Raw genomic sequence first — 144,179 nt, 5'->3', positions numbered from 1 at the left:
TAGTACAAGCCCCCAGTAATTTGTTTATTAAGGTTAGTAAACAGAAGACACTTGGCATTTTGGTTCCCTTCAAATACAGTGCTAATTTTGTAAGCAGTTGTCTTTGTTGTCCTCTTTGAGGGTACAGGAAGGACACACAGTCTGCTTAACCCCTTCACAATTATAGGAGGACAATTCTGTTTTCTTCCTTTACTTCAGCAATTTGTCTCATTCCTGTATAGTAAATAAATCCCACGTTCAGCTACAGGACCTTTTAAATGCCTACTGATGTACTCATTGTCCTCAATCAAGAAAAGACCTCACACCTCTCCAGACTTCCTATGTAATTGTCATTCCCTTCTTGTTTTCTTAGCTCTGACTTTCTTTCAATTTATTCATAAGTAATTTCTTATAATAGATTGTATTCTTGTTACTTTCCTTCCATCTAGAATATTACATTCCGTTCCTTTTTTTTTTTTTAAGTGACATTGAATTTCGGGTAGCAACAGAATAGCAGTCAGTTTTACACTATTGGTATGCTTAAACTGCAGCTAGGAGTGAGCCCCCCCAACCCGGGTAGACAAACTTGTGCTAGCTTCGCATGAGCTACACACTAAAAATAGCAGTGTGGATGTTGCGGCTTGGGCTCTTAAACCCATCTGACCCTCCTGGGTCTGAACTCAGGTGGCTAACTTGAATCTCCCCGCGAGGTGCAACATCCATGCAGGTATTTTTAGCTAGACCACTAGACCATCCCAGAGTGGACACTGTTCCATTAGGAACTAGTCTGAGACCATCAACTCACTTCAGATACAACTACTGCTCACGTGGTAATAGCTTTTGTCCAGGATAGAAAAGTAACCAGGATATGCAAATTACCAGTCTCCTGAACTACCCAATTAGATGCTTTAAAATAATAAAACCCAGATGAATATTGATTTATTCATAGTTTTTCTCAGATATTGACAATCTGTAATGCACAAAAGACAAATGTGCTGATATGTTACATTGCTGAACACTGTGATATGCTCATTTATATTACACCAATTAAAGCACACAAGTGTCTATACATTTTAATAGCCACACTCCTAGCAACTCTACATCTTATTTTTCAAAGAATAACTGTGCAGAAATTGCTTGGTTTGTGGACAGTATCTGACTTCCCCTAATTCCATGCTTTTCTGTACATGTTCTTTGCTGCTCCATGAGGACTGCAATATAAGTGAAAAAAGGATGTTTTCCCATGAGCTTATTGGGACATTCTTAAACAATATGGGGGAATCAAACCACATCTAGAATCCAGTATATGGTCACTAATTTTTTCATCTGAACTGGGCAGAGTATACAATGTAGAATCTAGCCAAGGGGCTGTAGTAGAGAGCTCTGGGATATACGAAAGCATGAGCAAAAGAGATCAGACTGGGCCTTTCAGTAGGCTTGATGTAGTTGGCCTTGTGTTTGCACACACTATGTCCCCTTTATGTTGTGCTAACAGCAAAAGGGAATTTAAAGCTGCTTTAAATGGGGGGAGGGGATCCTGGCATGGGGAATGCTTGGCTAGTTGAGAGCTGGCTATACTTGTTCTGCACCACTCTCGCTCAATCCCTTTCTCTCCCAGTGTTAGGAGTCAGCGAGGCCCAGCCACAATGTGGAGTGCTGTAGCAATCCCTGACTAGTGTACAAGGGATTTTTACAAGCTGGCACAATTTAATGAAGTTCCAAAGCTGCTCTAAATGATGCTGGGGTTGGTGGAAAACTGGCCCCAGGCTTGGGGGGGCTTCAGATGGCTCTACAGTGTCTCCTGACCTAAGATGCACCCAGCACTTAATTCCATGCAGCTGAGGGTTCTGCCCATATCGTATTCTTGGCTTTTCTTCTCCTGGAACCCCACATTCGGTATATCTCCTGATGCCTCAAAGAAACACCAGAGATACAGTACAATGGCTTCTGGGTGCTTCTGGGATATCTGCTTTTCCCTTTCCCCACCATTATCATCATCCTCATCCGTTTATGGCAGCACCCACTATGTATTAGACCTTCTTGAAACACTCAAGAAGGACAGTCCCTACTCCAAGGAGCATGTAATTTGAAGAAAGAAGTTAAGGGAAGAAGAACAGCAAGTAGAGTTGGGCAGGAAATTATTTTCCCATCTCATGAGGTTCTTTGAGATGTCAAACACCTTTTCTCTTCCAAATTGGGACAATAAGTTGAAATCTAAAAAATGTACATGAACTAATAATGCGGGGGGAGGAGGAAAATCAGGTCAGTTGAAATGTTTCATTTTGATTATTTCAAAATGTTTTGATTTTAACCTTTTAAACATTTACCTTTTTTGGTATAAATTAACTTAATTTTGAAACAAAAAATAATTTTGAACCAAACCCAAAAACTTTTCCTTTCCAAAATGTTTTGATGTCCTGTTTTGACAATTTCAAATTCTTTTTAAATTGAGAGATTTGTTGAAACCGACTCTTTACTGTGAACAGTTTTGATTTTGACTAATTAGCTTTTTCAAAAAAAAAAAAGTTTTTGTTCAAAAATTCCAAAGTGGTTCTAATAACAAATAGGCACTTTTCCATTTTCTATAATTGCTGGAGTCTCTCTTGAGGTTTTTCATCTAAAGCTGTGAGGCTTCATGCAAACTATGTTTGTTTTTGGTTTGCCTGCCTTTATTACCTACATCAAGTTTCACGTTCATTTTGGACTCAAGCAAGCTACAAAACTCAATGTGAAACTAAGCTGAGCCCCTACATTGCTCATGGTTTTTAATTGAAATCATAGTCATTCTACATTTTCTCATAGACTATGATGAACCAAAACAAGATTCCGATTTTTGTCATAAAAGCCACACAAAAGAAATCAAGTTTTTCATTTTGGGTTTTATTAATTAGTTTGAGTAATTGTAGTGCTGACTCAGGTTTACACTAAAGAAAGGTCTGACCTGTAAAATTCAGATATTTGTTTTATCTTGGTTTAGCACTCCATTTTGTATAATCTTACAGTTTGAAAAAGGATATTTTACCTGCTATTTTTCATTGAAAGTAGAAAATTAAAATAATTTTAACTTTTTTTGTGTGTGCATGTGTCATCAAGTTATCCATTCCTATAGAGTAAGGTATAATAAAACATGTAAAATAAATTAGTTTACTGAATACTTCCCCAGGGTTTTTATTGAACTGAACAATTTTCTGTGTGGGGGTCAAAATGTTAGATGTGTTTGGGGCCATATTCTGAAGTTAGATGAAATTACAGAAAATAATACCTCTTGTATTTTGTGATGTACTATTTCAAAACTATTTGTATAAATTGGTGAAAATTGATTCAAAATCCATCATCTACGGACATGTTTTAAAAGTTTAGAGGAAATCTAGTGCAAAACATGCATGTAAAATTCAGCTACTCAAGTGAGGAAAAACTGTTAGCTATTGCTTTGTAAATTTCTATATATAGAGCCAGAGATTTTCAGAAATTTTTGTGAGTGTTTAAGATTTTAATGAGAGACAAAATGTCCCCATAGCTTACCAGTGAACAAAGACGATTCAAGCAAATGTGGGTCCTCTTTGCCAATTCTTTCAGTTAGACCCTCGGAGTATGAGGTGAAAGATTCAGGTTATAATCTCTATAGCAATAGGGTAGAATTCCATTTACATTTTTTGTGAACCCTCTAGAGGAACTCACCATGTTCTGTGTTTTTTGGAACCCCCCAGTATGTATGTAGCTAGGTTTTTGATATATATAGTTATTTGGGATCCAACAGTAACTATGTGGTTTGGTCGTATTGTTTTTATTGTGTGAAAAGCAAAAAAAAAAACCCAATATCCCCACTTCATCTGCGGCAAATTCACCTGCTCTCAGAGCTACAGAGTAGTCTTTATGTGTTCAGTTCCTTGGTGCATGGAGGGGCTGAGGGGAAGAGTGGATGGACATTAAGAGGAAGGGCGAACTTGTAACCTACCCAGCCCAGGTCAGTGATAGAGATGGCACATCCCAATTCAGCACAAAGCAGTTTGCCATGCAGTACTAGCATAGGAGCTGTAAACAGAACCCTGGTATTTCAGCCTGGCCCTAGGAGCCAGGGATCCCTTTTGGCCGCAGGTTTGGCAGCAGCATCTGAAAAGCAGGGATGGCTGAACTGCTTTTAGACAATAAGAATCTACCAGCCTGTCATAAATATAAAGGGCAGAGTAACCACCTTTCTGTCCACAGTGCTATAAAATTCCTCCTGGCCAGAGGAAAAACCCTTTCACCTGTAAAGGGTTAAGAAGCTAAGGTAACCTCGCTGGCACCTGACCAAAATGACCAATGAGGAGACAAGATACTTTCAAAGCTGGAGGGGGGGGACAAAGGGTCGGTCTGTCTGTGTGATGCTTTTGCCAGGAACAGATCAGGAATGCAGCTCAGAACTCCTGTAAAAAGTTAGTAAATAATCTAGCTAGAAATGCGTTAGATTTCTTTTGCTTAATAGCTGGTAAAATAGCTGTGCTGAATGGAATGTATATTCCTGTTTTTTTGTCTTTTTGTAACTTAAAGTTTTGCCTAGAGGGATTCTCTATGTTTTGAATCTGATTACCGTGTAAGGTATTTACCATCCTGATTTTTACAGAGGTGATTCTTTTACTTTAATTAAAATTCTTCTTTTAAGATCCTGATTGCTTTTTCATTGTTCTTAAGATCCAAGGGTTTGGGTCTGCGTTCACCTGTACAAATTGGTGAGGATTTTTATCAAGCCTTCCCCAGGAAAGGGGGTGTAGGGCTTGGGGGGATATTTTTGGGGGGAAGATGTCTCCAAGTGGGTTCTTTCCCTGTTCTTTGTTTAACACGCTTGGTGGTGGCAGCATAGGGTTCAAGGACAAGGCAAAGTTTGTACCTTGAGGAAGTTTTTAACCTAAGCTGGTAAGAATAAGCTTAGAGGGTCTTTCCTGCAGGTCCCCACATCTGTACCCTAGATTTTAGAGTGGGGAAGGAACCTTGACACAGCCCAACACCTCATCTGACATTTTGACAATGGTAACTGTTTCCCCTTCCTTATTTGTTACTTTCAGAAGCTTACAGAAATACTCCTGTATTTCTTAGCTCCGGCCGGGACTGGAAGCAGAAGTAATAAAAATTGTTTGAAAAAGGCTGTTCTCGCTGCATACTTGGCCCAACAGATATCATCGAGCACCAGAAAAGCCTGTTCTCATGAGAGTCGGAGCTCAATTTTACAGACCCAAGAAGTTCAGATGAAATTGAAAAGAGGGATTCTCCTCCCCAGCCTGGCCTTTGTATGTTGCAGTGTCAGCATAATGGCACCAGAAAAGTCCCTTAGGGGCCTGTTCTTTTTGAGGTTCTCCTAGCACAATGGAAAGGTCATTTCTCAGTGGCTTTGTCAACATCCGTATGAAACCACAAAGTTTTGCTTGGTTTCATCACCAAAAAGCTGCTCTTGCTCCTCGGCTTTCATTGTTTTTCAGAATTTTTTTGAAAACAAAATATAGAAGAGGCTACATCAGAACTGAAATTGCTCATAGAGGTTGTTGCAATAAATACATATCCGGGTATGCTGTATTGCTGGGATGTATGGTATTTGTCTTAGCATCAGGACAGACACGATTAAAATATGAAACATTATAAATAGTCTACACTTTGGCTAGATTCACTCTGGCACAAATAAGAACAAATAGTGTTGGCTTCAGTGGGATTTGCACCTACCTACACTAGTGCTGAATTTACTCATTGCATTTCCTGATAGGATACAGCATATGTTGCCTACAAAATGTTTTCCGGGGAATGGATTGTATTGATTTTTACATTTCCTTGTGCTATAGTTCACATGGCATGAAGCCCCTTAGATTTCTGTCTTTATAAACATGCATTTTTGGCTGTCAAATGTCATTTGAGAGGACAGATATTTACCTGAAATAGCACTGGACATCTTACTAACTGTATCGTGGGAATAATCAATAATGTCTGGCTGAAATTCTAGCCTGCGAGCAGTTGATCCAAGAAATATCCCTTGACAGGGACTCCTGGACAGGATTTATCAATTTTTTTTATTACAAAAATGTTCATATTTTAGTTTTGGTTTTTAGACATTTGTGTTCTGTGGACTTTTAATGCATATACTTTTCATATATATTAAGGTAATATTGAAAGATGCCCTCTTCGATTCTAGCTTCCCTAAGAACTGTGGACTAAATTTTTTCTCTGGGAAAATGGTTTAGCGGTTGCAGGGGAGAAAAGGGGACCAGGAATGTGGATCTCTATTCCCATTTATGCCACTTACTTGCCATGTGAGCTTGTGCAAATCAGTTTACCCATCTGTAAAAGGGCAAAGTAATCACTGTCTGTAGCATTGTGAGACTTACCTAATGTATGTGAGATCTTTAAATGAAAGGAAACATTTGCTTGAAAAATAGAAGTGGGTGAATAATTTGTGGATAAAAATCTATTTTGACAAATAAGGCCCCTACACAGTGATCCTCTGTGATCCTCTTAGCCCGTATGGACCCCCAATGAAGTCAGAGGTGCTGCATGGATCTGCAACCACACATGACATAGTGTCAGGGTCTTTCTTCATGTTTTTTGTTTGTGAATTGCCTGCGAGCAGTTGATGATCATTCTTATTCAAGCTTCTTGTTGGGGGTCTTCAGTATCCAAAATTTTCATTTTTGCTGGGTAGTTTGGCTGGCATGCATGTCTTGTGGTATTGTTTCTGTTGCCTGATTGGAGGAGCATAGCTCTGAGACGCAGGTTTCTGGGGCAAAATTTTCTTTCCTCAAATATTCTCTAATATTTGCTTAAAGGTTCATGTTTCTGGGAATATTCCTGCAAGTGAATTAGAACATTTTCTGAAACCCCAAAAGCCAGTACAATAATTTATTTAAACACATAGTCACATATATTTTATGAGGTGTTAGTCCAGCTCTAAAGCAAAGTATTATCTTATCTTTCCTCCCACCCGTCCTGTATATGGGGCTCCTTGTAGTTCTAAATTCTAGTCGTGCCTCATGGTTGTTCTGCCTTTTCTCATGGTTTGGAATCTCTCTCCATAGTGCATTACCTATTAAACTGTTCTCATATTCCAAACTCATGTATTAGAAATGGGCTGAAACTGCAGAGTTGGGACCCAGCTCTGAACTTCCCCCTCCAAATTGAAGGATTTCCATGTTCAGGTTTCTGGCTTGGATTGTTAGGTACAAGCTGTCAAATTTTAGACATTTGCATTCAAGTCTCAATGCTGACATTTCTGTGGAATTCTGTGAGGTTTGTGAAAATGCAGTTGCCACCGACAAAAATCTCTCTTTTTGCAACAAGACTGAGGGCAGCTACTATAATACAGTATGAATAAAAGGGCCTGCTTCTGTTCACACACTTGTTTTACTATATCGTAACAGCCAGTGCAGTTACTCCTCATTTACACTAGTGTAAGGGATATCAAAATTCGGTCTAATGTTTTATAAAGTATAATAGAATATGATAACTTTTCTATAGGTTTTTAACCATTCCATCGAGTTGAATAGAGAATTATATCCCATTCCACAGGATGATTGACAAAAAAATCCTACAGTTCTAGATTGTTGTTGTCTATTAACTTCTTGTAAGCTGTTAGAGGAATATTTCTGGGATGAATCTTTTTTTTTTTTTTTTTTTTTTAAATTCTGTAGGACTTTATTGTAAGCATTGCTTGAGTAAGTCTGTTTCAGATCAGTCTGTCACTACAGGCTGCTTAGCCCACATGTTGTCAGTTGTAGAATCAAAGCTTTGCACAGCCGCAGATTTTGATCTTACTTAAACCAGTATAACTCTGTGGAGTTGCACCTGATTTACATCAATGTGAATGAAATTTGAATCAGTCCTTCTGTATATATGCTGCAGACTCATTTTCCTTTTGTTTGAAGTATATCATTTAAACATAGTCAAGACCTGTAATTAGCCTTTAACAATAGGTGAAAATGTTCATGACTGAACACATGAAATTAAAAAAAGGAATATTTTAGACACATAATCTCCAAAACAAATGATTTATTATCTAATTTTCTCAAAGTAGTATTCAAATAATTATTTAGTAATATAGAAAATTTGAGTGAGAATTTTTAATAACTAAGATGCTCAACGATCTTGACGCTTGGTAAAGATTAGGAGGGATTAAGATTTTAAAATTCTTTTAGCACTGTCACCATCCTTCTGAAAACACTAAGGATTCTCTAGGTGTAAATGCCTGAAAGAGAATATTAAAATAGGAAGAAATGATTAAAGGTAGTTAAATATGGAAGGCTGTAATTTAGCACAGTGAAGAACAGTGTATTGCCAGCATGTAGGTTACACTTTTAAAGCTGTAGACGCAATTCATCAGTGTAAATCCATGTTAATTAGATATGGGAGGGCATGGAAATATTTAGATAGTAGGATTAAGCTTTCTTTTTATTTCTGAGGCTCGACAAGCTCACAAGCCTAAAGACAGCTTAAGTATGTCCAAAAGCAGATCTCCAAAGCAATTAAAGCACTTAAACTTTGTACATTTTTCTCTTTCCACAACTAATCTTGCTTCAGGTGAAACAAACCCATATATAGGTATCTGTGTTTTGTATTGCCAATACCCAGGTATGATTTTCAGCCATAGCCTAGCATTGAGTTTATGGGCTTCTCTGAACCAACTTAAAATTTTTATCCCTACTCCAGAATTTACAATGAACAATTTACAAAGCATGGTGGTTGTCTTTATTCTTTGCAATGGGTCTGCATGGGTGTAACAAAGATTACCCACTTTAAAGTCACCTTTACATTCCTAGAGCAGTGTTAAGGGACCTTAGTGTAAATGAGACTCAGGTCTATTAGTCCAACTTGTGTAAAACTGGTATAAGAGTGGAGGATCAGTTTATAGGGTAATTTAACAACCCTATTTAATTTCTATACTTGAGTCCTACTTGTTTAATTTCTACTTAAAATCGATAGGGCTTACCCCTATGGATTTCTTTTTCTCAAAAGCAAACAAACAACAGCAATTAAATGTTAAAATCAATATTCATATTATTGATATTACAGCTAGTTGGAAGATTTCCATCTAAATTTTTGTTTTAAAAAAGGGATGGAGGAGGGAAAATAAATCAGAAAAACGTGCAAGATAGTTTAATGCCATTTTCCGAGCAATTTTACAAAAATGTTTAGGCTAAAGGTTAAATTAACTAAAAAATTATAATTAATGGTATCCTCTCCACTGTATGCATGATAATGAAGTCTTTTGTGGTATGATCAGATACAATTGTGTAATATAATATACAATTTTACAAATTTGGTATATATGTATATATATGAGTTAGCTTCACAGTAATGCAAAAATCAGACATACATTGGATGATGTTGAATCAATATAAATTAGGATATGTTTTGATGTTGCACTAATTTAAATGTAAATAAATATATCTGTGCTGTACTTTATACATACATCACATACACTTTATGTGTATCTGTGTACATACACTGTTTTGCCAATATACAGCATTTGCCATAAAGCTCTAAACAACATGAAAATTGCTGGGTTTCATTTAAAATTCACCACTTGAAGATTGTGTGAAATCACACAGATTATAATTGAAGAAGATATTCATGTAAACCCATGTGAGGTGAAATTGCTAAATTTTGCACAGCTTTGCAAAAGATATCCTTCAAAATAATACCATAATCATCATCATTCTAAACATCAAGCTCGTACTGAAATCAGCACTCAGGACTAATGTGTTGAGGTTAAGGATATTTACTAACAAGAATAGAAAAAAAGAACCTTTTAAACCAATTAACTTTTAAACCAATACCATTTTTATAAATATTATTTCAAATGTTAGTAATAAACCTGATAGAAAAACTGTGTTGAAGTATCAGTGAACAGTGTCTTACAGGATGTTTTGTTTTTCCATGTCTAGCAAGAATAATTCTGTCACCTCGTGCTCCTTCAATAAAGTTCCCAGCTATTGAGAAATTAAATGTAACATACAGTATTTCTTTCTGTGCCAGTAGTATTTACGCAGTGATTATGGGATAACATGCTATGGTTGAGTTTTGCGTTGTCATCCCAGAAATTCTGTCAATCTTGGGAGCGTGTACTTTCTTTGTTTGTTACCTAAAACTGTATTACCACAGTCCCAACACTTTCTGTTGTTAGCACTAGGGTAACATTGGGGAATTTCATTATTTGGTCAGAGAGGGGGGTAAATGCAGATTAAATTCTTAGACTTTCCAACTGTGTTTGCCATCAGAAAATAGGGCCAACACCATCCTTACTCCTAGACTACAAGATTTATATATAATGATTTTTATTTGGAGATAATTCTAATCTGAACCCATGTTTTGCTTCAGAGCTTGGGTGCAGAGTTTTGGTTCAGGCCTAGTGTAGGTTTTGTTACAGTTCTAACTAGTCCTGTTAATCAGAAAGTTGGGAATTTGTCTGAATAATCATCTTGGTTGACTTGTGTTGCCTATGACAATCCACAGTATGGAGAGGTAGGGTCCAGTGGCCTAAGCATATGCCTGGAAGTTACTAGTTCCTGAGTTCTAAGCCCATGAGTCTTTCTGCAGTTTGGACAAATTTTCACTTAAATACTCTGCCTCACTTTTCTCCATCTAAAGATGATGATGTCTGCCTAATAGGACTGTTGCGCGGCTAATTGTTTTTAGACAATAAGCAATATACAAGTTGTATTTGTTAACCTGTAAATAATAATACACTTATGATGTCTTGAGAATGCTAAGGACTAGGTTATGTGAAGTCCCTGCTTGGGTGTGCAGGGTCAGAGTATTGCATAAGAAACTTCCCCCATCACTGCACAGCTGCTGAAGGGCTGCACAGAACATCAATCCCTGTGCTCTGGATTGCTTGCTCTTGCTAACCCCTGGGAGAAGGAATATTTTTGCTATCTGTCAGCTTAGTATATGAACCATGTGGGTGCTCAAGTGCATATAATTTCAGCTTCCTGCTGTGCTGTGATTTGCACATATGACCCTTATTAGCATTAATGGGACTTAAATATGTACATGTTCTGTTTTCCTATATTTGCATGGGGATTGTCACAGGTAGCTCTCATTAATGGTAATGAGCCTTATCCATGTCCATTCTACCCATGCAGATAGGAAAATTTCTCTCTCCCCAGTTAAACTTTAACACTTACGGAAATGTTCTATAGAAGTTCAGAGGGTAATGACTATTCTTTAGAATTTTTCAGACAACCAATAGAATCTGTTAGCAGGAATGTAAAATTCTTATCGAAATTCTGTAGAAAGGATACTAAATTTTGCAGTTTTTAGAATAACTTTTACAGTAACTTATTACATTTCCATAGAACCCTGTTGGTTTCACCCCTTTTAAAATCTATAGGAGTTTTCCATAGATTTTAAAAAAGTTAGAAAATAGTGTGTTATTTTCTACACCTCATTAATGGGCTTTAATATGTAAACACTGATCTATGCTGAGAGATAAAATATTAATGTAGTTGTTTCAGTCAGGTTTTGATGTAATGTCATTTGCTTGCTTCTGATTGTAAAGAAGAATAGATTTAAGGAACTCCAGACAGACCTATAGGCTTTGAGTTTTTTTATTATTGAGGATGGTCAAGAGGGGAATGTAAAACACATTAATAATATGTGGACTGGCTGGGTATGTTCTTTCCCTCAAAGATTTCTCATTCATTATGGGCTTGAACCTGTAAGGTACTGAGAACCATTGGGAATTTAATAGTGTTGATGGTACTCAGCCTCTCCTAGGATTAGGCTCATCTGAGAAAACTGAGGCTCTCTCATGTTTCAGGAACAGAACATAAAAGAAAAACCTTTTAACTAAGATGGCTTGAACACTTAGAAACTGCACAGGCTCCTCATGCAATGCACCAAGATCATAACACGTTAATAAACAGAATCCATAGTGGAAAACACCAAAGAGAGAACAAATGGCTTGCCTATCTATACAAGATGAATGGGAAGAAGGAATAGTGCTCTAGAGAGAAAAAGATCATTAATGGCACTTTGCTGGCTCAAATTGGCGTACTGAATCTTTGACTTTGGCATCTTTTACCCTCTGCAGTTTACTCAAGTTCATTGAGACTCCTTCACATGGCTCATGCCTTATTAGTGAACCATAGAACTTTATTTTATTTTTGTGCTGAAAGCATAACAAATAGACACATTCTCTCTCCCTGCTCCCCCCCCCCCCACACACACACTCACCCCCCTTCATTATTTGGCAGTGTCAGTGTCTGGCTTTGACTTTAATATATATCCATATTTTCAATGATGCTTTGGATAGGTTTTCAAAAGAGAGTGTGCTTTCATCTCTTTAATGTCTTCTCTTTTTATAAAAAGAGAAGACATCTATCAGCCTTTCTGTGGTTGTTAGCATTAGTGCCCCATACAGATGTACTGTGGAGTCCTTTCTGCTGCCACTCCCATCTGATAATTTCTGACAATTCTCCTTTATTTTCTTCTACATTGGTCTCAATTAGCATAAGGAGCCATGACCTTGCTGAGTTGTTGGCACTTGGAGCTGCAGCACAAAGGTGAATTAGAGCTTGGGAACAATGGTACAATACTCAAATTATTATTTTTTCTTTCAGGTCCCCAGTGGATACTGGGAGTCTTCAAGGAGGGTGAAGACTGGAGGGTTCTCCTTTGAAGGTGAGTACAAGGATCCACCCACGGCCCTCGGTAGCCCGATCCAAAGTTGGGTAAATATAATTGTAAGTTGGGACAGGTTCTTGTCCCAAAATCAGGCCCAGTAAGATTATTGTAAAGTTATCATATACCCTGATGTGCAGAGGTGCAACACTCACACTATAAGAACTCTTTCTATATATATAAATATGTGATTTATTAATAATTTAGCAAAGATTATGCACTCACTTAAACTTAACAAAGCAGACAGAGATAATACAGAAAGTACATTTGGATGTCCATACTTACACCCTTATCTTTCATACTTAACCATTATCTTTCTCATCACCGTCATCGTCCTTATCTTCCTCGGTGGCCATCATTCTGGCCCCTCCCAAGGGCTACATCTTTCCAACCTATCTGCTGCCCCTGGGATGTTACTTTTATAGTAGGTTACACTGATGCTGCCATGACCAATGCATATTCAATAGAGGTCCTTATTTGTTTTTCCTCCCCTTAAGGTGTCCATATTCTATAGGTTGGTATGTGTATGATGTTATCCATTAGCATACACGTCAATTTGCTGTCACGGCAGCTTTGTGGTCGGAGGTCTTGTCCAGAACTTTCTGGATGCTGGTGTCAGCTATGTTCTGTGCTTGGGTCAGCTGTGTTCTGTGTGTGGCTGATGTCAGTATTCCCCCTCTGGCATACTGCTCTCAGTTCACTATAACTTATGAGATACTTAAGTTTATCTGCAAAAAGAAAAGGAGTACTTGTGGCACCTTAGAGACTAACAAATTTATTTGAGCATAAGCTTTCGTGAGCTACAGCTCACTTCATCGGATGCATACAGTGGAAAATACAGTGGGGAGATTTTATATACACAGAGAACATGAAACAATGGGTGTTACCATACAGACTGTAACAAGAGTGATCAGGAAAGGTGAGCTATTACCAGCAGGAGAGCAGGGGAACCTTTTGTAGTAATAATCAAGGTGGGCCATTTCCAGCAGTTGACAAGAATGTGTGAGGAACAGTAGCGGGGGGAAATAAACAAGGGAAAATAGATTTACTTCGTGTAACGACCCATCCCAGTCTTTATTCAAGCCTAAGTTAATTGTATCCAGTTTGCAAATTAATTCCAATTCAGCAGTCTCTCGTTGGAGTCTGTTTTTGAAGTTTTTTCGTTGAAGAATTGCCACTTTGAGGTCTGTAATCGAGTGACCAAAGAGATTGAAGTGTTCTCCATTTGGTTTTTGAAAGTTATAATTCTTGACATCTGATTTGTGTCCATTTATTCTTTTACGTAGTAACTGTCCAGTTTGGCCAATGTACATGGCAGAGGGGCATTGCTGGCACATGATGGCATATATCACATTGGTAGATGTGTAGGTGAACGAGCCTCCAATAATGTGGCTGATGTGATTAGGCCCTATGATGGTGTCCCCTGAATAGATATGTGGACACAGTTGGCAATGGGCTTTGTTGCAAGGATAGGTTCCTGGGTTAGTGTTTTTGTTGTGTGGTGTGTGGTTGCTGGTGAGTATTTGCTTCAGGTGGGGGGCTGTCGGTAAGCAAGGACTGGCCTGTTTCCCAAGATCTGTGAGAGTGATGGGTCATCCTTCAGGATAGGTTGTAGATCCTTGATGATGCGTTGGAGAGGTTTTAGTTGGGGGCTGAAGGTGATGGTTAGTGGCGTTCTGTTATTTTCTTTGTTGGGCCTGTCCTGTAATAGGTAACTTCTGGGTACTCTTCTGGCTCTGTCAGTCTGTTTCTTCACTTCAGCAGGTGGGTATTGTAGTTGTAAGTTTATCTGTACCACAGGTTATAGGCTTCAAGCCTCACACTATCTACTAAAGCCAAATCTTACAGGATAAAAGCCTGTAGGTTCCTTGCATTTCTACTAAATATAATAAAGCAGGATAACAAAGCAATGAATATAATACAGGTAAGCTGGCCCACTGAGCTACACATCCTGAGGATTTATGGGGCCCTACGCACTATTATTAAACTGGTGCCCCTATGCTCCATTGAAGACAGTCCCCAGCCAGTACCGCTGACCCCAGTGTGTCGAGGTGACACAGCCACCACCCCTGCCTGCAGAACCCCTCCCCATTGCTGCCACACACCGTGCTTTGTACGCAGCAGATGCTGTGGCAGTGGCTCAAGGCAGGCTTCGCGCTGTCAGATGGGGGCTGCATCTTGCCAGAGCCCACGGCCCTCCTGCAGCCCCTTGCCACTCCTGGCTCACCACGAGTATTTTGATAGAATAACCAAGCAGTAATAACAACAACAATAATACGTGTGTGTGTGTGTGTGACTGTGTGTTGGGGGACAGAGTGTGTGTTGGGGAGTGTAAGACTGTCTGTCTCACACACACACACAATCTGTATTGGGGGACTGTGACTCATATGAGAGGCAGAGTGTAGGTGGGTGTGAGAGCCCGTCTGTGTGTGTGTGTGTGTGTGTGTGTGTTAGGGAAGTATGAGAGACCGTGAGTGCACTGTCACTTTAAGTCCCCACCCTCCGCTTCCCTCCCCGACTCAGGCTGGAAGTTTCGCCTTTCCTGTCCTGGCTCTGGCCTGGTCACCGCCAGAGAGCAAGCGGCGCAGGCAGGGTCCAGGGCAGGACTCTGCTCCAGGCGGCTGTGGGGTGGGCCGCTGGGCCGCCAGTGACCAGCCGTGCCACTCTGGGCTCCCTGGGGCTGCGGTGGCGGCTGGAGCCCTCAGCCGGCCAGCTGACAAGGGAGGGGGAGGGGGCGGGGAGAAGCCCACCGGCCCAGCACGGGGGAGGGGCCGGAGAAGAGAGGATTCCAACCGCGGCCAGCGAGGGGAATGGTACCCCAAACTTTCCAGTGCCCTATGCAGCCGCGTATGCTGCTTATGCCTAGGGATGGCCCCTGGATCCACCATGCAAGGGTCATGGTATGAGCACTGAATATTTTAAAAATATAACTCAAACTTGCAAAAGCCTACTCATCTGCTACCCTGGTGAAAATGAATGTCATTTAGGGTGGGATTTTGAAAGCTGCCTAGGGGATTTGGATGCCTAATTTCCATTAGTTTTATAATAGGAACTGGGAATTTAAATCCATTAGGCAGCTTTGAAAATGCCACCCATCGTTTTTTAATTTTTTAATGTCCTCGTAACAAGGATTGGTGACTAAATTTGTATGCAGGCTGGTAAAAGTAACATACAAATAATTAAACTAGATACATTTAATACATAACCATGGTGCAATGTGGTGTGCTGTCACAGTTGTTGTCTGTGTTGATTATGGAGAGTCTTGCCGTACAGTTTGTGAATTCTGGCTGTATTATGAAGCTGTTATGAAATTGTTGTATCATGGAAAGTGTCTCTATCTCTGTGTATCCCCCATTACTGACAAGCCTTTGAGCACTTCTCAGCCAGACCAAGGGCAATAGCCAATTGTTAAGGCCTTACCTGGGGAGAGTAAAAAAAAAATAACTTCATCCTAGGGAAATTCAGTTCTCTCCAACTTCCCTCAACAGGAGGCTGAGGATCTAGAGAGTGGAAATTCCCTAAGCAGGAGGTTATAAAAGGACGCATGGGGGGGGGACTCAGGGAGTCACACAGGGAAGTTTAGGCCAGGAGAAGGGAAGGGGACAGGCTGGCTAAGCTCAGGGAAGTTGAACTGGGGTGGGGGGAAACAAGGCTCCATTTTCAGAATACAAGCTGTGCATTGGAGCAGGAGGGCCCTGGATGGCTCCAGATGACCCTGACATCAGCCTAAAGAAGGGGCTGGAGTGTTGAGGAAACTGAGTCAAGGAAACATGTGCATAATTTTTTGTATAGATTTGTATATTTCTTGTAGGGTTGCCAACTTTCTGATTGCAGAAAACCGAACACCCTTGCCCTTCCCCCTGCCCTGAGGCCCCGCCCCCACTCCCTCCCTCCTCCGTCGCTCGCTCTCCCCCACCCTCGTTCACTCACTCATTTTCACCAAGCTAGGGGAGGGGGTTTGGGTACGAGAGGGGGTGAGGGCTCTGGAGTGGGGCTGGAAATGCAGAGTTTGGGGTGCAGGATGGGGCTCTGGGCTGGGGCCAAGGAGTTCGGAGTGTGGGAGGGGGCTCCAGGCTGGTGTAGGGGGTTGGGGTATGGGAGGAGGTGAGAGCTCCAGCTGGGGATGTGGGCTCTGGGCTGGGGGCGAGGGGTTCAGCGTGCAGGAGGGAGCTCAGCACTGGGGCACGAAGTTGGGGTGCCAAAAACCGGATGTCTGGCAACCCTAATTTCTCATGCTATTAAAAAAAGAGCACTAGTGTTGTAGAAGCTGTGTGTTATGTACTACAGCTCTGTCATGCCCCCTTGAAGAGATAAACCAGAACGCTCACACCCAGGGGAGTGCTGGGAGAAGGTGTGTTTAAGCTATGGGGAAAGCCTTGAGTGGTCAGCAGTAGTTCTAAGGGATTTCACACTAGCTCGTACAAGATACTGAGCACTCTCCACTTCCATTGAAATCAATGGGAATTCAGGGTACTCTATATGTTATATGTTTGAGGCTAAAGCATCTTTCCAAAGGTCACCAAAGAAGTCAAAATGGAATCCCATGGCCAAATTTGCATCCAGTGTAACGGTTGTCTTCAGTGGAATGATACCAGGGATGAATTTGCTCTGCCCTTTACTCTAAATACTAAAATATTGTCTCTTCTTCCCTAGAATCTTTGACATTCATGCTGCTGTGTCTTTTATAACATCTTGTTGGTCTGACTTTACTTGACCTAGTTGTCCATGGAACCCTCTCTTACAGAGTGTTCAGGAAGCTCCTTCTCTGCGGAGTACATTTTTAGTACAACACCACAGCTGTCAGACACTTTCTGACATTAACACAGTTTCATATAAATGAATGCCAACGCTCCTGACAAAAATAAGAGCCGGAATACTTGTTCTCATGAACTAGAGAAAAGACACATTTAGCTAAGGTTTAGTGTAAGCTTTTTTGCATTATTCATCCCTCTGCTGCTGCTCTAATAACAATGTACTGTACTACATAAAAAAACCTGCATTAAAAGAATTTTATGGTTGTAAAGTAAAGTTAGGAAATGTCAGAATTAAGGTTACTATGCAACCTTAATTCAGCCCTCCTTGTGTGAATGCATTATGTTACAGTCTTTCATTGCATGATCACATGCTATTTTTTCCACAGGACTTCTGCTTCAGTCAGTGAATGGGTTATTGAATATTTTCTTTGATCCTCGTCTTTCAGTGTTGGGCCCCAAGTTGTCTTTACTGCACACCGTCCACATCCTGCACTGAATACAAAATTATTCATTTACTTATTGATGTTTCTGTGGTGCACTAACCATAGTTCTGGAATGTTTCACACATTAATTTATCTTTGTAATAACCTTGTGAGATTAGATGATGATGTTATCCCCATTTTACAGCTGGGTAACTGAGACACAGAGAGACTGAAGTCATTATTGTTAGAAGTGTCCACTAATTTTTACAAGTTTCAGAGTAGCAACCGTGTTAGTCTCTATCCGCAAAAAGAACAGGAGTACTTGTGGCACCTTAGACACTAACAAATTTATTAGAGCATAAGCTTTCGTGGGCTACAGCCCACTTCATTGGATGCATAGAATTGAACATACAGTAAGAAGATATATGTACACATACAGAGAAGGTGGAAGTTGCCATACAAACTATGAGAGGCTAATTAATTAAGATGAGGTATTATCAGCAGAAGAAAAAAACTTTTGTAGTGATAATCAAGATGGCCCATTTAGACAGTTGACAAGAAGGTATGAGGATACTTAACATAGGGAAATAGATTCAATATGTGTAATTTTGAGTGCTCAACCTGAGACACCAAGGCACTGATTTTTCAGACTACCGAGCATTTTTATAGCAATTAATATGTTCAAAAAAGATCTCTGCTTCACTGATGATATTGACCTGACTGGATCATCACAAGAAGCGGTAACATTACTGCAAGGGACGCTAAACGTCACTTGGAGATCCAACATAGACTTGGACTTGCAACTGCTGCTCTAGCAACGCTCAGCCTGATAATTCTGCTCTTTACTAAAGTTTCAATTTGCCTAGTACTGAAGTTAGGCTTACCAACTTGTAATTGTCAGGATTCCCTCGGGAGTCTTTTTGAAAAATTGGCATTACATTAGCTATCCTCCAGTCATCTGGAGGAGGTTTTCAGTGATAAGTTACTTACCACCGTAAGTAGTCCTGCAATTTCATATCTACATCCTTCAGAACTCTTGGGTGAGTACCATCCGGTCATGGTGACTTATTATTGTTAAATTATCAATTTGTTCCAAAATCTCCTCTATTTGACACCTCGGTCTGAAACAGTTCCTCAGATTTGTTGAATAAAAAGAGTGGCTCAGGTGTTGGAATCTCTCCAACATAAAGTGTGCTACTTTAGCACCTCGATTTTCCAGTGGCCTCCTGACTGGTTGGCAGGCTTTATGCTTGCGATATACTTTAAAAAATGCTGTTAGTTTTTGAGTCCTTAGCTAGTTGCTCTTCAAATTCTTTCTTGGCCTGCCTAATTCTACTTTTACACTTGACTTGCCACAGTTTATGATCCTTTCTATTTTCCTCAGTAGGATTTGACTTCCAATTTTTAGAGGATGCCTTTTGGCCTCTAACTGCCCCTTTTACTCTGCTGTTTAGCCATGGTGCCGTTTTTTGATACTGTTCCTGTTTTTCGTTTGTTGTTTGTTTGTCTGGTTTTTTTGCTTGAGACATACATTTAGTCTGAGCCTCCATTATGGCACCTTTAAACCATTTTCATGCACTTTGCAGGTATTTGCATGTGATGGTTCCTTTTAATTTCAATTTAACTAGCTTCCTCGTTTTTTGCAGTCTCCTTTTTGAAGTTAAATGTTACTGTGTTGTGTTTCTTTGGCTTTTCTTCTCCCTTACAAGGATGTTAAATTTAATTACATTATGGTTGCTATTGCCAAGCAGTTCAGCTATAATCACCTCTTGGACCAGATCCTGTACACCACCTAGGGCTACATCAAGAATTGCCTCTCCCCTTGTGGGTTCCAGGACAAGCTGTTCCAAGAAGCAGTCATTAATAGTGTCTATTAATGCATCTCATCCTGAGGTGACATGTACCCAGTCAATAAGAGAATGGTTGAATTCCGCCACTGTTGTTGTGTTTTCTGCCTTTGTAGGCTTTCTAATCTCTCTCTGCATTTCACAATCACCATCCTTGTCAGGTGGTCAGAAGTATTTTCGTACTGCTGCACCCTGTTGTTCAAGCATGGAATTTCTATCCATCGATCCTACGGTACAGTTTGATTCATTTAAGATTTTTACTTTATTTGACTGTATGCTTTATTTCACATATAGTGCCACTCCCCCACCAATGTGACCTACTCTGTCATTTTTATATATTGATATCCCAAATTTGGGCCTTTAGATCCATAGCACAGACCGCTAACACTTTTGAAGTAATGGAGTAACTGCTAGCAGTAGTAGGTTGTTATCCTCAATATGGATCAGTCACTACAGGTGCCATGAGACACATACTTTGCCTGAGCGTTTCACAGCTATTTGCTAATAGTGTGTGTCTTTACCACTCTGCTCCCTTGTCACTCCCCATCAGACCCCAGAACCTGTCCCCCTTCTCCTCTGCTCCTATCCCTTCCCTCAGTTTGTGCACCCTTGCCCTCTCGTCCTATCCCCCTGGTTCTTGTCCCCCACCCCTCTCTTCTCCTGTACAATCTTCTGATTTCTTTCCCCTCCCCCTCTGCACCTATCTACCCCCTGCCTACAACTTCCCGCTTCTTCTTCTGCTCCTATCTAGCCCCATCCCTTGGCGGCTATCCCCCTCTTCCTCTGTGCATATATAGTCCTCTGCCTTCTCTCCTCCTATCCGCTTCCCCAGTGGCTGCTGCCACCTCCTCTCTATTCCTATTGCCTCTGTTCCTACCTACTCATCCCACACCAGCTCCTGCTGCCTTCCCTCTTTGTTGCCCCCCCCAACCCATCCCCTACCGCGCCTCCTTATCTGCTGGCTCCTGCAAGTCCCCTCTCTTTCTGTGCACTTCCTTCGCACTGTGAGCAGTAATTTCTTTCAGTTGCTTCCAATGACCCCTTAGTAATAGACTGTAGGAAATATATTTCAGCCAAAGCCCCATGTTGAGTTAATTTATATTGTATGTCATTGTTACCTGTAGAGCAATCTTTATTTATTAGTATTCTTATTTTGAATTATTTTCAAACAGGTCTGAGATTTTTGTTTTTATAGCCTGTCAGAGCCTAAAGCAGTTGAACATTTGAGAATGGCAAGATTTTCTTAAATTTTTAAGTGGCCTTACTTTTATATTAGCCGCTGGTTTCTTCTCAAACATGATTTGTTTCTGCATAATCATGGTGTAAACCAAAGTAAACATGATGATGCTCAAAACCTGTGCATCTATTACCTATATCTGACATTACTCCAATGTAGTGAGCATCAGCATTCAGAGATGGGCTAACGCTGTAGTGTAGAGGGTCTAGATTCAGATTTTGATTTGTCCTGTTATAAAGATAGAGCCATTTGCCCCACCCCACCCCCCTTCAAAAAAGTGGATTTCTTCCGACTTGAGGATGTTTAGTGCCAACATTTTAGTCAGGGCCCTCTCTAGTGAATAGTGTCTTTCCAACAAATAGAGCTTCTATGAAAAGTAGTTCCATAAAAGACCTCACCGAGTAGGCCAATGTTGTCACAATTCAAAGCAGTTGTGCCTTAGAAATATTTCCTTCTGGGTGTTTTGCTTCTAGAATTTACATTAAAATATTGGTGTGGTATATATTTGTCTAATAATTTATCATTGTTATAGAGAAAGCTGCTCTAAGTGGCATATCCTGTAACTGGTGTTCTGCAAACCTTTGGCTATTAGTTCATAAATATAGATGTTCTTTGCATAACACCATGTATTAGTTTCTATAGTTCAGCATATCTGTGGGAACTGTTCCTATAGGTCCGGAATTTGGGGAAATGCCAGTGGATACTACAGTCTCATTCCTACTTCTGTCCTGACTATAATTCATACATATTTACTGCTGCATTTATTTTTTTTATTTTACTTTATTTTGTCAATTAAGAATCATACTTTACAAATGATTGGCCTCTCAGTAACCACTGTGAAAAAGAATTGCTTGGGCATGCAAGGATGCTTTATTTTATCAGCCAGTTAATATTACTTGAAAAGTCCACGGCTGTATCCATAAAAATTGCACTATAATAATATCACTTTGAAAGTAGGTTTAGAGGAACAGACTGAGCCCTTTGGTCCCAATTCAACAAGGTACTTATGAATTTTTTTTGGAGAGGTAAATGAGTGAACATACAGCAAACCAGATTTCCAAATGGAATATTTTAGTCATCTGTATTTATTTTTTCTCCTCTAATCCATTCCCAAATATCCCAGAACACTGGTCTGTGTTATGGACTGTGCCCAATAAAATTCTATTTTAAATTTAAATAAATAAATCAATTTGAGCCATAGCAATGTAGTTATGGCAACAGCAAAAACATTTGAGACCCCTACCGCCTGGAAGGAAGGGTGAGGGGAAATGTTATCTTATATTTTTCATATTTGCTAAAAGCAATTTGCTGTCAGGCTGAATTACCCCTCTCCTTAGTTTTAAAGCAAGTATGAGTCCAGAGAGAGAATTTTTTTTATAGTTGAGTTATAATCTCTCAAAAATAATGGTTTATTAGGGAAATGTTGACAGACCCTTAACTTGAGTGGTATGACTGGTGCTGCTACAATAATATTATGTTTTTGCAATGTTCCTGGTAATCATTTCTCAAATATCATTTCTAACTTCAATGTCAGCACATTTGCTCTGAAATACAGAGGCAGCATGATTGTTCTTGACATTCTTAAAAATGAATGGCTAAGAATTGATTCTTAATATCTTTTGAGTGAGATGTAAAACCAAAGCCTTCACCACTTGTGGTCATTAAACATTTCACTTTCCATTTTTCCATTGCACTTTTTGTAAGAGGAGAGGTATAAACAATGGTATCCTGTCCAACTTTCAAACAGGCCACATGAGTTCCCTGGATTCCCTTTGTAGTTTCCATTGTATATGGTATTCTTCATTTCTTGTCCTAATCTGTCATAGGTGCTGTTAAATTGTCAAATTCTACCCCTGAGGTGGCTGCATTTCAGTGGTGAGTGAACGGATTCTTACATGAATATCTTACCTACCTCACAAGGGTTTTCTGTGGCTTCATTACTTTATATTTTTAAAGCAGTTTTATGCTAAGTAGCACAACCATTTTACCATTGTAAAAATGTGCTTTTGCCTGTGTCAGATAAATGATAGGACTGTGGGATTGTTCTGGTACAGACTTTGAATAAGATCTAAATGTTGTTAGAGAAATAAAAATTGCACCTCAATCTGGGAAACATGTTTTAGGAGATTAGAGGACATTTTCATCTGGTAAAAAATAATTCTACGTACTATCAACACATTAAGCTTTTGATACAAAAAATGAAAGGTCCTGTCTTGGATCCCAATCCTGTGAAAACTTATTTTGTGCTTAATTTTAAACACAGGAGTGTTCCCATTGACATCAGGGCCTTCATTTGTACTTATGCAATGACAACATTAATTTTTTTAAAGTAAAAATAAATAAACCATTTTATGACCAGGTTTTATGCCTATCTCAGAGACCCAGTAAGCGTTAAAGTGGAAAAGAGGGGGCTAGCAAAGGGTATTAAAATTAATAGTTACGATGACTCGTGGAAAATTAATAATAGAAATTTAATAAACACATAGTTTGGTAGTGTTTATGGTGGGCAGAAAAAGGAATTTTGGTAAAATAGAAGAATAAATCTCCTTAAACAAATAGATGTTGTAACTGTTGAAAAGCTATTTGTTCTCATGAAATATATCTATAATATTCTCCCAAATTTAGGATAAAGAAATTGAGCATCTTCTCAAATAGTTCAGAGAACCCCCAGACCTGTTGTCACTAGTTTACCTTTCCAGGCATAGGTAAAGACCCGGATTTCAGCTCAATTCTACAAAGACTTCTACCCATAGTTGACTTTCTTGATGTCAATAGTTCTACTCACAGTGTGTAAAGTTGGCAAATCTTTGTAGGATTGAGGCCTTACTGTGGATCTGATTATTTTTGTTGGTTTATTTATTTTTTGTTTTGTACCCCTCCATAATCATTAAGGAATGTAGTTTAGTTAATCTTGAAGTTCTGTTGTTCTCCAAATGGAATAAGTCATGAATGGATTTCACAGGCTTCAGTGCATTGATTGGTATGCTACTGGGATTTCTTTCATGACTCCCAGTGCTTGTTATCACATTGTATTTTTAATATGAATTAGTTTAATCCATGAAAAATAAATACATGAAATAAATTAAAACACCTTTAAACACCTTTAAAACACCTTTATCTCTTTAGATGACAGGCATTGTAGAAATGCATGGAGTGATTACTATTTTTATTACATAGAGCATATTTTCAACACTTGACAAATAATAAATAAAACCATAATTAATAATGTGGTGTTAGTTTAGCACTTGTGAAAAGTTTTGTCCGTGCTAACAACACTGCCTTCTGTAATTCTCCCAAGCAGCTTCTTCCAACCTATTGATCTGATCCTGCAACCACTGTTCACCTGAGTAATTCTCACTCCTGCAAATAGCCCATTGAGTTCAATTTCCCCTGTTGTTTTTTGGATGATCTTCTGTGAGCAAACAGTGCCAATCGTGTTAAAGTCTAAATCACATTGTTGTACCATTGATGACAGAGGTCCCTATGGATGACTGATGTCACAAGCAAACTTGTGTAACCCCAGATCTTGCTGAGACCCTGGCCATTATTTTCTCTGTTCCACCTATCCCCCAGCCATATCATTTCTTCCTCTGAGTTCTTTTAAAAAAAAAGTCTTGTCTAAGTTCTTTCTTCAGTAAATACAGAAATTTATTGTCAGATTACCTTTCTAGTTATTATTCTTAGTCTTATATAAGACCCCACTCATTATCATTTTTATTGAAAAATGCCATAGTTTTTGCCTATCTCCCTTTATTTGGAGCACTTTCTATTTATTTGTCCAATTTCCTGACATCTGACCTTTTGAACTTTTAGAAAAATATGATTATGGCTGTGATTTATTTTCTCCTACTAAAGTGGTGCTTCCAGCTTAAACTTATTCACCCTTGCAGTGCATTGGGATTTTGTTTGCCTGTTTGTCCACTGCCTCCATGCTCAGAAAATTTTCAAGTTCTCAACGTTAAATCAAATCAATCTGAAGTGAGACCTTTCTTTCTGAAATGCTGTTCAATTGAGTTCCCATGCCAGTCTCTATTTCAATATTTTTTCCAAAATTGCTCTGCAGAGAGAGTTTTTGGAGCATCCTTAGCTGTTTATTGACTCACCATCTTATTTATTGTGGTCCATAGATATTTTCAGTTGTCTAGTAGGTGGAAGTAGCAGGGGTTCCTGCACTAACTTTGACACTAATCATATATGTTCTCTGTGTTGCTAACCATATCCCTAAATAACTCATGGTTAGACCAATAACAGCACATTCTTACATCTCTAGAACTTAAAGCCCTATGAACACCTACTCGTGAAATAAATAAAATGAAGCATTTCAAAACAGGTATGTGCATACAAGAAAAGAAACTGGAACCAGCAGAAGGAAATTTCTTAATAATCTACCATTCCATCAACGGTAAACAGATCCCCATTAACAGTCAACAAAGGAAAAGGAATCTCACACGTTCTCAGCCACATCCACAATGTAACAAGGATATGCCACATGTACTTTGGTGGATGTTGAAAGAATATCTGTTCATCTTCCTTTGAGTTGGATCCTGCAAACATAAAACTGGATATAGTCCATTTTGAAGTCAATGGGACTGTGCTTGTAAAGCACTAGGCTTATTGTGTTTTAAGACTGAGCCCTTTGGTCCCAATTCAACAAGGTACTTAAGAATATATTTGATTTTAAGCATGGGGCCATCTCAATTACTTTCATGAATAATAAGCTCATGTGCTTACAGTTAGGCACAAGTTGAACTGAAACCTTAAACAATTATATGGTCTTGATCCAAAAACCATTGATGTCACTGGAATGAATCCCATTAACATCAATGAGCGTTGGGTCAGGCCCTAAATAGGTGTGAGCCTTTATTGTATCACTACCTAGGGCTATTTTTAAGGTGTCCTATTCCTACCAAATCAGGTTTTGTAAATCCCCACATGCTACTTAATTTCTTTAGACTATAACATGCTTTTCAAGAGCTTTGTTGTGGGTTATCCAGTGCTTAAATCAATTGGCAGGGGAGGCAGAAAAAGTTACCCCTAATAGGGAACTGAGTTCTGCAGAAGAGCAACAGGGACATTGAAAACTTTAGGTGTGTTTTGTTTAACATTCAGGATGTGTCATCACTGCTATTAGACACCCTCAGCTGGCCCCTGCCAGCTGACTTAGGGCTTGGCTACACTTGCGAGTTCTAGCACATTAAAGCAGCCCTGGGCGCCCCAGCTCACGTCCTGTCCACGCTGGCAAGGCACGTAGAGCGCTCTGACTCCTCAGCTAGAGTGCTCCTGGTATTCCACCTCGACGAGTGGAATAACATTTGATGCACCTCGGCTGCAACGCCCTGGCGTTAGTGTGAACGAAGTGTTGCATTACTGCGCTCTGATCGGCCTCCGGAAACGTCCATAATCCCCTTAAGTCAAGTGGCCACTCTTGTCATTGTTTTGGAATCGCTGCAGGAATGCGGATATGCTCTTTCAAAGCTCCATTTCTGACAGCTGGTTGCTTATCTGCTCGGAGACGAAGCAACCATTACTATGGAATTCTGTGAGAGAGAGAGAGAGAGAGAGAGGCGGGGGGAGGGGGGTCTGCTGCTGTCTGAACTTACAAGACAGCATGCTGACATGCTCTCAGCCCCGCCAACCCACTCTCTCTCCCCCCACATACACACAACACACTCCCTGTCACACTCCACCCCACCTAACCCCCCCATTTGAAAAGCACGTTGCAGTCACTTGCACACTGGGATAGCTGCCCATAATGCACCACTCCCAATGCCACTGCAAGTGCTGCAAATGTGGCCACGCCAATGTGCTTGAAACTGTCAATGTGGACAGACTGCAGCGCTTTCCCTACTGCACTCTATGAAGGCTGGTTTAACTCAAAGTGCTCTACAGCTGCAAGAGTAGCCATGCCCTTAGGCTCATGGGGCTCAGGCTGCAGGGCTGTTTACTTGTTGTGTAGACAATCAGGCTTGGGCTGCATCCTGAGCTCTGGGACCCTCCCACCTCACAGGATCTTAGAGCCGGGACATCTATGCTGCAGTTAAACAGCTCCTTACCCAGAGCCCAACAAGCCTAAGTCAGCTGGCATAGTCCAGTCATGGGTTTTTAATTGCAGTGTAGGCATACCTTCAGAGTGCATAGTCCTAGCACATTAGTGAATGGTTTACAAAATGTCATTGCTCTCGTGTGCATGCCTACATGGGTTTTTTTTGTTTTGTTTTGTTTTTTTGTGCTCTGGTTTATCCTTATTGCTAGGGTCCAGAATTTTTAACATTTTCTGTTGCTAAAACAATCTCAATGCAAGTGCTTTAAAAATGTCTGTATTTTCTACTTGGCTAATAAAGAAAAAAGAAAACAATGTACAAAAAGCATTTCCCTCTTTTCAGGTACAGCACCAGTACAAACATTACAGGACATATCTGATGTTCTCTTTCTCCCTCCATCACAATGTTATTAAGTACATATAAACAAAGCATCAGTACGTTTGACTCTTCCCACCCCCACCCCTGAATTTCACTACATTTATTTCCTGTACATGCAACAACAAGGTCTTGACTGATAATTGATTGTGGATCATTACTATTGTTGCCTCTTGGCCTAGGTGGTTAGCCAATATTCAGGGCCTTGCCTTGTTTCTGTTAAAAAGAGAAATTGATTATACAAGTCAGGTATTTCTTTGGTGCAATCCTGTTTATTTACAAAGAATACACACAAAGTCCTGTGTCCTAATAACAACAGGAATAAACAACAGCAGGTAGTTTCCTTATCCAGTAATCCAAGTCTGCCACTTCAGTACTGTGGAAGAAGTTCTGTTTATTGGCATCCTCCCAGGGCCACTCTCACCACTGCTTCTCTCTCATGTTCTTTTCTTCACTGACCTATGCAGCTGCAACCAATCAGTGCCCAGGGAAACTCCTCAGACCATATACTGTAGCTTTTACTCAGGCCTTCCATGCTGGCCAGTGCCTTGGCCGTCTCTCGTTTTAGCTCTTGCTGCACAAAGGGATGTGTAACTGGTCCTTAATTTAACCTGAATGAAAGGTGCTCAGGACACCCATCAGCTATAACCAGGTCTGTGACTGATGACAGCCATTAGCACTTTCCTGCATAACATTATTATTATTATTTGTTTGTATGTGGCCCAGTCAAGTGCCAAGGTCAGGACTTCATTGTGCTCATTGGAATATGAGACCAGCCCTGTCCTGAAAAGCTCACAATCTAAACAGACCAGAGAGAGAGAGGGCTATATGCAGATTTAAAGCAATGTAATAGTTTACAAATGTCATGGTAGTTTCCCCCACACCGCTGCTTTTTATCATTTTAGGATCATTTTAGCCCAGATGGAATAAAGGGGTCTACTTGAGTCTGGAACAGTAAATGCAAAAAAACAGAGAGCTGGAACTCTGTCTCCTCATAGAGTTGTGTTTGTTTTATGATCTCTTTATTCTAACCAGAGGAAGTGCATCTGTTCACACAGTAAAATTATTTCCTTTTAACTCAAACTCTGGATCAATATCACATCCTTAAAAAATTTTTCTTTCCAATGACAAGTCAACCAACCCAAAGGCCACATACTTTCCTTGATCATTATGAAAAGTCACACTGAAAGTCAATGTATGTTCTACATTCAAATCTATGACCGTATGAGACCCTTGTCATTCCTTTTATCTGTTTTGTGACTTGAAATGATAGAATAGTAAAACATACTTTCAGAACTGCCTCTTTTATCATGTATGTCATAATATTCCATTTTGATTTGAAGGGGTTATGGGGACTTCAGAAGAATAGCCAGAGGCCCAGCATGGAAATAGTTTAGGTGAATGTCTGGCACCAAACTGGAATGTCATTTTAGTAATACTTCCCAATCTTCTATAAGGTCTATGTGTGTGGATGTATACAAACTCTATAAGGACTAATTTTTTTTTCCTTAGAGAATAATTTATCTCTTTGTTTCTCCTTAAATATATCCTTTGCTAGCTGTAAAAGTGAGTTATTTTATTCTATTTTTATTGGAGAACAGTCACTTCCTAGCCCTGCTGTCCTAAACTATTGATGACGTAGAGCAGACTATTTTTGTGCTGAATGGAGAATAACATCCATAACTCCTATTAACAACAGCAACAGTGGTGTATGGCACTTGCTGTGAACTTGAATGAAAGTTTAGTTGTCAACGACAAGCTGTGTGTTCCCTGTAGAGTTTGTTCTGTGCTGTTGAATAACTCCATACAATTGCTCCTGTGGAAAGGAAATGGGTTTTACATTTTCACAAAACCTGAGGCGCATTACTGGACTTGTTTTGTATTCAAAACTCTTATATAGCTGTGTTCCAAACAAAGCCTTAGATCCTGCAACAGTTGCTTCTGCTTAACTTTAAGCATGGGAGTAGTACTATTGACTCTAACAGGACAACTCACATGCCTAAAGATATGTTTGTAGGACAGGTTAGCCTTTCACTATAGAACTTTCCCTCCACAAGTGACAGAAGTGAAGTTAAATGGGCAAGAGTAAGCAGAACTCTAGAAAAGCCACTCCTTCAGGAGAGAGAGCAGTATATGAAGCTAAGGAGACATTACAGTGTTGCCAAGTAAATAGCATACTGGCAGGGCAGTGAGGAGACCCGTGTTCTATTCTTGGCTCTGGTGCTGGGGGGCCTTGGGTAAGTCACTTCTCTCCCTCTATTTCACCTCATACCCCTTTTCTGTTTTGTCTCTTTAGACTGGAAGCTCTTTGAGGCAGAGATGGTCTCTCAGTAAGTGAGTGTATAATGCCTAGCATGTAGGTAGTACTGTCTTGGTAAAAAGAAGGTGGCTGAGACACTCATCTACCCCTCAGGCACTGTTAAGAATTTGAAGAGTATATTGTTGGTTCACCATGCAACTGACTGACATTTCTCAGATTAACTAAGTTTGATTGTAACAGGGTGGCTTGCCTCAGGGCCTTCAGAGCCTGTGGCTAAGCCAACCCTGATTACACAATGAGCCCCACCTGAGAGGAATCAGGTGCTTCCCCACGCAACAGGAGCAGGAAGTTGCATTGAAGGGAAAAGCCCAGAAATCTGCAGCTGTGTCTGTAGACCTTTCAGGGAGCGAGAAGTTCCTGCTAGGCCCTAAGTCAGCAGAGGAAAAGCTCAAGAGGTAGGAGAGAGTAAGGAAAGCTCTCCAAGCAGGGAAAGAGTACAAAGGTCCAGCTGGAAATGCCTGGAGTGAAGGACAAACTCCAGACAGGAGGTACCGGGAAGCAGACAGATTCTTTGGGGGCATGAGGGGTTCTGCCTAGCTGAAAACTGAGTTTGTATTTTGTTTTCAAAGACTTCTTAGTGTTTTGGACTACTGAGAGAGAGAGACTGAACTAGAGGTGAGGTCTGGAGAGCCCTCAGAGGAGTAAATAAACGGGATCCCTTCAGAAGATTGTTTGTTTGAATTACCTGTGAGCTTGGAGCTCTTAAAAGGCCACGAAGAGGGGGAGAATAGGCGGGGTGCTCTAGACAGACATCTGCCTACAAGGGGGTATGTGGGAGGTGGCTCCCTATGCTACAGTGATGAAATAGAAAGCTTGCTCAGAGAAGCTGAAAATAGCCTTTCCTATCCATGCATGGGAGGAGGGTATAGTTTTAGAACTATATGATAACTCATTATTTGTTTTTAGTTTGCTGTCAGTTTTGAAAATTTGAAGAAGAAGAAATGTTTTGGATTGACTCAAACAATCTTTTTTCAAAATTTTTTAGTAAACCAAAGTGGTGTGTGTTTTTGTTGGTCAAAGAAAATGTATAATTCAATGTCAAACTAGATGTTTTGTTTGGATTTTGAGCTTTTAAAAACACTTTTTTAAAAAAAATTGAAGGAAATTTCAAAATGAAAATAATTTTGAATAAAAAAATGGAACTATGAGGAGGAGAGGTTGGTTTTTTTGATCAAAGCAATCTTGCAAAATTGATACAAAACTGTTACATGTTTCAGTTGATTTGAATCTGCATTTTTCAGCAAAAAAAAAGTTTTGGCCAAAAATTTTCACCCAGCCCTATGTACAGTAGTACTATCTCATCAATGTGACTAGTTGTTTGATGGGGAAACCAAGTAGAAACACATCTTAGTTTAGGAATATGTCCGTTCATGAAAGAACAGGAAACCTATAAATTAGCACTACTGATGTTAGGCCATGCTTCCTCTTGTCAGAGCATGATTTTTTTTTCCTTTTGTTGAGAATTTACTCTTAATTTACCTTTACTTTTCCCTTTTTGAGTAAATTCTTCTAGCTGTCACTATCCTGCATCCCAAAGCAAGGAAAACGATTGACAGCACATATCAAAATGGTGTATTGGTCCAGTGTCACCTCTTTTCCATTTGTGAACAAATTACGAAGTCCCTGAATTAATTGGGACATCTTTGAGTTTTGATCTGTTATCACAGTGAGTCTTATGTGATCTTGTCAAGTGAACATTATGTGATGTCATGACATGACGTTGCAGGATAATCCTATCAAGTCATGATACTGTGACATTTTGGCAGAGGAGGAAGGCTTATTCTGTTGACCTTAATTTGAAGCTACAGTAAGTAAAAATCAATGTAGTTTCTTGCTCATAAGCAGCAGATCTAGGACTGGCACTTACAGTCAGTCCTGCAGCTAGAGCTGAGCGAATGATGCAAAAATTATTTTAGTGAACAAATGTGGCAAACTGATGTGATCATTATTGTGGTTATGTGGTATCAAGAAGCATAGGCAATACAGTGGCAGATGTGTGGCAAAGAAATGTTCCCCCCCCCTTCAGCAGCTACACCATGTCATCTATAAATGTCAGCACGATTCACTTTGTTACTCTCATTAGTACAGCATCTAAGTAATGATAGAAAAATAAAGAAACTGACCATCCTCATCTTTGTCATCCTTTCACTGACTTGAGGCTGTGCCTAATGGGATAAAACCTAATCTGATTGAGGACTAATGACCAGACCCTCAGAGCCAAACAGGCCCAACAGCCCTGGCTCTGGCAGATTTATGCTTCTGAACTCTGCACATCAATTGTTTATGGAAAAGACTTGGGTCTCCGGATTTGTGTGTAAAAATTTATAGCATTTGTAACAACTTGCAGTTCAGGAGTGAATTGTTAAGCGGGTTTATTGCACATCTTACCAACTGCAGCTATTCATTATGGCTAATAAAACAGTGCATCAATAATGTCTTAAAATCCCAGCTGATAAATGAAAAAAGGGGAAAATTCCACATTCATACAATTATGTTGCCTTATGTACCAAGACTTTCAGAATAAATGCACTGAGTTTTGAGATCCCCTGTAATATAACTTGTTTTACAATCTAAAAGCGCTCTCAATAAATACCATTGCTAGTCTAAAGATTCCATTTCCTTGGGAATTTAGACATGTAATATGCTTTTTGTGGCTCAGTCTGTATTGATGGAAGTAAATGCACATTCCATCAAAGGTTAACAGAACTACAAAATGGTAAATACCGCTGACACGGAACATATCAAAACTTACTCTGAAAGCAATTAGACTACTGTAATTGGGCAATTTCTACATACTCAGATCAGCATTTTTCTGTGGAGCCAGAAAATACCAGCAGTGCTTGCAATTAAATAATAAAGAAGAAATTTTGGTACTCCCAGAGTCTACTGGGAATGCTGTTTTTTTTTATGATTTGGTTCTCAACTGATCCCCACACTGGAAGATCTGCCTGCTTTTCTTGTGACTATTTCCTCTTTGTGCTTTTTAAACTAAATCTGGCTATTAGCAATATTCATACTTTCCTTGTACATGGCCTGGGTTTGTAGATGTGGAAATGGATACAGACATCTATTCAAAACAGAACTGGATTATATTTTAAATGGGTTTCAACATTATTTTCAAATGTTTTAATGTAACAGTTTTGGTAATGTCCATCTTCTGACACACACAGAAAAGAATTACCCCCCACCCATTATAATAATGATACATTAATACTTTGGATTTATATAGCACACCTTTCATGAAAGGATGTCACTGCTCTTTAGAAGCTATTAATCTTTGTAGCACCCCTATGATACAGCTGAAAGAGGAAGCTAGGAGCCATTGACAATGACTCAGAACTTGAACAATTTATTTAACCACCAGGTACTTTAGCATTCCCATTTATGAAATGAATATATTATTTACCTGCTGCTACATATATTGGACCAGATCCTCAGTTGAAGCAGAGCTGTGTATTGCGCGCGCTCTCTCTCTCTCTTTTTTATCTATCTATAGAATTTACTCAAGGTGAAAATAGACTCCCAGAGCGGGTAGGATGGTTTTCAGGTTCTTATATGACTGCAGGAAATACGTTATTCTGCACATAGTAGACTGACATAGAAGGGAATGTTGCAGAATGTTCAGAAATTTGATGTCTGCTTCTTTTTTTTTTTTTACTGTTGCCTCCTTAAAAATCAGCACTTAACATGTCACAGAATTCCCAGCTGAGAACATTCAGCATCAACTCTGAAATAACCTGCCTGTACATATTTTGAAAAGGCTTTGATATTACCTTCAAATCCCTAAAGCTCTTTAAAGCAAAATTAAAAAAAACCTGTCTACTCATTGATTCGTTTTCTGATTGCTCTCATATGCAGATTCTTGCAATTAAGTAGCAGAAAATTACAGTTGACCAGCTTTGTGTTCCTTCTTCCCTTCCCATCTACATGGCTTTTTATCTATTGTTTTTGAGGTATCATTTGTAGAAACACTTGGCCTTAAATTACTTTTTTAAAATGCAGTGAATTTGATAATATATATCTTTCAAAAAGCCCGACATCACATTCATAACACAAAGCAGTGCTGAGCTCCCATTGCCTGCTCTACTTGTTTACAGTTTACTTCTCAGTGCACTCCTCACCCTGTCATGGATCCCCACCTCCTATCTGGAGAATCTGAAGAGATTGTTGGGGTTTTCTAAAAATGCCAATAGAATCAGTAATTTACCAAGGCAATCAACATTTTTCGGGAGGCCTCTTACAGCATTCCAGGCCTGGAGTTTTTGTAGATTTAGATCAGCCTTGCAAACATTTATTGTCCCAGGCAACTAAAATAATTTGGTTTTGTTTCCTGATCAGATATCCTGGTAAAGGGCAGGTGAATAGAGTTGGTATCTGGGCTAGTAAATGGTAATGACAGTTTGCAAGGCTGGGCTAGACAGCTTTTGCCTAGAGTAATGTAACACCATAGAAGGGCTGAGCAGCCCCCTGCAGCCCATACAAGAAAAAAACAATACCCTTTACTCATTGTTTGTTTTGTGATTTTTAAGTGGAATATATCTGTTAGATGGGGAAACACTCCCCCCTGAGAATTCCCAGCATTCTTCAGTGCCAGCTTCAATGAAGGGTTGGCTTTCATTTGCAAGACAAAATCTTGGCAGTGAGATGACAGCAGGAGACTCTCATTAGAAAATAATAAATGGGATTAGTGTTTAAGCCAAGTTTTACAAAAAGAAGGAAATGGCTGATAAATCCTGACCAGCATCTTCTGCCAGCAACCACCTGCTATCTCCTCTCCCCTTTCCCTAAATTCTCACATACTGAGCCTTAAACCATCTCCCAGTTCAGATCAATTCACTAACATCGAACTTCATAGTTACCCAAGCACTTTTGGAGAGCATGAGCTGGCCTGTGGAGAATGTAATGGCCCTGATATTCTATGATTCACTTTCTGAAGCACTTAGAGGAGAGGAAAGTGATCAGGAACAGTCGGTATAGATTCACCAAGGGCAAGTCATGCCTGACTAATCTAATTGCCTTCTATGATGAGATAACTGGCTCGGTGGATGTGGTGTTCCTTGACTTTAGCAAAGCTTTTGACACGGTCTCCCACAGAATTCTTGCCAGCAAGTTAAAGAAGTATGGGCTGAATGAATGGACTATATGGTGGATAGAAAATTGGCTAGATTGTCGGGCTCAGCGGGTAGTGATCAATGGCTCCATGTCTAGTTGGCAGCCGGTATCAAGTGGAGTGCCCCAAGGGTCGGTCCTTGGGCCAGTTTTGTTCAATATCTTCATAAATGATCTGGAGGATGGTGTGGATTGCACCCTTAGCGAGTTTGACTAAACTGGGAGGAGAGGTAGATATGCTGGAGGGTAGGGATAGGATACAGAGGGACCTAGACATATTAGAGGATTGGGCCAAAAGAAATCTGATGAGGTTCAACAAGGACAAGTGCAGAGTCCTACACTTAGGACGGAAGAATCCCATGCACCGTTACAGACTAGGGACCGAATGGCTCGGCAGCAGTTCTGCAGAAAAGGACCTAGGGGTTACAGTGGACGAGAAGCTGGAGATGAGTCAACAGTGTGCCCTTGTTGCCAAGAAGGCCAATGGCATTTTGGGATGTATATGTAGGGGCATTGCCAGCAGATAGAGGAACATGATCGTTCCCCTCTATTCGACATTGGTGAGGCCGCATCTGGAGTACTGTGTCCAGTTTTGGGCCCCATACTACAAGAAGGATGTGGAAAAATTGGAAAGTGTCCAGCGGAGGGCAACAAAAATGATTGGGGACTGGAACACATGACTTCTGAGGAGAGGCTGAGGGAACTGGGATTGTTGAGTCTGCGGAAGAGAAAAATGAGGGGGTTCCAAAGAGGATGGATCTAGACTGTTCTCAGTGGTAGCTGATGACAGAACAAAGAGTAATGGTCTCAAGTTGCAATGGGGGAGGTTTAGGTTGGATATTAGGAAAAACTTTTTCACAAGGACGGTGGTGAAACACTGGAATGGGTTACCTAGGGAGGTGGTGGAATCTCCTTCCTTAGATATTTTTAAGGTCAAGCTTGACAAAGTCCGGCTGGGATGATTTAGTTGGGATTGGTCCTGCTTTGAGCAGGGAGTTGGACTAGATGACCTCCTGAGGTCCCTTCCAACCCTGATATTCTGTGATTCACTTTCAAGTTTCACAGAAGAAAACCCCTGTATTTACCTAGTTGCCACTCAGCTGGTGTAAATCAGCATCACTCCATTAAACTCCATGAACTACACAGACTTACACCAGCTGAGGATCTAGCCATCAGTTTCTTAAGAATTTTAGAGGGGGAAGGACTGGAGGTATGGGATCAGAGGAGTGGGGGGGAAACCAATAACCACTTTTCTTCCTGCCTCTGTGAGCTCACGCGTTCATTCAGCAGCAGGCTGATTCATCGAGCATTTTTCATACACTTTCCACTAAGATGAACTAAATTAGGAGTTCAGTTTATAACAAGGTTGTTTGTTTTTTTTAAAAAAAATATTTTGAAAACAGTAGAAGGAAAAATGTTTAGAACCTTTCCCGCGCTATTTGAATTTATCTGTCCACTTGGCACTATTTTTCATCGTAGAAAGATACGTTGTCCATGCCCCTCCAGAACTTCTGTTTAATTATATTTAAAGCATCAGTGTAATAGCAATAAATAATTGCAGGGTCACAGGCTACTGGTGCACTTCTTAGGTGGCGGCAACAGGCATTCCTACATGTAAATGCACTGAAAGTGAGATTCCCGCCCACACCCGGAGCATTCGGTACTGGCCTAACTTCCTCTGTTGAATTCGGGGCTAAAAATCCCATTGACTTTACTGGGAATAGCACTTCTTGAAAATCCCTCTCTCACAGCCTTCTGAAGCTGGCTTATGCCTTATTGCTACAGGCTTTGACTGACATCTCAGAGGCAGCTGTGCTTCTCTAGTGCATATAATGGCTTATCAGGAAGAGAAGATGACTGGACTAAAACCAAAGATTAGGGGAAGGGTCAAATGCCTGAGAGGCCACCTTGTTTTCATGGCCCTGGACTCAGTGGTTGTGAGATGAGTTAGGGGGACCTTGTCGGGTAACATCAGGTGGCCCAGTCAACCTGGGAACCAGAGAGCCGGGGGACTCAGTCTCTGTCTCGAGCCATGGATGGCATGCTCACAATAGGACTAATCTTTCAGGGCATGTCTATACCGCAGTTTGAGCAGTGGATTGCAGCTTGAGCTAGCCACACGAATCCAAACCCACCTGAATCCCTAGTCTGGATCTGAGCTTGGATGGCTAGTCTGAGTGGCTGCCTATGCTGCAACATCAACGCTGCTATTTAGCATGTTAGCTCAAGTACAGGTAGTGTGACTCTGCCTACCCACGCTGGGAATCACACCTCCCAGCTGCAGTGTAGACATACCCTAAGTCCTTTTTCAAGAAAAATTCATATGAATGTCAATGGGACTTTTGTCTAAATAATTATTTGAGGACTAGGTCCAGTTGTGTGGTACATCAGCTTGGCAGTATCAATGTTTGATGAAGCAATTGACTCTAGCTTTTACGGAACTTACTCGATGAATGCTGAATTTGAATATAGCTATTTCCGAGAGCCACTCTGGGGATAGTAGAAATACAATTGCTATTGTCTGGGTTTGGAGATTTCCTGCTGCCTTGCTAATGGAACTCTGATTCACCACCTGAATGATATTTTTGGTTTGAGAGACTCACAGGTTCCTAGACCTACCATGCTTGGAATTTACCACTCCTAGGGAATAAATGAGGCTGCATTAATTTTCATTTGAAAGGATGGAGGTACACATGCCATCCTTATGCCAGAAGTCATGGCAGTTATTTACTGAGAGAGGGAACTGTGTGGGCTAGGGAGGGAACAATCACATATGTATGAAAAAGCTGAATTTGCTAATATTTAAGTGGCACATATTAAGATCCTGCCCCCTAATAAGACACATTTTGTGGTACTCTGGCAGCACAGAATAGACTTGAAGGAGATTTAATCTTTTATATAGGGATTTCCCTAGTGCTAGACCACCCACATACACCACCGCTGCACCTTGCCCTACCAGCCGAGATATGTCAAAGTCACACAAGGGAGAAAGGGGAATGGTCAGAACACTGCCACGCCCTCAGTCCCCAGCTGTGAAATTCCTCTACTGTGGCCGCTGTACCTGGGCATAGTTAGCCAGAGGGCTGCTCTCTGATGCCATGGGCTTTACCGGAGGCTGACAGTTACTGGTATTGGAGGGAGCTCAAAGGTGGTAGTGCCTTTATCTGTACCAAGTGGAGTTTCTGGGGCAGCTGAAGATCTGGCCTTAAGTCAACAGTATAATGATGTTGCACTGTTTAACCTTTGTAAAGCTTTTCAAGTCCAATTTGTGAGAAATAAATTGTGGCTCTGTGCTTGGGGGCGGGGGGCAGTCTGCATTGCATATAGACAGTCACTGCGCATGGTTTAGCAATAGAATCATATTTTTTTTCCGAGAGGACTGAGCTAGTGTGGATATAAATGCCACTCGCTTCTAAAAAGACTGGTCAGTCTAGATTAAGTTCTTTCTTGCCTCTCTGATTATGAATGTCTAGCGCTGCTCTTATATTTTATTTTGCGTTAACTTACCCTGAGTATTTGAGGACATGTTTTGTCCTAGAGTTTTTGTTAAGAATACAAGCATACCCCTATGGTTGCCTACACATTTAACTAAAACATTAATGATGTTAATTATAAAACTATAAGCTGAAGACAAATCTTTGAAACCAAATTTTTAACCTCAGTTTTCTGTGTGCACAGCCATTTTGCCATTGATGGAGTTCCTTGGATGTAAATGCGGTCATAGGTTAGTGCTTAATCTATTGTATGTGACTCCAGGATAAAAAAATAAAAATAAAAGGGGGGTGGGGGAGAAGAAGAGGTGGGATGGAAATCCACTAATAGGTTTTTTTGGATATGAATGAGATTTATAATGTATTGTCACTGTTAAATTCGTGAGGTCTGAAAGTGATTTTCCTAGGACGAGTAACGGCTACTATATATAGTTTCCTTTAGTAAAGATGTATAGGTACATAGCTAATGGGGATCTGTGTGGATGCAGTAGTCTGCCTGCATGCAATATGTTGCAGGATAAGGGCCAGCAGGTGTTTAGAAGCCTAACGGTGCAGATGTAACTCCCAGTTCCTATCTTGTTTTTTTTTTTTTCCGGTTGAACGTTCTATCTAGTGGATTGATACATGTTGTTTGAAAGTGTCTTACAGGAATTCTTTTTTTCAGTTAATGTTCAGGACTAGTATCAGTTAAGCTTTTACACAGGAAACGGAGCCTTTTAGCCCGCTATACAACATCCCATTGATGTTTACAGGTCTTTAGTTATAGCTTAAAATAAAATAATGTATTGCCTCTGACAGTAATATACAGATTGGAAGTCACTGGTGGATGTTCTACTATCCAAGGCTGCATGTTAGAATGGTATGCATTAATATTGGTGAGAAGACCCCAAAGATAGAGCTTAACAGACAAAGCACTATGCCTATTGTCTACCAACATACAATGCTGTTCAATAGACAACTATGCCAAGATAAGCTTTCCCATAACTGAAGCTGTATGGCTCACTTACACTGGCAAATTCAGAAAAGGCATCAGTTGAGATGTCTATATATTTGTTGTTAGCCCTCTCTCACCCCTATTGACTTGTATGAGCAAATCCAGGGGGCATGGTCAAAGTAATTGGGAATTACTGAGATATTTTAGGTAGAGGGGTCTCTCAGTGTTATGGGTAGTTCTCTTCAACCAAAGGCTTACCATGGAAGCAATAATTGCATTAGGATAAAGAAGACCTTGATTGATCCTCATTATTTTTTTCTGGAACAGTAGTTGATGCAAAAAGCCACCCCCCAAACACGATCGCAAGATGACATGTCTGATGTAGCTTTTGGCAGGCTGTTAAAAGTTAGACTAAAAATATCTTAAATGCTACCATTCTTAAAGGAAGCTATTTTGTTTGAGCTCTGGGGAAGAATAAATTGCTATGTTACCTGAGAGTTTAAGACTCTCTTCTTTCAGTTGTACAGATGAAGCATCTTTACTTTGTGCCCTGTGTTTAGATAATGGGAACTTTTGAGATGCTTGTGTCAAGATGGAGAGAATTCACTATAAACTGAATTATGAGTTAGGTGAACAAGCTGGGTTAATATACGAGCCAACCTGAATTTTTACCATGATCTGAGGTTTGATAAAGTTCTGTAATTTTAAGAAAGAAATCTGAGACGCTCAACCCACTGATCAGTTTCTCTGTCTTCACCTTGAACTCAAGTTGCTAAAAGATACTCTTGCGGCGTTTGTCTTGGCCAAAGCCAGGAAGAACTGAAAATCTTGTTAGGCTGTTTCTGTGAGATTTCTGGCGTGATTTTACTTGTTTAAAAATGTTCCAAACATTGGCCCCAGGCACCAGTGGGCCTTCACCCACATTATACATACTGTGGGTATGTGGGCCTTCACCCACATACCCACAGTATAACACATTTAAAGCAAAAAGAGCACAAGCCTGTCAAAGTGAGTTTTTCAGCAATGGAGACCCACAAAATGTCAGGAAGGGCAAAGCAGCAGAGTAATTCATAACAGGACATTAGGAGAGAAGCAATCTTACATACTTGGATTCAATACCTTATAGAATTTATAGATTGTGGTAAGTATCTTGAATACTAATTCATAAATAAACAAAGAGAGGGTGCAATGCATACACAACATCTGAAGTGGAACAATCCTGAACTGCTGCATTCTTCACTACCTGAAGCTTCTCTGAGTCCCTTTCAAGGGTATTTCCATGTACAGTGCATGGCACTAACCTAGCCTTGAGGATACAATGGTACAGATCACTGTGACAAGATCTGCATAGAGAAAACTGGTGACAGCCTGTGGGTTAACCATAGATGGTGTGTTTTGTGTGTGTAGTTTTTTTTTTGTTTTGTTTTTGTTTTAAAGCACTACATGCAGAGATTCTAATGTAACCAAGAATCTGGGAATGGCAGTGGGTTCAAAAGGACCCCATGATTTCACACTGGGTTGGTAAAGGCCAGTCACCGCTAACTGAAAGTGCTGCACAGACCTCATATAAGACCTAGTCTCCTCCCAGCCACTTTTCAACCTGTGATGCACTGGGAGAGCACCAAGACTAAGATCTAGGCTTGGCAAGAGTGATATGTACTGTGGTTTTGAGTGTCCCTTGCATATTAGGGAGTTTGCAGAGCAAAATGTCCCACTGTCGTCTTGAATGGGCACATGTTTGAACAGGAGAGGTGACAAAATGGAATCACTTATGACAGCATAAATCAGTAGCCTTGGGGAGGAAGTTTTGTGTGGCCATTACTGACCTTAGAAAGCTTTCCCAGAGGAAGGAAGTTAGCCATTATAGGGTCTGACCATCTGCTTCTACAGGACTTTGCATGCAAAGTCAACAAAATTACATGTTGAATGTTATCCTAGACTACTGATAAAGTTAACATCAGTGAGATCACTTTACTTGTGTCAGTCGCTGCAAGGGGATCATTAGCCACAGACAGCAATACTATATCTGCATTACATCCAGGCTTGATGCAGATGGGGAGGGTCAAGAGCACCCAGGAGATCAAGAAATGGGTGGAGCTTGACACTGTAGCATAGAGACCAATCAGTTTTTGCTGCCTTTCTGCAAAAGTTTGTCCTGGCAGAAAAGAGAGGTACAGAAGGTTGTCTGCTTGTGGTTATGTGGAGATGCATTACTCTTAGCCAACCACAACTCTTAAACCCAAATCTAATCTCTTTTTTTAAAATAAAATTGGAATTTTTATTTTAAAAGACTCCAAAATAAAGTGGAGGGAGGGGAGCGCATCTGCAGTGCTTCTTTGCTGTAATAGCTGCTTACGGGGCTAGCAAATGCAGAACATGAGTGTTCACGCACATACACAGAGGGATATTTCTATTTGGGGACTGTGCTTTTCTTTTTTCATCTTTGTTTGAAATTACAAACAGGAGAAACCATGAATGTTCACTAGGGTTTTGACTACTAGGAAGCCAGAAGTTAAATGGTTTCTCATGTTTGCTACAAATCTGGCAGCAAGTTAGTGGTGTGGTGTGTGTGTGAGTATTTTTCCCCTTCTTACAAGTCAATGTGTGTGATTTTTTTTCTTTTGCTCCAGGACAAGAGATCATAAAAATATAGCAATTGCCATAGCACAATAGCTATCTGGTCCAACTATTCCAGTGTCCTGTCCAAGTTGTTTATTGAATCCAGTTGCTAACTAGAGCAAATAAAAAGAGAGCAATAATTAATTTAAGAAAGCTTTAAATATTCACCCATTTAGTCCAACCCACTAATCAGTTATTTTTTTAACCTGTGTCAGTATTTATTAAATGAGCCTGTTTCCCAAGCCTTTGAGTTCATTTACATCTTTACAAACATAATTAAATATCAAACATTCATAACATTCTGCCTACATTTGACAGCAGCAAGAGACAATCCTTAGATTAATAATGTCCAACAAGCACATCGGAGAAGGAAACTCTGATGCTAGCCCTGCGATGGGTCTTGCACTGAGTCCTGGAAGTTGACTAAATTAAGCTCTAGTGGACTGGAAAGAGGCATTGGGACTGGCCTTTGGTGATCTGGGGCAAAATTTTCAGAAGTGACTAGTGGCTTTGGGTGTCTCAATTCTGGATGACCAACTTGACACCTTAAAGGGGCATGATTTTCGGAGGGTGGGTGTGACACAGACCAATTGGTGGTTCACTAATCCGTATAATCAACCATTGTCATGCCTAACTTTGCCTGACACCTAATACGTTGTTGTCATAATGTATATTTTAAAAGTATCATGTAAGAGATCCTATACAAACTGGTAATATGCTGGTCTCATGGTATATGTACTGGGTGTGTACAAAGGTCTGTCGATAATTTTAGCACATATGTTCTTAAAGTGTTTGGAGCAGGCATGCCTGCTCCAAACAAAGGAATGTGTCCCCCAAGGTAAATAAAGCCATCAAACTAACAAGGGGAGGAGATAACCACTCAACTCCCCAGCAGGAGAGAGAAGCTTGGGCTCGGCTTACCTTCTTAAAGAATGCATTTCAAAGTCATACTGGGTAATAAAGACAAGGGGGTTTGAACCTCATTTGACAAGCAATTGAATCAAATGATTGTATACAATATTACTGTATTATAAAAAGTTTGAGGTTTTTTTATGAAAGTCAGTGACACAATGATACATTTCACAATGATATTAGTGTATTAACACTCTGAGGAATTACAGATACTCACTGTATTATGAGTTAGTCTGTGACCAAACATAGGGGGAGAGAAGGTTTTTCTCCCTCACAGGAGGAGAGGTGGCTCGCTACCTGACTCTAATGTAAAATAAGCAGTACGGAATCAAAACAATGGAAGCCACAGTTACATAAGAATTATGTAATATAAAAGGGGATGGGAAGCCCACAGGAAGGGATGAACAGCAGGAAGCCTTCCTGGTTCTTGAAAGTGAAGTTTGGGATGATATAAGGGGGGGAGGGCAAAAAGACTTGAGTGGCCCACCATGTGGGGGATTCCAGGGGCCGGAGCTCTTGAAATCACAGAACATTGGGCCCTTCAACCAAGGGGGTTGAAGTCTTTTTGGAAACTAAGTTTAGATAAGAAACCTTTATGCAAAGATTATAACTTGCTGAAACTAAGTTTTAGTCTTACAAGCATAGTATTACTTCTGTTTGCTTGTGACCCTTTCATACTTATCCCTTTGTGACGGGGTGCACCTGCCCCACCCTGGCTCTGCAGGGGTTAACTGTGCATTGCAGGATGAGAAAGGCACACCCCTTCACCTCTGCTGGGCATGCTCAGCCTGGAGGCAAGATATAAAAGGAAATGGCCCAATTCAGTCTGGGCAGGCTGCTGAAGGGAGAGGACACCAGCGGCAGGCTCTCTCCAGGGAGCTGCTACAGGACCTGACCCCAGAAGCAAGGCCCGCCGAGTCCCAGATGGATACCAGGCAGCCTGACCAACCCAGAGAGGAGGCTGTGCTGCCAGGAGCTACGCCACCTGAGGGCCCCAGAGACCCGTGGGAACAGTGGCCCATTGCCAGGGAAAACAGGGTAGGAAGCAGCCAGGGGACTTAGACTTTGCTGTAGTGGGTGAACTGGGAACCCAGTCAGTGTGTTTTGGGAGGATCCCCGCTGACTCGGTGGCACATAACCCCGCCACTGCCAGGGCCCTGGGCTGGACCTCGGAGGAGCAAGTGCGGGTCTGATTTTCCCCCTACTCGGGGTGCCACACAGCCCTGAGTAGTGCCCCACTTCCCCAATAGTCCATGCAGTCCCACAGAGCGGTGTGACTTTATTGACTGTGAGGGGCTTTTGTACTAACTCTGACCCCAGTACTGCCTTGGCTAGAAGAGTAGCTTTATTGACTCTGGCCCTTAGGCCATGCTGCCCTGAATGGAAGGGCCATTTCACTAACTCGAGCCATTGGGTCACGCAGCTCTGTGCGAAAGGGTGACTTTACTGACTCCAGCCACTAGGCCATATTACCCTTTTTCCCAGGAAGCACTGGACCTAACCAGCTGCGGTACAGCCCCTTTCCTTGCTTGTGACCACACATGACCAGGCACCCCTGTCTTTTTTTTGTTAAACTTTTTACTTTTACTATAAACCAATTCAGTGCTGTGATTGAAATGAGTGTTTGTCAAACACCAGTTAAATTAATGAGCTGCAGTGTATTATTTTTTTTTAAAGGTGCAATAAATCAAACAAACTTCTGTGAGTATTCCAGCAGAGGGCTGGACACTGCAGAGGGAGATGGCTTTGAGGAAATTCAGGACTGAAAAGATATTGGGGTAATTCTGCAAAAAGTAACCAGGTAGTAAAAGCCAGGGTGTGACCCGGATGCTCGTAAGGGCTGGCTGATGGTGTCAGGGCTCCAAGCCACAGCAGAACAGCACTTGGGGCCCCCAGACTTGCAGGGCAGGCAGTGACACAACCCCTTGCTGGCCTGGGTGGAATCACAATGGGTGTTCAGTGCTTCTTGAAAATCAGGCTCCTTTAAGGCATCACAACTTGCACACCCAGAAATGGAGGCACTCCAAGTTCTTATGAAAATCTTGGACTTGATGCTTAGGTAAAACTAAATCAATATTTTGGTGCCCCACTACTTTCTCTTATCAAAACTGGGTGGGGGGGAGGGGAGGGATATTTTAACCTCTCTAGAAGATCTCCCTGAGAGACGTCCTTAATTTCACTCCAGTGTAATCACTCGAAACAACATGTCATAGGTAGTGTAAATATGCTCACTCTGTAACATGGTAACAACATGTTAAATAGAGAGATATTATTTATTTTTATTTTATTACTGTGTGTTTCTCTAAACAAAAGTTTGTGGTGGTTTTGATTTGTCTCTGATTTGTACATAGCAAGGATGTGTAATAGGTTTACAATTCCTAAATAAATAAGTATTAAATAAATAAAACAGGCTAGCAGATAGGCATGAATAAAACAAAGCATTCTGCTACCTCAGTGTCATCGTTGAGTATGTTATTGTAGCTTTTCTTGCCCCTTGACCACTTCTTCTATTCCTTTATTTCTTATGTCTCCCAGTTTCAATCTTTACTCTCATCTAAAATTGCAATTTTTTCTTTCCCTCCTATTTTTTGTCTCTTCTTGTCTGTCTTTTTTTTTTTAATTGGGCCTCCATATTCTTTTCTCTTACCAATGAATCTTTCCCCTAGAGAGCCCCCCTCTATTTTGTTCCCTTCACCTTCCCAGGGTCTCCCTAGTTTCTGTCCCTCCCATTCTCTCTCTCACACATTATCTCCTCCCCTCCAATTCATTCTTTCTGTTTATTTCTGTCTCTCCCATTTACATTCAGACTTCAGACTGTGTGAGGAAATAGCTCACACTGGGCAGCAAAGTAGACACCTCATCTGACTGTCTCCTGCTTCAGCCTGGCAGCCTAGCAATTTTCCTTCTTATAGGTGACAGATTATGGGAGAGCTGCTTTGATCTCCCACATCAGGAGGTAGAGGGAGGAATCTTTGTGTCTATCGCCCCCTGCTCTGGGCATGGACTCCTGTTGGGTGGGGATCTCAAGGCATAGATAGACCCCTTCCATCTCTTAGTGTTCGCCACCAATCAGAATGTGAACTGTTACATGAAGGCCGGTTGTCCCTGCCATCTCCTTTCCATGGCTCTCTTGGCTTCCACAGGCAGTGGAAATTTGTGTGCTAAGTGAGAGCAACAAGCAGCAGATTAGGCAGCCCCTGCAATGCTACAGTCTGCCTGTGAGTAGAGCGGCCTCTGAAATAGCACAAAGGTGATGCCAAACACTTTGCCAAAGTTAGTTTGCTCACAGATATCCAGCCCCTGAACTTAGAATGCCCAGGGTGGAGAGAGAGAGGGTGGCCCAGAGGTTAGGGCACTAGCCTAGGATCTGGGAGAGCTGTGTTCAAGTCCATGGGCTTCCTGTGTGACCTGGGCCAAGTCTCTTAGCCTCTCTGTGCCTCACTTTGCCATCTGCAAAATAGGAATAATAGCATTTCCCTACCTTCCAGGGGGGTTGTGAGGATAAATGCATAAAAGGCTATGAAATGTTCAGATATTATAGTAAAGTAGGCCATATAAGTATGAAATACAGATACAGCTGGTAACAGAAGATTATCATAGCTCTTAGAAAGTTATGTATCCTAATTCCTGATTTAAAGTTGTTCCCTAATTTATATCCATGGCATACTAATCCCAGTGTCCTAGCATTGCCGTAAGCAATAAAGTAAACAAACGTGGTTGTGTTGCATTGCATGAAACAATGCCAGCTGGAGAGTTCTGACTGAGGTGCATATATGATAAATGCAGTAAATATTTGTTTCTCAGCTAAATATATGTTGAACAGCCTGTTTACTTTGAATCCTGCTTATTTTTCATAAATACTTAAAGGTTCTGCTGACCAGAAAAACCCAGTCTGAAGTACAGGAGAGCAAAGAAACACGTGACATATTGTTCAATAATCAGGAGGTAGCCATGTTAATCTGTTTCCACAAAAACAAGTCTGGTGGCACTTTAAAGACTAACAGATTTATTTGGTTTCAGAGTAACAGCCGTGTTAGTCTGTATTCGCAAAAAGAACAGGAGTACTTGTGGCACCTTAGAGACTAACAAATTTATTCAGATGTGGGTTTTTTACCCACAAAAGCTTATGCCCAAATAAATCTGTTAGTCTTTAAAGTGCCATTGGACTCGTTGTTGTTGAACTATATGGTGATTGGGCTCAGAGATGGGGCATTCTTGAGCCAGTCAGAGGGATACCCAGAGTGAGGGTATATTTACACTGGTGCTGGAAGTGTGCCTCCCAACATGGGTAGAGAGACGTGTGTGTTTGACTTGTAAATAGCATTGTAGATGACTGGCACAAGTGGCAACTTAGACTTGTACTTAGGCAGTTAGCCCATCTGACCCTCCTGCATTCATACTCAGGCAGTGCAAGAGAGAGAAACTGGAGCTGCAGAGACAGGGCCTAACTGACTTTGAGAAGGCGAGACTGGCTGAGAATCGAAACAATGACATGTCAGGGTTGAAATGACTGCAGCCAGCAACATACGAGTTGAGTGAAATGAGACAACTCCTCAAGTAGCACCTTGATGGTCACCTCTGATGTAAAGATGGGGATGACATTGATATATTTCTAAAAGTTTTGAAAGGGGCTATGCATTAAACCAATCTTGAAGACTTCCAGCACCCTCTGTCCTCATCCTTTCTCATCTCATACAACACTCTGAGGAAAACTGTGTGGATTTAAAAGCCAAATGTCTAGTTAAATAGGTGTGTGCTTTCAGGTCCTGATGGCAGATAAACAACTGAGTATATGGGGGAAACTGAAGTACTCTTATCTGGGAAGACCCATTCCCAGAAGGCCCGATGCTAGGATAGGGTGGATCCATGTGCTGCCCTCCCTCACTAGGGAAACATTTTTTGCAGACATCTTTAGGGTATATTATAATAGCTAGGTTTATTATTGGTTAGGGGAGTAATTGAAAAATGGCAGGGTTTTTTTATTTTTGGATTCTTAACGTGAAATTTCAAAATACCCAAACAATTTTGACCAGCTCTTTATTTGGTTGAAAAGTTGGGGGTGGAGAGAGAGGTAGTAATTTGTCAAATTTCTTGCAATGCTTTTAACTTCAGAATTTGAAAAATTGTGACTAAGCTCTACTTATTTATACACAAGCTTTCAATTTTTTTAAAGCTATGCGCTTCTTCAGAACCTTCCATCTTAAATTTCAGGGTGCTTTGCAAACAGTAACACACACAGCTTCAGAACTCCTGAGAGAGAGATGATGATTATTACCCATTTAAAAAGACAGGCAAAATGAGGCACAACCTGTTCCCAGTTGAACACCCAGTATGGGGTGGAACCAAGAATATCAGCCACGTATCCTGATTATCATTATGCACTTTAACCACAAAACTGCCCTTCCACGTTGTTGGTGATAGCGGATCAGTAAATGACAGAGTGAGTATGGACCCTCCCCTATTTATCAGGGACTAATAAAATGGATTGGCTAAACCCACTAGAAAAGGAGATGAGGGAAGAAATTCACATTTATTAGCTCCAGAAGCCAGTTCGGCACCTGTGTGCCAGTTACACTGTCACTGGTACTGAAATTTGGATTGTGGATGTCCTCCGAAGATGCATGACAGAATAGGCCTGATTCAATTCCCAGCAAAATTAATGGGTCATTCCATTGACTTCATGGGGTATTAGATCAACCCCAAATTCTTGCATGTAAGAGCAATGAAGGAAGAATACTCCAGTCTCTGCCCCAGCCTGATAGGATATTTAGATGTTAAAACAGACAGTCAAATATTGGAATAGGCCCATGCTGTCTTATCCTTAAAGGCAAGAAAAAAAATCATGGCTCAGTTATGACAAGCTGTGCTTACCCAGAAAAAGCTGCGGGGCTGGTTGGACGATGAAACTCTTAATCCCATGTAAAAATATATACAGGCCAACAGATTTGGCCCAGGGTTGCAAAAGATAAGTAAAGAATTGTAGAAAATCATCTTTAAATAGTGATGTATAATGTGCCTCTTCTCCGGCATCTCCTTCTAGCTATATCGGAAAGGAAGGATTGTCTAGTGATTAGGGTGTTAGCTTGGTATTGTGGACACCCAGGTTCAATTCCCTGATCCGTTAGAGTTCCTGTATGACCTTAGGCAAGTCTCTTTCTATCTCCGTTCCCCATCTATAAAATGGGGATAATATTTCCAGTGATGTTGTAGGGACAGTAATGGAGGCCATAAAAGTGCCTGAGATAGAACTAAGCTGCCACATATTTGCACATAGCAAGAACTTAGAGGCCAATTCTAGGTGACTGTTCACCCCATTGTCAATTATGTTTGCACAAGACGTAAGTCAACACAAAATGTGGCCCCAAAGGTTGCAGATGTCATTGTCCATTTACTTCCTAACTAAATCTAATTTAGATTGAGCAGCTGTAAACCTCTTTATGTGGCTATTGCTGCTTTTAAATACTAGTGTAAGAGTCTCAGCTGTGTAAACCAGTATGGCTTCATTTAAATCAATGGAGCTACCTCAACTTACTTCAGGTGGGGATCTCACCCTAGACAGAAGCAGCAAAGTGTAAACAAAGAGTGCCATTTTCAGGAGTGTTCAGTGTTGAACTGTCTCTGTTCCCATTCACTGTAAAAGTAAAAGTCCCATTCACTTTGTTGGCCTACCTCTGCTCCCAATGCTGTGTACTTTGGAAAATCCATTCTCTGATGTAGCAATTTCAGACACTTTCAACCTGGGGAGAGCTAAGTGACTGTAGTGCTTTGACAGTCTCTGATGTGGTGCTTCCTACTCTGCAAATGGAAAAGTTGACAAACCCTACAGCTCAAAACTCAGGGGCTCAGAACCAAAATAAACTCATGAGATTTATTTACACAGATCTTGTTCGAAGGGAATGTCCAAGTGTCCCACACCAGTGTATTTTTGAAGGATTACTAGCTGAAGATCCTGGGCTCCATTCACTAGTTCCCTGCCCTTTATGTAGACCATTTGCCCTAATGGGAGGTAGATGTAAAATGCTACCAAATGATGGTGTTTTACATCCAATTTATAATGGTGTAAGTGACTTACACGAGAGGCAGGGCAATTGTGAATTGGGCAGAACAGACTCCAGATTACTCTTGCACTGCAGCATTGGTTTAGCACTGCAATCAACAGTGAAACCTCTTTTTAGTCATTCCTCATGCAGAGGAGTGACTCAAAGTCACAGGGTGCCGATGTAGAGGCACATGGATTTTTATGGTGATGAGCAGGGTAATCTCTTCTAGCTAGCTAAAATGAGTCCAGAAGGGACACACAATAGTAACACTTTTTTTTTCAAATTGTCCAATGTAGCTTCTCAAATGTGCATCGTACACATACTAGACAATGTAACTGATGGTGATTTGGGAGGACCTGTATGCCTCACTTGTGTATTCTGCAGTTGTGACTAGTCTTAGACTATCAGCTATTTGTAGCAGGGACAATATACATTTATGTAATGGTACAGTGGCTATTGCAAGGGAGTCCTGATCCTGATTGTGGCCTCTAAGAGCTACTGTATTAAATGTTTGTTCATACTAATCCAAAATGAGTGCTGATAAAATACAGTTGTGACAGGCGTTTGCAGATAGTACTGTTACATGTGATCTTCAAGTTCTTTTCCTAAGTGTGTGAGCAAATGATCAGTATGGGATAGACCTGCTATATTATTAACTGTTATGCAAAGCTCTGTGTGGAGGCAATGGTCCTTGGAGAGGGAGCGTGTGAGCAGCAGGAGAATTTGCTTTCTGCCTTGGTCTTTTATTAGTCAGTTCTTGAGGCAGAGTTGTTCCGTGGGAACTAGGTGTTGGGCTCAGATTACTGAAAGAAGGGGTTGCATATGTGCTGTTGTGACACCTCTAGTCCAGGACTGGTGTATAGGTGTAAATAGAACAAGATATACTTAGAGTGCAAGCAGACTCTGCAGCATTGATTTCTCCTTTACTGGAAAGCCAACTTGCAAGCGGCCAGACATCCGCTACTAATTAGCAAGCGGCAATGCTAGTGTGAGGTCCAGATGCTAATGTCAGAAGAAGGGACCCCAATATTTATTCTACCCCACACCATCCTGTATCTTCTGTATTAATATAACTAACATGTTTAGGGCTAGATCCATAGATTGAGGCCAGCAGGGACCATTATGATCATCTAGTCTGACTTCCTGGATAGAAGAGGCTGTAGAATTTCATTCAGATTGTGCTCTGGCTCTATGCAGCTGTGCTCGTCAGTAAGGCTCCTCCACCCGCTGTATGATGGCATCTGACCTACCTGGATATCGGGTGGAGGTATAGGGGAGTGGTTTTGTGCCCAGCTTTTCTTTCCCATGCTCCAGACCCATTCCCCTGTGGGCCAGACAATGCAAGGGAAGGAGTGCGTGAACCTTGTAAAGGGTTGATGCAGCATTCATCCCCCAGCCCACTCCAGTGGGGAAAAAAGAGTGGGAAAGGAATTGTATTTCAGACTCTCTAAAATACAACACTTTCCCCATGCCCCTGTAGTACTCTGTACCCCCAAGCACATCCCTATGTAGCCAATAATATCTAGATATAGGTACAAGGCACAAATGATGCAAACATTTGCATTTCTCAATAACCAGAGAATAGCTGTGGACTTATTGCACCCCAAAACAGTGATGCATCTAATTACCAAACCTCCAGATCTTGAAGGTGCACAAGATGCTAGTGTATAACACATCCCGGAGCAGCACTTCCTCTTTCTATTTCCACGAGAATTTCAGAAGGCTTTTAGATCCAGGCAACTTTATTATGTGGGCCTTTTTGTTTTCCATGTTAGTAAAAAAGCTGAAATCCTCAGTATCACTTCTAATTTATGTGCTGAATAACAGAATGCAATAGCATTGTTAAATTGACCTTGACCAATGTTTGCAACCGTCAGTTGTTCCTTGCTGTATCAAGACTGAGGTCCACCAGATGTCAGTACAATATAAATAATCCAGATTTTTTATTTAAAACAAATCAAATAAAGGGGTATTAAAAAGAAAACTGCATAATAGTGAGACAATATTATCCAGGAAATAGAAGATCTTACATTAACTGTAAGGGAGCAGGGAACACATTACCATAACTAGAGAAGACAAGTGTCAGAATGATTTCTTTAAGTGCTTTTTCACTAATAGCACTGTGTCCAAAACAGCGCCAAAGTGTTAATGTAAATTGATCAAGCTGATTATATAGCAGTATAAAGGCATTTTCTCCATCTTCTGGCCTCATCATCATTCATTTACGGTATGTTGCAGCTGACTTCGCTATACATCAGTGGTTATGTTCTATATACAATAAAATTACCACATTGCATGTTTGCTTTGATATATAGTCTCTTTATTTCATGATGATGGGGAAACTTTCCCTCGTTCTGTAGCAATTGCTTTCATTTTGAGAGCATTTTAACGTAAGAGCTGTTTCAGGTACAATGATTGTGCTTAAAATGTTGCAATTTTGTCTTCCATAAACAGATAATGTGGCTACCTTTCTGTTTTGTTTGTTCAGTGTCTAGCACGATGGGGTCCTGGTCCATGACTTAGGCACTACAGTAATACAAATAACAAATATCTATATTTCCTGGATTCTTGTAGAGTCCTCACTTCCTGTGATGAGTACTTAATCTGATGAGTAAATTTATTGGCTTCAGGGGATTGTTTTGCAGAAGTAAGTGCTCATCCCATGAGTAAGGGTTGTAATATTTAGCCATTAGGGATTAGCAAACATATACAGGTAACATGATTAAGGACCCAATTTTGCAGTTCGTTCTGTGCCTGCATGAAGCCTGACTGAAGTCACTGAGACTGTCAGTCGAGGCAATTTAAGCATGTGACCATTCTATGACCAGTGAACTATAAGCATACAAAAGGCACGTATGTGACCATATGCTATACTGTTGACATGTATTTTAAAATACAATGCAGATCATGGCCAGATCCTCAATTGCAGTGAATATGTCCATTTATACCAGCTGATAATGACACAGTCTTGCCTCTTCTGATACTTTAGTGCTCCAAGAGAAAGTGCTGTGATTTTGGGTAGGATACAGTGTATACTTTCTTATGTAGAAAGAGGTTGAATTCCTGCTTTTAAATCCAAAATTTTACTCAAACTCATCTATAGAGCTATAACTGGTACCTCCATATATGATTTAACTTCTCAGTTTGCATCGGAAATGAAATCTTAAAGAAGGGAAGCAGGAAAGAGACTTTTAAAAGTTAGGAAATAAAACTATTGTTTTGATTAGGAAACTTTTAATGTTCATATCAGAACTCATGCAGTGCCAGCTCTTGTAATTATCAAAAAATAGAAACTGTGGGCATGAAGGGACAATCTGGAAGTATGCAGGAGCAAAGACACAATGTCTAAACTGCTGTTGTTTTTGTAATTTTCCCTTTTGTGTTTCACAGAGGAGAGCATATTTGTCATCCTTTCTGCAAGTTTCACTAACTGCATTGTGTCCATTATTCTGATTTTGGGGAAATTTGGTAATCCTAATATCTCTGTACAGCCCCCAAACAGTGTAGCCCCAGAATGGAAGCAGCTTATTTGGAGATGTTATCTTCACACTAAGGGACATTTGAGGGAAGTAAATAGCAGCTTGTGGAATGAAGCAATTGAAAATATGCAAGTACACTCAGCAAACAGATGGTGTTTAGCATGAACAAGATTCTCTTTCATAGCACTAGCTTGAAATATTTGATTCAATAGTTCATTCCCATTTTTTCTGTAATCCTTTCGAAGGCTCTGGCTGTCTTGAAAGTTATGTCGCCTCAGCTTTAACATAGACTTTCATTTCTTGCGTACGATCTCACTTGCAATTAAACCATATAGAATTCTTTTAAAAAAAACAATACAGCTTTGCAAATGCCAGTCCACCGAGTAAATGTTACTGAAATAACTCCAGTAAGTAAGAGAGGAATGTGTGTGTGTCAAATGATAAAAGCTAAGTAATACACCTAATGTGATGAGCCCCAGTTATTCTAGAACAGGTCTTTTTAACAGAACTCTGAGAAGAGTTCAGCCAGCATTCCTGATCAGAAAGGGCTATTCCCTGCGGGAGCTAAAACCAGTAAGTGCCAAACAGAATGAGTCAGCGGTAGTTGACCATTGCTGCTGATTGTTCTATAGATGCTCAGTCCCTCTCCCAGCCCTGTTTCACTGAGGGTGGGGCCAGGACTAGGTCAAAATCAATGACCGAATATGGTTGATGAAGGCTAGGAGTGAGAATGAGTTTGGAAAAAGGAATCTTGTTTGTCTCATTTGTATTTTGAGATGTTTGGAGAATTTTTTTTTCTTCACTGAAAATTTTGACAAAATGGGAAAAGAATAGTTTCAACCAAATTTTTAGCAGAAGATTTCACCTTTTTTGGTCTAAAATCTCAAAACACGGGGAAAAATGGATTTCAAATGAAAAACTGAGTTGTTGTGGAAAAGTGGTGCCTTCTGTGAAAATGTTTGTCAAAAATTCAATTTGACCATTAAAAAAATTTCAGTAGAACATTTTCAACTGTGTTTTATCTACTCTAACAGTCAGCCCTTCAAGGGAGGGAACATGTGTGTCGTGCTTCATGAGAGAACAGACATCTATCTAGGGCAATATATAAATAGGCTAATTAATTACAATTATTTGGTTGAGAAACAAGAAGGGAAGAATGATGGGAGAACAGAAAGGCAAGACTGTGGATGTGGTAGAGAGTGAGGTGTATGTGGAAGATTAAGGGAAAAGACAAAGAATAGGGAGGACAAAAAGAGGAAAAAGGTAGAGGAAGAATAAATATATAGAGATGGACAAATTAGACTTAGGAGAAATACCCCATAGATTAGAAATTGGAGGGAAGGAGAAACAGAACAGAGACAGGAAGATTGGTGTTTCTTCCTTGTTTTCTATTTTTATCATGAAAGGTAATGTTACGTAAGAATGGCTGTACTGGGTCAGACCAAAGGTCCATCTAGCCCAGTATCCTGTCTTCCGACAATGGCCAATGCCAGCTGCCCCAGAGGTAATGAACAGAGCAGGTAATCATCAAGTGATCCATTCCCAGCTTCTGGCAAACAGGCTGGGGACACCATCCCTGCCCATCCTGGCTAATAGCCATTGATGGACCTTTCCTCCATGAACATATTTACTTCTTTTTTTGAACGCTGTCATAGTCTTGGCCTTCACAACATCCTCTGGCAAGGAGTTCCACAGCCTGACTGTGGTTGTGTGAAAAAAATACTTCCTTTTGTTTGCTTTAAACCTGATGCCTATTAATTTCATTTGATAACCCCCTACTACTTGTGTTATGAGAAGGAGTAAATACCTTATTCACTTTCTCCACACCAGTCATGATTTTATAGACCTCTATCATATCCCCTCTTAGTCGTCTCTTTTCCAAGCTGAAAAGTTCCAGTCCTATTAATCTCTCCTCATACGGCAGCCTTTCCATAAACCGTAATAATTTTTGTTGACCTTTTCTGAACCTTTTTCCATTCCAGTATATCTCTTTTGAGATGGGACAATGACATCTGCATGCAGTATTCCAGATGTGGATGTACCATGGATTTATATAGAGGCAATATGATCTTTTCTGTCTTATCTATCATTTTCTTAATGATTCCCAACATTCTGTTCGCTTTTTTGACTGCTGCTCCACATTGAGTGGGTGTTTGCAGAGAACTATCCACAATGACTCCAAGATCTTTCTTGAGTGGTAACAGCTAATTTAGATCCCATCCCTTTATATATAATTGGGATTATGTTTTCCAGTGTGCATTACTTTGCATTTATCAACATTGGATTTCAAGTGCCATTTTATTGTCCAGTCATCCAGTTTTGAGGTGCTTTGCAGTTTGCTTGGGACTTAACTATCTTGAGTAGTTTTGTATCATCTTCAAATTTTGCCACCTCACTGTTTACCCCTTTTTCCAGATCATTTATGAATATGTTGAATAGGACTTGTGCCAGTACAGACCCTTGGGGGACACAACTGTTTACCTCTCTCCATTCTGAAAACTGACTATTTATTCCCACCCTTTGTTTCCTATCTTTTAACCAGTTACCAATCAATGAGAGGACCTTCCCTCTGATCCCATGGCAGTTTGCTTTGCTTAAGAGGCTTGGGTGAGGGATCTTGTCAAAGGCTTTCTGAAAATCTAACTACAATATATCCACTGGATCCCTCATGTCCCTATGCTTGTTGACCCCCTTGAATAATTCTAGTAGATTAGTGAAGCATGATTTCCCTTTACAAAAAACATGTTGATTCTTCCCCAACAAATTATGTTCATCTATATGTCTGACCATTTTTTTTGTTTTTGTTTACTATTGTTTCAACCAGTTTGCCTGGTACTGAAGTCAGGCTTACTGGTCTTTAATTGCTGGAATCACCTCTGGAGCCCTTTTTTAAAAATTGGCATCACATTAGCTATCCTCCATTAATTTTGTACAGAAGCTGATTTAAATGATAGGTTACAAACCACAGTTAGTAGTTCTGCAATTTCACATTTGAGTTCCTTCAGAACTCTTGGGTACATACCATCTGGTCCTGGTGACTTATTACTGTTTAGTTTATCAGTTTGTTCCAAAACCTACTCAGTTCCTCAGATTTGTCACCTAAAAAGACTGGCTCAGGTTTGGGAATCTCCTTCAGATCTTTAGCCATGAAGACGGATGCAAAGAATTCATTTAGTTTCTCCGCAATGGCCTTATCATCTTTGAGTGCTCCTGTAGCATCTCCATCATCCAGTGGCCCCACTGGTTGTTTAGTAGGCTTCCTGCTTCTGATATACTTTAAAAAATTTACTATTACATTTTGAACCTTTGGCTATCTGTTTTTTTCAAAATATTTTTTTTGGCCTTCTTAGTTATATTTTTACACTTCATTTGCTAGAGTTTATGCTCCTTTCTATTTTCCTCGCTAGGATTTAACTTCCTCTTTTTAAAGGATGCCTTTTTGCCTCTCACTGCTTCTTCTACTTTGTTTAGCCACAGTGACACTTTTTTGGTTCTCATACTATGTTGTTGTTGTTTTTTTTTATTAATTTGGGATATACATTTAACTTGAGCCTCTATTATGGTGTCTTTAAAAAGTTTCCATGCAACTTGCATTTTACTTTGGCACTGTATCTTTTAATTTCTGTTTACCTAACTTCCTCATTTTTGTGTAGTTCCCCTTTTTGAATTTAATGCTACAGTGTTGGGCTGCTGTCGTATTTTTGCCCCCACACAGGGATGTTAAATTTAATTATATTCTGGTCACTATTACCAAGTGGTCTAGCTATATTCACCTCTTGGACCAGATCCTGTGCTCCACTTAGGACTAAATCAAGAATTGCCTCTCCTCTTGTGGGTTCCAGGACTAGCTGTGTCAAGAAGCAGTCATTTAAGGTGTTAAGAAACTTTCTCTGCATCCCATCCTGAGGTAACATGTACCCAGTCAATATGGGGATACTTAAAATCCCCCGTTATTATTGTGTTTTTTATTTTTATAGCCTCCCTGAGCATTTCACAGTCACTATCACCATCCTGGTCAGGTGGTCGGTAGTATATCCCTACTGCTATATTCTTATTAAAGATGGAATTACTCTCCATAGAGATTCTGTGGTACAGTTTAGTTCATTTAAGATTTTTACTTCATTTTATTCTGCTTTTTCACATATAGTGCCACTCCCGCACCAGCACGACCTGTTCCGTCCTTCCGATATATTTTGTACACTGGTATTGCTGTGTCCCATTGATTATCCTCATTCCACCAAGTTTCTGTGATGCCTATTATCAATATCTTCATTTAATGTGAAGCACTCTAGTTCACCCATCTTATTAAGATTTCTAGCATTTGTATATAAGCACTTAAAAAAACTTGTTGCTTTTTAGCTGTCTGCCATTACAGGATGTAATTGAATGGGATTCTTTTTTCATTTGGCTGTTTCTCATCAGTTCCCACCTGTGTTTTATCATCTTCCATCCTTTCCTCCTTACCAGGACATAGGGGAGGTTCTATTAATGGAGATTCTCTAAGGGATGTCTCTGTCCGAACCACATGCTCCTCCATACCTGTTGGCTTTCCCCAAGCCATTAAAATTAAAAAGGTTGTAGAGCAGTTTTTAAACTAAGTGCCAGCAATTTGGTTCCATTTTGAAGTGTTGAAAAATTGTACCATACACTGACGTCTGATGCATGCAAACCTACAGCCCGAGCCCAGGGCTATTGAAGTGCGTGGGAGTCTTTCTATTGGCTTTCATGAACTTTGGATCAGGCCATTACAAAGTACATTTACAGGACTATAAAATTCTACCATACACCATTTAAGGATACAGGATATAATTGGAATTAGCAATGTACATGTAGATGCACAAACACAGGATTCTTATCAGACAGCATACTTCAACCAGCGTGATCTTGGAAATATTCCTTCATAAACTCTTCATGTATTCATAGATTGAGTCATCTATCTATGTGCACCACCTTTTTTCTCACTCCTAGTTTCTAGAAGAAGGACCTCTTATTTAAAAGTATATAATTGTGTGTTGGTTTTTTTTTCTCTTGAGATGTAAGGCATTCATCTTCTCTCCCCTCTCCTGCTGCCTTTTGGCAGTAGTCGAGGAATTGAAATTAAGAGGTGACCTCATGTCAGCATTGTAAATCATAATTAATGGAAAACAACATTCTTAACACCCAAGGTCTGCACAATTAAAGCCGGAAAACTGGGAAAGAGCTAAGATTAGAAGATAGATGTTTCTAAAAGTTTAATTTCCCTGTATGGGAGTTGCTTGCACTGGAAAGGTCAGCTAGCACACAGAGAAATTTATGTAAATTCCTTTGTTCTTCTATGCAATTACTTAGTCATTTGTTTCTATGGAACTGCATGCAATTTACCATTCTTCAAATGGTGTTGTATTAAACTCTTCAAATATACACATTATGACCCAGATTCTTGCTAGTGCCAAGATCCACTTGGAACAAGTCTGGTGTCACATGACTGTCTAGATGCCCCTGCCTCATCTGTTGTATAAGTTAGAGCAGCTCTTGTCTGATTTACCCTATGCCAGCTGGCTCTGTCCCGAGAGATCGGAGTCCCGTTGAGAATTGGCAGCATGCAGTTCTCTGCCCCACCCTGACTCGCCCCCATGACAAGATGTGAGGGAGCAGCTGCCATAGAAGCCAGCTAAGAGATCCTGTACCTGGAGTAATTCTGCAGTGGCCAATTAGGACCAGATTCTAACACTGTCCTATGATAGTTCCTTCTTATTCGCTCACCTTCATGCTTTCATCTGAGTCCCTCAGTCTTCTGTGTCAAGATTTTAAAAAGTCAGAGCCTAAGTTAGTTGCCTAAATCCATTCTTAGCCACTTTTGAAAATTTTTACCCCAAGGCACCTTAATTAGTGATTTTGATTTCAAAAGTGCTACTCGCCCAGCAGCTCTCAATGAAGTTTAATTGGAGCTGCTGTGCACTCAGCATTTTTTTTTTAAATCATGCCACTTAGGTGCCTAAATAAGAAGCCTAATTTAAAATGAGGGATTGGGTGGGTGGGTTGGTTGGCTTTTTACTATTGGCCCTGTTCTTTGTCTCCTTTTTTCCTGCTTCATTATAACCTGAGCGACCTCATCTGCTTATTTTATAGGATCTATTATCTCCCTGCTGACATCTGATTAACTTTGATATAATCTTGATGTTCTACACCAGATCCAACTCAAAGTCGAAGTCAGAGATCCTCCATCTTTTCCCACCAAGCCTTCTCCTCTTCCCCCTTCTCTATAAGCATCCATCCCAGCCTATCATTGGAATCCTTTTTGGTGTCACTTCTGAAGCCACTCTCCTTCTTCCCACTCACACAGTCCACTACTAAATTATTTTGGTTCTCTTCCCATTAGTACTTAAAAATCCAACCCTTCTTTACTGTCCACATAGCTAAAATACTTGTTGCAACCTCTTTGAAGAGACTCCAGGAGGAAAAAACTCATTCTAGTCTATCCAAAAACACAGCAACCAAGATAATTTTTTACTGCTATTCTGAAGAGGTTAGTCTCTTTTTCCAGTCCTGGCACTGTCTTCCTCATCAAATCTAAGATTCTTCCTCACTTTCAACTTCTATACAATTCTGCCACTGCCTACTTCTTTGCTCTTACTTTTTACTACTTCCTCACCCATGCTCCCTCCTTTCATACACTCTCTTCCGTTTTTTAGGAATGTATTCCCTACCTTAGTGTCCCCTCCTTTCTCTATTCAGATGACTTCATACTTGTGGAGCTTACCAGTGCTAACCTATACCTGCAAAAGTGTGTCCATTCTTCATAGGCCAGATTCTGTCACCCTTAGTAACTCTGAAAAGTACCTGAAGCAGAAGTTAACTTCCACTGAAATGAGTGGTGGTCTCATGGAGTAAGACCTATTCACCATTAATACGTGTGGCTGAATCTGTCCTAAATGTAGTATATTATTTAGCATATAACCATAATAGAAAGTGATTCTCTGGATCACTCAGTGAATTCATTGTGTGTGAGTGAGTGTCTATTTACATTAGAAATTCTTTGGAACAGAGGCCTACTCTTCCTTTGTCATGTCTATTCCAAAACACATTGTTAGTAGTTAACAAATAACTAATGCCTGTGTGGTCTAGCATTACTGGCAAATAGGATGGGAGACACATTGTAGTTACATTAAAGGTTACAATAAGAACACTTAAACGGTCAGCATTTCTGTTACACATTGTCAAGCTGGAGAGGTAATCATAAGAACTCAAGCAGAGGAACAAGTTATGGAACTACTAGTTCACCTGTAACCTGCCCCAATTGTGTGTGTTGAATAGCACATGCTACTGGCAAGTCTTGTGCAGAATATGGGAAAGGAAACCAAGGGATTCAACAATATGGCAAATGTCAAACATCTTTTAGCTATTTGGGGGCTTCAGGTCACTTGCAGCATACAGCAAGCCATAGCTGACTTACCTGATATCTGAAAGTGGGGTGGGGGAGGGAAAGAAGCTAGTGCTCTTATTAGTAAAGCTGTCTTTGGCTAACTGAAACTTGTCCCTTTCTACTGCAATATTTTGTGTCCAAAGAATATTTTATGTGGCATGCTGGAAACAGTATAATTTGCTAGCTGTTTTAACATTACTGTAGTGGCTTTTTTCAGGTCACTTTTGTTAAAGTTTCTCAACATTTTCCTCTACAAACATTCATTTTTCAGAGCTTTAAAGCACTCTTGTTCCCAACGAGGATACTGAGCAACTAAATGACCTGTAAAACACTTGGGAAGACATGATGGTTCTGGCTCATTTTTTATCTCCTTCTATGCAGCTAAAGCAAAAGCACAAATGCTACAATAAGCTTCCACTGGTTTGTTTGGAGATATGAAATGTGACTGTGTATAAGATTGTACAAATGCAGTGCCATCTGTGGGTGCCAGTCATGGCATAATAGTTGTAGACTTCCTTTGGATTCAATGAACCTTGCTTTCATTTACACTGGTGCAATCAGGAGTAATTCCACCAGAGCCACTGCAGATACACCAGTGTAAACCTATTGTGACTAAGAGCAGAGCCCGTTCTTTCATTACCATCTCTTTTGAAGTATACATAAAGTAAGGTTGTCCGAAGAAGTCTTTTTAGGATGCACATTTCGGGAACACCTGTTGTCTCGGCTCATGGAGTAGAGCCAATTGCCCTGATGTGGATATGCCATCAGAGGGTTCAAAACAGAACAGTTCTGCATAACTTCAGGGAGCTTTATCCAGATTATCAGAGGCTCTCCGCACAGGAACAAAGGGAGCTTTCAGAATTGCCTTATTACGGGCCATGGATCCAATTCAGTGGGCTGTTATGGCAAACTTGTTCCAGTCTCCTGGTGGGAAGCTACCCTAATGCCAGCAGATCCAGCTGTTGAAAGATTTAACTTGTTCTGGGACACCTACCAGTGGCATAGTGCTTCTGTAGTGGCTCCTCCAACAATTCTCTCACGGCCCTGGATATAGAGGGTGTGACTGGGGGAAAGAGGGTGTGATTAGGCATCCTTTTGCCCCAGAGATGTTCAACTCCTTGGATTATCACTGGGAGCACCTGGCAACCCTGAGGCCACTCCAAACTATGACAGTGATTGGGTTGGCACAGAACCATTCCCAGGATTGGGAACAAGGGGCACAAATGGCTCCTTTGTGTTGTCATCCAAGGTGGTGGTTGTGATGGGATCCCTGGTGTACAACCTGGAACTGTGGGACCATTGCGCGCGCCCCCCCCCCCCAACTCTCCAGCCTGGGCTGTATCTCTCAATGCTATGCCACTGATGAAACAGCAAACCCCTCCAGGCACTATGATCACTCCGCCATCAGCAGGTGGAGACCCACTCCCAGCTAAATCACATGAAGGCTCTCCAAGCCACTCATGAATTAGAGAGAGAGGCACCAGCCAATCACCCCAGCCTTGCACCCCAGAAATATACCATCTTACACTGCTCAGGACTCCATTGGACAGTGCGATCTCATTAATTAGTGCACCACTCCAACAAAGGGTAGTGGACATGCCACAGCCCTTGTTAACCTGATCTGAGATTCTCTAAGCACTTCAACCAAAAACACAATTTTAGATAAAATATAAAACAGATTACCTACAGAAAGATAGAACCATTAAAGTTGGTTACAGAAATAAAAAATAAAAATGCAGTCTAACTTCTACAGATTAAGCAAGAGTTGAATCAAGAAGTTTCTCACACTAATAGATATTACAGGCAGCTCACAGTTCTTATTACACAGGCTGGATTCCCTTCCCAGCCTGGGACCAATCTTCCTATTTCAAAGTCTTTTTCTACCAAACGATCTTCCAGGTGTTGAGATGGGGAAGGAGAGAGGCCAAATGGTGATGTCATTGACCCTCACTTATAATTTCTCTCCAGGTTCTAGAAAGATCCTTGCTGTGACATTGGGGTTAGGCAGTCCCCACTCTGAGGAGTCTCTGGGAGGGCCACTGGAAAGGGGATTCTCGTTTAATGGGCCATCAACACCCATCTGGCCAGTGTTTAGTGGATCCCAACTTCACAACATATTTCATTAACACACACAAAGCAAAACTTCATAACTTCAGATACAATGGTGGTATATACAATTCAACAGGATATTAATGTTCAACAGATTGAGACTTTTTAAATGATACCTCACAAGGCGTACTCTGTACAAAACATATCCTATCACAGTGGTGAATATGGGGGTTCCAGGATGCTATTCTGAGGTACATAGTGTCACAGTGGTGCCCAGCACTTCCTGGTCAGAGCTGAGACTCTTCAGCAAAGGAGAGTTGCAGCTTCCTTCCTAAAAATTCTGACCTTGTTTGAACTGCTGGTGTCCCGTCTGAGGTTCTCACATACTTGGTGATTACTGACTCTTCATATTGTAACTCATCCTTCCTAAATAATTGGCTAGGATATCAAAAAATAGTCAGATGACTAAACCACAACTTCGAGCATATAGTGCAAATTATATTTTAATTTGTGAGAACCAAAGTCAGTTAAAGTCAATCGGAAAACGCCTATTTACTTCAATTAGCTTCAGATCCAGCCCACAGAAAATTGTATAGGGATCTAGATTCTTGGTCCTCATTAAATCCTCAGCAGGTGTGGGCTTAAAAAAAGCCCCTTTTCCAGATGCACTAGATTTCAGAAAATCTGTAGAAAGTTTGACTGTTGAAAGAAAGTTACTGGTGCAAATATGGTGAGTTAAATGGCTGCACCCAGGCACAAGCTATGATATTGCCAGGTAGTTCAGTTTCTGGCGCACAGCTTAATTCAGTTTTGGTATCTTCTCTCCTGATCACTTACATTTTTCTCTTAGCTTGCCAACAAATCTAAGAATAAATGGTATCTGCTGCTCAGAAAATAATTATCCTCAGAGCATCATTAATTGCCAGAAATATCCAGCAAACATGGAAGGTAAAATAACAAAGTGGGATTGCTCTTTGACTAAATCACTCAGCTTGTTATATTAGTCTCAAGGGAGCCTCTTTTCTATGTACTTTCCTTAGAAGTAGTCTGGTCAGTGTTCCGAGTCATTTATGTTTAAAATGCTCTCTCCTTTCCATCTCAATCAACAAAAATCTGGTTTTTGTCCTGGCCAATGTATGCTGTTCCTTGCAGACCTCCTTGACACCCATCTGAGCCCCTTCAGTCCAACCCACATAATGACATTAAATCATCACTCCCCTCCTGAAACACCAGTAGTGGGTGGCTATCTCTTGTCATCTGTCTCAGGTGTAAGCTCCTCATCCTTATGTTCAAGGCTCTGTATAACAGCACATCTCTGTTTTCATCTATTTCTCCTTCTCTTTTATGCCATGTGTAGGAAAGTTGGATGAAAATTTCACCTTTTTCCAACAGAAAATCAGGTTTTCAACAAAAGCAGACACATTCCATGATTTTTTTTATCGTTTCATCAGAAAATAGAAAATCCAACAAACAAATTTGGGGGCAAAAACTTCATTTTTGACAGAGTTGAATTTTTTTTTTTTTTTTTTTTGCTTTCATTGGCATTTCTCTCCCTCCCTGCTTCCCCATGGAAAATGTCAACCCGGTCTAATGAATACCTCAGTAACTTTGAGTACTCATTCAGTATCCTTCGTCTTCAGACTTTTTCATGCTTCCCTTTTACCTGCTGCACCCTCCCTTTTCACAAGCAATGCTACATGGCTATGTGATTATTCCTCCATCTTTTCTTCTGCTGCTTTGTGTCTAACCTGTGGTCCATTGTTTAAGTGTAAATTCCTCAAGGCACAGACTGTGTTTTTCCTCCATTGCGCACATTGCAGAGGCATATTGCTGGTCCTCCACAAATAAGTAAATGAAATACAGCTAGATGCTATCGTGAGTCATATGAGGATTGTAAATAATGTCGTATTTGGTATCCAGCTTTTTTTGATTCTACAGTGCCCTCTACACTGTGTTTAGGCATGAAGAGGTATGGTGTAACAGCCATAAGAGTGGCTCTCTGCCACCTAAGGTTTCCCCTTGCCTAGCTAAACCAGATATAGGTTTGCTTTCCTCCACTGGAGCTATGTAAAGCTGCTGGGGAGCACAGGAAATTCTGTCCTAAAGAATGCAATATATCAAAACACATGAACACACATATATGGAGTCAATATTATGCCTTGAAAATGCCTTCTAAATATGCATTTAACCACAAAACCAGAACAACTCTTTTAGGGAAATAACCCTCTTAGGGAAATTAACATCCTGTAACAAATTATTTTCAAGAAATTAAAGTAAATAAATTAATTTAAAAGTCAATTAAATGCAAATACAGTAGAACCATGTTAATTTGCACTAATGACTGGGAGACCCATTACAAATTACTGAGTTTTCTGAATTAGCAAGTGGATAAGCCCTAGAATAATGCATCACAAAATGTTCTCTTTTGTTTTTCAGTCGCAGTGCAACTGTAATTATGATATGCTATAGTAATGAAGAGGTCACCCATAAAAGCATTTTTAACGGTCTTAGATAACTAGGGTCCCAATTCTGTATTTAAAACCATGTAGTTCTCAAGGTAGAACCAAGGGCAATATAAAGTTTCCTCAGTGTCTGCAGTGTTTTTTAGTATTCCTTATACTAAATATAAGAGTACTGGAAATGGTGGGGTGTGAGCATTGATCCCAAGGCAAAACTGGCAAGCTTTTAAAGGACAAGCACTGTAAATACTGTAGAAGCAAAAACCTCTTTGCTAAATGAGACATCTCTATTGAGCTGTGTACTTAGGGGCCATTATCACTGTGGCATCTGAGCACTTCATGATCATTGATTAATTTTATCCTTACCTCCCATTTTACATATGGGGAATAGTGACACAGTAGATTAAGTGACTTGCCCAAGGTCTGTTGCTGAAGTGGGAATTGACCCGAGTCCTGATTCAGTGCCTGATCCATTAGATCAGCTTTTCACCCAGTAAAGCATAAGCTTACATCTGTGCTGAGGGGTTAGGAGCAATCCTTATTTGTGATCAAATAAAAAATACAGTTTTAGGACACGTACAGCAAAGTTCCACTGTAACAGCAGTTTTGACTGTGTTTATGGGTGGTGGCAACCACCCAAAGATGAGGATTTTAAAGATAAACCACAATCTCCATCCTTGCCTATGCATTTGTGATCTGTCAAATTGTGAGCAAGAGTCTTGTGCGCAACGATCTGTGTCGCCTTCAATAGGGATCACACTGTGCCATATGTTATACAGAGTGCTGAACAAATAATTGGATGAAGCCAACGCTTCACCATTTAGATAACGTGTATGGAAAATTTTACTTTGCAATGCATGGGTAAGGGGAGATAAAATAATAAAACATAGTAACAAAAGCAAAAATGAAATGGTATAAATTGATAGATTAAAGTTCAACCCATATTTATTTTTCCAGGTGTTCACAGAGGCACCCCATTATAAATCTTTCAGATATTAAAAGAGCCTAGATTTCCCATTCTTGAACTCAACATTCACTATTCTTTTATCCTCTTCTTCAAAGTTTACTGGTATTGTCTTTTCTCTTTAGCCATGAATTGCTACCCGTCAATCTCTAAAGCATATATTTCTCTAGCGGCCAACTCTGAGATTTGCCAGATATGACAAGATAGATGTAATGCCTTTCTCTAACAATGCCTCATTAAGTGGTTGGGAGGAACTTCCTGAACTTGGATTCTGTTAAATCAGTGCTATCAAGGTAGAAGGAGGGGAGAAAAATAAATTACTATGATTTTAAAATATAAATGAAACTAAAGAAATAAAGGGGTTGGGGGTTGCCAACAGGTGTTGGGGTGAGGGGGTGTTGTAATAACCTTCATGCCTTTCCCACGCTGCTAAATGGAAAGGGCTATTGGCTATATTCAAAAGTGGGAAAGGTGGAGTCATGGTATGGAAAAGGGGTGCCCCAGTATTAACGGCTGGAAGCCGCTGTTGGCAATCAGTCTGCTTTTTTACTCTTTCTTCATCATCCAATATCCCCAGGGAAGTTGTCTGCTCCACTACCTACTCAGAGCCCCAAATGCTAGAAATGATGGAAGGGACCCAAAACATATTGTTCCTAATCCCGCATTATCTACGCAGGCAGACTGCTGCACTGGCATTGCAGGATTAGTGCCATAGTCCATTCTTCTGCCAGTACAGGACTGTTCACCGTTATATTCTGCATTTCTTTGTGCAGTCTGGCTTTAAGTACATCAAGCAATGAGGCTTCTACCATTCCCTTTGGGAAATGACACCCACAAACTAATACACCTCGCTGATATTCAGTGTAAATTGTCCTGGTTTTTTTCCTCTTGTTACCACTTTAGACACATGATACAGTTCCTTTCCTGCCTTAGTGTTTACAGTTATATATTTGTAGACTGTTATAATATCTTATTTGTTAGCCTTTAGCCAAGCTATAACTATTCTAGAGCATTTTTAGCTATCCTTATCAGCAAAGTCACTCAAACCCCTTAATCATTTTTGTTGCTCTTCTCTGGATTCTTTCCAGTGTGTTGACTTTAGTTTGGTATTAAGGTGCCCAGAACTGTACATAATATATCTTGGAATGTTAAGCTGTCCCACAAAGAAAGTAACACTGCTGAAATACACCTCTCACTTCTCTCTTTTCATCTCCAGGAGATGTTATGTCCTGATATCGGTTATGAAACAATCCTTTATTTTCTATGTCTGCATTCAACCCACTACCTTTTGACATTATGCAGTATAAGTGTCAGGTACAGTACTGTGAACTAAAGCTAGTTGAAATACAAATAATGAATTTTTTTTCAATGAAATTGAAATGTTTGCTTTTTTTTTTTTTTTTTAACAGCATTGCCCGTTTTCAAAGCCACAACACAGTTAGTGTTAAAGTATGGCTGCTTATTGCATTGTATTTGCCAAGCCTTGCAAGAGGGTTAGTTAATCCCAGGGCCACAACTATCCTTAAAGGGAGCAAGCAGTGCTGTTAAACACTGTTACACCTGTGTAAAATGAGTGTACATGAGATCAGAATCAGGTCCATATTGTGTTTATCCTCTAGAAACAGCACACTGCCTAACTCCAGCACTATCCTGCCTTTAAACAGAACTTTACAAACTTATTTATTTAGGGATCACCTAATTCCTAAAAGATAAAGAATATAGCTTCAGAAAATGATCTTCAGAATCAGGATTAAAATGCAAGCCCCAATCCACCAATTCAAGATATTGTCTACATATACACTTGTGTCTCTATCGATATTCCTATTGATATTGGGATTTTTGTTAAATGAAGTTAGTGGTGTTTACCAACCTAAGGAGGGGGTAGAGAGGTTCAGCTAAGTGGTGGTTTGCACAGATTATTGCTATTGCCATTAAGTAGAAAAGGGAAAAGAGCTCAGGAATTCCTGACTCCCACCCCATTTCAATCCAGTAAACTAATACTACCCCAAGGGGTGCACAGAAATGCTTTCACTTAATAAGGACATTTACAAGTGCATGTTCTTGTGATCAAGTGCTTTTCAATTGTTTTCCATGCTCTAATGTGAAATATGCCCAATTTCTCCATTTTTAATCATATTTTTTGGAGGTCAAAATAGTGAAAACATTGTACAAACTTTTGTGAATTTCCCCCCAAGTTTATTTTTATTACTGGCCTAAATTCTACTTTTAAAAAAACATCCTAATCACGTAATCGTCTGCTTGTAATAATGAAGAGACTGCTGTGGGAATAAACTTTCTGCATACTCCTTCTCGCACTAGGTACAGAATATTTAAATGCTCTAAAATAGCTCTTTGTTTCCTGCTTCTAGACCATGGCCCTGATCCTGCAAACACTTGTGCACATGCTTAACTTTACTACCACAAATGATTTTAATGGGACTACTCACAGTTGTGAAGATAAGCACAGGTGTAGATTTTTTTGCAGGATCAGGACCCATATTTGTTAATATATCACATTAGTACTGAATACTGTCTAGAATAATTTATTATGAGGCATTGGCAGTATGCAATGCAACACATCCTTCTCTACATTCTTTTCGGACAACATGGCTTGAATTAACTCTGCAATACAGGGTTACGCTCTCAGAATAATTCTTTTTCCCAGCATGGCTTTCTGTCTTTTGACTCTGGCAAATTTAAATAGCAACAGCCCTAAAGTGGCTGTTTTGCAACTGCTGTCTGACTGCTGTAACTGTCTTCCAGCTTGTAAATACTCTTGACTTTGGTTATGTTTTCCCTCCATTCTTTCTTTTATATTTCTGAGGAGATGTTGTATTCTGATATCTTTCATATTACTACCTGGGGCATTAGCTTTTATGCCCAAATTTAAATGTGTCTGTGTGTTTGGTAGAATCCTGCCCTGCTCTACAATACCGCCAACCTCCAAGCATCCAAAAATGTTAGACTGGCTTAAAAATCATGAGTTTCTGTTTTTAAATTTTAGGGGCAGGGCTTGGGTCTCTTTGTTTGCCTTCTCTTTTTATTTACTTATTTTTTCTTTAACCTTTATCAGTCTTGACTTTCAAGGTTGGTTTGTTGTTTTTGCTTCAACTATAAGAACTAAAAATTTATCTTTTTTTTTATTTAAATGAAAGCTGAGATTTGTCTCCAGGAGCTGGGGTTATAAGAAATTGCAGTAAAATTGTTGGCAACATTGATTTCAGATAGGAACATTTGTTGTTGTCATAAATATAAAGGGAAGGGTAAACACCTTTAAATCCCACCTGGCCAGAGGAAAAACCCTTTCACCTGTAAAGGGTTAAGAAGCTGAGAGAACCTCGCTGGCACCTGACCGAAATGACCAATGAGGAGACAAGATACTTTCAGAGCTGGATGCAGGAAGGTGGGGGAGAAGAAACAAGGATTCTCTCTGTCTGTGTGATGCTTTTGCCAGGAACAGAACAGGAATGGAGTCTTAGAACTTAGTAAGTAATCTAGCTAGATATGTGTTAGATTCTGTTTTCTTTAAATGGCTGATAAAATAAGCTGTGCTGAATGGAATGTATATTCCTGTTTTGTGTCTTTTTGTAACTTAAGGATTTGCCTAGAGGGATTCTCTGTTTTGAATCTGATTACCCTGTAAGGTATTTACCATCCGGATTTTACAGAGATGATTCTTTTACTTTTTTCTTCAATTAAAATTCTTCTTTTAAGAACCTGATTGCTTTTTCATTGTTAAGATCCAAGGGTTTGGGTCTGTGTTCACCTATGCAAATTGGTGAGGATTTTTATCAGGCCTTCCCCAGGAAAGGGGGTGTAGGGTTTGGGATGATTTGGGGTGGAAAGACGTTTCTAAGTGGGCTTTTTCCCAGTTATATATTGGTTAGACGCTTGGTGGTGGCAGCAATAAAGTCCAAGGACAAAAGGTAAAATAGTTTGTACCTTGGGGGAAGTTTTAACCTGAGCTGGTAAAAATAAGCTTAGGGGGTTGTCATGCAAGTCCCCACATCTGTACCCTAGAGTTCAGAGTGGGGAAGGAAACTTGACAGTTATGAAGGCCATTATAGGACATGTGGGCACCAAATTCTCTAAAATGAAACTGGACCATTTAAATAAGGTTGAATAGTGAACAAATTGTTCACCCCATCACCTTTCAATGACTATATCACATTTTAAATGTCAACTGAAAACATTGTTCTTTGCATACACCTCTTTATTTCTCTTTCCCTCTGCTACTATTTTTGTAACTGTGATCTTAGTTAACTAACTTCTGGGAACATAATTTCATGAAAGAAACTGCAAAATAATGTTCTGAATTGAATTTTCTTTAGTGTGGGACCCTGAAGAGCTCTGGCAAAGCAATATGCAAAGAGCAGTAGTGATGATGATTTTGTTACAATTAATTATTTCAGAAAAGAACCTGCTTCAGAAGAATGTTGTTTAGGCTGCAAACTCAAGCACTCAGAAATCAGGAAATGTCAGATTTGTGATTGCCTGTACAACCTTAATTCTGTCTCCTTGTGTGTCATCTCGTTGAATGAATGATCCTATGGAAAAAAATGTGATTATGTAGTTGCAGACTGTACCACAATGCACATGTACATGGGGGCTGCATTAACATTGCACAAGCAAGAATAAATCTGGTATTTCCTGACTTTGAGTGCTTGATTTTCCAACCTTAACATTTTTATCATCACACTTTGCATGTAATTTACTGTGCCCTCACCCCTTTTTTTTTAAAAAAAAAAGTGCAATAGCCACCCTAATCCTGCATCATCACCAGGGTTTAACTCCTGAACTATTAGCTCTGAAGCATAGGCATTTGCCACTTGATCTACATTAGCTAGCAAGAAGGTTGTGTTTTTTTGTTTTTTTTAAAAAGGGATGCCACTGGGGCCAACAGCTGAGTTGAGGGAGGATGGCTGGGGGAGTGTGATCCAACTTTCTCTCTTTCCTTTCTCCTAGAGCTGGGGGACCACCTATCCCTTGTGGTATCACAGGGTGGGGAGTGTCCACCCAGTCTAGGGACAGGGTGGGAGTTTCCAGCCAAGCTCTTCCCTGAGCCCCTCCAGAGTCACAGCAGCCCCCAGCTGTTAGCAATAAAGGCATTGGCCTGGTCTTAGAATGTTAACATTCCATTATTTTGGCACGAGCAAAACTAGTGAGAAATGACTTCAGTGGTGCTACTTATGGAGGTAAAATTAAGCATGTACGTTGAATGTTTGCAGGATTGGGGCCCGAGGGTTTACAATCAATGAACCAGAACCACATATGATATAAACTGGCATAACTCCAGTGACTTCTCTAGTTCTAAACCAAATTTCAGTTGCTATCTGGCCCAATGAAAGTTGAGGGCACTAAGCAGCTTGGAGAATTGAGCTAGCATTTAAGATTTGCAAACCAAATTGGCAGAAAAATAACCTTAATTTGGTTAAATTTGTATCTTCAGTCTCTAGGGCAAACAGGATTTTGAGGAAACTTTAGCTGAAAGACAAGTCTGAGATTAGGACAAAATATGCTCTTTAAGCTTTTTAAAATTTAATGTAAAAAGGGAAACAAATCCATTTTTAAAAAAAAAGTTTGAAAGGGCTTGTACACAGTTGTTGCATAGGGATTAAGCCTCGTGTGTGAGAAGGAACCTAATGATTCATTTATTCTTCTAATGCGGTGGTTCTCAACCTATATGCAGTCTACAATGTGTTATGTGGGCTGCAGGTTGAGAACCACAGTGCCCCCAACAGACCTCTTTGCCCAGCCTCCTCCTCCGCCCCCCCCCCCACACACAGAGTGGGGCCTGGAGTGGAGCGCAAGGTGCAGGGCCAGACAGCTCGGACCCAGATCCCAGATGTTTTTTAACACACAGCTGGGCCGCACTATGTGCTCATTGGGCTGCAGGTTGAGAAACACTGTTCTAACGAATCCTCATTTAAACCCCTTCTTTTTAGGTGGGAATTAGAGAGCATACACCTAATCTGGGAAGTTTTCTGAATTCAGTTTTAGGGAATTGAGATTTTCTATGTTGGTTTATATTCTGTGTCAGTCATCACCAACACTGAAGATGGAATCTGATCACATGTATGATAGGTAGATTGGGAACAGTGTTCCCTCTAATTTTTTTCCATCCAGGTGTGGAATGAATTTTGTTGTGTACACCAATATCAAAGTAATGTGCGGATGTGTGCCTCCAGTAGAAACAAAAATCCTAGATATAATATACATATTTTTAAAAAGTTACCATAGTGGTGATTATTCCAGCCAGTTCACGTTAGACATTTTAGAACTCACTACTCAAAGAATTTAAATTTAAGCATAAGAGAGAGAATTATGAAATTCGTAGACCAGTCAAAAACTAAAATAACAGCACTTTGAAAGGCATATACTCTCTCTAATTTTAGAGCATTGCAGGAAATACCAAGAAGTAACAATAACAACACACAAGTACATGTTGGGAAGTGAGTGTTAGAGACTCTGTGTGTGTGTGTGTGTGTGTGTGTGTGTGTGTGCTGGCTGCTGCAAAAGTCTGAGAGACCATGTGCTGTTTCTGACAAGGTGCCTTACCAAAGGCTCTTAAGCAAAGTAAGCAGTCATGGGATAAGAGGGAAGGTTCTCTCATGGATTGGTAACTGGTTAAAAGATAAGAAACAAAGGGTGGGAATAAATGGTCAGCTCTCAGAATGGAGAGAGGTAAGTAGTGATGTCCCAGGGGTCTGCACTTGGTTCAGTCCTATTCAACATATTCATAAATGATTGGGAAGACAAAGGGGTAAACAGTTGAGGTGGCAAAATTTGCAGATGATACAAAACTACTCAAGATAGTTAAGTCCCAAACAGACTGTGAAGAGCTACAAAAGGATCTCTCAAAACTGGGTGACTGAGCAACAAAAAGGCAGATGAAATTCAATGTTGATAAATGCAAAGTAATGCACATTGGAAAACATAATCCCAACTATACATATACAAAGATGGGGTCTAAATTAGCGGTTACCACTCAAGAAAGGGATCTTGGAGTCATTGTGGATAGTTCTCTGACAATATCCACTCAATGTGGAACGGCTGTCAAAAATGCAAATAGAATGTTGGGGATCATTAAGAAAGGGATAGATAAGACAGAAAAGATCATATTGCCTCTATATAAATCCATGGTACACCCACATCTTGAATACTGCATGCAGATGTGGTCACCCCATCTCCAAAAAGATATATTGGAATTGGAAAAGTTTCAGAAAAGGGCAACAAAAATGGCTAGGGATATGGAACGGCTGCTGTAGGAGGAGAGATTAATAGGACTGGGACTTTTCAGCCTGTAAAAGAGAGGACTAAGGGAGGATATGATAGAGGTCTATAAAAATCATGACTGGTGTGGAGAAAGTAAGTAAAGAAGTGGTATTTACTCCTTCTCATAACACAAGAACTAAGGGCCACCAAATGGAATTAATAGGCATCAGGTTTAAAACAAAAGGAAATATTTTTTCACACAATGCACAGTCAACCTGTGGAACTCCTTGCCAGAGAATGTTGTAAAGGCCAAGACCATGACAGGGTTCAAAAAAGAACTAGATATGTAGGAGGAAATGTCCTTCAATGGCTATTAGCCAGGATGAGTAGGGATGGTGTCCCTAGCCTCTGTTTGCCAGAAGCTGGGAATGGGCAACAGGGGATGGATCACTTGATGATTACCTGTTCTGTTCATTCCCTCTGGGGCACTTGGCATTGGACACAGTCAGAAGACAGGCTAATGGGCTAGATTGACCTTTGGTCTGACCCAGTATTGCTGTTCTTGTGGTCTTATGTTCTTAAGTGTGGTACGTGGGGAAATCTCAGAGAATTCCCACAGACTGACACCATGTGAGGATTAGCAGTGGGACATTATTAACCTCAGTGTCCCAACACAAATACATCCCTTAGAGCTTTCTGCCTAAAAGAATAAGAGGTAGATGTTGACATAACCAGACATAGTAGAAGCTGATGCAGAAATATTAGTAGCATAGCACAGGTGGATAGATACATCTGCTATCTCCTCCCACTTGGCCTGATGTTGAAAGGAGCTGATCATCCTCCCAGTAAGTTATCACCTCAGTGGATGAAATCTCCTGTGCTTACACACCGACTGCTAGGAGCAAAGGGGCATTGTCATGATCTTCCATCATCTCTTGCTAAATCTAATTGCCACTGCTATCAAAATAACTTGGTTTTCTTATAATTTTTAATTTTTTGTTTCTTTTTCAGTTATTTTATATAATTCACCTGTTGCAGACACCTCATCTCTGGCACTCAGCATTGAAGAAAGAGAGGATGGTCCAGTGGTTAGGGTATTAGCTGAGAGCTTGAGAGAGATGGATTTAGCCCCTTGCTGTGCTACAGGCTTTCTGTGTGACCTTTGGCAAGGCACTTAAGTTATCTCTGCACTTACAGCAGCGTGTAGACTACAGACACTGGACTCCCAGCTAGCATGGGTATAAACAGTCGTGTAGGCGGTCAGGCATGGCTTAGGCAAGTAGAGTACAGTGCCCTACACACCTGACCCTCCAGGGTATGTACCCAACACAGCTCTTCACATGACTAAGCAGTGCCTCCCCCATCTACACTGCTAAAAATAGCAGTGTAGTGTCCCACTGCCTTCCTCCACAACAGCGGGAGGAGGAGCAAGTAGGGAAAGGTTCTGGAAGTTCCTCACAGCTGAAGTCTTTTACTGTAGCCAGGAAAAGCTCTGTCGGGGGAGGCAGCGGAGAAAGCCAGAGGTTTTCAGCCTGTAGCTACCCGTGTAGTGCCTGTACTCTACATGGCACCATAAGTGTAGCCCTAGCCAAAGTCTCCCTGTGCCTTAGTTACCCACCCATAAAATGGGGATAGTAGTAATACTTCTCTACCTAATAGGGGTGCTGTGAAAATAAATGTTGCCTCAGATATTGTGAATCTTGGATATTGCAGTCATGGGGCTATATAAGTACCTTATCAAGGTAGATGAACTGTACCTCGGAAAGAGTTCTTTCTTTGGAAACAAGCATGACTTAGTGGCTGAAAGCTAAGCATTGGGAATTGGGAAGCCTGGGTTCTGATCCAGCTCTGCCTCAGACTGGGTTTGATCTTGCTTCTGTTGACATCAACAGATGTTCTACCATTCACTTCAGTATGAGCAGAATGTGGCCTTGGGCAAGTCCTTTCATCTCCGTTTGCTTCATGTTCCTCATCTATAAAATAGGAATAGTAATTCTCACTTCACAGGAGTGTTATAATGCATGGTTCACTCGTACTCATAAAGTGCTTTGAGATGGTCATTTTTCTGGCTAGAACCTCAGTAATGTGACATGCCTCTCTAATTCCGGGTGGTCAAACGCCTAGCAAATCTAGGAGATGGGACTCAGAGCAGCGACCATGCTCTGATCTTTCCCTTTTGTGTCTTTCTCCCACTACCTTTTATGTTTTATATGGACTATTAGCATTGAACAGCAGACTGGGGAAATCAGACTTCACTAAAATATAGAAGACACAAAAGGCTGGCTGTACTTTGTGAATGTAGACAAAATTCATATCTAATGAGTTACTGGAATCAATAGGCCAACATATTAAGCAGCCAAACAGCAATCACTAATGTAGTATACTAGTCAGGTGAGCAGTCTTGTTGAACCTAAAGAGACTCAACCAGAAAGTCCGACACTCTCAGTGGACCTATTTCTGCATTGAAGTTTGCATGAAACACATTTCCAGAAACCCCATCAGCAAAATAGCTCCAACAAAATAGTTGCTGTTAAGTGAACATCTGACACCATTATGTAACTTCTGAAATCAGTTCATCAAGTTCTGAACAATGTACAAAATGAAAAAATGCCCCTCAAGTGCAAACAGGATAAAACAGCTACAGTGCCGATCAGATGCTGCTGTGCTGTATTATTCCATGCATGCACATCACATTCATCCTGGTTGGAAACAGGAACTCCCAGAATGCTGAAGATTGCCCACCTCCATCCATAACTAGTTTGTTTACCATGGGCCCAAACTGGTCACGTACATGCATCTGAAGGATGCTTTGATTTCCTACACACCAAGAAAATTGGAGTGTAGGAACTAGGCAGGGAAGGAAGAGGGGAGTTAGTGTGTATGCATGCTGTACCCTTTACATTTACTTTACAAATAATAATAAAAAATCTTTCACACAATTTTCAAGACTTTTTGCGAAGAGTAAATCAACCATTATATTTTACATTCATTTTGATCTGTCTCTGATTTTACTGGATCAAATGAAGGTCCCAGTCCTTCTACTGGTTCAGTGTGGGTGAACCCTTCGTCAGTTTTGCCAGTTCCTAACCTTCAAGAACCATGATTCTTCTTTGAGTAATGTCCATGTAAGTGTATCCACATCCTTGCACCTAAAATTGGAGATTTTAGGTAGCAGTGTCCACTAGACCCACACATGTGCTCTCCCTGCATCCTGCTCTGCATCAAAGCTATCTAGCACTGCACAGAAAAATCACACTCCATTCCATCTCAACTGCTGTTTGGCCAGAGACGGAGCATTAGCAGAGTGCAAGTGACCATTTATCTCTGACCTTCATCCCCAGTCAATAGCGTAGCTAGTAGAGCTTCCGTTTGTTAGGTTAATAATCAACCTTTTTCTTTTCTCTTTTTCTCTTATTAAAATCTTTGTATTTCATTATGTTTGAAGATCATTAAACTGTCTTCCCTGTCCTTAGGTTTTTTTTCTTCATCTCTTCCCTTTCAGGAAGTGAAACCCACAGGGTATGCCTGGCTCCCCCGGGTTTAAATGCTGTCTCTCCTGCAGTGAAGCTATTCCAGTTAGCAATGGCCATTCACACTGCATTCGCTGCCTTGGAGAGTCCCACGTACCACAGCAGTGCACTTTCTGTCCCAAATTAAAATCCAGGGCAAGAAAAAATCATGAGCTGAATCTCAGACTCCTCATGATGTAAAGGTCACTTAGACCAGCCTCCGATCCCGGATCCAGGACTCCCCTGGTACAGCGGTCCCTGATGAGACCAGTCATGTCAATGTCCTTGGTGCAGCACTCTGTTGTGGCTTCAAAGAGGAAAACTGGTGGTTCCTCTCATAAAAGTTCCAAAAAGTAGGTGCAAGTACCCAAACAACAGAATTGACCTGGAGCAAGAGATCTTTGGCCAGATCAACAACCTCAGTACTGACAGATCCGTGACTGGGTGCCCATGAATCTATAGGCTCCTCAAGTACTGGTACTACTAGTAAACCTAAAGACCTGAAGGGTACAGGCTTGGGGACATCAGTACCATCAGAGGAAAGGAGTGGTAGAGAGTGAGTCACTAAAAGGGAACTGCTGGAGACCAGCTGAGTCTTGGTACCAAGCACTTATTCCACTCAAAAGACGGGTATTACATTCTGGCCACTCATTGGCCTGAAGAAGACTTCAGGTAATGTTGACTCCCTCTATATCAATGGCCCCCTCTCAGCAGGCATTATGGGTGCCAACTGCTACAACAGGAATTCTGTTTCTCCAAAGACCCGCTGGTCTCAAACACTGGAATCCCCATTACTCGATACCAACTACATCATGGTCTCCTGAATTCCCTAGGGTACTGAGAGAATAACCATGAGCGCTTTTGATTGCTCCATCTCTATCAAACGACAAGGATGACATATATTCAGTCTCAGTGGAAAGATCCTCAGGGCAACATCAAGAGACCAATCACCCAGAAACAGTCTCAGAATCATAGTAATGCCATGAGAGACAAGGCCTTCCCACTTGGTATGGATGCCCTTGGTGCCACCACCCATGCCCTTTGCACCAACCCAGTGGCCATACTGGGCAGCCTACAGACACCAAGTCTCCAGGACCTTGAGGGTTTCATATCGGGATACAGGAAAACTGTCTCCCTCAGCTTCTCTTTCTAAACTCCTTGATCTTCAAGAGGAGACTTTTTTTGAAGAACATGAAGCAAAACTGGACAAGAAGACTGCTCCAGCAACAAACGGTTTCTTGCCTGACAAAGCTGTTATGCCTCCTCCACCAACCATGGCAGATGACTTCAAATAGTTCCAGGACCTTACTAACAGAGTAGCCGACTCACTACAGATTTCCCTTTTTGAAGTTAAGGAGTTGCAACACAAACTGCTTGACATCCTGCATTCTTTGTCATCAGCTTGTACTGCATTCCCTATCAATGAGACCCTGCTAGACACAGCAAAAATAATCTGGCAGACACCAGCCATACCACCATCCACATGCAAAAGGGTAGATAAAGACTGTCCCCTCTAAAAACATGGCTTTTTAAAATTTTTCTCATCCATCACCAAATTTTCTTTTGTAGACACTGTAAATGAATGTGGCAGACTCCACCATGCTAAGTCCAGATCCTAAGGCAAGGACTAGAAAAGACTGGACTTATTTATCAGGAAATCCATACTCATCAGCAACCCTACAATTTAGGATTGCTAGTTATCAGGCCCTTATGGCTAAACATAATCACATCAATTACTTGAAGCTCAACGCCATTATTGAACATCTCCCAAAATGATCAAAGAGAGTAGTACCAAGCGATATTCAATCCACTTTACCACCCTCCCTCCCCATTCCTCTTCAGGGGCCTTTCTCATGAGCACATGTTATGCCAGGAGACCAATTATCTCCTAAACCTGGATGCTATAGTACCAGTTCCCACTCAATGCTCAGGGAAGGGTTTCTATTCCAAATACTTCCTGATAACAAATAAAGAACAGCATATGGAGACCCATGCTGGTTTTGAGCTCATTCACAGATGTGTAAAGATTGTTACTTTAGCAGCAATAATACCCTCTCTGGACCAGGGAGACTTTTTCGAAGCCTTTGACCTACAAAATGCTTATTTTCATATCACAATCCACCCATCCCACAGGAGGTTCTTAAGATGCACCCTGGGTCAAGACCGATTTAAATACAGATCCTTGATGTGTTGGAGAAGTTTTAGTTGAGGGGGTGAAGGTGATGGCTAGTGGCGTTCTGTTATTTTCTTTGTTGGGCCTGTCCTGTAGTAGGTGACTTCTAGGTACTCTTCTGGCTCTGTCAATCTGTTTCTTCACTTCAGCAGGAGGGTATTGTAGTAGTAAGAACGCTTGATAGAGATCTTGTAGGTGTTTGTCTCTGTCTGAGGGGTTGGAGCAAATGTGTTTGTATCACAGAGCTTGGCTGTAGACAATGGATCATGTGGTGTAGTCTGGATGAAAGCTGGAGGCATGTTGGTAAGTAGGTTTCCGGTATAGGGTGGTGGTTGTGACCATCGCTTATTAGCACTGTAGTGTCCAAGAAGTGGATCTCTTGGGTGGATGGTCCAGGCTGAGGTTGATGGTGGGATGGAAATTGTTGAAATCTTTCTGAGACACTGTTCTCTTCCACCAGAACACAGGTCTCCTTTTAAACCTTTCCTCCAATTTCTCTAATATGAAAGCTCCTGCTCAAGATAAGAAAAAGCGCAAGGATTATTCTCATAGTCCCACGTGGCCAAGACAAACATTTCCATATCTTACTCAGTTAGCAATGTGCTCACTGATCACTCTTCAGCCCTTTCCTCATCTCTTTCTCAGAACTCAAGACTGCTCCATCATCCCAACTTGTAGGTTCTCTAACTCAAGGCATGGTTCCTCAATCATTCCAAAGCATAGAGATGTCCTGCTCAGAGAATGTTAAAAGTGCTATTACATAGCAGAAAAATAATGACTAATCACATGTATATCCAAAAGTGGAAAATTTCCTAGACTATTCCTTTCTATTACAGAGAGATCTGAAGGATGCTCAGTCTCTAAGCAAAGACTCTCGCTCTAGATTGTGGGTACAATAGTAATAGGTAATGCAATCTCCAACCTCTATCTGGAGTTTGAACTCCATTCTATGAGATCTCTCTCCACTTCTGTACCCTTCCTCAAAAATGTTCCCATTGCAGAAATGTGCAGAGCAGCAACGTGGGCATCCACTCATGCTTTTGCTGAACATTATGCACTCACGATGATTCACCATCCGATTCCCTATTTGGCTCCACCGTATTACCCTCAATATTAGACTCAACTCTAAAGCCCCACCCCTCCATCAGAGGTACTGCTGTACAGTCACCTACAGCGGAGCACCCATAGGGACACTACTCAAAGCAGAAGAGAGTTACTCACCTTGTGTGGTAAATCTGGTTATTCGAGATGTCACCCCCAGGGGGTGCTGCCTTCCTCCCCTCTATTTCAGAGTTCTTATCAATGGGCTCTGTAGTAGAGAAAAAAACTTAAGGCAGTTCACTGGCACGGCACTAGGTGGCCTCGAGACAGAGCCCAAGACAGGGAGATTGCATGTGTGGGCCAAACAGACACTAAAATCTCTGATCTGAGGTGCAGGGATGCAGATACCCCTGCAGTGGAGCACCCAGAGGGGGACACATGTTGAAGAACCACTATTTCTGCACAAGGTGAGTAGCCCTTTATTCAGCCCCTTTCCCCAACGCCCCCCGGCCCCACGCAAAAAGATCATGTGTTTAAAAAAAAATGGGGGCTTTTGAGCCTTTGGTTTTATGTTTTCCGGATTTTGGATGCAGTTCTGAGGGCTGGTCTATTCTTTATAGGTTCTTGTATCACATTTATCACCAGTGTCTGAACACCTTCCAGCTTACTTTAAGCAATATAACTACATGTGCTATTTGTTCTTTCATCCTGGCTAGAACCTTTTTAAGTGAAAGCTGAGATTCTCATGGAACCACCTGATTCCAAGAGCTGAGGCTTAATGGAAAACATCAAATATCATGAGATGCATGGTGAAATCTCAAGATTGGGCTATGCTACTTATTGTCACATGGAGTCCCACTGAATTCCACGTAACTTCACATGGATACGTAGGGTCTGCTGGCATGGATCCAATTGCAGAATGTGGACCTAGAATGGCTGTAAGAAAAATCTGGGGCAATATATTCACTATTAAAAATAGTGTCTTAAACGGAATGATTTCCTATTTGGTAAATCTTCCAAAGGAATTCAAGCTGAAATACTTAGTTGGCAGCAGTAGATGGCCATTATAGGAATGGAATCCTATAGATCTTTGCCTACTTCTTAATAATTATTACAGATTCTATTTTGCATTTCTATAATGTAGTTCTTGCAAGGATCTTGAAACCCTTTTCAAAAATTAATAGATTAAGCCTCACCCTGGACTACATCATGTTATCTGTTTTTCAACAGAACTTCCCAGTCGGCATTCTATTACCCTGTGAGTCAGATGATGATGATAATGCAATGATGCCCCTGGACAGATTGTCCATGTGGATTGAACCTAAAGCCTCTGGAACTAAAGGGATGAGGGTCTAGTGCTTTAGCTAACAAAAGAGACCAGATCCGTTAGCTTGGAAAACTATCTTGCAGGCAGTAGCAGGTGCGTAAACCTATGTGGTTTAGCCACTAGAGGGGGCCAGAGATCCACACTCAGCTAAAAGTGGGTCTGCATTTCAATAACCAAAATTTGCCAACTAGTTAGGCAAGTATTCATGAGTAGATACGTCTGTTCTGTAGATGAAATAATAATGGAGGCAACATTTCAAAAACTGTGGGGTTTCTTCAGTTGCCCGAGTGTAAATTAGAAATAATTCCATTGGAGTAAGTGGAGTTACATTGGTGTAAAACCACTGGTAGTGGGAGCATGAGAAGGTCTTGTATATTTAAGTTACATATGCCCATGGTGTGTGTTCTGGAGTTCATGTTCTCCGATTGTATATGATGTAATTTTTGAGCCTTTGGTTAGATTATATTATGACTGTGTTTTATGCTGTCCCATACAGATAGAGTAGCTGATGACTTGTCTATCAATTATTCTGCACCAGATTTTTTAATTATATTACGTCTTTCAAGCTGAGTCGAATTTTTCATGTGGTAGAGGGACTCCCATGCTACTGACAAGTAGAGAAAAGTCACCTTCTTCTAGGGAAGAAACAGTTAGTTATGTCTGTTAGGTGCTGTTCGAAACTGTGGGCCTGAGTTTACACAGGTTTTTTATACCCATGTAATGTAATTGACTTTCAGCAGTAACTCCTGATGTAGGTTTCAGTTGAGCAAACCACAGAAGGTCATGTCTGGCTTTAACGGAACTATTCACCTGCTTAAAGATAAGCATGTGCTTAAGGGCTTTAAAGAATAGAGATGGAGCTACTTACGTACTTACAGTTAAGCATATGCTTAAGTACATTGCTGAATGGGGGTTTAAAAGCCTGTTCCAAAGCCCACTGAAATCACATTGACTTCAGTGGGTTTTGCATCATTTCCATACACAGGTGTGAGAGCAGAATTTGCCTGTATATCTGCAGTATTTTTGGCTGTTAATAAACTTGCACATTTTTGTTGCTAGCTGCTCAACAGAAAATAAAGATGATCAAATTACATCTTGCTCAACTGAGAAGATGAACAAGTGATTCTGCAGCAACAATGAATTATGATGATATTCTGCTCAAATTAAAGCACTGACAGAAGTTTATTGGGTTTCGTACTGCCTGCCTTCTCCATGAAAAATAAGATTAAACATAGCAAAGTAATATTAAACACTAAAAGTCCTGGATTTGTTTTTCACCTTGGCACTCCTCAATTAATTTTGGTTTTGGTGTTCCTTTCTTTACAGGTCAGAAGTTATTAATTTAGTTGGATACAAGAAATGGTTCTAATGGAACAGGTATTTCCAAAGAAAGGAAAGAAATCGGTCTATTGATGATGATTGATTCCTATGCTGGAAAGTAGATAATAGAATGTATCATCTCATGTTATGATGTAAAACACTCAAGGTTGTTAAGATTAATGTTTCTTTCCACAATGGATGAGTCAGCTCTCAAAACCACATACTTATCCTCATTGATTCCCATTATCACTCAACTAGTGATAGGTCATTTGTGGTTTCCGTTCTTCTGGACAAGCCATATGGCATCTCAGGGAAAAGGGGCAGTGACCCTGGGCTATTACGAGGTATACATGGTTGGCACGCTCGATTGCTGATTAAATATTAACCATAGCAGATACATTATTTCCATTCTGCTTTGAAATGAGCCTTTAATTAGAAAGAAAATAACAGCAATGAATGAAGTTTCATGCTTGTTGTATGAAATAAATATTTTGACCCATATGTCCATGTTACAAGCTCAAAAAGTCCCTTGAGAGTGTCAGGATGCCACTCTTAGACTAAACACAGGTGTTTCAAACTGCACATTGCTTTCAATCATCAGGCACAAGTATGAAAACTTAAATCTGAAAGTTGCTGGCCTTGCTTAAATCAGAGCAGATTTTTGCTGCATTTAGCTGTGCCTTCTTCAGAACAAATTACTTTTAAGGTATCATTGTGCTAGCAGTTGAAAACTGAATTTTTTTTTCTGGTTTGTTGGAATCCCTGATAAATGTAAACTCTGGTCAAATAAATTTACCAAGAAATTTTTTATTTGATTCTTTACTTCCCACTCTTGTTTACTATTCTTATATGCCCTGTATGCCTTCAGGTTTAATTACATTTGGGGGAGGGGAAATAAACATTTAAAGGCACACATTTTACGTCTTATGAATAATGTATGCTTTTAGGTACATAACTTCAGTGTTTTATATGATGCTGGGGTAATCCAGAACTTATTTTTCTGCTGTCAGAAATGAAGAGGCATTTAAAAAAAATATTCCTGGGCCCTTGATTCTTTTTTGCTGGTTTCCAACCCTTGAGCAATCTTTCCTAAAAAAATAAGTAGATTTTTAATGCAGAAAAAGCAAACTATCCTTTTATTAACTAGAAATGCATTTGGGGAGTACAAAAATAATAATGGAAAAAATGCTGCTTAGTTAAGAAAATTCAAGAGTATTCTCTTAACATAAGTGGTTTATAAATTTAATTCTAAATACAAATATGAATTACGGAGAGAGGCTGTAGGTTCTTTGTGTCAGTGAAAAGACATGCATCTTCTAAATTTATAACGAGGCACTTCCAGATTCTTTTGATAAAACTAAATCTGATTAAGCCATTGATTAACTAATAAATGTGAGACATTGGGTTAGACATAAACTTTGCCCTTCCTTTTTCATGTCACGTGCTTTTTTAAATTGCCATTTTGTCATTGCCAGAGCAGGGTTGCAAGACTAGGTTAATTGAAATGAAACTGCTCTTTTGGTGCTGGTTTTAGTTCAGTTTATACTCATTCATAATTAAAAATATAAATGATTAAAAAATGCAGCCAAAACGTGACAAGCCTGTTAGCTGATACGCATATAGGAGTTGCTACTCTGGCTCAGAGCAGTAGTTCATTATAATGAATGTAACAGTGGCTAGTACCAGATGGTTCAGAGGAAGGTGCTAGAAGCCCTATAGTGGACATTGCAGAATGACCTGCCCACTGGGAATGTTTCTTGCTAATCCCAACCAGTTGGTGGTTACTTTATGCCTTGACAAGTCTGATTTATCCTGTATTAAACACTTGCCTTTAAACTAGTGTTTACAATGACAGTTTCTTAAAACAGTTACTTTTCTTCTACAATGTTTACACACTCAGGACTTCATTCTATGTGGTCGGAGCAGTATATTTTAGAAATAATGTACCATCTTAGTTAATTTTCTTGTTAATTTAAATGTCTGAAGGCAGAGCAGCCCACTTATTTTGGATGCATGTATTTGGGGTTAATGCAATCATAACTTTGTTCAACATACTAATGTAAAAAAAAAAAAGCCAAATTTGGTTATGTTCTCACATCCTTACTGACTGTAACCAGTTTGTATATGGCAGAATTGGACCTAACAGACTTTAGAGTCACAGCATTTTAATTCACAAATCAAGGTTAGACAAGGTGGGTGAGGTAATATTTTATTGGACCTACTTCTATGGGTGGAAGAGACACGTTTTTGGGCATCATAGAAGAGCTCTATGACCCTGCCCCCTCTGGCTCCCAAGATGTCACCAGCAACTCTCTCTTCCTGAGCTTTTTAAAGAGGAGTTAGCTGTCCTTAGTTTCTGCTCCAGGGGAATTCTTTCTTGGATGGATCCAGGACTTTAGTGCTACTTGAACAGCATAAAGGGGCCACAGCAGATGGGAGAATTCCTCTGTTAGTGTGTGTGTGTTTGCAGGGACACACTGTGAATAGACATCACTGCAAATTACCAAAGATGCTCAAGAACATGAGCATGCTATTCTCATCCGTGAACACAGATCCTGAGCCACATCCCATTAAAATCAGTGGTAGTCTTTCAGTTCACTTCAGTGAGCTTTGAATCAGGCCCATAATGCTTATCCGCCCTCCACCTCTGAGCAGCCACCCCAGCCATGTGTCTTTTTCCAATACCTTACCAATAAATCAATTTTGAGACTTTGTAAATTCATTTAGTTAGTTACGTGGTGGAGAGAAATGGATGTTTTTGCTAAGTCAGTAACCTAGACAATAGGTCAAATTCTGCTGTTGATTACACCTGTGAAATAGAGTAAATCTAGTATCTGAATAATTTCCATGAGAATTACTATGAGTTTACTTTGGTGCAAATAAGAGCAGAATATAGTGATTGTAGTTAATTACATGAAAATCATCTTGTAAATGTCTCATTAGTCTTTCTGTTTGTGCTGCATTTTTTCTACATTAATCATTCCAGCTGATATGTGAGCGATATTGGGTCTGGTGTTTACATACCAGGACTGCAATATCGTGTTCTGTTTTGCTCACTAGTACCTTTGCTTGTCTTGAAAATAATTGGTCTTAATTTTGCAAAGATATGAACTTTCAAACTGAGCATACACAATAGAATATTCTTTTTAGTCTACAGGTGCATGTTTAGGCCCTAATCTTGCAATGCACTCTGTGTGGGTGGACTGCCTTGCAGTATCAGGGTACACATTGTTCTTGTGCGTGCAGCTGGGTAAATACACACTGCTTGGTTCAAGGTTGCTATGCTGTTCAAATGGTAAGTCCAGATTTTACTGAGCAGAAGAGTAAATGAGAAAGCAATTAAATGCTGAGAAGTGAAGTCATCTATTCACACACGAATTTCTGCTAACTGGTACTGCAGTGTCTAAATGACATCACTCTGGCTGGTGATCTTGTCAGATTTCTCCCACTAAGAGCAAGGTTAGTAATTTGAAAGGTGTCCCCTGCAGAAAATCCGAGTAATGGAAGTGGTGTTGGTAATTGTTAGGAGGCGGTCTTCACTGTATGTCAGTACTGATATGCCAATACACCAGCATGGCACTCCTCATGTTTTTCTGTATTGCATATAGAATTCTTCCTATCTGCTTCCGATCCTAAGCTGTGTTGTGTGGCACTGTGTGCAATGGACCAAGGCTGCATTTTGTGGATGGAGGCATTCCTGTCCATGACTTGCAAATTACTTTGGGATGGAAAGGATCACAAGTAAGCATATATCGTCATTATTAAGAACCAATTCACTTTCTTCTTTTTTTTTAATCGTTTTGTTTTTTTTTACCTTTTATACCCATTCTATCATTTGGAGTTAATGGACAAAACCATACCCTGACTTACATCCCATAAAACCCTGAATCCCTTCAGGGCATAAACACACAGCATATTTATGCTGTCAGAGAACACTTATAGAATTATATCTAACCTTATGTTCAACCTAACTAACCCTAGAAAATAGAGCCCATGAACACTGACTGCTGAGGTGTTAGACAAGACCTGCTGAAACGTTAATGGGATGGCAGGCTGACTGCTTTCTATCCTTTTTCTCCAAGGAGTGCAACAGTTGCTCAGATATGACCCAAATAATTTCTATTAATGGACCCAACATTACTTTTATTTTAAGAGACAAATCATTTAATAAAACATGTATTCGGTTGTGTTCATTAGTGCTAATCAGCAATTGATTAAACCGTAATCATATCAAGTTCGGGCCACTAATATTCAGGTGTCCTAATAAAGGACACAGCACTAAAAGAGCACACATTACGTATGCAGGAACATATTCATCTATAGCATACCCTGCATGAATACACACTGCCCATTAATTTGATTGCAAAGATTTGAGGCTAGAGATGCAAAAGAGACAGAAAGCAGCAAGTACACACCACAAATACAGAACAGCACCCAGGCATATGCTGGAATGTCCTGTTTGTATAATGGGCCAAATCTTGCACTACTGCTGACTTCAGTGGGCATATTTCCTGAAGCAGGACTTTGTAAAGACTGCAAATTTTGTCCCAATGAAAGACTGTAGTACAATAGTGGAAAACCCCAGGACAAAATCTAAACGTGTGGTGAATGTTTAGGCCTATAATGATGAAAGGAAGATTGTCACTGATTATAGTGACCTGTGAAGCTGGTCAATAAATCAGGGCCTATATCTGGTATTCTTTGAAGTACTTAAGCACATGTGTAACATTTAAAGGCATGAGGAGTCAAATTAACGACAATGGGAGTACTCACCTGCCTAAAGTTAAGCAAGTGCTCAAGTACTGTGCTGCATTGGGACCATAGTTTTGATGCCAGGATCTTTTGCCTTAGGCTGCTTTCCAAGAATGAATATTTGATAGTTAAGTAAATTGCTTTGGATATGTATAGAACCAGCCCAAACTTTCCTTTTTGCCGCAGATTAAACTGAATTTGAACAAATTTTACTTTTTCTAATATGTAAAGCATCTCTGATTTTCCTGGTTTGGGTGGACAGGAAGCAGAAATAATGGAATGTGGCGTGAAGATTGGTGTACTAATTTGGGGTCAGAAACATCGTGAGCCATCTTATTCCATTTTAGAGGTGATACAAGTTTGTACCACCATGTCATTTTTTTAATGCTTTCCTGAACCAAACCAGAGATATTAATAACACTTTTCACATTGATAAAGGTGAAGCTCCAGAGAGAGTGGTGTCTTTACTCCTAGTAGATAGGATTGTTATGATCTAGTCTGATTGCCTGTATAAACTTGTTCTTATTGGATTTGGATGAAGCAAACCACGCTTCACATATTCTCAGACACTGCTGAAGTCAGCCACCCTTTGATTTTTTGAGGGACGACTTCTGAAAAAGTCAAGTAATGCATAAAGAGTCGGGATATTGTTTTCTTCTGGAAAGAAGATCCACCTTCCAGATGTTCAAACTATATCCAGGCATGAGAATCCTTGTTCAATTTGAGTTGGACCAGCTGGTCATAACCTACCATAAATTCTTTTAAACATCCCCTTACCCCTTGTTTCTGAGATAGTGGTAAACTGCTGTAGGTAGTGTTAATGGCATATGTCAAGCAATCCGAACAAAATAGCTCAGTGTCTGGACTGGCTTTTCAGCCTACACAGTATTGCTACAATAGATTTCAGTAAGAGGACAAGAGAAAAAGACCGCCCTTTTCTCTCTACTTCTGAATTACCAATAGCAGGTGCAGGGCTGGCTTTAGGGAGTGCGGGGCCAGATTGGAACACCTGCTTGTACTCATTTGGCGGCGCTCCAGGTCTTCGGCAGCACTTCGGCAGCGGGTCCTTCACTCGCTCCGGGTCTTCAGCAGTGGGTCCTTCATTGCGGCCGAGGACCTGGAGTGCTGCCGGGTGAGTAAAACTTAAAAAGGCGCCGGTGCGGGGCCCGCTTCAGGGGAATCGGCCTAAAGCCAGGCCTGTGCAGTTGGAGCCTAATTATTGCTTGATCTCTGAATAACTTTTTCTTGTTTTCTGCGCAAGGAAGAAAGTAGAAAACACTATGGAGCAATTGTATGAAATACCCACAGCATTTAATAAATGACTTCTAGATGTGTATGCAACACAGCTATAAGTATCTCCCTTAAGATAGTGATAGTCGTCCTATCCCTTCTAAACATGGCTGTAAATGGTAAGTAAATGGTATATTTGCTTTCCCAGCCTGCGCTCTCCAGAAATAACTTGTGTGCATACAAAATGACTTTAAATAATTTCTCTTTGCTATCTTGATCGTTAGTATAAGTGTGTATTCATCTAGCTGGTCTGACCCCCATTTTGTCTGCCTCCATGTTGACTGAACACTAATATAAAGCATTATATCACTGTGTGTCGAAAACTTTCCTTAAATAAAGCTGAAATGTGTTAAATAAGTTTGTGATGCCTTATTTGGGTGGAAGCTTTTAACTAGCTCTCTATGGAACAGCACTGGTTCAGACAATGCTGCCAGGCCTACAGGATATCTTTGGAACCCAACCTTCCAGGGACAGGTTAAAATGATAGTACTGTAACTCTCCGCTTAACGTTGCAGTTATGTTCCTGAAAAATGCAACTTTAAGTGAAGTGATGTTAAGCGAATCCCATTTCCCCATAAGAATTAATGTAAAGGGAGGGGGTTAGGTTCCAGGGAAATTTTTTTCACCAGACAAAAGACTATATTTTACTTATATATATATATATATATACATACACACACACAGAGTATAAGTTTTAAACAAACAATTTAGTACTGGTACATAGTGATGATGATTGTGAAGCTTGGTTGAGGTGGTGCAGTCAGAGGGTGGGATATTTCCAAGGGATATACTTACTGCTTACTTACTCCTTACTGCTAAATGATGAACTAGCATTCAGCTGAGTCCTCAAGGGTTAACATGTGGTTGTTTAAAGTAGCCTTACACTCTACAAGGCAGCACGAATGGAGGGATGGGAGACAGACACACACCCTGTGTGTGGGGGAGGGAGAGAGAGATGAGCATTGCCCCTTTGAGTATGCTGACTTGACATTGCCTTTAAAAAGATCAGGAAGTTGAGACAGCAGCTGCAGTCTCTCCCTCTCTCTGTCCTGAGCCCTGTCCTGTCCCTACCCTGCTCTGTATGGAGAAGGAGTAAGCAGGGGGCAGGAGTATGGGGAAGGGGGACACCCTGACATTAGCCTCCCTTTCCTCCCTCCCCTGCACAGCAAGCAAGAGGCTCCAGGGAGCAGCTTCAAGGCAGAGGGCAGGAGCAACACATGGCAGTGGGGGAAGAGACAGCTGAACTGCCTGGCAATTGATAGCCTGCTGGGCGGCTGCCGCACAGGGAAGGTAGGGGAGCTGATGGGGCGGGGGGGGGGGGCTGCCGGTCCACCCTGGTTCCAAGCCCCCACCCGCTAGCTCCAACGGGCTGCTCTTTCTGCAAGCGGTGGACAAAGCAGGCAGCTGCCAAATGATGTTATAAGGGAGCATGTTCTCTAATTGATCAGCAACGAAACAACATTAACCAGGACGACTTTAAGTGAGGAGTTCCTGTACGACATTTTCTTCTCGTGCTCCACTGCCACCTGGTGTGTAGTACAAACAGCTTGGTGCTGATTGACAGCTCAGTGATAATATTTTGAGCCCGAGCGGAAAAGTAGATACATCATTTTTGGATGTTTCCCCCTCCAATTGAACATCATCCTTCCCATCTGCCATGGCAGACTGGTATAGGAGGGGAGGCAGAGTAGGAGAGAAGGCCGTGTGCTAAACCCTGACCTCTTCATCTAGAGGACCAATTTCCTGGCTTTGCAGAAGGGTCCGGATTTGCTTGCACCAACTCTATTGAGATAATTATAGTCAGAATCAGGGCCCTGCTGTACTCCTGTGACAGCCACCGTCTTGGCCAGCATACCGGGGATTGAACTGGCGACCTGTAGAGCAAAATGCATGAGCCTTTATTACTTAAGATAAAGAGCCAGGTGCTTAAGCTGAGGCTGTAATAGACTCATGTCTTCTGTGAACTGGGACTAGCGGGGCACACACAACATATACTGATCAGAGGGGACACTACCAGAATATAAATAATAATAATACAGTACATTGAAGAAGAAAAGTGAAGCAATTTTTTTTTTTTTTTTTTAGAAATAGATGCTGTCCTTAGAGGTCACACACACACACACTGTCCAGGGCATAACAATTTAGGTTTACGCTCATGAATTCTTTGCAAAACATTAAGAATCTTAGCTTGTGATACAATACAATACTATATTAAAAGTGAATGTCTAGGGCCATTTTATATAATTAATATAAATAATTGTGAATTAGATCCCTTTCTGAAACAGACATGAAAGGGGATTGCTAGTGTCATGTAGAACCTTTCACTTAATCTTTTTCCAGTCCAGACAGATGTGGTGGTAAGCAAAGCTTTTCTCTTAAGAACATAAGAATGGCCACACTGGGTCAGACCAAAGGTCCATCCAGCCCAGTATCCTGTCTACCGACAGTGGCCAATGCCAGGTGCCTTAGAGGGAGTGAACCTAACAGGTAATGATCAAGTGATCTCTCTCCTGCCATCCATCTCCACCCTCTGACAAACAGAGGCTAGGGACACCATTCCTTACTCATCCTGGCTAATAGCCATTAATGGACTTAACCTCCATGAATTTATCTAATTCTCTTTTAAACCCTGTCATAGTCCTAGCCTTGCCCTCTGATGGCTGTTTGTCCTATGTGAAATCAGTTTTGGTGGCTCTCAGTCTAGTCCTTAGTGGCAGATGTCCATATCTCCCATACAAAAAAGGCATACTTTTTGGCTCTTTCTCAGCAAAAGCCAATGAGAGAATAGGCATACAGTTTGAACCTCTAGCAGAAGTTCTTTTTCCTTCTATCATCTTTGCAATTGTCTTAAATATTCATTTTATTTTATTTTTAATAGACCTAGAAAATAACGTAGCTGCAGTCCTCCCTCCAAGAGATGCTACAGAAATGGTCCAGTGAGATGAATTTGTTTTGTAAGGGCCAGAGCCTGCATTCCTTGCACACTCAAATTCACCACAATTTAATGGGATTTTGGGTGCCCAGGAAATCACAATGAGGCTGTAACTGGTCTGCCTGTTTACACCATGTCTCCTGAGGCTCCTTAACCTCTCTTGATCTGCTGATGCTCCTCCAGCCTACTCCTATAGTCATGGTCTTCCCAGACTTTTTCAAGGCTCTTTTTGGCCATCTTTCATGTTCCAGTGTTCAGATTTTTGTAGTTCTCTTCAGTACCACCCTGATCTTTTGGGTGTTCAAAGTACATCTGAAGGGTGTCCCAGGGGATTGCAGAATGCATCTTCAGATTTCTGTTATGAAAGAATGGTTTCAGTCTGAACCAACACATTTTGGTTCTGTTCATATGTGTGTAAGAAAAACGTAGGGAAAATCTGTTGCAGCTGAATAAAGGTTTTTATTAACTGATTAATGTAATAAAAGCAGCTTATTGAAAGTATAAAATATTGAAGGAGAAAGCTGATGAAAAGGTGTATAGAAAAAAGGTAATGAAGTGTGAAGACATCAGGAGGAAACAGAAATGGTAAATGAAGTTAAAAATAACACAAGAAATCAAGTTAAACAAACAGAATATTTTTACATATATAAGAAATATGTAGCTCGGCAAAGAGTCAATGGGGCCATTAAAGCATCTGACTAGGAAGTTAATGACAGATGAGGTTAATATTGCTAAAAGCTGGAATGGAGTCTTTACCACACTATTCACAAGAGCACCTGAAGGTCACATACCAGAGACTGTGATAGATTGTCCTGGGGCAGAAAGTGAAATTGCAATAATATATACTTACAAAGCCCCACACATGGGAAGTTAAAATACCAGATGAATTACTACGTCTATAAAGGCTCAAATAAGTAGGAAGCGAAACTAGAAATGCCACCAGTAGGAAAGATTTCTGATAACAGGCAAAATGAAAGGGAAGTATTTGCTATATGAATGGTGTCTCCTGCTGTTTCATTACTGAATAAAAAAAAATCTATTGAAGTTATGACAGTGAGTGTTATACCAATGCCTATAAATACATTTATATTAAATAAAACGAATAGGATACTTTAAACTTGCAAGTCTTTCTTGAGTTACTGGGCATTAAGAGAAGATTTATGCTGTATTTAGAAGTATGCAATTTGGTAAATGAATGAGAGCAAACTAATGATTCAGGGGAAGACTTTCAAAAGTGCCTACGGGATATGGGAATGCACACAGCACTGAAAATATTAATGGGGCTTGTGCTCCTAAATCCACTGCGCATTTTTAATTTTTTTTCCCCCCGGAGACCTGAAGAATAAGAACGTAAAATCTTTCCAATAAATCTGCCTGAGTTTCAGGAAAAGTTTGTTGTTGGAATGTAGAGCTGCCAAACAGTACAAAAAAATCCATGATTGCTTTGAATTTAGGGAAAAAATTCACTTTGACTAAGTTCAAACTCCTTTTGCATCTGCTTCCTGTGGAAAAGTCTAGCAGACACGTTTCCTGGGCATGATCTCTCATGGAAACTGAAAATTGTAAGTGAAGGGCAGAAGATATTTACAGAAAGGCTATTTTAAAATTATAAACAGAACTATTGGCTTTGGAAACCTGTTTCTGTACGTCTTCGCTACCCACGGCTCGGCGGCTAGTGATGGATCTATCGGGGATCGATTTATCGCGTCTCATCTAGACGCGATAAATCGATCCCCGAATCGACGCCTGTACTCCATCTCTGCAGGAGGAGTAAGCGGAGTCGACGGGGGAGCCGCCGCGGTTGACTCATCTCCGTGAGGACAGCCAGGTAACTCGAACTAAGATGCTTCGACTTCAGCTACACGAATAGTGTATCGGAAGTTGCGTATCTTAGTTCGAAACTCCCCCGCCCCCCAGTGTAGCCCAGGTGTAGAGTCAGCTCGCTCAGCCCTGGTCTACGTTAGGAGTTAAGGTCGTATTTAGCAGCATTAAATTGATGTAAACCTGCACCCATCCACACGATGAAGCCCTTTTTTCCGACTTAAAGGGCTCTTAAAATCGATTTCCTTACTCCACCCCGACAAGTGGATTAGTGCTTAAATCGGCCTTGCTGGGTCGAATTTGGGGTACTGTGGACGCAATTGGACAGTATTGGCCTCCGGGAGCTATCGCAGAGTGCTCTATTGTGACCGCTCTAGACAGCACTCTGAACTCAAATGCACTGGCCAAGTAGACAGGAAAAGGCCCGCAAACTTTTGAATTTCAGTTTCCTGTTTGCATGGTCACCTGCAGCTTGCCACGCTGGCCAGAACTCATCAGCAGAGGTGACCATGATGAAGTCCCAGAATCGCAAAAGAGCTCCAGCATGGACCGAATGGGAGGTACGGGATCTGATCGTTGTATGGGGAGAAGAATCTGTGCTATCAGAACTCTGTTCCAGTTTTCAAAATGCCAAAACATTTGTCAAAATCTCCTAGGGCATGAAGGACAGAGGCCATAACAGGGACCCGAAGCAATGCCACATGAAACTTAAGGAGCTGAGGCAAATCTACCAGAAAACCAGAGAGGCAAACGGCCGCTCCGGGTCAGAGCCCCAAACATGCCGCTTCTATGATGAGCTGCATGCCATTTTAGGGGGTTCAGCCACCACTACCCCAGCCGTGTTGTTTGACTCCTTCGATAGAGATGGAGGCAACACAGAAGCAGGTTTTGGGGACGAGGAAGATAGCTCACAGCAAGCAAGCGGAGAAACCGGTTTTCCCGACAGCCAGGAACTGTTTCTCACCCTGGACCTGGAGGCAGTCCCCTCCCCCCCCGAACCCACCCAAGGCTACCTCCTGGACCTGCCAGGCGGAGAAGGGACCTCTGGTGAGTATACCTTATAAAATAGTATACATGGTTTAAAAGCAAGCATGTTTAATGATTGATTTGCCCTGGCATTTGCAGCTCTCCTGGATGTACTCCCAAAGCCTTTGTAAAAGGTTTCTGGGGAGGGCAGCCTTATTCCATCCACCATGGTAGGACACTTTACCACACGAGGCCGGTAGCACGTACTCAGGAATCATTGTAGAACAAAGCATTGGGGTGTATGTTTGCTGGCATTCAAACAACATCCGTTCTTTATCTCTCTGTGTTATCCTCAGGAGAGTGATATCATTCATGGTCACCTGGTTGAAATAGGGTGCTTTTCTTAAGGGGACATTCAGAGGTGTCTGTTCCTGCTGAGCTGTTTGCCTGTGGCTGAACAGAAATGTTCCCCGCTGTTAGCCATGAGGGGTGGGGGAGTGAGGGGCTAGCCACGTGGTGGGGGGAGGCAAAATGCGACCTTGGAACGAAAGCACACGTGCTGTATGTGTAATGTTAACAGCAAGGTTTACCGTGAAAGAGTGTACCCATTGTTCTAGAAAATGTGTCTTTTTAAATACCACTGCCTCTTTTTTTTCTCTACCACCTGCATGTGTTTCAAGAATCACAGAATCTTCTCCTTCCCAGAGGTTAGTGAAGATTAGAAGGTGAAAAAAATGCACTCGTGATGAAATGTTCTCTGAGCTCATGCTGTCCTCCCACACTGACCTAGCACAGACGAATGCATGGAGGCAGACAATGTCAGAGTGCAGGAAAGCACAATATGACCGGGAGGAGAGGTGGCGGGCTGAAGAGAGGGCTGAAGCTAAAAGGTGGCGGCAGCGTGATGAGAGGAGGCAGGATTCAATGCTGAGGCTGCTGGAAGGTCAAACCAATATGCTCCAGCGTATGGTTGAGCTGCAGGAAAGGCAGCAGGAGCACAGACCGCCACTTCAGCCCCTGTGTAACCAACCACCCTCCTCCCCAAGTTCCATAGCCTCCTCACCCAGACGCCCAAGAATGCGGTGGGGGGGGCCTCCGGCCACTCCACCCCAGAGGATTGCCCAAGCAACAGAAGGCTGGCATTCAATAAGTTTTAAACTTTTAAAGTGCTGTGTGGCCTTGTCCTTCCCTCCTCCACCAGCCCTCCTGGGCTACCTTGGTAGTTATCCCTCTATTTGTGTGATGAATGAATAAAGAATGCATGAATGTGAAGCAACAACGACTTTATTGCCTCTGGAAGCAGTGATCGAAGGGAGGAGAGGAGGGTGGTTAGCTTACAGGGAAGTAGAGTGAACCAAGGGGTGGTGGGTTTCATCAAGGAGAAACAAAGAGAACTTTCACACCGTAGCCTGTCCAGTCATGAAACTAGCTTTCAAAGCTTCTCTGATGCGCACTGCACCCTCCTGTGCTCTTCTAACCGCCCTGGTGTCTGGCTGTGCGAAACCTGCAGCCAGGCGATTTGCCTCAACCTCCCACCCCGCCATAAACGTCTCCCCCTTATTCTCACAGATATTGTGGAGCGCACAGCAAGCAAGTAATAACAGTGGGAATATTGGTTTCACTGAGGTCTAACCGAGTCAGTAAACTGCGCCAGCGTGCTTTTAAACATCCAAATGCACATTCTACCACCATTCTGCACTTGCTCAGCCTGTAGTTGAACAGCTCCTGACTACTGTCCAGGCTGCCTGTGTATGGCTCCATGAGTCATGGCATTAAGCGGTAGGCTGGGTACCCAAGGATAACTATAGGCATTTCAACATCCCCAACGGTTATTTTCTGGTCTGGGAAGTAAGTCCCTTCCTGCAGCTGTTCAAACAGACCAGAGTTCCTGAAGATGCGAGCGTCATGTACCTTTCCCGGCCATCCCACGTTGATGTTGGTGAAACGTCCCTTGTGATCCACCAGTGCTTGCAGCACTATTGAAAAGTACCCCTTGCGGTTTATGTACTCGCCGGCTTGGTGCTCCGGTGCCAAGATAGGGATATGGGTTCCGTCTATGGCCCCACCACAGTTAGGGAATCCCATTGCAGCAAAGCCATCCACTGTGACCTGCACATTTCCCAGGGTCACTACCCTTGATATCAGCAGATCTTTGATTGCGTTGGCTACTTGCATCACAGCAGCCCCCACAGTCGATTTGCCAACTCCAAATTGATTCCCGACTGACCGATAGCTGTCTGGCGTTACAAGCTTCCACAGGGCTATTGCCACTTGCTTCTCAACTGTGAGGACTGCTCTCCTCTTGATATTCTTGCGCCTCAGGGCAGGGGAAAGCAAGTCACAAAGTTTCAGGAAAGTGCGCTTACACATGCGAAAGTTTCGCAGCCACTGGGAATCGTCCCAGACCCGAAGCACTATGCGGTCCCACCAGTCTGTGCTTGTTTCCTGAGCCCAGAATCGGCATTCCACCGCATGAACCTGCCCCATTAGCACCATGACAGGGCCCATGCTTTGAGAGAAGTCTGTGTCCATGTCCTCATCACTCACGTCACTGCACTGATGTCACCTACTCGCCCGGTATCGCTTTGCCAGGTTCTGGTGCTGCATATACTGCTGGATAATGCGCGTGGTGTTTAATGGGGTCTTAATTGGCAGAGTGTTCTGAGCGGGCTCCATGCTCGCCGTGGTATGGCGTCTGCACAGAAAAAAGGCGCGGAACGATTGTCTGCCGTTGCCCTGACAGAGGGAGGGGCGACTGACGACATGGCTTACAGGGTTGGCTTACAGGGAATTAAAATCAACAAAGGGGGTGGCTTTGCGAGAAACTGAATGGCCCCCTCAAGGATAGAACTCAAAACTGGGTTTAGCAGGCTGTTGATTTCACAGAGGGAGGGAGGAGAAAATGAATACAAAACAAATCTGGTCTATTTCTTGTTTTGAGCCCCTTCATCTATCTTTATACATCTTGCTGGTAGAAGATGGTGGAGTATGACGACTAGCCATCATCTTCTGCTGGCTGGAGGTTAAAAGACAGCGAGACGAAACAAGGGAAATGACCTGGCTGAGTCACTCCCATGTTTGCCCAGGCACCTGATTAAAAGAGCACCCAGGACTATGTCGATGACAGCTACCAGGCATACTGCACTGTCTGCTGCCAAAAGGCAATTAACTGCTGCTGTGTAGCAATGCAGTACCACGTCTGCCAGTACCCAGGAGACATATGGTGACAGTGAGCTGAGCGGGCTCCATGCTTGCCGTGCTATGGCGTCTGCACAGGTAACTCAAGAAAAAAGACGCAAAACGATTGTCTGCCCTTGTTTTCATGGATGGAGGGAGGGAACAGGGGCCTGACAATAAGTACCCAGAACCACCCGCGACAATGTTTGAGCCCATCAGGCATTGGGATTTCTACCCAGAATTCAAATGGGCGGCAGAGACTGCGGGAACTGTGGGATAGCCACCCACAGAGCAATGCTTCGGAAGTCGACGGTTGCCTCGGTGCTGTGGACACGCTCCGCCGACTACATGCACCTAGAACATTTGTGTGGGGACACACACAATCAACTGTATAAAAATGCTTTCTACAAAACCAACTTCTATAAATTCAACCTAATTTCATAGTGTAGACATATCCAGAGAGCTGGAGCCTGTCCTAATGAGTCATCACCAGGGATCCTAGCTCTCCACAATTTATAAAAACAAACCCACCACAATTCTCTAATTTAATTTTAACTGGGGGGAAAAAAAGATTTTTTTTTAAATACTGAACTTCAGTTTCCCTAGCCACCATATATTTAGGTATCAGTTAAACACAATGTTTTATTAACATATTTACAATTTTTAAGGAAGTTTGAAGCTTACCTGTGCCATGAATCATTATAATAAAATAAAATTAATAGAACTGCAATTTGTATTTCTTACATATACCAAATATTTCTATATCTGTATCCTATATTTTCAGAAAATTGTTTTTTAAATGCACCAAAACTTGGGAATAACCTAGTTACACTGCATGGTTTCTTTACTCTTGTCAATGGCCCTGCTGTTTCAGCATCTTTCTTTTTTTTCCCCTTTTCGTTCAGTTTGTTTAGCACTTTCCGTGTGTTCTACAATTGTCTGCCTTTGAACATAATCTACATTCTTAGTGCCTGCCATACAGAACGGCACATGACCATCAATCTGACATTTGTCCTTGCCAAACTCAGGGATATGGTCTTTAGGTGTGAGTTTAAATGTTTTCGGCATCTTTTCATAACTTTAATTACTCATGTCTGGAGGCTGAAGTGAAGTTTGAGATGCATTGAAACACAAACCTCTATACACTGAGTAACTTCTATACTCTATAAGCAATTTGTTGGAGTATGTTTAGCTATGTAACTCTAAAGCTCATTCAAAAATCAGCCACAAGATGGGGAGGTTGTGCACATTGAATAAGTAACACTGGTACTTTCAGTAAAATTTAGTTATGTTTTTATTTTTCACAAAATGTAAAAACAACAAATTCTCTGTGAAAATGCAAATTCCACATTTTTCTATGGCAAACTGATTTCTAGGATCCCTGGTCATCACAGCTTGCATGTCAAATACTCACAAAAAACTGCTTGTGGAAAACCTGTAGAGCTCTGTGTGTGTGTGAGAGAGAGTGTGAGAGTGAGTGTCCTTTGGGGTGGGGACACTGAGCAAATGGTGGGGGTTGCTGGTGGTTGAGCTGTTGCTGCTATTTTTGGGCAGTATAAAAATATTTCATAGTGATTCATTCTTGTTTCCTCTCCTCTTCTCTTATGGGCCCAGTTTAGTTGTTCTTTTTTTACCTTCTATTACTTTTGCATTTATTCTAAAGCTTATCAAGTGAGAGCATTCTTTTAAAAAAATTCTTAAGATATTGATCTCTGCAGATCTCTTTGAGTTGTGCTGTAGGCAGATGGCAAGCTGTGACTAAATGAATGGATTGATATCTGTATAACTGCAAAAAAACAGAACAGAAAGAACTGGGCTTTCTGATCATAGCCTAAGGCAGATATAAAGTATCAGATGAATGACTTGTCACACTGACAGACTATGAGACTGTCTACTGTACGGCAGTTAGGTCCAGAAGGATAATGATGCTCTCAAGCAGTGGGCATATTATTATCCCAGATCAGAGCAGCCCATGCCACAAGGTACAGAGACAATGTTTTCATGATTACAATGATGTTGAAATCCATTTGCTAATGGATGGGGTGCAGAATCAGTGGATAAGGAGTGTGAAGGATAGAACAGGTGTAACAAAATGAGGGCTAGATATTTGAGATCCACTTAAGGATGTAGGCAGGAGAGGAAGCCAGAAGATTAGTTGCTTGAGTTCTCATGCTTATTCCTAGCCTAAAAGTGATTTTTAAAAAAAAGTTTGATTAAATTCTTATGGGATCCTTCTTGGTATTAGCAGACCGTGATATATAAATGACTACAGTTAACATCCTATAATACAAATGTCTGGGGGAGGGGAGGGGAAGAGGAGGATTCTGCCAGTTAAACAAAAAGGCAGATATCTTTGCTCTTTGATAACTTAAAATTCCAACTTAGCATGGAATGAGACCTCATTTAGGCAAGGTTTTAGGTTAAAATATCAAAGTTATAATCATGTGCCACACAGAACTGGCTGAAAATTGGAATGCCCTTCCTATGGGAAATTCCGATATATCAACATTTAGTTTTTGTTCTAAATCGGGACAAAATATAGGAATGCTGGAATTTTTCATAGAACGAGAAGTTCCAAAGTGTTTCAATTCAAAAATGTGTAAATGTTTTGTGTTGGGTCAGCTTTGGACTGTTCGTCTGCACAACCCGGGGTGCCTTGTGGGAGTTGTGGTTCAGATGATTTATGCCCATATTGTATGGGCCAGGATTTACAGCTGGATTATGACTCCTATGGCAGCTCAGCAGAGAGACTGGCACATCGTGGAGATGTATTCCAGCCAGGGAGCCCAGGCCATAGGGCTAAATGCGAGCATGAGGCACCTGAATTGCAAAACCATGAGGCACTGCAGAAGCTCAGGTGGACACAGTTCAGTGTCATGCTGATCAGAAACCTTTAGATTTGATTCAACAAACTGAAATGTTTTGGTTTAGGATGATATTTTGTTTGGATTTTTTCTCTGCAGAAAATCAAGCTTTTGGCAAAATCTTACCTTTTCTTGTGGAAAACATTGATTGTGTGGAACCTGCATTTTCTGTCAAAAATTAAAATTGATGGAAATTTCCCAAGCAGCTCAACATATACAGCATTTGAATGTTGTGCAGAATGTCGTCCACATACAGAATTTCATGCATTTATCTGAATGTGCAATCATTCAAATCGTCTCTCTAACTGGCAATTGTCTCTTCCCACAAAAGTATGAATGCATTTCATACACCACAGATATGATATATAATATATATAAAATGCCATATCAGTACTAAAAAATACTGTATAGTGTTGTAGTTCATGTGTATAGGGCTAGATTTTTAAATGTTCAGCCCCCTTTGGGAGCAGACTTTTAAAAACTCATCTCCCATTTAGGTGCCTCAATAAGGGCCAAATTTTCAAAAATGTTCTGCAGTTAGCAGTTGCCACCATGACACTTTGGATCAGATTTTCAAGAGAGTTGAGTACCCAATGTATGCCCAGCCTGCTGTGATCTTTTGAGAATATGGCCACTTATTTTGGTGCCTAAAGGAGACTGGAGTTGTTTTTGGAAAACCTGGCTCAGATTATGTGTGCTGAGCTCTTTTGAACATTCTGGCCCTAGTGCCCCCAAAGTATGCTAAAAGCTTTGCAGCAACATATAAAAAAGACAACTTCCTTCCCACCCTCACAGAGCTATGGTCTAATTTAAAATGCAATGTGATGAGAGACTAGCATTTAATGGGGAGGAAAGCTAGTGGAAGGGCTATGGTTACAGTTGCAACCACTCAGCTTTGGCAACTGTGCATTTTCAGGTTCAGTTGCATCTTGTTTGCAATTCATGTTTGTAACTTTTTTACATTGAGCCATTTCTTGTATATGATCTGGCAGAAAAGAGGCCCAAGGTGGGATTTACAAGAGGAGAGGGTGGTGAATTGGAGGACATTCCCTGTATAGGAAGCAGCATGGAGTGCATATGCCAAAGGCAAACCAAAGATTTAGTTGCTCTATGAAGCATAACTATGTTGTGACACATGGCTAAAATCCTGCAAAATAAGTAACCTTCAAAAGACATGGAGATAATGTTTGTGTTTTTGTATATTTACATATGTATGAGTAGGGTGGACAGTGTAATCAACAGTCCCTGTCTATGCTGTATTCCAATAATTCAGAGATCAAAAGAACATCCTAGCATTTCAATGAATTGTAAACACAGGATATCTCTTTGAAATGTATAGCAAATAATCTCTGAATGGTGAAGGAACAAGCACATTGCCTTATGTTAATTCTACAGCTAAGTACCGGTGATGGACCAACTTTGAAGTCATTCTAATTACCTTTTGTTCCCGGAGGAACTCCCAACTTGTCAAAGAGGACATAAAATTGTATAAAAGATATTTGGGTCCTGATTCTGTCATCTCAGATCTGCTTAAGCTTCATCAGGGGAAGTTTGAGTCGCAAGACTGAGGTCCCAGTTATGTTGGTACGCCCTGAATATATTTGGACATTGGACTATAACCTGTTAACTGAATTCTGAAAGAACTCTTTGCAACTACAAAGCTCACCATCTCTGCTATGAATCTGCGCCTCAATGAATTGAACTCATGTCTGTATGTATATTGATCTTCTAACCATTCTCTCTCTCTCTCTCTCTCTTTTTTTAATACATTTTAGATTAGGCTCGATCACTTTAAGGGAACTGTGGTGTTTGGACCTCTGAGTAACCAGTGAGGTAATAAAGAAGCTGTTTTATGCTGGCTTGGTAAATCTAAGTATTGGAATATCCACTAGCTTTTGGGGGATTTACTGCCCCATTCTTTGCAGATCACCCTAATTGAGTGACCACAGCGGGCCCCCACTAGGACCCTAGTCACATATGTATGATCAGATTTTTGAGTATTTAAAAATATCCATTGTAACACAGCAAATTCATTTTGTAACTAATTATGTTCTAATTTTGGGAGGGGGCAGAAGGCTCCATTGCATTTTCTGAATGTTGACAGGTGGAGATGTTACAAAAGTCACATGCCACATTTCTTTTAGGGAGAGCATGCCGCAAACGCTGCACTGCATAGTGTGTTTGGGGTTTTTTTGTCTGGTTGGTTTTTTTGCCTCCTACACCCATCCTGTGACCTATCTACCAATTTAGCAATGTTTTACTTCTACTGACAAAGTGTTATATCATGGTCAATCTTTTTAGCTTCGGGATTATTTCAAATACTGGTAATTTAGAGATGCTGTAGCAAGACGTGCTAGTCAATACATTTTTTGATCTCTTTTTGGATATGGAGTTACAATAACAAGCCATCCATGGATTTTATTAAGCACTACTAATTTTGTATTAGTTTTAGGAGCTATAGATTTTCTCAGAGAGAAGTTTGGCTCAGCTTCAAAATGGCAGGGGTGGGAGGGAAGCATTTAATTCCTGATGACTACAATTATATAGACAATTTAAAATATCATAGCTTGGATTTAATATCCAGATTCCTAAAATTAATTAACTGAATAACTGATTCAATAATTTGAATCAAATAGCTTATCTGAGAAATTTAACCTCTTTTTTTCTCTCTCCTTTTTAGTTTTCTATTTTCCATGAACAGATCATACTAGTTTCTTCTTTAATTTTCTTAGAGTAGTGCTTACAGGTCTCCACTGAGATCATACTTCCATTATGCTAGCTTTTGTACAGACACACAGTATGAGACAATGTCCGCCCCGAAAAACTTATGAGCTAAATAGACAAACTGATAAGTGGGGGAGAGGGCAAAACAGAACCGAAGTGACTTGATCAATGTGACATAGCAGGTCAGTGGCAGAGCTGGGAATACAGTCCAGATCTCTTGAGTCACAGTCAATAGCCCCATTTCTCTAGACGTTTCCAGACGACTGTACCCCTTTCAGGAATTTGATTTGTCTTGCCTACCCCAAGTTTCACCTCACTTAAAAGCTACTTGCTTACAAAATCGGATGCAACAATACAAACGTGTCACAGCAAACTAGTACTGAGAAATGGCTCACTTTCTCATTTTTATCATATAATTAATCAGAATATAAATACTGTGCTTACATTTCAGTGTATAGTATATAGAGCAGTATAAACAAGTCATTGTATGACATTTTAGTTTGTACTGACTTCGCTAGAGCTTTTTATATAGCTTCTTGTAAAACTAGACAGATATCTAGATGTGTTGATGTACCCCCTGGAAGACCTCTCTGTACCCCCAGGGGTACATGTACCTCTGGTTGAGAACCATAGCACTAAACCATGCTGTGTCCTTCAAATGTATTTATTTGAGTATAATCTTCCAATTACTTGGTTTTACCCTGTGGCTAGATCACAAATAGTTCATTGGGAGTAGTCTATATTTCTTAGTTGAACTATGTGTCTTTGTTGTGATTGGTTAAATAAATGATATGGCATTGTTTGGATGAGCATGTGACACTTCTGGAACAAAAACTGTGAGTGCGAATTTAGTATTTGTTTCTGCAGTTACTTTGAAATTATTTTCTGCAAACATTCATGCATGTAAACCTCAATTTCTCAAATGTTGGTGGATACTGAAGGCAAAAGGGGAACACAAACACTGCCAAATTTAAACAATTGTGTGAATATTTGTAGAGATGTTTGTGCAGTATTCCCCCAGCTCTAGGAATGATTAGAAGGTGTGTGAATAGAAAACAGTGTCTTTCAATAGAAAAGCAATATAGTAAATTACTTGTGTTAGCTTCAGAGCTAAATATAGGTTTGGCCTATGTGTATCTATACAACCCAAAAGGCGCAGCCAGCCCATGAACTTCAGAGTATAGCTGTTGCATCATAATCTTGGTCGAGTCATAGGGTGACCATATTTCCCAAAGGGAAAATGGGATATGTGGGGCTAGCCTGAGTGCCCCTCCCATGTATCTTTTTTTAAAAAAAATTCATTTTATGATTAAGTATTTGAAAACAGTTGATTTTTCTCCCATCTTTTACAAATATCCACATAGTCTACGTAAATTCATAACTGCCTAAGCACTGTGGTGTGTATATGTAACTAAGCAGAATCACTAAGCAAAAGGTAGGGGGAGAGCTACAGAATGGATAGTTGATTCAGTATGTAATGCCAACATCTAAGGTTCCAGAAAATTAACAAGTGGGGGCAATAGTAGGGTCAGCATTAACTTCAGCATATTTTTCATTGTGTTCTATTTTGAATGACCTGTTTGCTTGTATAAGTAGCAACATCAGCGTCCAACTGGAACTTAAAAAAAGTCAAAGGATTTGGATCAAATGTGATAGCAATACAGCAGTTGATGACCGTGAGAAATGGACCTGAGCATTATGTGCAATCTTTAACGACAGTTTTAAAAAGGAAGACAAAGACCTTTTCTATACAAAGTAACTAAATTAAAATCAGTTAATTCAGATTTGTGCTTCAGTTGAAATAACAGTCCAAATTTAACATAAAAGCAGGTAAGCAAGATGGTTTTTCTTCTAATTTGTCCCACCTCCCCCACACCACCCATCATTAAAATTCAAAAGTAAGATAAGCAATAAGTAGTTCTGAAGATAATTAGTGGATTTAATTTTGTTCTAGGAAATTGTCACTTCATAAACATCTAATCTTTCTAAAATGTCTTTAAATGACTAATTGACTTCAAGAACTGTGAGTTGTCTACTTTAGAACCAGAAAGATTGCAATGAAACTTAATGATCTAACATTTAAAAAAAAACGGAAAATGTCTACCTGCCCTCCTTTCAAATTTGAAGAAAGCTCTAGCGGAGACCAATTAACATAATTAGGATTTATGGAGTTTTAGTTGTATGCAAACTGTTTTTCCCTCAGTGGGAATGTTTCCCCATTTGTGGAACCTCATTGACTTTATAGGGTAGCGTGGATGTAACTAATAGCAAAATCTGTGTCTCTGACATTGGTTTTCTGCATTAATCTTTAGCTCCTTTAATAAGTGTGGAGAAGTAAGGGGCTAGATGACTTAAGGGACTGGTAATGGGATACAGAGCCCCTTTTACCTCTAGGTCATTGGTTCAAATCTAGCCTGGATCAGTACTGACTGAAAGCCTTTACTGCCTGATGGCTCTTTTGTTGTCCAAGTGAGATGAATTGAAAGGTCCATGTGCACTTTCTAGTGAGCAGATGTCCACGCTATAAAAGCTACCACCTAAATAATGATCTTGTTTGCATCTTCAGTACAAAGATGGACTTTCACTTTGACAAGTGGCTCTTCTGGAGAGTGATTGAGGCATTTTGGCTGGATAGTACAGGGAAACCTGTATTGTGTTTTTCTTCTGATAAATAGAAGCCTTCAATTAGCAGGACTGTCAGATTAGCCCCTTTTGTTAGCACTAAATTCACTTTTATTTAGGAGGAAAAAAAGATGGGAGATGATAGGTGCTAATAATGAAAACTAAGAGATTTAACAGTGGACAGTAAACAAAACCCAAATAGACTTTAAGGCCAGAGGGGACCATCACGATCATCTAGTCTGACTTTCTGCACATCGCAGGCCACAGAAGCTCCCGCCACCTGCTCCTGCAATAGGCCTATACTCTGACTGAGTTACTAAAGCCCTCAAATCTTGATTTAAAGACTTCCAGTTACAGAGAATCTACCATTTTCTCTGCTTCAAGCCAGCCAGTGATACATGCCCCACGCTGCCAAGGAAGGAGAAAAACCCTGCCAATCTGACCTAATGAAAGATTAGGAGAGGGCTCAATAATAAAGTGCAAAGATATAAAACTAACATTACATTTGGAAGTCAGCCAAACTTCAAACAGACATAGCACATGACTTCATGGGTTTGGAGACAACATACTCTGTAGTCGTTCCAAGTTCCTTGAGAATTGCCAAAAAATATTTCAGTACTTGTCTCATTGTTACTTTGTTAGCACAGAGTTTTGCCACATAAGCATAGTGCTGCTTATGTGACAATTAGACTATTGTGTATTCTGTTCTCAGGTACACTGATGCAACAGTGAAGTCAATAGAGTTACACCCATAGGTGTGGGAAGAATAAAGCACCTATTGTCTGAGGGTGGCTTTTAGATCCATAAAGTAATTTTTAGGTGTAACTGGGCCAAAATCTACTTCTCCTTTTATTGTTTTTAGGTGGACTTACTGAGACCAAATATAGTATTAAAGGGAAAAGATTAGTCATTGTAAGAGTTGGTTTCTACTTTTTTTTTTCTTCTATGTCTTTAAACATGAGCTGTCATGTTACATCCTATACCAAAAAAAAAAAACACCAAAAAATCCTGGCGAAAGCTTTTCCTGTTTAATTTTGTTAAGGGGACAATTCCAAATCCAATCACAGCTGGCTTGTGAGGTGAAGTGGCAAATATAATTCCCCTTGTCTGTCCACCATTTGATTTGGGGTAGAAGATAACGTACAGCAGCAAGCTCTATGCTTCTGACTCCTCCAGTCATGTCTCTTGATAAAACTAGCAAATTTAATACCAGAATGTAAATAGAAATAATTGAAAAATAACATCTGTTTAAGTAGGCATTTTCAGGTTAAAACACTTTGTTAATGTGAGTTAAAAGGTTTTTTTTAAATAATGAGAATAAATTGGAAAAAAAATAAACATTTTTTCTCTTCTCTTTCTTCATTTTACCCATCTTTAGATGGTACGTGTATAATTTTTTAAAATGTTGTTTTCAAGTTGACTATGCCTCTTTTACTCTCTGGTTTTTTGGCACTTGTAAAATAATATGGTGTTTGGACTGGAAAAACACTGGAAGTAGAAAAATATCTGATGGAATCATATATTTTCTTTAAATTTCCTTGAAATATTTTTTTTACTTCATTCTGTCGTGTTTTTCAAATGTATATTCAGTGTTTATCAAAATTGTGCAAATGCTACATGTTTGTTTGTTTGTTTTTAATATTTTAAACAGGAGAACTTTTACAACATAGCCAAGAGATCCTGGTGAAGATTTTCCGAAAAGGGGTGTCTAACATTAGGCTTCTATGTACATGTTCAGGTGCCTAAAGAAATGGACTGATTTTTCAAAAGGGCTCCCATTGAAGTCCAGGGGAATTGCTGTTTCATCAACCCTTTTGAAAATCAGGCCACACCTTTAGGTGCCTAAACATGGACTTAAGAGCTTAATTTTGGGGGTGTGTTTGTTTGATTATTTATTTTTGGTAATTTGACCTCTGGGACTAATCAACCTCTCTGAGATTTCTGAACTGAGGAAAAGACTCTGAGTTTTGACAAATAGAGCCTCTACCTCATTGTTTCCTCTGGGGGGTGGTGGTGGTGGTGGAGTAAGCTGTTTCTACCCTCTATAAAATAATGGCTCGGGTCCCTAAAACCTGCAGCTCTCCGGAGAGCTAAGGAGATCTGCCAGAGGCTAGTGCCCATGTGTGGAGGTTCTGTGCTTCCAGGCTGCTTCTCACTTCCCAGCCTTCATTGCAATGTGATCCCTATCACAACATCTTCTGATTGCTGCGAATGACCCATGATCCCATCCTGGGCATGTCCTGTTTTGGCAATAATGGAATATGTTAGTAGTGAGGCTGTGGTGAGGTTGAAGTATTGGAGATCCCCTTTCCTCCCCAACTCCTTATTCTGCATCCTCCTCCCTGCAGAGCTATTGCCAGTAGGTTTTAGCAAGATCAGAGGAAAGGGGGATATCATTTGGCCACATGGAAAGGAAAACTGCCAGGCACTGAGCAGGAGAATTATTCTTACTGTGAGTTAAAGTGGCGATTATATCAAGAGATGCATAAATATATGGACAAAGAATGACCCTTTACATTCACCTGAAAATAAGAAGCTGTCGGACACTGGTTTAAACCATCCTTGCTGTGTCACAACTGACTTGCTGTCCATTTATCATTTAATCTCCAAATGTACTTTTAGTCTCACAGTTAGGACTGCTAATGATTGATTAATCCAGCTCTGTATGGACAGAGCACACCAGGCTTTTATAAAAGGACCTTAACAGCTTCTCTGATGCCATTTGGAGCAGAGATGAACAGCAGTAGTTGGATTTCTTGGCCATATCCTGAGCCAGTTAGGACAGAACCTGTTGTGTGTATTGGCTGCTAGCTCAGGAGGAGATGGAGAAGGAACGAGCAGCGTTCATTGCATTGGAAATCAAGATGCACACTTTTCACATAGTGTATTTTGAAAGGAGGTGTATAAAAATCTCCAATTATGGAGCTGATGACATTTTCCCTCTCTTTGCACACATGTAATACATATAGTGCATACTATCATTTAGGTACTACATCTTTTGTTATAAATTATTTTCTCCAGTGTACATATGTTCCCTCAGCTCGGTAGGAGGACAAACGTTACCTTTGTTTATGGTGGTTGGTACATCATCATTTTCAAAATGTTAAGTATAGATTCCCACACCATGATCCCCAAAGTGCAAAATTAGAGTTCATTTGATGGTTAGCAAAGACTTAGTCTGCATTATGTGCACTAAAGAACAAGATATTTGTAAATCAAGCTGCTGTGTGAGAGTAATGTGTGGAGACCTGTGAATAGTGCAGAGGCAGGATTTTGCTGTTTAGGCATCAGAAGACCTTATTCGAGCAACTTTTTAGTGAATAAAACAGACAATTTACCCTTACAACTGAATGCTCTCATTTATCCACACCACTCTGTGTTTGCTTCATGAGCATCTGGAAGGGAGGTGGAACTATTTTTTCCCCCCCAGAGGAAACAATCAACAGGAGAGCAGAAATCACAGAGCGTTTGCCTTTAAAGCAGCCTATTTTCTTCCTGAAACGAGAGGATGATGGTGATTCCAGGCTGCTCACATTCTGACGTTAACCATGCCTTTTAGGTTCTGATGATCATGAACGTAAATATTAATGACATTTTCATTAGAACTTGATTCCATACAAAAGTAGATTATTCTTTGTATTGGCAAAAAGAAAAGGAGTACTTGTGGCACCTTAGAGACTCACCAATTTATTTGAGCATGAGCTTTCGTGAGCTACAGCTCACTTCATCGTGTAGCTCACGAAAGCTCATGCTCAAATAAATTGGTGAGTCTCTAAGGTGCCACAAGAACTCATTTTCTTTTTGCGAATACAGACTAACACGGCTGTTACTCTGAAATCATTCTTTGTATTGGTTTCTTTGTACTGACTGTCGCTCCCTGTTGAATATATTGTAACAACATCCAAAATTGCCATGTATGACATCTACTTTGTTACCTGCATGGAGAAACAAACATTTTTCAAATTACAGGCCTTTACGAGGAGCAAGAATAGGGCGAGCCCACATTTGATATAATGACTATCAATTATCTTGTGGAACAGTATATGAGAGTGTCATGAGAGAAATTAGAGGACAAAGCCAAAGGACAATTAGTACAGCAGGTGAACAGGAGACAAATATATTCTTGGCAAAACATTATTTCTTTTTATTTTCCCTTCCTTCCTAATATTTATTGCATTGGGTTACTTTTCCTTGAGTGCTTATGTTAATTATGGCAAAAATGTGTGATTAATATTCCACTGCTAGGTTAATTCTTCGTTTTGTAGGACTTCTTATTTGTGTTGTATACCCTTTGTTGATGTGCTAGCTTCAATCCTTCATTTACTGTAATAGCTTTACTGTAAATGGTTCCCTTACAGAAAACATATAAATACTACAGTTCCCAGCATTATGATGTCATAGCACCTATAAATACTCGAAGAAGAGAAATACATCCTTTTAAATTGCGAGTTTATAGTTCTCATGTGGATACCTTCCAGCCAGAGGATGAGCAGCTCATAATTCTTTTTCTGACAGTATAAATGGGAAATCCATGATTCCTATCAAGTACTGTAGAAAGATCCAGACACCCAAATCCATATGCCATACTTTGCCTCGTACATGTTTGAAGTGCTGTAGCTGACTTAATTGTTTTGCCCTAGGGACTCTTCCAAATGACTGTTGGCAGATACAAGTGATATTAACAAGACAAATATGTCTCAGTATATTTAACAGGTGATTACTGCTGTTTCAAGGTAGTAAATTCTTATATTTATTCATCTATGATGTTCCTGCAGCAACAGAAGGAAAGCTTGATTTTTGGGAAGGCAGAGGGCTCAGATAGTGCTGTGAAGGCACTGAAGCAGCATAGTTCTACCATTAATTGTATTTCAAGAGCAACATTTAAAATCACTAGCATTTCACTCTGTGTATACAAGTGATTTTATAATGCTACATACCCTATGTGATGGCATATGTAGCCTCCAAATGTTTAAGCTGTTTCTAGGCACTATAAGTGGATTTTTTTTAAATCACTGCAATATATTGGATGTACCGAGGACTCACTATTTAACTTGTTTTTTTGTCTGTATTTCAAGTTTTCAGATGCCTCTCTATTAACTTGTTTATCTCTGACATTTAATAAATATAAATATCATACCTGCTTCCTGTCGTCTCATCTCCTCTCTCTCCTTTTCTTTTCGTTTTCTTTTTTAAATACAAATCTGTGTTGGTTATGACTAACTTACTGTTTTGCTCATGATACAAAGAAGTTCTGCTCTTGTAAATGTGTCATTTATATGCCTCAACTCTGCTGGTAGTTTGCTTTAATGGAGCTGACTAAAGACAAAAACAGCTATGCCATCTTTAACATAAAACCTTAATCCCACAGCTATCCATGAAACCAATAGAACTGCCAAGGAAAAAGTATCCTCCTTTCGAGAAAGCTATAAGTGTGGTAGTCAGCACTATTTTAAACATATTCATTATACAACTGCAAAGATAAAAGGATTTGCTCCAGATTTACCTTGTGTAAATGAAAGCAGAATCTGGGCCACATGGCCAAATTTGCCTTCCCTGATACTGTGCAATCCAAGTGACTTCCCAGAAATTGCACAGATGTAACTGAGGGCAGATTACAACTAATATAGCAACGTAAGTGCTAATTCTGCTCTCATTTATGTCCCCTATTTATGGAAAACTCCCTAAAGAATTTAATACAACATTCTAACCTTTCTATAGGATTCCTTAATCATCCTATATCATTAATAGATAATATACACAAAAAGCCTATGTTAATAGAGTATTACTAAGGTTGCAAAGTCAAGCACTCAAGAGTGAGAAAATGCCAGAATTAAGGTTGCCTGAATCATAGAATATCAGGGTTGGAAGAGCCCTCAGGAGGTCATCTAGTCCAATCCCCTGCTCAAAGCAGGACCAACCCCAACAACCTTCATTTGGCCCCCTTGTGTATATGCATTATGATACAGTCTTTAATTATATGATCACATGCTCCCAGCTTCAGTCCCCTTCCCTGGAATCCTAATTCAGTCGGTCTGTACCCTACCTCCTGTCTATCCCTGACCCCACCCACTGGTTCCTAGTCTGTCCCCTTGTTCAGCCAGGCCCAGTCTCCCCCACCTCAGCCCAGCTCCTTGCCCAATCTCAGTGCCCCACCTCCCCGCCCCCCGCCACCCAACTGTCTCCTGGTTCCCACATTTCCCTCGCTGACTCCCAGTCTCCTTGTCCAAACAGTCCCTGTCTCCCCACTTCAACTCTTAGTCACAGTTTCTCTCTGCACTCCGGTTCTAGTCTCACCGGACTCTCTGTCCCTTTATCTCCCCTTGGTCTGTCTTTTGTCACCTCTGCATTTGTATCAGAGGCTTCCGCCGCCATGCTGCCAGGAGGCTTGTTGGGGGTAAGGCGGGGGAGGGGGAATGGCCATTGACAGCACAGGAGAGAGAGAGACTCTCAGTTCTAGTGTCTGGCCCGAACCCTAGCCTGGATCAGTCCTTAAAGGGAATGTCCTGCTGAGCCCCTATAACTCTGTGCTGCTGGAGTATGCTGAGTTGCTCTGTTAGGACAGTGTGCACAGGATCTGGTCAGCATTAGGAGCTGAGAGAAGCTTGAGAGTGCTTATTGAGTATATAATCTTTGGAGATTTTAGCTATCTGGTTTCTACTGAGCATGTGTGAACTAATTTTTTTTTTCACAAGCTTATAACTGAGCCAAATTTGAGTGGATTTTCACAGGGACAGCAAAAGGCACATCCTTGGTACAAATGCCCATCTCCTGCTAAATAAAGTCTCTGCATCATACATGGGGGTGAAGGCCTGGAGCTTTTCAAAAAAAAAAAGGTCCCCAGAATTTAACACAAGCAAAACAATGCATCATATTTTTTCTCTGGCTGCATTCTCAGAAATGGCTGCACTATTCTGGCTGAAAAATTTCCAAAAATATTCAGCCTGCAGCGGACACCCAGCATGGAAAATGTCAGCCCAAACAGTGAAAGTGTTGCAAAGTTATAAGCAACTGAAACCAATAAGAGTGTCCGAGCTAGAGAATTCCATAGTATGTTTTGAAAGTCCTAGAGAATGAGTATCCTCCTCTGGTTCTGTAAATAATTTCTGTAGAAACCTCTTTACATTTTCAGAGACCCCAACTAGTTTAATATAGAACTTTCCATAAAGGCCGCACAACTCCACTGAAGTCAATGGAGTTGCACAGCATGTAAGTAAGCACAGAATTTGGTTCTAAGAAACCAGTGATGTAATGCCAGTTTTTTAAACACTGGGCTTCTGCAGTAATTTCACTGTTAGTATGTGATTAAAATCTGCATCCTGTGGCATGCCTGTTGAGGGGGGGCAGGGAGGGGGAATTGCAGAAATTCTTTTATTAGTTTTCCCATTTAAATAAAAACACTCTCTCATAACTATAATCAAGGAGAAAGATTCGGTACCTCTGGGTGAACGAATAGTATTAGCTAAATATTGCTGGCACAGTTAAGACTTTGTCCCTGAGAAATACACAGTGTACATTAATAATATAGCACAGTGTTCAGTTTGTGATTTGAAGGGGTTTAGGGAGGGAGTGAAGGGTTTTAGACTCTTCCCTCTTATGAAATTGTTTTGAAAATACCTGGTACTCAGTGAAATCTGGTTCCTTGCAAAGACAGAAATTTGCTGTTCAGAAATATTTTTATGACACCAACAATTTATGTCAGGGATGATTTAGCAGCATCCAAAGAAGGAAAGATTCTATCAGAGGCAAGGAAATCATTGCCCCTGCCCTCTCTTTAATTTTGTTTATGGAGTTTTAACAAGGATCTCCCAGTAGCCTGCTCCAGTTCCATTAGTCTCAACTACAGGCCACATTCTGCTCCTATTGAGAATGGTACCTCTTTTCTGGATTTACACTGTTAGCAGAAGCTGGTGTTAGACCTATTAAATAGGCTTTCTTTTCTTACATATGAATATTAATGAAAATGGCCTGATTTACCATTTCTTGTAGGCTCATTTTTATTTCTGGTTGGCTTAATTGCTAAACTCAAAAGAGGGCAAAATAAAATAAGAAAAAAATGCTGTTTTAAATACGTCAGATGAATGGCTATTCTTTTCCCCTCTTACACAGACTTTGATTAGGGAATGGGTCCATAGTAAAGAGAAACAAACATAATTAGTTGCATCTTGGCACCAAATCTTTTCCTTTTAAGTAGCATGTATGTAGGAAAGACTACTGGGAAGTTACCAAATAGCAAACTCCTGATGATAACTCAGTCAATAGACCTGTGTTCTAGTTCAGTATTCACTATTTTATTTCAAAGTACCAAATTAGTTGTTATGATTTGATATATACTGAGCTAATGGATGTAAAGCTGTCCATTTTAAAGGCATCTTTATCCTACATACAGTACATCTTCCCTTTATATCCACGGCATATTTTGGAAGCCAGAGAATTTCCACTGCGTGCTTTTTGAAGGACCATTCACAATGGCCCCCAGGGAAGTTGCAAGCTGCAGTATAGCAGCCTAACTTCATAGGTGACTTTGTAACAGAGCTCCATGCAGTGGCACTGCACTGAAAGTAATAAAATTACTTTGACAGCTAGTATTCCCTGTTGCTATAGAGTTTTCAGTGGAGTCTTGATTTCTCAACAGTTACTACATTTTGATTGCTTTGCTATCTCAGTGTCATGTAACAAGGCGGATAATTCATGTCCCTCCACTTGCAAAGGGCTCTGAGAGGGTGAGGTACAGAACTGGAGGGTCACAGCAAAAGTAAGGGCAGTAAGCTTAAAATAATGGCTGATCCTGCAATCTTTAATCAGGCAGACCTTGCACTGGTCCAAGTACAGAGGAGAGCTTATGCAGTTTACAAGGTTGTATAATCCGTAGCAGAAGACTGTCAGCCACCCGGGATGAAGGCGGTCAGGCCTAGTGGGTAGGATCAGAGCTGGAGTCAGTAATCAGGAGCCAAAGCCAAGGGTCAAACTGGATGGCAGGAGATGGAGTGAGCAGGGTATCGGGCAAGGAGGGGTTCAAGGCAGGGCAGGATGCAGCAGGAACAAGTTAAGTCAGGAGGAGGCACAATGGTGGGCATGAGCCCTAAGAGTCCAGGGAGCTGCTGCTGCTCCAGGTTTAAGAGGCATCCTGTTGGTCTCTGCAGCCAGTCAGGCAGTGCAGCTAATCAGGCAGCCTGCTGCAGATCAGCTGTACTGATGAGACTGCCTGGAGACTAACTCTGCTGCAGGTGCTGATTCCTGACACAGGCTTGGTAAAACTAGACCTCTAGCAGACCAATCTATCCTGGGGAATTTCAGCCTGGTGCCCAATGGGAAAAGAGGGGAACCACATTCACAGGATAATGCAGGGCTCAGCATGTGCAATTTGAAGGAGGCAGAGATGGGAATGAAGTTTTTAGACTATTTTTTTATTTTTCTACCGTTTCACTCATTCCATTGAAAGGAGCCTGCAGTGTTGCTCAGGGGTTAGGAAAAAGCACTTTTTAGAAATTTCAGCAAAAGGTCTGCTGGCTAAACTAATGTACATGAGTTACTGTTGGTTGTGTTCTGGTGACATTTCTGTGGCTATGACTGGCCCGGTTAACTTGGATGGGAGCTTTTCCTGAGAGAAAACTACAGGTTTGGGACCCATGTGGGTTTCATTTCTGCAGCATTTTGATTATTCTCATTTTCCTGATTCAGCCTTACAGAGATTAGTAATGTATTGAATTAAAGTGTGATAACACCAGGTCTTTGTGGCATAATTATAAATGCAGGTTTAGAATTAGGAATGTCCTGTGTAATGAGGAATAATTGAGAGATGTTGACTGATATTTCGATATGAAAGTAATACTCAATAACCATACCAGCACTATAATTGTCCGGGCCCATCAAACAATACATTTAATGTAACAATGAACTAACTATCAATCCTACTTCAGTAACCAGACTCCCAATTTCCTACTCTCCATCCCACGGCATGTCCAGTCAACCAGTTCCTTAGCCCCACATGCTCATACTGAAAGGGCATGAGTCCTTGGTTCCTTATCAGTTCAGAACCTAATGGAAAGTATTTGAGCTTTTCTGAGCCTTAAGTGGCTGCATAAACCAGCACAATTGATTAGAGTGAATGTCTTCTTTCAGGAAGTCTGCTCTGGCATCTCACTGTAGTTGGTTGGCTCTCCAGAGTCCTGGCAGCCCAAATAGTATCCAGATCTCTTTCTATTTTTTCTACTCAGCTTCCACAACTAGCTCTTTCATCAAATCTCCTTTAGCAGAACAGCCCCCATATAGCGCTTGGCACTGTGAGCTGAACTTCTTGTGTCCTGGCACCTACCCTTATGCTTTGCTTGTTACATATTATCATTATATAATGTGCAACCTCCATTGGTTCTGATCCACCTAATTTTTTAGCAGGAGTGGCTGATTTCACTTTCCTAGCACTAATAATCTCCACCTTTTGTTCTTGACTGGCTTGTGTGGAAGACAACATCATTTATGCAATTAAATTCAGTTATGTTTCTACTCTCCCCTGAATCAGTTCGTGCTATGCCAGTAAAAGTAGATTTTCCCTCCACCCATTTTTCAATAACAAAATTTCTTGTGCAACCAATTATACACAGCCCATTAAAGTCACAAGAGCATTTTCTGAGCTCTAATCTTGGTTGGCAGGCTCCTATCCTGTTTCACCTACATGATGATGTGGGTCCTTGCATGACTTTCGAGCCAGCCTGCTCTTTTTTTCTAATAGCGTGCAGTACCTTAGAGACCTAAACATCTTCCTAAGTCATCTACTCCAATATGTGGGATTGTTCCCTACAATAGATTTTCTGCTGCTTTGTCCAATCTAGATATAAGTGTCTCAAGAGATGTGGCCTCCACTACTTTTTTGGGAGACTATTTCATTGCCTAATTAATCTAGTTTTTCCTGATATTCAGCCTAAATTGTCCATCTTTTAAATTTCTCCTCATTACTCTTATTTATAGCCTTTTGGGCTGTGCTAGACAATTACTCTACCTTCTTGCTTTTTATGCCCTTTCAATACCATTGCAGGCAGTTATAGCCCTGATTAATTATTGCTTTGCCAAGTTACATACTCTTGGGGTCAAATTTTTGCTCTGAATTTATACAGGGTTGCAAAGGTGTAACCGAGAGTAAAATTAACCCTTGGTATAAAACAGCATTCTGCAACTGCCTCTGTCCTCTTCTCTCTCACATACATCTTCAACCCTGTACCTTCCCTTAGTTCTCTCCGCTCCCGTATGTTACCCACTATATTATGAGTTACTTCACTGCTGCATTCTAGCCACCTCCTTGCACCATACAGGTCTTCATTCCCAACAGTTTCTATCCTCTCTTCTTCCTAACTTTCTGCTTCATGAGGCTTTCAATTTCTCTTGGGTGCAAAACCTAGTTACTTTAAGAATTTACTAATTTTAGGAATTTATCACCATCCTTCAATCTGCAAGGTTATCATCATTACCAGTAAGTGCATTTAAAGGAAAATCTTTCACAAACAGTAGTCCTAGAAGTTCCTGTCAAATAATGTGGGTGTTCCACATAAGAATTACACTATTTCTTCATTAAATGTTTTCTCACTTAGAAGTTATCAGCGCCAATGAAAATGTTCATATGTATGTGTGCTAGAAAGCACCCAAATCCCACATCTATACCCAGTCTTTTGCATCCTCTATGTATTTATTAATATGATTCATTTAGTTGCATATCTAATCTTAAGGAAAATGTATCCATCCTAGGCCCTACGAGCCTTTGACATGATTAAAATTGCAACGACAGAAAAGATCAAACCAGCAACTTCCCTAAAACCAGAAAACATTCTATCAGCGATAACGATTACACCCAAATGATGTCTTGTCAGACCCCATCAGTTGCAGGCCCATTACATACCCCTTGCCTCAAAAGCCTGCATAAAGTGACAGATTGTGCAGTGTGTCTTGAAATCAATAACCCCGGGCTAATTTGAAACAAGGAGGGAACTCAGCTCTCAAACTGAGAGGAGCCCTTGGGGAGAATGCCTTGCTGGCAACTTCCTTCATTTATACCCAGAGGGCTCTAGTTTTAGCACCTCCTCTCACTACATTTATGCAGAATGGCACAAGGAGAGAGATGTTCTCTCCACCAGACAGTTTCTAAGGTCAGCTCCCAGACTGCTGCGCTGGGCATCACAAAATGGGGAAGAGATGGCCAGCCCTCTGTGGAGATATAGGTGGTTAGGGACTATTTAGAAAAGCTGGACGTGCACAAGTCCATGGGGCCGGACGAGTTGCATCCGAGAGTGCTGAAGGAATTGGCGGCTGTGATTGCAGAGCCATTGGCCATTATCTTTGAAAACTCGTGGCGAACCGGGGAAGTCCCGGATGACTGGAAAAAGGCTAATGTAGTGCCAATCTTTAAAAAAGGGAAGAAGGAGGATCCTGGGAACTACAGGCCAGTCAGCCTCACTTCAGTCCCTGGAAAAATCATGGAGCAGGTCCTCAAAGAATCAATCCTGAAGCACTTGCATGAGAGGAAAGTGATCAGGAACAGCCAGCATGGATTCACCAAGGGAAGGTCATGCCTGACTAATCTAATCGCCTTTTATGATGAGATTACTGGTTCTGTGGATGAAGGGAAAGCAGTGGATGTATTGTTTCTTGACTTTAGCAAAGCTTTTGACACGGTCTCCCACAGTATTCTTGTCAGCAAGTTAAGGAAGTATGGGCTGGATGAATGCACTACAAGGTGGGTAGAAAGCTGGCTAGATTGTCGGGCTCAACGGGTAGTGATCAATGGCTCCATATCTAGTTGGCAGCCAGTATCAAGTGGAGTACCCCAAGGGTCGGTCCTGGGGCCAGTTTTGTTCAATATCTTCATAAATGATCTGGAGGATGGTGTGGATTGCACTCTCAGCAAATTTGCGGATGATACTAAACTGGGAGGAGTGGTAGATACGCTGGAGGGGAGGGATAGGATACAGAAAGACCTGTATCCAATTGGAGGATTGGGCCAAAAGAAATCTGATGAGGTTCAATAAGGATAAGTGCAGGGTCCTGCACTTGGGACGGAAGAACCCAATGCACAGCTACAGACTAGGGACCGAATGGCTAGGCAGCAGTTCTGCGGAAAAGGACCTAGGGGTGACTGTGGACGAGAAGCTGGATATGAGTCAGCAGTGTGCCCTTGTTGCCAAGAAGGCCAATGGCATTTTGGGCTGTATAAGTAGGGGCATAGCGAGCAGATCGAGGGACGTGATCGTTCCCCTCTATTCGACATTGGTGAGGCCTCATCTGGAGTACTGTGTCCAGTTTTGGGCCCCACACTTCAAGAAGGATGTGGATAAATTGGAGAGAGTCCAGCAAAGGGCAACAAAAATGATTAGGGGACTGGAACACATGAGTTATGAGGAGAGGCTGAGGGAGCTGGGATTGTTTAGCCTGCAGAAGAGAAGAATGAGGGGGAATTTGATAGCTGCTTTCAACTACCTGAAAGGGGGTTCCAAAGAGGATGGCTCTAGACTGTTCTCAATGGTAGCAGATGACAGAACGAGGAGTAATGGTCTCAAGTTGCAGTGGGGGAGGTTTAGATTGGATATTAGGAAAAACTTTTTCACTAAGAGGGTGGTGAAACACTGGAATGCGTTACCTAGGGAGGTGGTAGAATCTCCTTCCTTAGAGGTTTTTAAGGTCAGGCTTGACAAAGCCCTGGCTGGGATGATTTAACTGGGAATTGGTCCTGCTTTGAGCAGGGGGTTGGACTAGATGACCTTCTGGGGTCCCTTCCAACCCTGATATTCTATGATTCTAAACCATTTAGGGCTTTATTGGTAAATAGCGCCACATCAGACAGCATCAAAAGGCAGCCAATGCAGATCTCTGAGCACCGGTACCACATGTAGAGTTGAGCAAATAAGTGATCTTTCCGTTCTCTGGAAGTTCCGAAAAATAAAGATAAAAATTGGTTAGACCCAGACCTGAATCCACAACTGGTGAAAAATTTCAGTGAATCAAAAAAATCCATTTTGACATGAAACCTTTTGTTTCAAGGATTTTTAAGGGGCTAGACTCAGAAACAGCTGGATGCATAGTCAAGTGACTAGGGTGCTCTTCTGGCATATGGGGGTACATCTAAACTGCAGTTAAACGCACACGGCTGGCCCATGTCAACTGACTTCTGCTCACTCTGCAACATTGTTGTGTAGATGTTTGGGCTGGAGCCCAAGCTTTGGGACCCTGTGAGGTGAGAAGGGCTCAGAAGCCCAGGATCAAGACCAAAAGTCTACACAGCAATTTTACAGCCTGAGTGAGCTGACATGGACCAGCCACGGGTGTTTAATTGCAGTGTAGATGTACCTTGAGAGTCCCAGTGTGGAGAAGGGATTTGAATTTGGATCTTCCACATTGCAGGAGCACACCCTAGCCATTGAGCTGGGATATTCTGGTGTGAATTTTTCTCCATTTCTTCTGCTGAAGCTGGTCCACTGTGCATAAATAACTAAATAGTCATGAGAGCAGGGCCTTGAATTTGGGTCTCCTACATCTTTGGTGAGTGTCCTAACTGCAGGTTTTTAGAGTCATTCTTATTCTTTGGCCCAATGACTATTCATCATAACAATGAATAGTCATTAGGTCAGGGAAAGAAGACCCTGTGTGCCAGTTTTCCTCTCCAGATATTGCTCTATATCCACAGATAGCTTCACTCCCTCGTTCACATAAATTTATTCCCCATCTCAATGCATCTTCCGAATGTCCTTTAATACTATGTCAGTCCACTCCAATATCAAACCTACTCGAATTGACATTTTAGTATTCTTGGTGGTGGTATGCAATTCCAATATGTACATTCATAAACCTGGCACCAATTTCTTTCTCATTCTACTGAACATAACATGCTGGTCAACATCTACAGACTGTATTGCACCCTTTTTTTCTCGGATTTAGATATGTACGTGTACAACTCTCTGAGAATAATCTTATAAGGAAAACAAATCACTTGCATATGAAAATAAGCATTTAAAACTGGATAGCCTTTAATGGATTTTTCAGGCAATCATTCACGTTATAAGAGCTGTGTTCATGGCTGGGTCTATGAGAGTCTATTGGGGACATAACTGATACCTGCTGGTTATGTACAGTACATCCACATAGCTTAACTGAAAGCCTATATTACCTCTCTTATTCTGTATGTATGTAGCACACAGTATAGTGTTTGCATTTCACGGTATGCTGCTTGAATTTGTTTGTACAGTGTACAATTCTACAGATTATATAGAGACGCCACTATAAACTGTGTTTGTAGCTCTGTCGGTCCCAGGATATAAGAAAGACAAGGTGGGTGATGTGATATCTTTTATTGGACCCACTTCTGTTGGGGTGAGAAACAAGCTTTTGAGCTTACACGAGCTTGTCGTCTTTGGCGAGCACAATCGGTCACCTTCTCCAGCTTCACACACTGCACAAAAAGGGTACGAGTAACAGCAGCAAGCAAATCCACAAAAACATATACGTTTTAAGTGAGGATTTCAATGTAGCTAAGTTAACTCTGTCATCTGATTCCACATGAGATGTGAGGGTATTGTACAAGAGAGGGGCAGCAAAATGAAACAAGCTGAACTTACAAGGCTGTGTCAACACCCATGGGGCAAAATGGGTACAAGGTTGAGATTATCAATATTTTCAATGCCTTCTCAGCAGTTAATGTCAGGCTGTCCTCACACTTAGGCACTAAGTGGGGATGAGAAGGCACAGTTAACAGCACAATACAATACTGAGAAGATTAGCATAGTTTGCATGGATTTCGCAGCTGCTCCTATCATATTAGATTTAATGGAGCATTTTTTATAGTTTTTCTGAATAGGGAAAGTATATTGAAGTGGTCAAGGTTATTGAGATGTTTATACTGAAAGTAAGGGTATTGGGCCGGGTTCTGATATCTTTTCATTGGTGTAAATCTGAAATAACTCTACTAAACTCACTGTATTGACTCCATATTTGCACTGGCATAATAGATCAGAGGCTGCCCCCCTGTGATGTTATAGTCAGACAAGGCACATAACAGGGCTAAAAACTGTAATTTGTTTTTCTTGCTTAGTTTTGTATATCCAGGCTTTGGCCCTTAGCTCAGGAAAGCTACTGTGAATCAGAGTAGTATCCCAGGCAGTACTGATATGTTTACTCTCATTAGTGTTATTTGCAAAGGAAATGCAACAAAATGTAGCGCATGCATTAAGGAGGAATTATTCAGTTTGAGCAGGAAGTAAGGAAGCAAGGTAGTGTAATACTATTGCTTTTATTTCATTATTAGAGGACCACGATGCGATATTATGGAACAGTGTTGGGGGAGAGGCCGTGCCTATCTTAGTATTCTGTATGGTACTGAGCACACTGGTGGTGATTATTAATAATGACTCAAAATCAGATATGGGATTTCATCCCTACATTTCATAACTGATTTTTTTTCTCCACATGATGATGGTCATGATCTTCAGCGATGTAAATTGAAATAGCTTCATTTAATTCAGTGGAGCTACACTCGTTCATGCCAGCTTCAGGCTTGGCCCAGTATTTGAATCAAGAAAGCTTGTATTTAACAGCTGTGTATCACACATATCCTATTCAATAGGGAAGTGCACATCCAAGGAAACAATAACAGAGACTTATTGACAAAAAAGAACATACAAAAAAGGAGAAAAGGACACTCATGAGTCCTCAGTAGGAATTCCCATACTACCGCACTAACCTGGAGGCATTTGACCGTGCACTCCTGTGGGCCTCAAATCCTGTAAGCGCTTGTGTAATGCACAACAGGGGGTGCCAAACTGTTGTGCTCCAGCTCAAGTGTGATCTGGGAGCTCTGTCCCCACTGCACTGCAAAGTACTAAATATCAGTCCCTGTTAGTGCCCATGCAAGCAGATGTTTGTTCCAAAGGATTTTCTCTTCCATGCTAACTTTGCCACACCAACCCAGTTTAATCTGTGAAGAGGTCGTGTGTGTGTGCGCACAAAATGTTCCATCCTGTGTAACTTTCCTTAACCTCTTACAATCATCAGTCTAAAGTTGGTAATGTATATTACACCCTAACCTCTTAATAGGAGGTTTTTTCCCCTTGTTTACTTTATCTCATGTTGTAGAGTGCCATGTTACCATTCTTCAAGAACTCTCAATTCTTAGGCTGCTTCAAATTTGCTTTCCACATTTTCCTACTTGTGTTGCTTAATATTCATTCCCCCCCCCAAAAAATGTGGCAGCAGTAACTTTCGTCTCATAAGGATATTCTGATAGAGTTCAAAGTCTCTGCCACATCCATTTTTTGTGATAAATTCCAATCAAAATATTTCCTGCCATACCCAATACCAGCAGGCAAACCAGTAAGCCTAAATCTACATTTCTTCTGAATGAAACGTTAAGAGAGTTTTGTTTGTTCATTATTTCTCAGTGCTATTTGTTTTCAGAGACTTTAAGAAATAGTTTTAAAATCTGAGAAGGAATATATAATTACTTTTATTTTGTTGCAGTATGTTACATCAGTTCTCATACGGTGTGTGATTTGCAGATGTTTTCAGAAACTACAGGTTCCATTTTAAGATAAGCATCATCAATATCTTGTGACAGGTTTTCCCCCTCTCCTTTATCCTGTTGCCTGGCCTTGCTCTGTATGTGTATGCATGTGCGGCCTCAGATTGAGAGAGAGATGTCTGACTTTATGGTTGACCTGGAAAATGGTGTGTAAAATATTGTAATGCATCAATTTATCAAGCCATCTCCCCTGAGAATACTGAGGGAGTTGATTGAGATCACTATATTAGACAGCTTGGGCATGAGACCAAAGTTAATATCCTTCATATATAAGATGTGCAGTTATGCTTTCAGCTCACCTCTGTTGTTTTAATTCCTTGGAAACCCATCTTCTACTTTTAATACCCCTATAGAGGAACAGCTTGTAGAGGTGTGACCTGGGCTCCATAGAAACAAACAAATGTGAATTTCCTTGCTTACCAGTACTATAATTGTGACAATTGGTCTGACTGCTAGGCCTTGGAGTCCCAGCTTTCACACATGGTACAAAACTCTATAAAAGAAACAGCTCTTCTTTTAGATATGCTGTACTTTTTTCACTTTACTGTGTTTTCATCATCTTGCTGATGATGAAGTAACATATTAAAAATATACTTTATATTCGTGTATGGTTGATGGGGTCTAAAAAGGGGCAGAGAATGGCTAGATCATGATAAAACTACTGGAGCCAGGCAAAAATCAATAGATTTGAATCTCAGGGTTTCCTGAAAACTCCCCACCCTCCCCCCCGAATTTTTTTTTTTTTTTTGATTCTCACAAATTTATATCCCAGAAATTTTGCTTGGCTTTTCACGTTTAAATAACCCTCCAAAACAGGAGTTTTTCATCTGGTTTTGAATCAACAGTACTTTTTTTAGCATAGTCACCACTAGGACATACTACATCCCTGTGTTCACTCCCTACATGCTATTGCAGTCATCTTTGCACAAGTTATGCCTTGTACGGTATCATTTGAAAACTCATAACTTGCTGATCAGTAATACCATGGTAAAAAGTGTGTAGCAACTTTATGCATAAAGTTATAAATTTCCCTGTATTATGTTCATGTTCAGACTCGATGTAGCACCAAACTGGACAAACAGATTTGTCTTGAACAAAGGAGTAAATGCTTATTTCAATTTGCATTTAAGTAGTAAACAGAGTCATTAAGCAGGAAGGGGGAAAACAAAAAAAAGTTCACAGAGGTGAAAAAGGCCAGAAAGGAACATTCATCTTCCAGAAGACTGCCTGTCTCCTGGTTCTCAGCTGGAAATGCTTTTCGAAGAAGGGCTAAAAAACTATAAAAAAAGGAGGGGCAAAGGCCCCTTCTCTCTTCCTGCCCACCTCATTCTCTGCACCTGAGCAGACAAAGCAAACATCTGTTGGACTCTGGGGGAGGGGTCCTGACCTGAATCGTTTGGTTAGTAAGACTGCTGGAAGCATGTGATGAGAACCTTTGCATGAATCTGATATAGTTTGTTAGGCACTAGAAAGCATTTTATCTTTATTTTTGTTGTAATCATTTCTCACTTATGCCTCATTACTTATACTCACAAAAAAATCTCTCTTTGTAGTTATTAAACTTCTTGTATTGTTTTATCTAATCTAGTGTGTTTCAGTTAAAGTGTTTGGGTAATTCTATTGAAGGTAATAAGTTATTGTGTATTTATTTCCTTAAAGGAATAATAGATTTAATATATTTGGACTGTGCACAGTAGGGCTGAGCAGTACAAGTCATACATTTCTGGGAAAATCCAGGACTGGGGGTGTGTTGGGGTGAAGGCTGGTGAGAGCCAGGGTGTGACTGGCAGGCTGAGGTTACACAAACAAATCTGGGAGTGACTTACATGCTGGTGGCTGTTTGTGAGCAGTCCAGGTTGAAGGCCACAACAGCAAAGCATTGTGAGGCACCCCAGGGTACAGGGGAGGGGTGACACAGCCCCCAACTGGTCAGGATTGTACTCCAGGAAGTCACAACCACCCAATACAGGAAATCAGCCCACAGCTTACTTTTGAAACTTGTCTGCGTTTAGTGAACCTAGTTGTGATAATATTTTCTACAAAGTTGGCCTGAATTACAGCATTAGGATTAAGACTGCAATCCTGCAGACTGCTGCAGGGAGTGTGGGGGAGAGAAGTGGTAGCACTGAGCACTCCGTGGCAGCTTAGCAAGAGTGCTGAGCATTGAGAGATGTGCAGATTGCTTTTTGGCATGGCAAACCTCTGGGCCCACACTGAACTGAGCACTGATGAGAAAAGCAGTGGGCATCATAGGATGGCAGTAATAAAAAATGGTAAGGGCACAGGTAATTAAGTAGGTTCAATGAATATAAATGGAGTGCACATTGGTCACTTCTAAGTTACTTCTACAGGCAAGTCGGAGTAGCGGCTCACTCTGATCAGTTACAAACACAGAAATGTCCTCAAAGTTTCTAAGAAAACAATATAACTCACAGGCAGCTTCTTGGTGATGGCATATTCCAGGCACAGTATTCTTACCAGCCTGCAGTGCCTGCTATCTTCAGGGTATTTTATGTTCCTGAACAACGGGTAGTGAAGTACCATACCCAGCAGTCCCTCCAGTGGCTCAGTGCTGCTCTCATGCCTGTCATCTACAGAGACCAGGGAACTTTGACTGGTTTGGGGTTCTGTTATAAAAGTTGCGCACAGGACTAGAAATTATGTATTGCTTATGTGATATTCATTTTCTGGTGTCAGCATGAGCTGCAGAACTTGTCTTGATACTGTCAAGCAGACTTGGAATATTTTTTGTTTTGTTTGTACTGTTAGAGGCATAGGTGGGGTATCTCTTTCATTGTTGTCAAATAGATGGTAGGAAAATGTTGAAGCAGTCAAATGTAATTTTGCTAGCCCGCAGCAATATCCATAGCTCCATTACCATACCCCCCACAAACCACCTGCTGACTGCTGCTTCCATTTCATGTCAGATACCCGTGATCCAAGTTGACAGCAGCTGGGCCGCCTACTTCTCGTCCAAAAAGGACATTTCTTAATTTTTACATCATTTTAATTCATCTTAGATTTTATTGACATATAACATCACAAGGTGCACTGGACATGCAACAAAATAAATGGTGCAAGACAGCGGATCAGAAAACAGTGACAACTGAAGTGCATGTTCTAGCTTATATTTAGACAGATTGGAATCATGGGTATTTGGCCTCTTTAAGCTCTAGAATATTATCAAGTACTCGTTCTCACAGAAAAGTAAAATTCAAATTTATGTATCTTGACCTAAAAAAAAAAAAAGTAATTTACTGTGGTAAGTTACTACCTGTAAAAATCTGCAGAATCAAATTGTCACCCAAAACTATTCAGTTAATTATTTTACCCCATGTTTACAAGCCTTTTCACTCCAGAGGCAGATTAAGACCAAAGCAGGCTCAAATCCACCTATGCTTTTCTGCTCCTACCCTAATACAATAATTTAGCCCTATGTCAGTGGTGGGTGGCATATTGAACTCCACATTGCTCTCAGCAACAGCTTGTTCCCTTTCCTTTCTTCAGGCTCTTTGAACTGTGGCTTGCAAGATGGAAGGAAGGCATCTGGGACTTAAGCACCAATAGATGGCCACCCAACTACTATGCCCCCTCTCTGGAAAAGCACTTAGGTGCATGTTGCATTATAAGCACTGAGTAATCCCATGATTTCAATGGGGTTATTCCCATGGTTAAAGTTAAGTATGTGCTTAAATGCTTTGCTTGGATTGGTGCTCATCAGCTGGATGAATTTTTGCCTGTTGCTTGCTGACGTGCTGCTCTGTCAAGGCCTGCCTCTGACCATGAGGACTTGCTTTCAAATATACTGCTTGGATCTGCCTGTATTGCAATTCCTGATCTTTGCTGGAAATTGAAATAATGTCCCCAAGTGAGAGGCTATTGTGATAGCATTTCATACCCAGCCAGAACTGAGGTACCAGACATCTCACAAGACCTCATGTTTTCTCTTCTATTTTCAGATCAGCAAGGCTCAGATAAGCCTTGTCGAAATAGCCACCCAAATTTAACTCTACCTTCCACCTTTTGGTGTTTGTCAATCCCTACCAAAGCTATCAGCAAAATTGGCACCCTTCTGGGCATGGACAGGCTTGGAGTCTGAACTACCCTCAAATTGAACCAACCGGGGCTGTGGAATATAGGTGAGACAGCGTGGTTTCAATGTACTCCTTTTGTGGACAAAGAGGTGTCTTCAACCTCCAGAGCAGTCAGTCAGCATCCTTCTTTAGCAGTACATTCAGTTCTAAAGAATGTAATGCCCTCTCACACTAATTCAGTTATTTTACTTTGCATAGCAACAAGCACTGTGAGAATGGAACTTCAAGCTCTGAAGTCCAAATGAAACATTTCTGCACCCTGTCTGTACGCTCTGCTTAGCCTGGTAGCTCTTTAGGGTGAGGACCTTTTGTTTTGTTCTGTGTTTGTACAGTACCTAGCACAGTGGGCCCTGGTCCATGGCTCAGCCTTCTATGTGCTACCACAGTACAAATAATACACATCAGTAAATGCAAAAAATGCATTTATATTGCAAATGGGCACATCATTTTATTTAACACTAATCTATTAACATCATAAGTGTGTAGATGATTGTTGTATAAAAGAGAAGACCCTGACCTCTACTTTCCCTTTTAACAGGTAATGTAATGTCTGTACATGAGTTGGTCCATTAGAGAGTGCTGATTGTGATATTAATCTTTGGTATGTTAATCTTTGGTATGCTCAAGGTATGTTGTTTTCCCCCTCAAAATGCTATTTCCAGAGGTTTATTGCTAGGGTGTGCAAATTCACTCAAGGCTGAGACCTGCTTTTCAGTAAAGTCTCTGTTTGGAAGCATTTTTGTTCTCTCTCTGTTTAGTTATAATGTGTTTTTAAATAAGCGTAGCTATATATAAAAAATTGCTTTACTTTTTATGGTTTCACCTTCTTCTGTTCCAATTCAAAAATCAGTTTGATTTATTTTTTAAATTAAATGTTGAGTCTGTAGTCTATAAACTGAACTGCTGCCTTTGGATTTATATATTTCAATTTTGTTTTTATTTAAATACATGAAACTTTTAGCAATATCACTTAAACATATGAATTGTAACTTTATGTTGTTGCAAAAACATAAGGCCCAGATATAAGAAAACATTTAGGTGCCTGTTGAATCTGAAGTGAGTAGCTCCATAAAAGTCACGGGACTACTGATTCACTTAAAATTAAACACCATGTTTAAGTGCATTGCTAAAGTGGATTCTAAACACAGTGACTATACTAATGGACTGTATCTCAATTGCAGGAAATAGATTCTGATGCTTACACTGTTGAAATCAATGGTTACTTTGTCTACACTGGTATAAATGAAACCTGAATGTCACAATAGCCATTATGTAAAATACATACAAAGTTACACTGGATAAATACGTACATCTGAATTTGTTGATCTATAGGGTGTGATACAAAGCTTACTTATTTGCGGAAGGATAAAGTTTGTTTAAGGTTGTACAATTTTATTTGGGGGTGTTGGAAGGAGCTATGATTTTGGGGGAGTTGAGGTGGGGAAGTTTCAGTTCTTCATCGAGTAGTAGCCTTATGGGCGCTCCATGTCAGGATGCGTGTGGACCCATGCATGTATGATTGGAGATAGCACGGGGGCAGTGTCCACAGGTCCACACCTACACCCTAGACCCTTCCTGCTCCAGTACAAGGGCATACAGGGAGGGGACAATCTGCTGCCACTCCAGTTTCTTTTCAACTGACTGTGGCTTAAAGATGGAGCATTGAAGTCTACATAACCTAGCCTCGTGGTTTGCTACACCTCTTGGGAAAAAAAAGTAATTAATTTTATTTTTATAGTATTTTTTTGTTTTTGTTTTAAGCACACTTTGTGCTTTTAAAAGTGTGGGGAGTATTCCTTTTCCCTTTTGTTTTGTTTCTTTTCCTGATTTGGGCCTTTGTATTTCTTGGGCCTTGATTCGTGGAGCCAAATGTGGGTTATGTCCAAGACCCGATGCTTCAAACCATGTCTGCAGGGATTAGAATGAGGGTCTGCAGTCCCTGGGATGGTTGATGTTCCCATAGTGCTTCCAGGAGGCTATGCAGAGCCACAGCCAGGGGGCAGTGCGGAGAATAGGCACCGCAGGAAGTACTTTCCAGGTGACCCAGAGTGGCCGTACCCTGCGCACCTGTGATTGTCCAACCACTGTATTTAACCCTGGAGGGTGCCCCAGGAAGTTGTCTGGGCAACAACTCAGACTTTGGGCCTGTTGGAACTCTAGACTTCCCCTTGTCTCCTGATCTCTGGTGTCCAATTGCAGCCTGACCCTGACTCTTGACTCTAGTGTGGCACTCTCTCTGATTGCCGGTCTCTGACTCTGGCATAACTCTGATCTGATTCCTGCCTCCTGATTCCAGCTTTGTTCTTTCTTTGGTTTCCCAGTCTGACTTTGACCCCAACTTTTGCTTATTGAACCCAGCTCTAGTGATTCTTCTGACTCCTGCTCACCTACTACCATCCCTGACATGTGGATCTCAGTCCAGCTGTTACCGCTAGGCCAGACCACTAATGCCCTGATCCCTTACAAAGTCTATCTCAATAGAGGAGCCCTGCACAGATACAAAATTTGTATCCACGAATGCGGACATCTGCGGACGTAAATCGGTATCCGCAGGGCTACAGGCCTCTACCAGGAACAGTGGCGAAAGCAGCAGCATGTCAGGCCACCGTTTGCAAAAGCCAGCGCCCCACGCCAGCAGCTCCTCAGGCGTGGCTGTACCACCCCCAGCCCCGCCCAATGGGGCGGGCGTCAGGCTCATTGACAGCTGTCCCTGCTCATGCTAGTGTGCGCAAGGGACTCTCACACTCCCAGAGCGTCTGAGCCCCTTGCACACACGAGCATGACTAGGCCAAGCTGTTGGTGAGCCTGGTGCCCGCCCCAGTGGGAGAGGCTGGGGGTTGTCAGCCGTGCCCGAGGTGCTGCTGGCACAGGGCGCTGGCTCCTGGGAGCGGTGGCCCGACATGCTGCTGCTTTGGCTGCTGTGGTTCCTGGTGGCTCTGCAGCTCCACCGATATCCACTTTATAACCGTGGGTATAAATTTTGTATCCGTGCAGGGCTCTACTAAACAGACGTGCAAGTTCCCGCCGCTGCATAATAGGATGCGAGTTATTCACATTAACTGGTGCGTGGCTTTGCTGTCCAGCTTGATTTTCTGATTCACTTTTGAGAACAGATATGCCAGTCACAACCTCAGTGCTGCTATGGAAGAGAAGTGTCTTCGCTTCTCTCATACCGGTGCCTTATTCCTCTCAGAAAATCTTGGGCTTCTGTTGCAGATTTCCACTGATGTTCTAATAGTCTGTGACTATGTGCTGCAATGGAGATTGTATGTTTTAAGCTTTTACCAATGGTAAATCTAATTTGCCAGTGTGATCTTGGATATGTCAGTTAGCTTAGCCTCAATATTCTTATCTATAATTTGGGGGAAATCATATTCTTCCTGCTTTATAGGAGTGGAGAAGCATAATTAAATAAATTTGTAAATGCTCTGAGTGCAAAATATTAAGAATACTTTGGGGTGGCATGTATCATTTCTGCCACTACCACCTCTGACAAAAAACAGTGTAAATTTTTGGGCAAAAGCAGCCTCTTGAATTCATGCAAAAATCTATGTCATGATAAATGTGTGGTGCCAAATGTTGCTGAAAAATTCCAGAATATCATGTAATTGCACCAATTTCGTGGAAAGCCAGAGAACTATCAATCCAGACACATTTCATCTCCCAAAACATTCACAACAAATTTCACACAGTCCTAATTCCAGTTATTAGAACTATTTCAACTTTCACAATTAAAATGTTATTCGGGGATGGGGAGGGGAGGAAAGGCTCTGGGAGTCTAAATTAATTCAGAGATGGGCTGGAAAGGGGATTTTTTCACATGGTCCCAGTTCAATCTTTTGATGCTTTTCCTGCCTACGTTTGATTTAGGAGAAAATGTTTCACATCTGGATTTTTCAGAATTTCCATAAGAAGTGAGAGTTGAAACAAAAGCAAGAAGTTTTGGTATTTGTTCTGTTCTTCCTACCTGCACACACAGATGGCTAATTGGCCATTACGTACACCGCTGGGGATTTTCAAGGCATAAGAAAAAGTTGTCCATGGGCATTTTAGATCCAGCAAGTCTACACATGCATCATTTTTCTTGCTAGAAAAAGAACATGGACTTTTTTTTAAAAAAAATGGGAAGTTGTTGGTTGTTGTGGCTTTTGATCAATATGGGGGCTAAATTCCATTGCATTCAGGGTGATTTAAGCAAACCAGAGCTGAGGAAGAAGATGAAGACTCATTCTCTGGCGTTCTCTACACTGGCCGAGCAAAATTCAGTTCAGCATCAAAGGAGGATAAATGTAATGGGAGCCTTTTGTTCTGTGAATGCTGTCACAGAGGGCTTGAAAGCCTGAACAAATAATGAGAGAGGCAGAAAGAGCAGCAGCAAGTTCATGAGGGAGACAGCGCAGCAGAGAGCAGGAACTGCTGGAGGGAATATCTGTCGCTATAATCATAGCAGAGACAAAGGGAAAACCCAGACGCCAAGGGAGCTTGCTGTGAGCAATAATCTGAATATAAAAGTGCAAAGTCTAGAGTGGAGGATGAGATTCAGCAATATCACTTCCCTAAAACCTCCTCATTACTTTCCCCCCTCACTTTTGTGGTTTGATTACCTCGCGGCTCAGTCCTTGATCCTTTGAATCGTTCACTCTCGCGTACTCTTTTTAGAGTAATTTGTATTTTTATCTCAGCAGAGGAGCAGTCTGGCCTCGCCATTAGTTTCTATCAGCTCAAATCTTACTAGTTACTGTAGTTACTTTTCCCACTGATTCCAATAATCGCACTTTGGGGATGGGGGTGGGAAAACTTAAGCGAGTCAATTGTTATCTCCTGCACAGGAAGCCCAGACAGCCAAACATAAGCTCTTTTTCAATGCTGTGTACTGTAATTTTCAGGATTACTTACAGTTAATGGTGACCCTTGATCAGGATATCTGTAAGTAATGGGGCAAAAATGATAAATGTCATTTTCAAAAAAGAGGCATGTAGGATACTTCTCTAAAATATGAACCCATGATTGTAGTTGCGTGCACAAATTATGTGTGCATATTTGTGTATGTAACTACCTGTTTGTGGATGCAACTTAAGGGCATTTTTGGTTACATTTTCAGTACTGTACAAGTAGGACTCCTAATAACATGAGGTGCAACTGTACCCACGCATCAGAGAACATTATTAAAACCTTGTTGTATTTCTCATTCTTTGTTTTTAATTTTAGAAATATTGGTGACTGGCAAAAATGGTTATTTATGGACCCAACTTCATTTACAAACTTATTTAATGCAATCAAAACAACTGCAGCAATAATTCAGGTATATTACATACGTTTATTATTGGTAGGCATTACTTACAGCAGTATATTTCAGTTTCATGGTCAAAGTTCACGTAAAGTTCAAAGGGTTATTTCTGACTGACTATTTAAAAGTACCTCTGCTAAACTATAAATTAATCATGCTCTCTAAACCCTCCAGAGCAGTCATAGCTGTGTACAGCTCTTTGGGTCATTTTTTTCCTGTCTGCATTAAACATGATGTAGAGATGGTTGAATTTTTTTTGTAGGAATATTTTTGACCAAAAATGGCTTTTCAACCAGAATAAATATTTACATGGGACACTTTTACAGTAAAAGCTGTGTTATCTAGCACTTTACTGACTGGAAAGCTCTAGAAACTGGCATTTCTGATATCTCCCAATACAAATCTTCAGTCTAGTAACCAGGACTGGTGCAGAAGCTATTTGAGACCCGAGTATTTCCAAGAACAGTCTGACTATGCTCGAGTTAGCCGAGAAGAGCCGAAGGCTGTTCTTTCCTTTTTTTTTTTTTTTGTCCGCCATTGTGATCAATTGGTTTATTACATAGTGTATTGTCCGGTGTTTATCGTAAAATATCAATGCCATCGTACCAATATGGCATCCAAAATACCAGCAAAAAGCAAAGGAGAGAAGCGTAAGAGAATTGTGTTGACATTAAAACAGAAAATCGATATTTGTACACGTCTTGAAAAGGGCGAGAATAGGAATGTTTATTCATTTTATTGTATTCTAATTCTTTGAAAATTAGTAATCCATTGGTAAGTATAATTCTTAGTTAACCAGAATTATTGACTAACCGCACCCTCTATTGCCCTAACATGCCAGATAACAAAGCTTTTACTGTATATTGATTTTTTCCCCAAGAACAAAAAAAATGAAAACTGGAAAAAAAAAATATGCAGGTGGGTTTTTTAAAACTAAATTTTAAAACAAAAACCCATTTTTTGTAGCTGAAAATGGTTTTTAAAAAACAGGAGAGGGAGGATGATCCAGTGACTAGGGCACTAGCCTTGGACTTGGGAGACCTGGGTTTAATTCTCTGCTCTGACACACACTTCCTCTGTGACTTTGGGCATGTCACTTAGCTTCTTTGTTCTTCGGTTCCCACTTTGTCTAATAACTTCCCTACATTGCAGATACCACAGTAATGAAGACCATATAATATGTGCCTAGGATAGATACATAGAAAATTTTTAAAATTTCCTGTGGAAAATAATTGGCAATTTATGAGCACAGTATGCTTGCTATCTCAGGTTTTTGGTCTCATCCCTGTTCTGAAACTGACAGCTCCAGTTATGGAAAACTTGTCACTGACCCAGATCTGAATCTTGCCCAACTTGGGGCAGAGGCAGTTTTTTCAGGGCAATTCAACAGTTTGTGGAGACTGTAAATATGTTCATAGTATGTTGAAAGAAAGAAACCTGGTGGTTGTCCGAAGCTGTTAAAGGATTTTGAATGTTAGAATAAATCCTAGGGCATGGGTTAGTGGATTGAGGCCAACTGAGTTACTCAAAATTCATTGCACATGGTTCTCGCCTCCAGATATTGTATGTGTCTATTAATACATACATTTATAGTATACTGTATAAGCCTGTGGTGGGCAACATGTGGCCTGTCACGGTAATCTGCTGGCAGGCCTCGAGACAGTTTGTTTACATTGACCATCCGCAGGCACGGCTGCCCGCAGCTCACAGTGGCCACGATTCTCTATTCCCAGCCAATGGGAGCTGTGGGAAGCAGCGCCGGCCGCCACTTCCTGGAGCTTCCAACTGGGAGCCACGGGCGGCCGTGCCTGCAGACGATCAATGTAAACAAACTGTCTCGCAGCCCGCCAGCAGATTACCCTCACAGGTTGCCCATCACTGCTATAAGCCTTTTAAAGATGTAAGTGTAAATTATATACAATACATAAAAAGTAGAATATATATAATAGTACACAGTGTAGTACGCACCTTTTATATCATCCACTCTCTCACACTCAGAATATATGCAAACCCAATCTGTAAAGTGGATGAATGTGTTATGTAAATCGAAAGTTGTCAGTGTGATCTATTAGCACTAGTTCTGCTGTCAGCTGTTCTATAAAGCACAAATTCAGGAGCCTATTCTCCCTGATGGTAGTGGGTACTTACATATTATACCAATTTATTATTATTTTGCTGATTTCGGTAGTGCCTATCACTATGGCAACTTTTATTACAGGGATTAGAACACAAAACAAGAATAGATAATCAAATAAACACAGCCAATATAAATTTAAGGAGGCTAAAAGCAGATTGAAACCCCTGAGCAGGAATGGCATAGCTCAGGAAATTGCTACCGGAGCCCAGAGTCTTTCATTGGATGGTCATTGGTTAGAAAATATTTGACCAGGTGGGTGGGAACCAGAAGTCATCAGTGATAGCTGTTTGCAGTCTACATGGAAGGATTTTTATTCTCAGTCTAGTTCCTTGGGTATACATTACAAAACAAAGCGTCTTAATAGCTATTAATTTTCACATTGCTGTTATATTCAGCAAAGAGGCCAAAGACCAATTTCTGCACTCAGAACACAGTTGTAGAATCTGTATACCTTTCTGACCCTAGACGTTATTTCCCCTAAAATTTCTGACTGAAGCACAGCGGTGGGCAGTTTTTTCTCAATGCTGCTTCTGCCCTAATGGTGACAGACAGCAATTTCTACTGCTTTCAGTCTAGCAAATCACTAAAAAATGTTTTTCTTACAGGGTCTGAAAACAAATCTCTGAATAAGTCACTTTAATTGTCCCTTTTTGAAAGATAAATTAAAAATACTGCCCCACCCTGACATTTTAGATTCCTCACTTGCCATGTCAGAATTTACACCATTCAGTCAGATCCTACAAGCTACTTTATGTTGCCTTATATCACATAGAGGCGTAGTAGGCGACAGGCCAAGGATACCATGGTGAATGACAGATGAACACTGTTCAGCATGATACTACTATTAAAGGGTGACAGGTGTATTGGAAACCTTAAAATATCCTTTTCTCAAGTTATGTTTTCATCAGGATTTTAAATAACAAATTAGAGCTCTTTTCTACAGAAAGTGTCACCTCAAGCTCTAGTTTCCCAAATCCTAGCAAATGTCTAGTAGGGCCTGTCAAAACTGTTTTTCAATGGACAAATTGGGTTTTTGACTAAATAAACCTTTCCATGAAAAGTGTCTGTCTGCTTTCTGCAGAAAAAAATTGAGTTTTGGTCAAAAATATCTTGGCCAAAGTCTTAGTTTTCAGTTTAAAATGTTTGTTTTCTTGACAAAAGGTCAAAACTTTCCACTTTTTTCCTTACTTAATGATTAATAACTTTTATTATTTGGTGCAAGAACTTGAAAATCTGATATGCATAGGAACTGAGGACCACAGGAATTCTTACACTCGATCAGACCACTACTCCATCTTGTCTCGTACTTCATCTCCAATGGTGGCTTACACTTTCCTCTGAAGCATCTGGTGCAAGAAATCCTGAAGTGGGCTACTATGGAGTAAACCGTGCTCTGTGGTTAAAGAGAGGAGGGATCTTACCCGCCACTTGAGGAGGAGGAGAGGCTGTGAGGGAGCGCTCCTCCCCAAGCCAGAGAGAAGAAGCAGAGCATTACCTCTGCACTAGCCCATGAGCAATTTCTTCCTAATATCTTCAGATAGTGGGTGGGCGCCTGAAGCATGAGGGTTTACAGCTCTTCAAATTCTTATTGTTGTAATCCTTACTAATATAACTCTGGTTGTCCCTGTTATCCATATAAATGTTAAATATTCTGGGTTGTAATTGAAATCAATATATTTTAAAATGCAGAAAAAATCCAAAAATATTTATAATATATTTAAATTAGTATTCTATTATTAACAGTGTGATTAAAAATAATTGCAATTAATCACAATATTTAATTAATAGTCATTAATCACAATTTTAATAATTTGAGAGCCCTAATAGGTATAGATAACATATCTTTCTCCCTCCCTCCTACTGCCCTGGAAAGGAATTCTGAGCCAGGGATCAATCAACTACTCAAACCTGCTAAAAGTAACGGCGTGGAAGCTGAAAGGGGAGAACTGAGGTCTCTGGGGTACTCTGAGAGTATTGGGATATTATTCTGAAATTACAAGAAGCCTCTATCAACAAGATCCATGGAATCACCTGGACTTAATTCCAGTCCTTGTGCTACAATAGGTGCATTAATACCCAGGCAGACAAGGTAAAGGATTTCTTAGAATTCCCCCAAGATTTAAGTCCAATACATTGAGGAGACAGGTTGCTGCCATGGCAAGTGTCTTGAATCATAAAGAACCAAAGATGATTCCTAGACATCACCACGTCAAAAGATTCCTTAGAGCAACAGCACTTATTAGTTCTCCTGAGGAAATTGAATCTGATGTTAGGAGCTTTAATGGGAAAAACCCCCAAACATTTGAACCATTGCTCTCTGTTTTGGCCTATTTTCCTATCTCTCAAAGTGAGTCTTAGTAGTAATCACCTTGGTTAGGAGGGTATTGGAATTTGGAGCATTGTCTATGGAGCCTTATCTGTGTATTTTCCATAAAAACAAAGTAATTCTGGTGGATGGATACATTTTTAATAAAAAAAAACAAAAAACCAAAACATGATTTTCCATAGGTCACTAGAAGTGGCTTTGCCTTCTTTTTGCCCTAATCCTAAGCATCCCAAGGAGATTGAAGGGCACAAATTGGATGTCAGGAGAGCACTTAAAAATCTATCTCAAGTGCACAGAGCCTTATCGGAGATCCACATTTCTTTTTATCAATATTTTCTCTTAAGTTAAAGGAGAGAAGGTGTCTAAATGCCCTATCAAGGCATGTATTGCTGAAGCCGATAGAACATCTGCAGAAAACATTACAGCCTGCTTGCTGAGAGGCTCCCATGTTAATGTTAGGTGACTTTTATATTAATATGTTCAGTTAGTAGTTTTCAATTTTATAGACTCGTAGACGTTAAGGTCAGAAGGGACCATCGTGATCATCTAGTCTGGCCTTCTGCACATTGTAGGCCACAGAAGTCACCCACCAACTCCTGTAATAGACCCCTAGTGTCTGGCTGAGATACTGAAGTTCTCAAATCATGGTTTAAAAACTTCAAGTTACAGAGACTTCACCATTTACACTAGTTTAAACCTGCAAGTGACCCGTGTCCCATGCTGCAGAGGAAGGCAAAAAACCCCCAGAGTCTCTGCCAATCTGACCCGGGAAGAAATTCCTTCCTGACCCCAGATATGGCAGTCAGTTAAACCCTGATCATGTGGGCAAGACCCACCAGCCAGACCCCTGGGAAAATTTTCTGTAGTAACTCAAAGCCCTCCCCATCTAGTGTCCCATCTCTGACCATTGGGGATTTTTGCTACTGGCGGTTGCCGATGGCCTACATACTGTTGTAGGCAGTCCCATCATACGATTCCCTCCATAAATTTATCAAGCTAAGTCTTGAAGCCAGTAAGGTTTTTTTGCCCCCATTGCTCCCCTTGGAAGGCTGTTTCAGAAGTTCACTCCTCTGATGGTTAGAAACCTTCTAATTTGAAGCCTGAATTTGCTGATGACCAGTTGATACTCATTTGTTCTTGTGTCCACGTTGGTGCTTAACTTAAATAACTCCTCTCTCCTCAGCCGCCTTTTGGGTTAGGCTAAACAAAACAAGTTTCCTTCCATAAGGTAGGTTTTCCATTCCTCAGATCATCCTAGTAGCCCTTCTCTGCACCTTTTTCCAGTTTGAATACATCTTTCCTAAACATGGGAACCAGAATTGCACCCAGTGTTCCAGATGAGGTCTCACCAGTGCTTTGTATAATGGTACTAACGCTTCCCTGTTTCTCCTGGGAATACCTCACCTGATCATAGAATCATAGAATATCAGGGTTGGAAGGGACCTCAGAAGGTCATCTAGTCCAACCCCCTGCTCAAAGCAGGACCAATCCCCAACTAAATCATCCCAGCCAGGGCTTTGTCAAGCCTGACCTTAAAAACCTCAAAGGAAGGTTCCACCACCTCCCTATGTAACGCATTCCAGTGCTTCACCACCCTCCTAGTGAAAAAGTTTTTCCTAATATCCAATCTAAACCTCCCCCACTGCAACTTGAGACCATTACTCCTTGTTCTGTCATCAGCTACCACTGAGAACAGTATAGAGCCATCCTCTTTGGAACCCCCTTTCAGGTAGTTGAAAGCAGCTATCAAATCCCCCCTCATTCTTCTCTTCTGCAGACTAAACAATCCCAGTTCCCTCAGCCTCTTCTCATAAGTCCCCTAATCATTTTTGTTGCCCTCCACTGGACTCTCTCCAATTTTTCCACATCCTTCTTGTAGTGTGGGGCCCAAAACTGGACACAGTACTCCAGATGAGGCCTCACCAATGTCGAATAGAGGGGAATGATCACCTCCCTCAATCTGCTGGTAATGCCTCTACTTTTACAGCCCAAAATGCCATTAGCCTTCTTGGCAACAAGGGCACACTGTTGACTCATATCCAACTTCTCGTCCACTGTAACCCCTCGGTCCTTTCCTGCAGAACTGCTGCCTAGCCATTTGGTCTCTAGTCCGTAGCAGATGCATCCAAGGCCTGCATTAGCCCTTTTCACAGCCACATTACATTGGCAGCTCATAGTCATACTGTGATCAACCAATATAACCAGGTCTTTTCCCTCCTTTGTCACTTCCAGTTTTGTCACATCATCGTTCTGGGGGCTGCTCAGTTCAGCAGAAGCCATGTTCACTTGGTTTCTCTAAGACAGTGTCTGCATTACCATTGTGCTCTCTGATCCAGACGGAATACTAAGAAGCTAACTCTTACTTCTAGCCCTTGTATATTTCTGACTCTGGCAAGCAGTAGCCCACTTCTGTGATTCCGGAAGGTAATTGGGAACTCTCTCTCTATCATCTTATATTTTGGGTCCCATATTTATATCTTAGTTTTTAAGGGAGGATTTTGTCTCTCACAGATCAGAACTATATTGTGGCATCAAAGACGAAGACTAATCTCACTCATACTTACCTGCAATGGAAAATTGAAAAGCCTAAAACTTTGGGTTTTACTTACCTGCCGCCTGAGATTCTTTGTCTGAAAAAAATGACACATTTCTATTTTTTTTTAAATCTGGAAATAAAGTAAATAATCTCTTTAATAGGTCAATCAGTGCAATGGATGGGATCAAGAAATACTGTCTTGGCACTTTGGCTGGAAACTTTATTCTCCTTGTAATCTATGCAAGAGCCCGAGGGAGAGCCTAGGGTACTTGTCTGTTACACTGTTCTCTAAACCTATAGAAGACCTAATTTTGATACCACTAAAGGTTTGGGACCGTTTTTGAGCTTTTGGAACCAGTTCATCTATCTGTTTTTGCTGAAAAATACATCCATGACTTTACACATTATGCAATTATAGTTCCCCTATGTTACCATAAACAGGAGGATAATGTATGTAGTTAAACAATTATTTGAATTGTAATTGTATATATAAATAAATAGAATAGCATACTGTGTGTCTGATCCTGGGGGGTGGGGGGGAACATTGTTTTCCATCATGAATTTTGAGAAATGCTTGCAAGTCAATGTGCTATAATGATATTGATTTTTTTAACGTCATGGTGATTCAACTGACTGCAATTTAATAATGGTCAAGCTACAGTCCAGGCGCCTTGTTCTCAAATACAGAAAAGAAAGACCTCCCACTGTGTTCAGTGTGACTTACTTGTATCTAGTGGTGAGACTATAAGGCAGCCACCAGAATTATGATCAGGTAAAATATCACCATTCCCCCCTCTGAAGTTCATCATTACAATAGCTCAGTACCGCAAGAGGTAAGAGTAAGGTATACTATATTGTCATGATTTCATTGAAAAGATTCAAGTTCCCCCTTACACCAGATTACAGAGTGGCAAACACTTGCAGTCACAATATTTTAGGGCAAGACACTTCATCTCTGAGAGCAGAGACACTCCATTAAGAACTTTCAAAATATGGTTAAACTCTTATACAGATATTGCTTCCAAATTGTGTTTACTTTTGTTGTATATTCTCTCCTGCCTAGCTAGCAGTTTTCATGTTGCTCAACAAGTGTCCTTGAAACCTCCCTAATATTGAAGAATACTGATTTTTGAAACATCATTATATCTCTAATAGTGAGATTTAGTTAATTACTCAATACCAAACAGTAGACAGGACAAATGACTCCTCATATACTACATGATGATGGTAATTCCATTACAACAGTAGGCGAGAATGGATTGTGGAGACCTAGAAAACTTCCACCATCTCTGGTAGCACTGTCTCACAATTGACTCCTTCCTGGGGACAAACTTTCCTATGTTGTTTTCTGTTCTTTGCAGAAGATACAACATCCACAGTTCTTGCGCTCTTAAGAGAAGATCCTCTGCTCATCAGAAGATTGGCTCAGAAGGAGGCAAAGTTTTGTTACCTTTCTGGTGCTCCAATTGTGGGGTGAATGTGGTCCTAATTTGTGTCTATGCTCCAGGTCCTAAAGGGGCCATTTCAGTAGCTAGGGATCACCGGCACATATAGATGCCCGAGGCCCTTCCCCTGGGAATGTCTCTTGTACTGGTTGCCTATAGAGCTGGGGAAAATAATTGATTTTTTTTTGTTTTCTTTGCTGGATGTTCCATAAAATTGGGGGGGAAAATAATTCAGGTTGACCTGAAATGACAATTTCAAAATTTTCTGGAAAACAAAAAAAAATTAAAATAAAAAATTATTTGACCAAAACTGAAACATTTTGGTTTTGAGCTTTTATTAAATATTTATTTTTAAAATAAAACTGAAATAAATGTTGAAATGAGAAGTAATTTTGAATTAAAAAAAATCAAAAGTTTCATTTTGAAAATATCAAAGTGAAACAGTTGGATTTCTTCTGGAATGTTTTAGGTTTTATTTAATCAAAGCACCTCAGCATATTTGACACAAATTTCCAAAATGTTTCCGTCCACCTGAATATCCATTATTCAACTGAAAAATTTCTCCCAGCGCTAGTATGGGAGAAGAGGTGCTATGGAAACCCACTACCACCTGAGGATTTTCTCACACAGGAGCAATTCCAAGGCAGCTGTATCTCCCACTGTAGACTGTAAACTACACATTTTGATTCTGTCATTTGCTATTTATGGGCTGCAGTTGGCTGTCCAAATTACTTGATCTTGTTTCTGCTCCCTGATGGAGATGAATGAAATTATTTATACAAAAAAAAAAACAAATAACAAAAAATGAATAATGTGCGTCTGGTAGGAATGTTCAGACAAATCATTGTTCTTTATTAAAATTCCTAAAACTCTTGATCTGGAAACATTTTCATGAATACCCAGAAGTTATCAGAGGACTTTCAAATATTGACTAATATGACCTCCCCCCAATACTAATAACGGAGTGAAGCCTATATACATTTATTTGCAAATGTGATTTTGCATTATTCAATAACTTCTAGTTTCCTGTATTAGGGGGAAAAAAAGCCTTTTAAAAATAAGTGTCAATATCTGAGAGACTGAGTTACACTTCTGTAAAGGTTCCTTCCAGCAGCGAGCCAGCACTCTTTTCAGCAATTTTGATCAAAATAGGAACTGCTATTCGTGGCTGTCTTCAGTGCCCCTGCAAGGTGTTGACTAAATGCATTTTTTTTATCATTTCCGCCTTGTGCCTTGTTTATAGATAAAGGGGATTATTATGTCCTGCCAAGTGAACTTCAAAAGGGCAATTTATGACAATGTTTTCAATTTAGAATGTCTATAGAATTTCTCTCTAACATTCCTTTAGACTTCCAGTTAAACTAGTTTCATTTAATTTCTAAAGGATGTTCCACAGAATCTCTACCAAAAATTGGCCCATTTTTCTTTTGAGTCACCACAGTTCCTAAACTACTTGTCACAGAATGCTCTTATTTCAGAATTCTATAGTACTTTTTGCCCCCTACAAGGAATGTTGTTCCAAAAATGTTACCAACCAAAGCATGACATTTTAAAGGCACAAAGTAGGTTGCCCCCTCCCGCTATCCCTGCATAACACAGATAGTGGCCTCTTGTAAAGACCAAATTTCGTCCTGTGCATTTCAGAAAATAGTGTAGACTGAATTCACGCCCAGTCTAAATCTGCTTAGTATAAGGAATTACACCAGGGATGAATTTTATGTTTTCACATTTGTATTCCACAGAATCTTTTGAATTTTTTTGCGGCTGCTATCACCTCTATACTTCCCCAATCCTGAGATGATCCCATATTGTCCTGCCTTTGATGACCCTCTGCATTTTTTTTAAATTAATGATTCTGTTGCTATGCCAGCCCTTTTGCATGCTGCCCCATGGTCTCTTCTGATTCTCTTTTAGTCCTTGCTCATGCTACTCTGTTCTCCACTGATAATCTGCTGGGACTGATGAAGTGAGCTACCAGTCAGTACCACATAGGAGTCAGTAAAAAAAAAAGGCTCATAGCGCCGCCATCATCACTACCACCGCTTTTCATATAGCTTAAACACAGCGATCTTGCCACAGTCCCCACTTATGGAGGAGATTGGCACATCTGCCATGTCGTGTGCAGATGCAGTTCAAAGTGGACCATGTTTTCTGTGGAAGTGAAAAGCTGCTGGGTTTTTGGGTTGGGTACTTTATGAGGTTTTTGTTCAGGATGTTGGCGTTCTTCCTCCTTGCTTGCCATTGATTTTCAGGGGAAACCCCCAAGTCTTCCAACCCTTGCACTGCAAGTCAGAAAAGGTTTTCTGGATTTGAGTCAGACTCTTGATATGTTGTTTAGGGCTTCATGTACTGGAGGATCCTTGTTCCCTTGAATGCGAGGGACTCCCAAAGTATCCTCATGTTCTCATGAATTTGGTGAGGGTGGATGTGTGTCAGTATGGGAAGCCACTGTTTTGGAATTGATTTTACTGTGCCCATAATGATGTGCATGGCAGTGTTAAGTTGAGAATCAACAAGTGATGTGTGGGAGTTATCCAACCGGATGGGTGAGAAGTATTGTATGGTACAGGAGATGTGGCCCAGTAAAGAGGTCCATGGAGTTTTTCCATTGGTTCCCTACATAGTTCTGCCAATTTCTGGATGAGATTTATACAAGGGCTCGGTCTAATGTCACACCAAGATATTCTGGGAGTGGGATCGTATCTTATCTGTGGGCCACAGAAGTCCATGTGCAGTTCTGCTCTAGCCTTTTGACTGTTTAGATGAAATGCTAACACAACAGTGTTAATGGGCTTTGGTTTTAGCCTCTGATGTAATAAATATATGTAACAAATAACAAATATACCATGATTTTAAGGTCATTAGTTAGATTTTGTTCAGTGATAGGTATCATGATGTCTGGAATGGCTCATGAGTGCAAACCTCAAGGCAGACTGTTAAAAGGCAGGCCAGAAACCCCAAACTGGTTGTATGTTATAAAATTAGATTTCACCAACCCAGT

The sequence above is a fragment of the Lepidochelys kempii genome, chromosome 1 (assembly GCF_965140285.1).
Source record: "Lepidochelys kempii isolate rLepKem1 chromosome 1, rLepKem1.hap1, whole genome shotgun sequence".
Classification (NCBI taxonomy): Eukaryota; Metazoa; Chordata; order Testudines; family Cheloniidae; genus Lepidochelys; species Lepidochelys kempii.
This window is presented reverse-complemented; position numbering follows the sequence as displayed.